This window comes from Solea solea, chromosome 16, assembly GCF_958295425.1.
Source record: "Solea solea chromosome 16, fSolSol10.1, whole genome shotgun sequence".
NCBI classification, from domain to species: domain Eukaryota; kingdom Metazoa; phylum Chordata; class Actinopteri; order Pleuronectiformes; family Soleidae; genus Solea; species Solea solea.
The window spans coordinates 13,337,506-13,481,684 of NC_081149.1; the positions used below are offsets into that span (position 1 = coordinate 13,337,506).

Genomic DNA, 144,179 nt, shown 5'->3' on the forward strand with positions numbered 1-144,179 from the left:
TGTTGAGGTCGATGTCATAAGCACACACATCCCAACAGGCGAGGCCAGCATTCAAACTGTTGCTTGGAATCGGAGCGATACTGGCCTCGAGGGTTTGGAATTGAGCAATGAAAACTGTGAAAGAATTCCATTTTAATCGCCCGTTGCTGTCATTTCGACGCAGTTCTCACAGATATGCGATCTAAGCATAAATATCCACACTGCAGCGGACACGCTACACGCTACTAACCTCTAATTCCAATCACTGCATTTGAATAAACACTCTTGGCCCTGCGATTTGCTTTGAGATCTGCGACTAAAATCCCACACGGCTCCCAGGGAAGAAAATAATTCTTGTCTACTTTGGTATCAGTGGTTTTCTCATTCCTGCTGCGGTGCTATCTTTTCCAGGCAGTGTGTTGGTGTGATCCTTTGACAGCTAACAGTGCAGTGCTTCCTTTGCAGGCTGCCAATTCAGACGCCGTATGCAATGAGGTGTGTACCAGCAAATATTTTCTTTCCTTAAGAGTTGCCAGCACTTTGCAGCTCTGCCAGTGAAGAGCAAACGGCTCTCACTGGCTATAAGCACACCGTTTGTTTTAGTTGTGGCTTTGTCTAAATGATATACAGAGAATCCTCCGGGGTCAAAAGTCATGTTTGGCCAATGTCAACACATAGCACCTGAGCTCATTTACCAGGTAAGGTGTGCTTGGAAGGCTATTGCTGGTAAGTGCATTTGAGGTCATGAGGAGGGTTTTGCACATATAATACTTGGAACTGCATTATTAAGTCTATATGTAAAGAAACAACAAAAACAAAATCAAGTATACCTATTAATAGCATACTAATACGTACTTTGGGGTATGTAGTGGTAGTCGTTGGGGAAAGAAGGGAGATAAATAAAACCATGAATGCATTCACTCTTAAGCCAGTTACTCAATCAGCTTTATCTTTGTCTTGATCTACTTAAGTTATGAGTCTGGCTGTTGCTACACGAAACCACAAGATGATGACGTATTACGTGATACACTCAGAGGAACATGTATTTTGATGTTTTTGACACATCGGAGATTAATTTCGACGAACACCTAGACCTCAGAACCACATGGAAAGAAAATAAAACAAGTTAGTTAGTTTCCATGTTCTTCAGCTGTTGACTGGTCCAACAAAGCAAAGACGATTCTCACTCATCTGGACAGGACAGGTCATATTTGATTGTTTTTTTTTTTGCAAATGTGGTGATACACATAAGTATGTGATGGATGGCCTAGTGACTGTATAGTGGTCTGGGCAGAGGAAGCTGTGGCCATGCCGTAACGCCTGGCCCGGAGCAGAGAATCTGTGTTGTGTGTGCTCATCCGTCGGCATCGGTCTGGACTGCAGCCCGGAGCAGCCACTCACATAAGATCTGCAGCGAAGGGAACTCACTGACAGCTCCTCTCAGTGGCAGAGTGAAGGAAGAGGTGAGGATGGATCGGGAAAACCTCTGGCAAATGCAGCAGTGCACTAAGCAAACGCGTCAAATCCACACATAAATGATGCACACACTTGGAAAACTGCACAAATTCACAGCCTCATTTTTCACATCGCTCGTCCCTGACCCCGAAAGAAACCCAGACACTCCTCGGTGAAATGCCTCTCTCTGATGTTGAAGCAATCATTTCTGAGATATTAATTATATTCATATTTTTATACTAAGCGAGCTATCGGCGGCAAGGTTAATCACCATCGTCATTCCAGTCTTCAAATCTAGGATGCTCTGGCAAGTCCTTCATAGAGACACGTGTCTCTAGAGAGTGAACACAAATAACTTTGTTGATTCCTTTCACAAACAGCACTGCTGTAAATTTGTAGGGAAATGACTCAACCATTATTGCACGTATCACCATTTATACAGACGCTCATACTCTCCACAGGATGAAAACTTTTTATTTGTCCACTAACAGGTAAAAAAACAAACAGCCTATGGTGCTTCTTAGCCAACGCTAATAAACTACAAGTACAGCCACACAGAGCGCAAACAGAAACTTAATAAAAAAAATAAAAACAAATGAATCATGACTGAACCAGCCACATTGTTTGATTATATCTGTGAAATGGAGCAAATCAGTCACTGATCATGGGAGACAGTGTCTCACAAATGAAACTTATTTTAACCTTCTCCAAAAGTTCAAACGTGTTTTTTTCCACGTATATGCAAAACGACACAGGAAGAACACTTTAATCTACACAGCCTACAGCACCGGCCTATACTACTCCGGCAGGACTTAAAACATAGCAGATCCCACCCACTCCCATCCCAGCGTAACCCCTTGACCCGGCACGATGAGAGATGTTGGGATGTATTGTTATGCTTTATGCACTCCAGATGAGACCTTAGCCTGTTCCTCCACCCATACAACTGTTTCAAAACACGTGTTCCGCTCCGTTCCTTTATGTAATGAATTTCAATCTCGCATGACTGAAGAGAAGTTGGGTGTGGTCAGAAACAGCAAGCGGCGCTGCGAGGAGGAAAGAAGGAAACATCTTTGCATTTTCATTTACAATGAAATTCCTTTTTTTTTGTTTAAATATAGCTCTCATCTCGGTTTTTCTTTTAGGGCACAGGGGGCTTTGGTATGATTACTTTAAATGGGGCCTTTAGTCATCTTCCATGATGAAGAAAAAAAACCGTGCAAGTGGAAAAATGATATTAAAACCCATGCTTGGTCGTATGGTTTAAGCAAGTGTTAAAGTTAGAGGAGAAAATATAGCATGGCAGCTGGGACAGAACGCTCCACTCTGTGGGGGGATGGGAAGGAGAGAGGCTTAACTGAAAACAGACATTGTTTTTATATTTTTCCATTATGAAGTTACCCTTTCAAAACAATTAGCTGGGCTCTCATTACAGCGGGCCCACAGTTCAGCTCCTGGTAACAAGCAACGCTGGACTTCTGCATGGTTCAATATCAGTCTTGTGGGCTTAATAACGTGTGTTTAGAGTAAATACCGCAAGTGCGAGCATGTGTTGAGCACATACACAAAGCATGCCGGAGTCGGAGACACATATTTAAAGCCACAAACAAAATGTCCCCGCAGTCTTGTTCTCCCTTACGTACACATACAGAAAAATCACAATGTAGCTGACAGCCCAAAATGCCACTTAGGGGATGTGGGGGTTTTCCAGGGAGAGCATTTAATTCTCTGAGGTCATGGTTGGGTTTGTAGATCTGCAGAGGGAGGAGGGAGGAGGCTGTGCCGGCCAAGTCCTGAGGATCGTCAGACAATCTACAATGTCATTCCATTTTTTCTTTTTGTTTTGTTTTGCACAGCGGATGACTGGAAAGTTCTTGAAAAACGGGAAACTCCGTCGTGACGGTAAAACGGTTTCACTTTCCGAATATCAAGTAGCGACAGGTAGCTCGATGCCAACGCTTTCAGTTTCATTACTGTGCTTTTACCACTGTAATGAGACTGTGTCTCTGCTGGTGACACACACAAAAACCTGTACAGTCGTTCTTTCCACAGATTAGCCTTTTCTTTTTGGTGTGTGTGTGTGTGTGGTGTCTGCTTGAGTTGCTGTCTGGCTGGCTTTCCTCCCGCTGTTAAAGGCCGTGAATGACAGGCAGTGACCATAACACACACACACACACACACACACACACACTGGTCACACCCAAGGCATCCCAGGCACGCAGGGCCAGGCTCTTTCAGTGGTCTCAAAAATATGTCTATGGGTCCGTGGGTGACTCACTCTTACTATGAGCGTCTGTGTTTGCATGGGCACATGTGTGAAAGAGGGGGTCAGTGTTTGACAGTGTTAAAAATGGCAGCACTGTGTTGTGTTCCACATGTTGCATGCGCTGGAGGTTTTTTTTTATATGCTCCAGATGAAGGCCTCCGTCCACAATACGGCGAAGCGTGAATAGATTGAGCACTAACAGTGGACTAAGTGTCTACCCTTTGGTTTCTCAACTATCCTCCCATCCCTAGGGCCACCAGCACGGTGACCTCACCCAGCCGCCGCCCCACACACGCCCCCTCCAAGACTTCCTGGCTGGCCCGAAAGTCGTAGCACAGCTGGAGCATGCAGCAAGAGAATACTGAAAGAAGAAAAAAAAGGAAAAAGTGATTACTTCACCATTCCTACTCAATTTGTTCCACTCCGCTCTGATTCAAATTTTATTCAACCTCCCTCTTGCACACCAAGTCACAGATCACATGCGCATAAACAATGCGCATACGCACAACCCACGCCTATAAAGTTTGAGGTTTTCTGGAGATTGCCGTGTGAATTAGTCATGCAGCGCTTTGCTCCTCGAGATGTATCCCCTACGACCCCCTTTTTTTTTCTCTCCTCCCCTATTTTTTCCTCCTATTGAGCATTTCACTGGGCTGTCACTCAAAGCAATCACTTACAGATGGAGAGGGTGGAGAGAGACTTAACTCAGCTTTGCCATGTTAGGTACACTGCCAAAAGGCAATTGTCTGATAAAGAAAAGCCAGGAGATCACACTCAGCTGGCTCCTCCGAGCTCAGCCAGACATGCCACGTGCAATGCGGCACGTTGAATATTTAGGTTTATAATAAACACTGATTCAAATTTTAGGGCCCACACCGTCCGCCCAGGACGGACAAATGATTCACTATCACGTGAAGACGTCGAGGTTGTCGTGCGGTCAAACAATTGTGCATTGAAGTCATTTAAGAGAACATCTGGTGGGGAAAGTGTTAAAAGAGCTGTGTATAAAAATGACCGGGATATGCCATCAGAGGTTAAGTAAACGTGTTCAATTAAAATATAGAGATATAAATAAAATATAGATATTTTAGTCACCATGAAAATGTGTGTGGGATTGGTTCCCTTAAACTACCTGGCAACCGCAAGTCTCCGGTGAGGAGGGGAAAGGAGGATAATGCTCCGCAGTATTCTTCATCCGTACTGCAGTGCCCGCAACTCGAGTTGCATATACATCGGCTTTAGCCCCTTTAAGGTTATAAATATTTTTGTCTATAAATAACATATGCTGAACTTTCTCTGACAGCCGAGCAGTCAAAATACGCATGAAATGAAAGCATTTGTTTTACTCGACTGAAATGCAAATCCAGCCTAATTCAATCACCAAATAATCAGAGGAAATAAAATAAATACAAGTCAACCCAAACCAACACAGCACATGCACAAGCACATACAGAACTGTTTATGGTCGGCTGCCTCTGATTGGCTGTGTAAACCCGGGGAAGGAGGAGAGTCAGCGTCTGGCTGCTACAACGACAAAGTGAGCCAGCATCAGCCGGACTTTTCCCCCTCTCCTCTCCAGCTCAGCCCAGAGGGAACCATGGCCAGAGGGAGGAGAGCAGAAACTGGATGACAAAGTTGTTAACTCGAGGAACCAACACCCAAGTACAGTGTGTTTCAAAGTCATCGCTTCACATGGAGCTCTGGGATTCTTCACCCTAGTGTTGTTTTGTATCTCTCGCCACACCCTGATTTATGATGCTTTGGAGATTTGGGGGAAAGTGAATGAGCCTTTTTTTTTTTAACGCTGCTGCAGTTGTTTCCACTCGTGGACTGGGGCTTGCGTATATAGAGTCGCATGAAAACAGGAAGGTGATGCACTGTAATGGAAAGTCGGCCTTATTGGCTCCGCCAGTGCTGATATTAAAGGGCGCCCTATAAAATCACTGAGGTTTACACCACAAGAACAGTGGATATAGTTTTGTACAAATAAGAGAGGCATGCACAAGGAAGGAGAAATAAGTGAATGATAAATGAAGATGCACTGTCATGAGTTCAAAGGTATTTGAGGTGTTGTCATAGCTACAGAGCTGCACATACTTTAATTTTGACCTTTAATTAAAGCTGAGAACTCAAGATGCTTTTGAAAACATGTACGGAAAAAAACACACTTATTTTCAGATAATGCTGATAATTATTTGAAGGCATCAAACGGTGAGACTATCCTTCAGCTCCTTCCTGAGTGGCACTGGTATTAGTCATTAGAGGAGAGATGACGTTGAATAAGGACTAGAAGGTTAAAGTTCAAGGCTGGCCTATGGGAGGTGACCCTTTGTGATCCCCCACTTCCTGGTCAGCCACGGAGTGTTTCGCTCCACAGTGGGCACGCAGTGTCTACCAAACAAGGAGTGTATTGTGCGAGCATGCAGCCTGCGTTGGAGCGGCACCAAGACTGTGTTGGCAAGGATGTGGCCTTTAGTGCGCGATAAAGATCTAAAAGCCTTGTTTGATCAATCCTGGGTTCACTGGCGAAGTGATATTTTCTGTATTTGTAAATCCATTCATTACAATTATGAGAAATGTCATGTTTTTACTTAATATTTGTTTCAACAGTTGCCCAAAAGTTTGTGTGGAGGTGACGTATTGATGGACCCAGGACTGCAGTACGAGTGCACGCGCATAACACAGGGTACATTATTTTATTGTAATTTGTATTATTTGTGTATTGAGTATGTATACATATATGTATACATACATATACATATATATATATACATATATATGTATATATACACACACACACACACATACATACACTATATATATATATATATATATATATATATAAAAAATGTCCTGGGTTCACGACCCCGGTTGGAACAGGGGCCTTTCTGCATGGAGGTTGTGTGTGAGTTTTCTCTGGTTTCCACCAACAGTCCAGATTTGGAGATTAGGCAAATTGGACACAAATTGTGTGTGAGAGTGGATGCTTGTCTGTCTCTGTGACCCTGTGATGGACTGGCGACCTATCCAGGGTGTACCCTGCATTAGGCAGCCCATGGCCAAGAGGAAAGGAATTGGGTCACTGGTTAAATCCTGCAACGGAACAAGGGCTGGGGTGTTTTTTGAGCAAGGCACCCAATCCCACATTGCTCCCTGGGTGCAGATAAATGCTTCCCCACTGCTCCTCCTGTGTGTGTTCACTACTGGGATGGGTTAAAATGCAGAGTACAAATTCACTCTCACAAATTGGCATGTGTGTGCAAAGATGACTAATTCTAATTAAATTCTATTCTAATCCTAATTTTGCCCCATGTCAGCTGGGTTTGGCACCAGCGCTGGCAGTGACCCTCGCATGGAGGATAACACGAAAGAAGGTGAGTGATATATATATAATTTTTTTATTTTATTTTAGTAGACAAATCATATCTTGTGCTTTGCATGACATGTGCTATATAAATAAAGAAAATAGCAACAATGATGGGTTGGTCTTCTGCATAGCTTGGTTGCAATGTATATTTGAGTGAGTGTTGCACCAAGAGAATTGTCACACACCGGATATTTTCTGGGTTTTGTTTTTTCTAAACCATCTCTGTGTTGAAGTTAGCGATGGTTGTGCATGAAAGAGCCGTTTCTGAAATACTAAACGAACATGTCACTTAAATCAGCTTTGGTGCCCTCACGTTGGTCTCCAGCGGGTTGTCTCGACCGTGTCCACACGTTGATTTGCCGCCATGTGATTGACCGATTAGACATTCACGTTAACATGCAGCTGAACACGTGTACCTAATAAAGTGGTATGTGAGCGAATATGTATATCAGCCAGTCATGGGCAGGTCTTGGAAGAGAAGCAGCCTCTGGCAGAAATGAGGGGGCCGAGAACAGTAGAGCCCCCCCCCCCAGCCCCGTCCCCTGTGGTCATGGATGAGTGCAAGCCAGGCCAGACCTCCTGAGAGCTGTAAGAAGTGAGCTTCTCTTCAGCTGAGTGAGACAGTGTTAGCTCAGCACTGCTCAAACAGAAGGAAAGAATGGAAAATGAGGGGATGAATCATCTTATGGCAACTTAGGATCACCCCCCCGTTCAGATTTTAGTGCTACATGCTGAATGCAGATTCTGTGATCAACAGTCAAGCTTTGAAATCTTGACTTCCAGACAAAAACACATCAAACTTGCATATACTGTTTGGGTTAATTGTTTGTTTATTCGTGGCAGAAAGAGCCACAGCGTGAAGTCATTTCAATCTGCTGAGGTGAAAGTGGATTCATCAACTGTGGTTTTGTTCGATGGGAAAACACGTTTCAGTGCTCAAGATCTGGGTCGGGTCCAAAGTAGTTCTGACACAGTCTGCAGATTCATAAAGGAAACCGCTCGTTGCACAACGGCTGGGGCGAACAAGAGCCGCGTTTCCCTTGGAAGAACCTTTCCGCCCCGCGGACCCACATCCTGACATACCGTACCTGCAACAATCCCAGAGAGGGACGGCCTGCTTTTTCTTATAGGAGTCAGAATAGGCATCTGAAGATGTTTAAAGCGAGGACACCGGAGAAGACCCTCACTCCTCCCCCCACCACCGGTGTGTGTGGTCTCCTGCTGCTGGCTCTGCAGTTCCCGGGTTTAGAGGTCAGCGGGTCAACCCTGGGTACTGGAATGTTTATGCTCGCTTCTCCTGTTAACATCAATATCCGTGCTCTTGTGTCTTGTTCTCATGGAGGAATGCCCCGGCCCATCTTTTGGGACACAAAGAGGGAAACCATTTTCGCAGACGATGAGGTTTTGTTTCGCGTGATCTATACTTCTTATACTTAGTTTGATTGCTTGGCAAAAAAAAAAAGGCAGACGTTTAAAGAGGCGAAGACGAATGACTCTGGCAATAAGTGTTAAGACTTAATCAATAAAAACACAAGCCAAGGAGAATCGCTTTACTTAACGACTGACAAACATTAAGTGATGATCATTACTTTGTGTGGATTGAAACAAAGTCAATGCAGGCGCTATTGAGCATTTTGAACGAAAACGTCCATATACGCACTAATACGGCTCACTCTCCGGAAGAGGAATTTCCATCCGTGCGTGCAGAAAAACTCAACTTGGCACACATGAGAGATGCTATACATTTTTTGTGGGTGGGACTTCTCACTGGGGTACAGTTCGCCGCCCACCGCCACTCCCAGCCCCCCCGACACACATGGTCAGAGACATGTGTATCAAAGCATGGGAAAGGATGTCTGGAAGGCGTCCAGGGTTCTCATTTTTGCCTGCAACAACAAAAGCACATTTGGGGCTTTCGAACCATGGCACTCGGCCTCGAGCTCTGCGCCAGCAAACAACTCCTCACACCACTCCACACACACACTCAGTGAAGAACTGCACAGCAGAAATGGCTGTTTGTTTATGAGCCATTTTTATAAAAAAAAAAAAAAAAAAGAGAAGGAACTTGCAAAGTACAGCTGCCAACATAAAAAGAAAAATGCCTTAGCTGCTTGGGGAGTGGTCTGGATTCTTTTTTTTGGGGGGGGTGCACACAATATCATGTGTGTGTGGGAGGGGACAGGGAACAGAGCAAGGCAAAGGGCGGTATATGAACAATTTTGTATTCCGTTTCTTTTTTTCCCCCCCATCCCCCACTTTTCACTTCCCCTCTCCTTTTCTCCCTCACCCCCACCGACCCACCTTCCCTTCTCCACTCCCCCTCCACCAGCAGGTTGTTTAATACTTTCCAGATTGCAGCATGCCTTTGGCCTCCTGGAAGAGCATCAAGTCTGCTGATGGAATTTGGTGGAAAAGGTGGTGGGTCCAGGCAGGGGCTCCTGACATAATAAACCCAAAGGCAATGAGCGCCTCCCATTGGTGGCTTGAGTAAGAGGTATACATTTTCTTTTTTTTGAATGGACTTGGAAACCAAAGGGAAATGACATCTGACAGCCTCTGAAGCTGGTGAGAATATACATCCAGGGTGTGTGAGAGGAAGAAACAGCTGCGAGACAGACTCACGTTACAATGAGTTTTCTGTGGGGGAGGGGGGAGGGGGGAGCGGGGGGGAGGAGCCGAGCTGATCCACACATCACCCATCTCCAGTGTCAACTTTTAATGCACGAGACAACTTGGGCAGTTGTGTTCACATCCTGGCTCTTACTACAAATCACACAATATAATCTCATTTGACAGCGTTGGTGATGACTTACAGGTTTGTGTCTAGACACTGTGCAATGTGGTTTGAAAGTCTGAGACACGAACAGAACAAAATAAAACTAAAGCATCAATCAATACAACGTTGTCAGGTGTGAGATAAAACAGAGGAATTAAACACAATCAATTTACTATCTCAAAGTCACATCGGCCATTACACTGACACACCCATCATCAAGTTTAAGCTCCACAGCCACTAGATGGCAGTAGAAAACAACACTTGGAGTAGGCTCGTCCCATCCTGCAGCACAAGAGGCTTATAATTCAGTTTCGGTTAAAAAGCAAAATGCAAAAGAGGCGTCTCATTAACATTTAGTTTTTTTTTGCCCTCCTCAAACAAACAAAAACAAAGTAAAAATCAACAAACTCAAAGAAGAATAATGACTTCATACGGACAGTGAGAAGAAGGATCAATAGCGCTGCTGGTTTGTATTGATCTCAACGATCAATACAAATGGTCTGTTTCTACCACAAGTCTTAGAATAATGACTTGTTCTTGCCCTCTGGTTGTGCACTGGTAAAATGTGACTGAGAAAAACTGAAAGTGGAAGGAGATAAATTAAATTCCAGTCTAGTTTTACTCGTACACTGCCAAATCCCAACATGCATTATCTCTGGGTATTTAACCGAGTGTAGTCCTTAAAGTATTTTACAAAGAAAAACAAAACAGTTTCCAGGGAGCAAACACTTGGCGAACAAGTGGAAAAAGTAAGAATGGAGCTGTACGCAGTTCAAATGTGGACTGACGAAAGGAGAGAACATGAACCGTGTACTGCGAGTGTTTACCGAACAGGAGGGCACTGAACTTTGACTGAGCCATAAGCGGTTCACCCACGTGTGGACATGGCCTGTAAACTCGAAAATGACAGAACAATTCTGGGGGGCCATGATGATAAAGCAGTATGTTATTCTGATGCAGCTGCCACACTCATCCTTCCCCGAATGAGGGTGCGGAATACCTCCCATCATCATCGTTTAGGCTCTCCATCACTATCTCCACCTCCTCCATCGTCCGTCCCTCCGTCCCTCCTACATAGGTACGGATAAGAATACAGCTGCTCTACTATTTCCCTTGTATGCGAGGAGAGGAAAACACAGGAGACATCACACTGCTCTCAGCTTGTACAACCAATACTTAAGAGAGAGACGACTAACTAAGGCCTCAATTGCTTCCTTCCTTCCTCTTCTGGGAGAGCCAAAGAATAGTGACAGGAAAGAGAGCAGGCACTCAAGGAATTCCTTTGTTAGTGCAGCTGATTGAGAAGCACATGTACATGTAGCATCCCAATAAAAATCAACACCATGTGTGGGAGTAAAGAAGTTCAGGCTTTCTTTTATTGAAAAATATAGGTTATTTTGAATAATACAGTAAAAAGGCTGTGACATATTGCAAAGAAGACAACATAGGAAATAATATACTATATATACACACACACACACAGAAGAAGAAAGCAACACAGACTACGGCCCATTCACACTTAATTAACCATGGAAAAAAACCTGAATATATTAAACGTAGTGTGTGTGAGATTGGACATATAAACATCCACTTGTGCGGACTTTGTTTTCCTTTTATTTCATGTCTTTAAAAAAAATGTATTTTCTTTTTTTTTTTAATGTTCAAGCTTAAGCTGAATTCAAATTCAACAGTGATTATCCACAAATAAAAAAATAAATGACAAACGAGGCTCAACGAAAAGTGAGCTGCACAATTCTTTTTTTTTTTTTTTTCTTGATGGCAAATCGTCATTTGGCACTTGTCAGTTTCAGTTAAGGCAGAGAAATCAATCAATCAGCGCAACCAAGCCTCAAAATGTCTGGCCGCCGCTTTTTTTTCATGACGCAAGAGATACAGACGCGCTGCAATGACAGCACAACTCGCATAGAAATGGTTGTGTCTGCTTTTTAATCCATTCGTTAGAAACAGATACAGCGAACACTGGCAAAGATACAACAACACCAGGTGTGGGACACCAAACAGACATAGCGCGAGGTTTGCGGTGCCGGTTAATTTTTTATTTTCCAATACTAGACAACCAAACTCTTAAGTAGTGGTGAAAATAAAAGGCACCCCCCTGAGCTATAGAGGATCATCACCCTTTTACTTAAACCATTTGCAGCTGCGGAAATACAAGGGAGGAAGTGGTTTTACTCTTCTCAGTTCCAATTTGAAAAGACAAATAACCAGAACGAAGCTCGCCAAATCACTTCGACTCGCGGAAATCCATAGACTTCAGAGAACAGTAAAGATTCTGTTCAGTGACAAGAGAACACGGTGAACCACTCTCCGTGTTTCACGCCCTCACTCACTTCCCAGTAGTAACGCCATGTTTCATAGTTCATAATGTATCTCAGTCAGCTTTGCAGCTTTTGTTTTCTTCGCGAACACTGAATTAAAAACAGAGGAGAATTTGGGTTTGGGCTTTGTGGTCGAGCGTAACAGCAGGAAACGGCAGGCTTTGTGCAGCGTCTCGAGGACCCTGGGGTTACATAAGGTAGAATACTGACGAATGTATGGTACTTTAGTGTAACATCTTCACAAGACAAGAGGCTCAAGGCAGGATTTCACACTCCAGTGACAAAACACAGCCCCCTTTTATTGTGCCAAGAAACCCACCAGTGGTCCTGTGGTGACACAGACCTTCTCTTCAGCTAGGGCCTCATGATGCCCCACAGCCAGAGAGAGAGAGAGAGAGAGAGAACAAAAACAAGAGGGACAAACTGAATGAAAAAAGCACATGTGACACCTCAAGTGAGAGAAGAGGGTGAGTGAACTAAACTTTAGTTATGGAGAGCGACTTTCCAAAAGTTCTTTCCTAAACCCATCCTCCCCGTATACACCTGGAATGTCGCTTATTCAGAAGGAGCTGCTCTTCTATGTCAGTTCTGTCAGTGTTAAAAGAGGGAGGGATGGATTGACAGACAAACAGAATGTGGAGGGTAAGGCCCTCTGACAGCTAAGGAATGGCAAATCCTGAAGGAGCAGTCACACTTTTTTTTTTTTGCAAATGTACAAAGTAAGAGTCCTCCATCACAATCCCATTCCCACAGTATACAAATACAGTGTCTCCCAAGTGCAAATCCACACTGTCAAAAGGACTCGCACATTTCCTATAAACTCCTTCCAGAGCTCAGTTCTAGTTTTTTTTTAAGCAGGCTTTGAAATCTCATACGCGGATCTCATCATCTTCATCCTCCAAGAAAGAGGAGAAGTTGCTCTCCTCTTCTGGAGGGGCACTGAAGGTGGCGCTGTCTGTATCACATGCATAGGTCTGACTGTTTGGCTTCTCTTCCAGGGCAGCGGAGCCAGCGCTGGACATGGAGCAGCTGTCTAGATGTGGAAAGTGTTTGGGCCGCATCTCGGGCGTGTACTCCGGAGTGTAGAGCCCTCCGTTCTCAGGCTGCTGGTCAAGGGAGCTGGCTGGGTGCATACAGCGTGGTAGCTGCAGTTCCGCCTCCTCTTCTTCCTCTACCTCCTCTTCGTCGTCTTCCCCCTTCTTCACACTATCCTCTTCCTCGCCATGTGTGCTCAGTGAAGGCGAGGCACGGCCCTCGCTGCTTTTGCCCTCCTCGTAGCCAAGATCATCCTCCTCCTTTTCCATCACCCCCAGGATGTCGCCCAGCATGGAGGGCCCCAGGTCGACGTGAAAGGACATTACCGACACGGCGTGCTTCATTCCACCTCCACAGAGGAGGTTGCTCTCTGGAAGCTCAGTCAACTCGCCAAAGCTTCGCTCCTCCAACTCCAGGAAGTGAGTGGCTGCAGCCGCGCCTCTCCCATCCACCTCCCCATGCTGCTGCTTTAAAGGACTCGAGGTCAAACTCTTGGCCACCATCCTGTCATCTCTGTCTTCATCATTGAGAAAAGGCAGGGACATGGCATTTTTCACATAGGTGGGTGACCCAGCTGTGAACGCCAGGGTGTTGTCCGTCTGCTGATCAACCCTGGTCACAGACTGAGAGCGTTTGCTGCTCCTAAAGGTGCGAGACAGGAGGCCAGGTCGGGGAGAATGAGGGAAGGACTTGGTCTCAGGTGGAGGTTCTCCTGACCGCGTGCTGAGGAAGGAGGTGTCTCCAAAAGCATCACCACTGCGACCTACATGCATGGTGTGGCGGAAGTCACCCAGAGGGGCACTGATCATCTCCCTGGTCAGGTCCATGCGTGAGCGGCGTTTAGTTTGGGAGGAGCCGGACACAAGTTGCTTTAAGATTGGCATAGTTGTCTTGCACGTAGAGGAAGGAAAAGACTTTGAAAAGAGTTACCAGTTCTTGACTGTAGAATGAATATTGACGCTCTTTTTTTCAGTCAGCCTTGGAACCTGAAAAAACAAAGAAAACACAGTAAATTACAGAGTTCAGCATCAGGGAACTTTGTGTTTTAATACAAAAAGGCAGTAAAAATCGCCCGAGTATTTAACACAAAAACCTAGTAGTTGACAGTTGAAATTTTGCACAATAAAACAAAAGGCCAGCTTGAATCATCTGTGACATGAAGTAAATAAGAAAGCCTTATCTGTTTACCAAACAGCTTTAGATTTGGTTATTTAATCCCATCAAGTAAATAAAAACATTTCTAGGAATTTCAAATCTTCCACTAATTACAAGAGTCAAAGCCATCAATTATACGACTCCATAATGATTAGCAACACACAAACATCTGTGTGATGACCTCTAAAACGCTCTGAAAAAAAAAAAAAGAAGAAGAAATGGAACGCCACAGGATTCTGCTTCAAAACTGCATAATAACTGAGAGCAAAACACCAACCACAGGCCAACAAGAATCAGAGGAGAGTTGAAGTTTGACAAGAGATTTTCTACTACGAGGCGCCATGACTACACAGCATGGTATATGACTGCAAACATGTCATCTAGTTAGTGAAATGTTAATGAAATAACTTAAGAAATATTTAATTTTTTTTTCCTCAGACATCAGTGCTCAAAACACCTAGAGCTTTGTGACTGACGGCTGAACCAAAACATATTTCTGCCCTCGAGAAACATTTGGCCCAGACAGAGGCAACTGCAAAACTAGTCAGTGCTGCTTCCTTCAGGTGCTCCACTGGAGGACAAGAGCGGGGCGTCTCATTAGCGACACATCCCAACAGTTAAAATACACATGAAAAGAACCGTCACGGTGGTCTGCAGGATGAAGAACAAGCGGCTTCCACAGACAGACAGACAGACATCAAAAACACATGCACATCTGACTTGTGTGTGTGTGTGGAAAATCTCCACAGTTGCATGCAAGCGAGCCTGAGGAAAGCGCTTACCTTGCCGTCTTTAAAACATTTGCCTCTCTAGCTTTCACACAGCGCCACTTTCTCTGTTTACTCATTGTAAAAGAAAACAGTCAGCAACTTAACCTTGACTTTGGATTTCTTACACAGGCACACATTTAAAAAGATATTTAAGTCAGGGTTGTTTTTGGCAGAAGCGCCTTTGGGGAGATGATTTGCCGTTTAATGTAGCGGGCGCTTTTTTAGTTCACTGACCTCATTCTTCTGTCTCAACCCCCCCATCTTTACCAGCGGAGTCACTACACTTCCTGTTAATGCGCTCACCTGCTTCAGTTGCCATAGAAACACCCTCCTGCAAGCAAGCAACAGCGCTTCCTGTCTGGGGCCACAGGCTTCATATAGGCATGCAACACATGGCCGCCGTCTGTGCCAATCCTCAGCCCAGACAACGCTCCCTTTATCTATCTGCTGTGTTTTCACTGTCACTCCAACCACGTTGTGGGTATTTTTATTGGTACGAATGTAAAGTGAGTTCACATATACACTAAATCCCAGTGTTAAAAACAAGGATATCTATTCAGAACTATGCTGCAGCTACTCTGACTGAGGCTGAGACATAATGTGAAAAGTTTCCATGAACTCCAAATGGTTGTGTGCCAAAACACACAAACAAGGTCACATTTTTTAAAGAAACATGTTTATTATTTTAGATACATGCATTGATTTGTTTGGTTTTTTTTGGGGGGGGGGGATAATGAGGATGAAATAATTCACACCCAGTCGCCCCCCTCTCAAACAAATGTTGAATGGTTGCTTCTGGGTGGCATAAGCACAGAGGGGAAAACAACTAACAGATCAAACAAGGAAAGATGGTAAAAGTCTGCCTACCACTCCTTCATCTAACCACCCCCAGGCTGGGATCAAGCTGAAAAGCTCAGTGGTGGTGATCGCCGCAATGATGCACAAATTTGTTTCATCCTACTTGGACAACTGTTCTTCATCAATTCAATGTAAAGCAGATCCGGGAACCTCCGCAGTGGCACGGGTCCATTAATCCTAATTCAACGCCCTGCTTTATTTATAGCTATGTGGTTCTTTGCATTATGTGTGCGTACATGCATATTGAGGCAGTACATGTGAATGAAAATGTGGTGAAGGGCCTTAGAAGGCAGCATTTAGCGTGGGAACTACAAGGTCACAGTCGGGCGGGTGGAGGAGGGGTTTGGGGTCATTGGACTTTATAAACAGAGTTTCACAACACTCAGGGTCTGGCTGCAGCAGAGACACAGGACGTGGGACAGAAGCATATAGAGCAGGAGATTAACGTATATATCTGCAATGTTTCAATTTGACAGCAAAATCAGAAACCGTTCAAAAACTGACACACAACTGGACTGGATCCCTGACCACCAAGACCATCGGCCCCGGAAATGATAGAGATTTCGAAATTGCGGTCATTCATGCATGCACGCGCACACACACACATACAGAGAGAAAGATAAACATGCACACACTAGTATCATGTCCAAATGTTATGGTAAAGGGTTTTTTCCACCTGTGTATATTTACTTTGGGGAGAAGAAATTAAATGTTGGCTCCGTTTAAAGATCCCAAAACTCAATTTTCAATTTAAATACCAAGGGCTGACTAAGTTCACGAGGGTTCTAAATCTGTTTAAATTCCATATGTTATAGCCACTACTTTGTGGGAAGAAAAATACACACCCAACTCTGAGGGAAAAAGCACACAAATAACATAGAAAGGTAGCAAATATAAATGTCTATTACGCCTTCTGAGTATGTGTGTGTGGGGGGGGGGGAAGCAGATAAACGATAATAAACTCTCTGTTCACCTAGGAGAATTCTGTGACTCGCAGGAAATGCTGCAGCCGTCCCTTAACGCTCTGCACAGATGCTACATCAGAGGAAGTGAGCACATGAGAGCTGCAAGCTCGCGCTGTGACTCAGAAATCACTCATAATTAACACGCAGCCATTACATTTTAGAGCCAGACACACACACACACACACTGTCAGGTGACTGTGAATGTATGCTCCTGTTTAACATCAGAGAGAAGTATTGATCTCCTGGATAATTTGTGTTTAGGACGAACCCAACTTTTCACCTCATGCCAATACTCTCACAGCAGGTCAGAGAACATTAATACACAAGAGATCACTCACAGATACAGACACAGGACTAATGGTCCATTTCCCTAATTGAGTATTGATGTACCTTCTTTGGGATTAATTCATCAGTGTGTATTCAACTGTCTGGCAGAGGATGACTGCTGCTGTGATGGTGTCGGTGAGAGCTGTCTGTCTGCCACATTTGAATCCGGTGACCTGAATGGGCAACTGAATAACCAGAGGGTGAAATGGAATTCGGGGGGGGAGGTAGCCTCATGTGACCAAACTTAGGTGAAAAACTGAGACTAAAATTGCTGGTTTCCTCTGTCCAACACCTTAACTTAACATGTTAACCTAAACTTAAAATGACTTAATCACACCATTCGCAAACTCAGGTTTTAAAAACAAACTGATTTCTTCTTACATTTAAGTGCATCACAGCAAAATAGAATCACTGTTAGGTCACAGGACAACAAACAAACATACACACACACATTCCAGTAATTAGCCAGACAAAATGGCCTCTAATAGATAGGTATCTGCCTTGCAACTCAGTTAGCAGGCCTGAATATATCATTTAGGAAGCAGCAGCCCCAGGACGAAAAGGTGGAAATCACATTATGTTGCAATCGCACAGTCTGAGAACAGCATACGTCAAAGCTGATGCTGCACTCTCAAATAGACGCAGCAACGGGAAAACACACTGATCTAATGAGAATTTACAAAGATAGCCCTTTGAGGCGTACATACAAGCCAGATTTACTGGGCTTGCATGCCAGTCAGATCAAGTTGTCGACCTTTAGTACATCTTCAGTGTCCTCCTATCACATTTCCCATTCCCCATACCATTCTACAGCAGGCAGCGGCAATACAGCCAGAGAGCCAGGAGGTCACTTTGATTCAAGTGTCAATATCCTGCCGTCTAAACAAAAACCTGTTCATGTAAACTCCGGAAAGTGTTCAGGAAATTAGAGCATGTTCACACCAAACCTGCACTTAGTTAAATAATAATTAACACCATTAGCATTGGTGTTATGTGTAAGGTCACACAAGGCAGTACTTTATCTATAGGAGTCATCAGACTATAGAATGTGGATTACTATCAGTAAAAAAAACAGGAACAGAGTCACATTTTTGGAGGAAAAAAGCCAAACAATAACAACAACAAAACAAATATTGTCTCAGAGTAGACAGGGAGAAAAAAAAAACACACTTGTGTGTATTTCACAAACACACATCAGTGTTTTCTGCCTCTCCACTTGTACCTGGCGCACTGTTGTGAAGCACTGTGAGGTGATGTGAGCGGGATGGTCAGTTATGCTAATGTAACACTTAACTCAGCAGGACACTGTGCTTTAGTAAGGATCAAAGCACAACAGATTTTTAGAGGTCTCCATCTAATGAAGTCCCTGCAGGTTTTGGGAATTGGAATTCATACCCACAACTTTACATCCTTTGATCCGTGCGTGGCATATTTGAGGTATTTGAGGTATTTTGGCTATTTTAAATCACTATTTAAGTTAAATATGGCAGTGAAAATAAGGAAAGCTGATAGACAAGCATGGTTCCTGGCAGAAAACAGGCTTGCAGCCAGTCATCCTGAAAAGTACCAGCTGACCTCTGACACCGCAGAGAAGATGACTTGTCTCTTTTACATTTACAGCCAACACCGCCTGCAGACAAGACATTTCATCTATTTCTCCCTGTTCTCTGCTTTCAAGCTGACAGCTTTTATTCTGCACACAAATAAGGACGCTTATACGATTAGCATTCAGTGCGTTAAACAAAAAAAAAAAAAAGACTGATGAACATGACTTTCATACTGTCTATTCCGGACTGTTTTATCATGTCTGATCAGAATACAAGTCACAAACATGCTTCTGATATTTCAGCCAGCATGGCTCAACATCAGCATTATCAAGGCACTGGGCATGGCATCTAAATAAACATGGAAGATGAGAGTGGGCACAAATTGGCAGCAGTGTTTCAACATAGGAGTGAGACACTGAGCAGAGACGCACACAAAAAAAATAGTGATATCAAAATATGCCAGAAACAACCTCTTAATTAGGGCTGGGTGACATTGCCGAACAGATGCTACTATAAAAATCAGTCAATACAAGTGCAATACATTTTAGATCAACTTTTTCTCCTGTGAGAAAGTTGCAAACAGTTAATTGTAGTTTTAGGACACATCCATACTACTATGTTTTCATTTAAAAATGGTGTTTCACAGATAAAAAAGTATCTGCTTCCAGCCAAGCAGTTTCAGCGCCATATCATATAATAATCTGTGACCATTCTTCCCTTCTTCCTCGCTCGGGCTCGGATCATCCACATCTTCAATTTGGCAGAGATGTTTACGCCGGATGCCGTTCATGACGCAACCCTCCCATTCATACAGGCTAGGGACTGACACTAGGAATTCACTGCATGTGGCTCCTTATGGCTGGGGTCAATTTAGAGTGCCCAATTCACAACGAGCAATGGGAATGGGGTACCTTGCTCAGGGGAAACCCGCCCTTGTCCTGGCGGGGATTTAAACCGTAATTTTGACATGAAATTGGACTTTCTACCCTCCAGTTACAAGTCCAATTGAATTCTGAATGGCCATGGGGGTGCCCTAATCTGTGTCCATACGTACATCTCATGGGGTATATGCATGTCCACGTAAACAGGAAGCTGTAGTTATTTGCGTAATTTCAGAAAGCTTTTTCCCATCCAGACTAAAAGGCAACTGCAGTTTTCAAACTAAAATGGAGGTTGTCTCCATAGGCAGAAAAAGTGAATCTTATCTCATCTGATGTAAAACTTTCAAAGTGATCTTGACAGTTTGTTAAGTGCATAAACATTATGTCGATATAAATGAACTTCTCTTACATTGTTATTTAAGAAAATGTCATGGTCATAATTGCTGTGGAACGACTGCCCATTAAGCTTTATCCCTACTGTTATTTTTAATCACTGAATCACTACTAATAATGTGATGTGGCTAAAACTCTGAGCTTTTACATTCTCAGTTGGACATAAGGGGTCAAATATCGCTGTCTCCACAAAAACGCCTGAGCAGTTTAAATGGCGCATATACACACCACAGAATATTACCACTGAGATAAGTGACCGACACCAATAACCTAAACCCAACGACCATGATGCTGCTTGGTTTCCAAAAGCACATATTTCACATACATAGTTGCATGCGCAGGAAGTGTTTGACAGAAACATGTCGCTGTGTTCGGGGGTCCACAGGAAGGGCAGGGAGAAAATGAGGCACTAAACCCTCCCATCTCTCCGGAAATCTACACAGCCTGCCCTTCCTGACCACTCATAAAATAAACAAGGCTGTCCTCCATCATACTGCATTACTGATTGGCTGACATCAACAAACAGCTCATATATCACCATCCACACTCAGATTTAATAACCTACCAGGGTTTGAGGCCAGTGCTGGGACTGTGTGTTCAACAGCTCTTCACAATAGAATACACAACATGAATCAGTACATGAAGCACCTAAGGCTGGGATACTTATTGATACCCTATTATTATTATTATTATTATTATGATTATTATTATTATTATTATTATTATTAATAATAATAGAAGCTTTATTCAACCGGCTCCTTCCATAGCCGAGTCACCTCTGGCCCAGGTGTCTATACTGTCACCCAGGTGGTGAGGTGACCTCTCACAGAACTGCAGAAAAATGAGTGAGGTTAAAAAAAGAAGAAGCACACACTCAAGTGGTAACCTGTGCTCCTGGACGATAGGAATGTAGGGAAATTATGGGACTCAGAGAATCTTGCTTTAAAGTGTGAGGGTGCCATAATTACAGGGTCAAAAGAGCATAAAAAAGAAACAAAATTGACAGGCTGGAGAGAAGCCAAACATGCAGCTTTCAAACAGTAAGGGCTTTGTGTCAAAGATCTCACTTTGGTTTGAGAAAATACTTAACTCTATTTCAATTGTGAAAAGAAAATGTTGCCCAGAGAACGAGTGGCACCGGATACCATTAATGACTTATTTTAAGGCCTTTCTGAAGACATACTTTTAATCAAGGTACAATAAAAATAAGCCAACTTCTTAAACTCTAAATTAAATCTCTGAACTTTGGTTTCTGTCTGTTGTTGTAGTGACATCCACGTCATACAATATTTACAAGCCATGGTACCAACCCCAGCATACCAGGTCACAATGCGGCATGGATAAGAACAGAAAACAATGCCCCCAAACAAAAGACACAGGAACAAACACAGCATTCAAACAGTGACACGTGAGACGCCCCTTAGAATTCGGTGTCGGGACACTGAGGTCATAAAATGGTAGGTGGCAGAACACTAACAATTTTGTTTCCTTACATCACCTGTCAAACTATCTCCATACAGCTTTCATATTCACCACTGAGGTGTGATTTAAATGCATATTGTGTCAGCTTTGTAGCAGTCACTACAAGAGATGACAGCAATCCAATATGGTAGTTAAACCTCCAACTCTTGACAATTTCTGTTGTTGTTATTATTCTGCCTTCCTTTGGTCTTCATAAGCAGGACCGACAGAAATGTATTCGTATAACGCATCCTTCCATTAAAAATGTCAAGCAATACTATCAGACCTGACTGAGGGAGTGTTTGTGTGTACAGCATCAGTGCAGGGGGTAAGCATCTGAAATTTCTCATATGTGCTTCTTCTTGTTTTCAGTCATACTCCAACCCGTTTATTGTCATCTCGCTTTGCTAGTACAATGTTGCTGTTGCCTCTATCTGTCTAGACAGAATCACATCCTGCATGCAGCACAGGTAGTAATACATGTGGATCAGGAAGCTGATAGGCCTAAGGCACTTTTACACTGTACAGGTGTAGTGCGGCTTGGCACGGCACTGATTGGTATCGTTTTCCATTACTATAGTACCTCCTCAACGTGGGCTGAGTCGTCATACCATGACTGCACAAAAAAGGCATGACTTTGTTTTATACACAACACAAACAAATTAGTGTTGAGCAAAGCAGTTCTTTTCAGTGTACCGAATGAGGTCATTAAAACGATTACTTCAGTACTTACTGCATGACGGTTTTTAAAACGTCTTTTTAATTGATCTACAGTTCGGCATTGTTCGGTTTGATTCCTGTGTCGGACGTCGCGCTCATGACTCTTCCAGTGACGACACTCTGACCAATCAGCGGCCGGCAGTCTGTCGACGTCACATTTAGTAACGACTCCGCTCGCTTGGAACCTCAAAAGGACAGGTACCAAAAAAAGTACCAAGAACCAGGTACTATCGCAAAGAGTGGAGCCAAGCCATGCTTCAACTGTATCGTAGAAAAGAGCCATTAGTCAGCATTGTGTGACCTAATTTGACAGTGGTCTGAATGTAACAGGCACTTAGTTAAGAAACTACTCGTTTGGTCAACAAAAGTTCAGAAAATATTGAAAAGTTATGATCAGTGTTCCCCCAAACCTAGAAATGATGATGTTCTCCATCGTCAACTTACTAATATGAATCATTTTTAATGATTTCTTTGTTATATGGAGCAAGGAACCCTGAAAATATTCACATTTAAGAAACTGAAAACTCATACAGGCAGGTTTTAATTATAAAAAAAACACAACATTCAAAACTAGAAATTGATTGTCAAAATAGTTGACAGTTATTGCAGTAATCAAGTTATGCCCTAATGTTTAAAACAGCATATCATTCCAGGCCTGTCGTACAGTCTGTAATAATGTAGTAGTTCACTATCACTCTGCTCGAACAGTTTATATTGGTATTTCCTGGAATGTGAAGGGGCTGGACAGAACACACACACATTGCCTCAAATGAGCACACAAACGTCAGACATGTTCAAACATGGATGAAGGACTATACCCTCACTGGCCACAAATAACACACTTAAAAACTGAGATTCCAATTCAACGCGAAAGCAAGGCCCATAAACTTGTTCATTTTTGTCAAAGGGAAAGAAACCTGAGCAGGTTGGGTTTTCCTGGGCTAAGAGCCAGCGGATGCCGTCGACACTGTGCTGTGCCCAATAACAGAGTGCTTGGCACGGTGTCCAACACCACACAGAGGAAGAATAACTTTCACCTCCAGGCACTAAGCATATGTCTCCTGCAGGCAATTAGATGCTTTGTAATTTAAGAAACAGAGGAAAGTAGAGGGGAGCAGAGCCTGTGCGGGCTGGTTAAAAATGTGTTGCCCATTCAGAGCCACTTCTACAGGGAAAAGCAAATACGCCAAGCCAGTGACATAAATCTTGGCAATGGGGCTTGTTTGTTTGCTGTGTTGTCAGCCTAAATCCATCCTAGCAGCCAGGCAGAACAAGTTGACATCTCACAGAATCTGTGTGTATTCAAGTCAGGTCAAATGTCACATTTAAACCTCGCCGGGACAAAGCAAACAGTTCACTGAGGACATTATTATCTCCTCAAAGAAAGACAGCAGAGGAGCTGTTATCAGCGATGGCAGTGATGGAGTGATGACCTACAGACCCGAGGCTCACATCACTTTATTATTCCAGTCAATGAACTTGCGGGATGCCATTGTGACACCCATGCCAAGCAAACTAAATGGGCTCAGGTGTGCACGGCGTGCTGCGACAGACATGTAATGTGGATTTCCTCTTTTATTTTTCCTTTTTGTTTAGTCATCAAATCATAAGAAACTCACAGAGAGCACCAGGTTAATGTTTGACAACTCTATTCACTTCCTCTGTTGCCCAAATAGACATTTCACTCACTTCAGAATAATAAGTGTGTCAATATCAGTGTTGCAAAAACGTGCATTTACAACACATTATGTCAATATGTCTTCAAGCACAGTTTTGTGCCTAATTAGTGATAAGATTTTAAACCTCGTGCTAGGCCCTTTAAGCGTTTTGTGTGAGAAATTGAAAACGTGGAACGCCTACAGCTTCAATTTGAACACAAACATTGATATTAAGCCATTAGTGAGTGAATTCATACGTGTGTAAAATGAGCTGTAGAGTAAATGTGAATTTATTCATTTCCCTCTGGTGCTTAGCACCGGTTGACGACAATTTAACAATAAAGCCGTGGCTGTGGGTGGGTCACTGGCAGGAGAACAATAAAGTAGCTGACCACAAAAGCGTCAGCTGCTGCCTGTGCTCTCCTCCGTTCAATAAAAGCAGGGCCGTTAAACACACATTTGAGCCACATGCGAAATACATAGAATGTACAATTATAGAATATACAATTATTTCAAGCTTTGGCGAAAGCACGAGCGTAATAGAAGCGCACACACTCACCGAGCATCCCATTCATAAAAGCCGGGTGCTGCTCCACTTTTAGGCCCCCAGCAGGTTGACGGTGGGAGGCGCGTTCATCAAAGCAAAATGGGAAACGTTCGGGTCAAAAACTGCGAGTCCAAAAAAAACACAAACGCTGTGAGACAAACGTGAAGAAATGTTATTACAGTGGTCAGCGCATCCTCACAGGAGAAGAAGCTGCTGCTGCTGCTGCTGCTCTATAATAATTCACAACGCCACAGTGACGATGCCTCCTGCTGCCTGGTGTCGTGAGCGTGGACACGCCCTCTTCTCGTGGCTCCTTAAAGACACAGAGACTGACAGCGTGAGGCCGCTCACACACTGTGATAATCTCTCACCAGGAGGGGCGGGGTCACTGTCATTATGTAGAGAACTACGGTGGCCTGGAAGTGCAAACCGCTATTACAAAACATGCAATACTTATACAAATCTTGACACAAATTACTATTTTCCTTGACAAATTCCAAAAGAAATGAAGAGAAGTTGAAACTAGTTTACATTTTCAATAAACAACCTTAAGATATTAAGGACTTTTACAAATCCCTAAAACAAATGAACAAAGCTTCAGGCAAATTCACATTTTTGAAAACAAATTCACAAAATGTGAAACACTTACAAATCCCGAAACAAATTTACAGTAAGACCCGTATCATTCAACATAATTTACAACATACAAACTGCCAAGACGAGGCTTGTGGAATGACATTAAAATGTTTATTTTATTTTATAGAATTAATAATACAGTTAACCTTATGGCAAACATTTGATATAAGGAAAATGTTGAAAAGTTTTGGGATTTGTAAAAGTCTTTGACATTTTGTAATAATAATTTGCACCAGGCCACCGTGGAAAACAGCATTCTCTTGTTGCCTTGAGATGTTGCATAGGTTCAGAGTATACACTTTTTTGTATACTTTCAGAAGATAGGACAACATGTTAGTGAATCCTTTATCCCTGCGCACAAGATCAATGTGGGGCCAAATCACCAGCTGATAGGACACATCCGCAGTTGTGTACCTCAGCGTCTTCAAGTGTTTCGGCCTTTGGAACCCAATACACTCTCTGCTGAGGTCGGCCCACCACAGGCTGATCAGACCTCGGTGTATGTCCCTGCTTCTAAATATACATCCAAAAGAAATGAAAATACAGATGACTGATGAAATGTACAAATATACACCATGCCATTTACCTATTCAATGTGATTCAGTTACAACCAGATTCACATGACTTCACATTAGTCAAAGTTCAACTAAAAAGATTCTGTTGGTTTTTAAGATTCAGTTCTTTAAGATATATCCTGGCTATATATTGTTACATACACTGTACATATTGTATTTTTTATTAACTCAATATTCAATGGGATTTTTAAAATATTGTCTGTTCTTTTTTTAATGTATGCTCACAAGTTATTACCTTTAACTTGCTGTTGTAACACTGTTTGGAATTAATAAACGATTATCTGATATGATCTGATTTTATCTTATCTAATCTTATCTCTTCATTAAGAAAGCACACACTGATTTGTAATAAAAAGCCTAAAAAAAACTGCAGAGTCATGTTTTCATTCTAATAATAGTGTTTAAATTGTCTTCCCTTTCTAAGCATCTAACTGTCCTTTGTTCACTTGTTGGATCATTTGAGAACATCCCACATTAAATGACGTACAAGAAAATGATATCCTTCTGGTAATGCTCTAGTATTTTATTTGTGTATGTGTTGTTTCTGAGGGTGGGATATCTCACTTATTTTACGTGGATCTGAATACGCAGTGTGTTAAGCGCAGTGTGGCACACATTTCTACACCATTAGAAACTTTACTTGCGCTTCCCTTCACTCATTAAAAAGTGGTCGCTCACAACAGCCGGGGACACACTAGGATGTGTCATGGTTTCATGGGAGAAGTTCTCTTTTAATGGGATGGAAGTGATAGTTTGAAAAACAGCTTCACGTTCTGGCTCAAATTAAATTCCCTTTAAGACGAGACGTAGTCACCGAAGCATTTGTTTGACCATGTGTATTCCAGCTTGATCATCTGCACTTATGAAAGTGACTGGTCATTAGTACCATTTGAGATGGAAATGAGTGGGAAGCGGATGAGGCTGTGAACGCTCACCCAGGGCGAAAGAAACAGGAATGTGTGAACGGTTGATCGCTATCAAAGGGCAAAAGTCTCCTTGCTTCACTACCTAGAGAAAAAGAGGGCCTTGTATTGACTTTTAGTCTGTCTGAAAATGTTTGTTATTTCACAACGTCAGGGCCGGCATGGACTGAGTGTCACATACACAATCTAAAGCTTTTTCCGCCTCTGGCTGTGTTCCCAGTACAATCCGTAGGACAGTTAATTGTGGGAATTTGACTGCAGTGGCCTTTTGTCCAAGCTCAAGCTGCATTATGTACCACGCTCTTTTCAAAGGCTGACATACTTTTAACCTATCTCAAAAAGGCACCTCCCTTTTTTTCCCCAGACGTGGTCGTTGAAGTCCAACTGAAAATACATTTTCAAACACACTGCAACACCCTGTACAATTCTGCTTTTACTCCACCTGCAGCTGGCGGTGAAGGTAAGTTTCTTTAGCAAACAGTGAAGAAATAATATTCCGTGCCAGGAGACACGACTTTGTTTAATAATGTGTGGATGATGTCACGTCAAACCCAAGTTGGCTCATTAATTTTTTCTCCATGCCACTTCTATTGTTTTCATCTTTGCCAGGTTTTGACAGCGCTGTTCAGTGGAATATCAGAGGAGAATCTTTGTGCAGCGGCGTCTCAGCCTCGCTTTGCCTCTACATAGCTGACGCTCTTTAATATTTTCAAAATGTCAATTGTCACTGGCATTTTGAACTTCGAACAAAATCTCACGACATGTGGCCTCTCTTTCACCCCCCCGTGATTTCGTTGAGAACGGTTGTAGTGTCAAATGTGGAGGCTTTTCCTACATTTATCCCTGCAAGAACTTTCCACATCCTGGAGATTCGGCGGTGTTGCCAGTCTGGTGCTGTGGATTTCGTTTTATTTCATTCTATCCTCAGGATCTGAAAGTTGATTACAGGCTGCACTCTTGTGACAGATTCAGTGTCAAACTTTTTTTTTTTTTTTCCTTCAAAGCACAGGGTGGACGGGCATCACTGCTAAATAAATTATATAAGAGACAGCTTTAGCCGTGTCAATCAGCAAGTTTGACTTGCTTGAGCTTGATAGCGTTTGTCCTTGGGGGCTTTTTCTTTGTATGAGAAAGCTGAAGGTCTGAATAGGATTGATAGGTGCAACCAGTCAATTTCAACCCTCCGCCTTGCTGAAGGAAAGGCGTCGGAAGGGCTCACAGAACCAGATTTGTGTTGCCGTTGATCATCATGTGGTGAGAACGACGTGACGGTACGAGTGAAACATCATCGACCACATTTATTTAACATTCTGAAAACTAAAGCCTTTGTTCATCATAACATTTGGATATCTAAATCTCCCCCATCTCCCCCCTCACCGTACGTCATATGCGTCTGTCCCAGTCATAATGCGGTGAATATGTTGCAAATGAGCCCTGCAGCACTCCAAACAGGCACAGTCGGAAGTAGGACACAGAGTGTATAAGTTGGTCCCACGAGGACACACACACACACACACACTGAACCAAACAGAAAGTGTGTGAACAGAAGAGTACACGGTGTTTCTCCTGGCAGTGAATTGGCAGAAGTTGCTGCGCGGCAACGTTATATTTAGTTTTTAAAACTGAGCTTTAGTTTTTGTTAGTGAAACATGAGAGACTTTGAAGGGAACAGCTCTGAAAACCACATTATTGCCACGTATGTAGTGATAATCATAAACTAACCAACCACAAGTGTGAATTTATGTGATTTCTACATTTTCCATCTGTTGTTCTTTTAAGATTTTCTTTTTTCTCATGTTGAGATGTTTCAAGACTATATACTTTTTCTTAAGCTTTCCACTCTGATCTGTTTTTCTTCTGCTTTGCTTTGCTTAAGATTTCCGGGCCTGAAATAAGGAGATTACCAGGCACACTCCTCCACCATCCCCCCAGCTTTTCGGCATGCATGCACCAGATCAAGTTCTTCTCCAAATTCTTCCCTGTAACTCATGCTCTTGTGCATCCCAATTAGATATCTGTTGTGGCTGAGAGAATCAGGTTATTTCAGCACCGTAAGGATCAAGTGTCACCTATAATCACTCTCTCTTCCAGACGATGCAAATTGGTCTACTTTGGGCAGCCTGTCGGTGTGAAAGAGCAGCCTGAATGGTCAGAAAATTCAAAGCTTTCCTAATCCTCTCAATTCCAGAAATATAAATCACACTCTCATTTGCCAATGTATAATAACCCATATAGTATTGTAATTTATTCAGAGGAGGCATGAACAAAAAAAGCCATTACAAAATAGAATATTTTATTTTTGAGAGCGACCATGAATAGGTCCATGGTGTTTTCTCCATGATGCACACGTATGTTTATATTTGGAAATTTGACAGGTGTTAATTCTGGACTACAAAGAGCAACTGTTTAAGTTTATACGTACAGCAAAGTACCGTTCAACTTTAATATAGCTGAGAGAAATGGAATAGTCAAAGGTGCCGTAGAAAACACATCACCATAACATACACGTGTGCGGGGGGAGCATAAAACACAATTTTCAATCATCGTCCGCGTTCATGTTACACTGTAACATGTTGTACACAAATGAACACAATCCTTATAATGATGCACATCACGTGTCTTGCTGTTCATCCTTAAATAAAGCTTTTCTTTTTTTTATATATATATATACATATATATATATATATAAACATATATACACAAGTAAACCAAACTCTTCCTCAGCCTCACAAAGAAACTGAGACGAATACATAAAAGCTTCCTTTCTTGGAATGTCTACTGTCTGTAAATTTTACAGTCCTTTCAGTCGCACTGTTGAAATTTTTTTTCAAAATCAGAGCTTTCGGGTTCGGCGCTCGTGTTAAAATCAACCATGTGCACATTGGTAGCGATGTTTAGACCTCATCCATCACATTTTTAGTAGCCTGATCATAGCGAGTTTGTCTAATGTGACTGCGATCGCAACATTTGTGCTTTTTGTTCTAAAATAAAAAGGAAACCACAGTCTCTTGACGCGAGTATACCGGCACACCACTGACACATTCTCCAGACTACTAAAAAGGTGCCACAATGCTTTAATGTGAGTCATAACATTGTCACGAGTGATGTTCTGAAAACGTTGAGCTTGAAGCCGATCGATATAAATATCTGGTAAACAATATAATACAAGTACATACAAGTAAACACATGACGCAGTTCCAACGAGAATGGCACTCAACAGAGCGTGTACGTCTGCTGAGAGCAACGTCAAACAACACACACCAGACTTCAGAGCAAAAAAAGAAGAATCAAATCTGTCCCAAAATGTAATAGAGTCTGTCCTGGCTCATGCCCCATCCCATCAGTTTTTGCATAATCCTGCTGACAATTAAACAGACACACGTGAAAACATAACCCTCTTGGCAGAGGCGACGAACGATTAGGCAGAGTGAGAACGTCAAAGGCAGCAGACAGCCACAGTGACCATTTGTTGAGTCCATTTCTCACTTTCTGTACGTTCAAACATCACAGTTTTCCAGAAGAGATTTTACTTCTTTTTTTTTCCCCCCACTGTTCAGTCACAGCAAGCTAAGTGGTCTATAATCTATGGTTCTAAGGTGGTTGTTTTCCCCATAAAGCTCTCCTATTAAAACAACAATAATACAGCATTTTAAAACAAGGATTTGCTTCTCAGAACTTCAGGTTCTCTTTTTCATCCCTTGTTGAAAACCTTTAAAGTAAATGTACATGAGCAACGCATAAAAAAAAACTTTCAAATGATTGTCTTTTTCATGAAATACACTATCAAATACACATACGCACACGCGTGCGCACACGCACGCACACACTCAAACAAACTCAGCTCTCGAGATGCCTGCAAAAAAATAAAAAAAAGTGCAAAATACAAATAAACCAACATAAAAAAAAAAAAATACAGACTTCTCCTCAAGGTCCTGTTGCTAACGGAAGGAGAGCTGTGTGTCAAACAAAAGAGGAGAAGCCCGCGGTCGGTGCCTGAGTGGCACAGCCCAGGCTGCTGGGGGGGCGGTAGAGGGTACTGTGCTGGCTGGGAGTTTCAGAGGACAGCAGGGATGGGGTGGGAGTCCGGCTCCCTTTAGGCCTGAAGAGAGTTCCCTGGCCCTGGCTCTGGCCCTGGCACTGCGGCTGTGGGGATGGGGCACTCTGGGGGAGGAGAGGGGGCAGAGGCGGGAGAGGGGGCACTGGCGGGGGGTGCGGCCTTGATTCCTGTTCCACCAGGGGCTCGGCCTGAGAGTAGCCGTATGCTGGGGGGCGAGAGACGCCCTTCTGCTGCCGACGCCAGGAGTTGTAGTAGGTGGGGTCGCTGATGTAGTGGTTGACAAAGGAGTGGGTCTTCTGTCGGCTCTGATCCATCTCATATTCGCTGTCGCTGCCCTGCAAGACAGTGTCTTCAGTTAAATGATTGTCAAAAACAACACCATTGGTTGAATGACAGAGAATAATGACAGCGTGTTCACAAACAAGTGCCGATTCCATACTGTACTGCACCTGTACTAGACAATACATAAAGAAGTATCTATTACATCCCTATGAACACATTTAAATGTGATTACTCACATACACTTTACACAATGCATGCTGGTGTAAACAGGAAGTAGATACTTCTGCTTAGTTGCAGAAAATGCAATGTGGACATGGGTTTTCCTTTCACAGTCCAAAAACTTCCCCAGATTTGGGGATTAGGCAAATTGGAGTCTCTAGGTGTGAGTGAAAGAGTGGACGGTTGTTTGTTTCTATGTGTCCCTGTGATGGATTGGTGCACCAGTCTCCAGTGTGTACCCCGCCTTTCGCCCCATGTCAACTGGGATTGACAGGGGCGCAACCCTCATATGGAGGATGAAGCAGTAGGAGATGGATGGACAGATATATACACACACACGTATATATACATACATATATGTATATATATATATATATGTATGTATATACATATATGTATGTATATATATATGTATGTATATATATATATATATATATATATACTGTATATATGTATATGTGTGACTATAGGTCGTATTTAAATTCCTAGTGTGAAATCTAGTGGATGTAGAGTGAAAAAGCTGCGACATACAATGTCACAGACAATATTAAGCATTTGCTGCTTTTATGTTCGTTTGTGAGGGCCACAGTTAATTAACATTGTGAAACGATTCACTTTATTTTATATATATAAAAAAAAAAGAAATCTTATAAGCCCCCTCAGTCACTTCCCTGCGGTGATAAGATAATTTGACTTGGTGGATCCGTAACTGAGATTAGTGGTAAGGGATGCCGTGGATTCACCGCTCCAGTTGTGACCGTTAAGTGACCGTTTATGAAGCCGATACGACCGTCGTTCCTTTAAAATGTCCCCATTTTCTGCCTCTGAAGCACTATAACGCAACACAGTTTTCAAATGAAAACAGGGACAGCTGTGTTCAGAGATCTGTCCATGGGAGAGGTTTGAGATTAAGCCCCGTGGACGCCGGGCGTGAATGTAGCAAAAGTGATGCATTTTAAAGCTGAAATGTATTAGTGTGGATGCAGCCACCGAGTCAACACACAGCAGGAAATATCTACCGACATGACAATTGTAAATGCAACACACAAAGGAGCTCACCTATAGCGCTGCTAAGTGCACACAAGAGCATCCTGGGATTTGACAGAGATAATGTTTACAGGATTAACTCGCCTGTGTTGTAATATTGAGCAATCAAGTCTTAAAAGGTACAAACGTTTGTGTGACGAAGGCCCGTCACAGCTCCGGCACGCTGTACTGGCTGAGAAACGCAAACAGGCGAAAGAAAAGAGAACACATTACCAACACAGAGAACATCACACACTTGGCACATTTGTGTGTGTGTGTGTGTGTGACAAGTGCCTGCCCATCCACAGCTCTGCTGAGACATTGCAGCCAAACAGATGTTGAAGCACCATTTATTTACACAAGTGGCAGGTAAACAGTTGAGGCTATGCAGAGGGAAAGGAAAACACGGCGTGCGTCTCGTGGGAGAGCAGCGTTTGTTCAAATGGGATTGAACAATGATTTAACTGTGCAGGTAGTAGATAAATGGGCCAGGGAGACCTGGAGCAAGTGTGGGAATACAGATGTTCCGAATCTGCTGTAATCGGCTTCTATGCCTTTGGTATCCATCATCATCAATATCATCATCAACACACCTCCTGTCCCTCCCCTCACTGGAACTCCCTAGCACACATCAACATCAACATGATGAGTCGAGACTCAGAAGATTTACACGACATTTCCTGTTTGAGGAAAATGAATTTGTTGTACAGATAATTGAAGAATAATAAGACATGAGAAGTGGCCTCACAGTTTCTTCCCATGAGAGAAGTTTGTATTAAATCTCAGGTCCACTGGCCTGTGCTAACAGAGGATTTCATTTAATGAGATCCACTTGAGGCAGATAGTCTATCATTTATTGTCAGATACGCTGCTTCAGAAGAAGGCCGCTATCTAGTCTTTGACTCCAGCAAAGCAATAGTTACGGAAAGATGAATAAAGGTTGGGAAGATGATGACGGTAATTTTAACTAATCCACACCACTCTGTTTTTACATAAAAATGCTAATTCTGCTCTGGATAAACCCACCATTCACACTATCCCAGTTTTGGAGTTCCAAAAACAGAGATGTTTAAAAATGCTGTTGGCTCCCTTTCAGTTGGAAAACCCTGCAGCTGTGTTTTAGTCTGAATGTGCAAAAATAGAGACCTTTGGAAACGATGATGCAGTTTCTCACATTCACTGCCAGACTGGTTCTTATTAGCCAAAAAACAAAAACCTCAGTTATAATTTACTTTCAGTTTCACCTTGTCGTGAGTCTCGTAAAAAAAATATCTGCGGTTCATTTTCACCACTGATGTCTCAAGTTAGTATTACTCAAACAGATGCAGAGGGGAGATCAGCTTCCTGTTTACACCAGCATGCACATGCCCAGTCACATTTTTAAAGCATGTTGGTATGGATGCAATGACAAACAGCCCAAAGCAATATGAGAAGTGTGGAATCGACTTTTTAACTCAAGGTTCAATTGCCCATTCCAGACATAGAGAGGACACCGGATGAGAGCCAGGACACTGCTTACCTGAGAGTCAGATATCTCAGAGGGTTTCTCAGTCAGACTGCTGCTCTCTGCTGGAATCAGGTCATTGTACTTCGTGCTGACATCCTCGTCTGAGTAGTGCAGACTTCCAGGACTGGGTCTTGGCGGTGACCTGGGCAGATGAATAAAACAGCGAGACAGAGTCACGATGAAAGTCAGAGAGAAAAATTGAGCGAGAGCACGGACAGTAGTTCGATTTGATCATCGCACTTCTTTGAGAACGCCATTGAGTCAATCTGAACAGCCCTGTCATTCCGGTCTGACACCATTCACCTGAGAATCTGAGATCGGAATTCAGAATTCAGACAGATAAAGACACTCCACATCCCACAGGGGAGTTCAGTGTCATGTTCACGCACAGGTTCAGCGCCGACTCGCTGATTATGAAAATGATAGCTCGACAGTACTTCAGATGAGCACAGAATGGGGTTTTATGCATTTCTGAAAGCCACTCGAAGACAATTTAGGGGAGAGATTGTATATGGTTTTATCCCTTTGCCATTTCCTTGATCCCGGCATTTGCCAAATATCTGTTGAGAGCACCGGCGGGGGGGGTGAGCACAAGTTCAAGTCACTCCAACCGTCATGAGATGCACAAATCTGTAAAAACACGAGCATCCTCATGAAAGGATCCTTTGTGGTGATTAGAGCTGAATGACTATTCAGACGGAGTGACTCCTGGCTTTAGACCTCCTGCAGGAAAGCTGTGTAAGTAAGCATGGCCCTGAACTCAAAGTGGTATAAAGTTCTTTTATGTGTGCAGGTCAAGTAAATAGACCTCTAGCTTCTTTTGGCCCAAGCTCATTAAGTCCGTTAAAAGAGAAGTAGCAAGAAAACATCTGTGCAGGCAATTCTGTTTTTCTTCTTCTTCTTCTGCAGTAAAGATTGCTGCTGTGTTCAAGGTCTGCGGAGACTGAGTTGGATGGACAGCGGGCTCAGTTTGTAACTCAGGAAAACATAGGAAAGACTTTGCTTTTTAGTTGTTGTTTTTAGGGGGGGTGAGGGGGGTGGATGGAATGGCATTACAGTAAATGTTTAATCTCCATTGTAAAACATTGTGTGTGTGTGTGTGTGTGTGTGGGGGTGCAAAACAGAGAGGCATAAACTCTGTGTTGTCAAGGTAATAGCGGAGGATAAAGCAAACAGCCATGATAACCTCACAAGTAATAAATGAATATGTACTGAGAGGAACTAAAGGGTTGCGGCTGCCAAGAAGCATTCGTGAAAGGGCGGAGACAAAGGGACTTCTACTCTGGGTTAAAGAGGATGACATAAGGGGTCCAACGATGAGAGGAGAGAACATCGACTCAGAATTAGACAAGCTTAAGTCATATATTTTACATACAGGGCCACCCGAGCACAAAATACTGCCAGTGATCTTTTAATTATTTAGGAGCACTGCATTTCTCCCTTTGCCTTATCCGTCTAATTCATCCTCCTCTCCCTCAAAAATGCCATGGGGAGTCCTCCCACTCCTCAGATCATTAGTAAAGAGCACAGAACCAGATCGCAGCCCTTCAAAGAGAACGAGGATCTCAGGGCCCTTTCATCCCTGTCCTGGCCTCCTTGGTCAAGGAGAAAAGCAGCAGAGATTCTCCCTGCACTTAAAGCAACCTTTCTAGTACATTCAACAAGAATTTACACACTAAAACTAACATCTCTCTCCCCCCCTCTTTGCAGTGACATGAAGCAGACTTTGAAACTCCATCTCACAGTGCAACCACGTGACCCCGTGCACAGAGCGTTCCTTTCCGCTCCTCCTCGTGCTGCTGAGTGTGTGAAATTCCTCTTATCGAATGTGTGCGTAAACATGGCCAAAGTGCATGTTTGCCAAAATCCTACTGCTCTTTTCCTACTGCTGGCTAGAGATAGGAGTTCTCACACCGACGGCACAGAGAGAAACTCCAGGATGAAGGCCACAGGAAAATGGCGGGCTCTGACCCATAAGCCCCCTTCTGTCTGAAGCAGTGATGGACAGACAAAAAGCCCACACAGACGCTCATGAATGCTAATTAGCCGGCATTGTGCTGTCCCCTTATATAAATTGTTGGTTCGCACAAACACTGAATATCAACAAGGGAGCGGAAGGAGGCTGAAGTCAGCAGCTGTGCTCCTCGAGGCTCAGTTTGTTCTCTCAAGAACAACGGACCATTGTGAGGGAAGAAGGTGGACACATGTCACATTATTGAATTCTGTCAGCATCATAAATAGCACGTTCAACCGAAGGTGGAAACAAAACGGAATTAATGCAGAATCATGGAGGTTTTTGTGAATATGTGAGCGGCGGCTATTAGGACTGTCACATCTTCTGAAGTAATTACAGCAGGGTCCACAGGGGGGACTCAGGTGGTGCACAGAGGGCACAGTAAGCACAGCTTGGCCTTAAATCCACTTTGAATCCACCAGGAAAATAAGACTGTGTTGTTATGCTATTCCCCAGAACCACAGTTAACCTAAAGCTTTGCTGTGAAAACATAGGACACAAGCAAATTAAAAAATCACCAGAAAAGCACTGCATGGAAGTATTTTGGGCTCTTCATTACAGATGAGAAAATATTACATTACATTACATTACATGTCATTTAGCAGACGCTTTTATCCAAAGCGACTTACAATGGAATCAAGTACAATTAGCCAGGGGTGGAATTGAACTTGCGACCATGATGTCTTTGGTACACGAGGTAGGGTCTTAACCACTGAGCCACTCCACCCCTCCGGATAAAAATAAGGAACAAACCCGCGGTCTGAATTGTTAGTTTAGCCGTTAGTTGCACACAAGTGAAGCTTTAGAATACCACGTGTGACAAACAGTAAGTGTAATAATAAAGAAGTGATATTTAAATATCCTAGAAGGAATAACATAACATGTAATACTCTTCTGAACAGCCCTAGTGGCTGTTACATATCATTGTTCATTTCTGGCAGTGGTGATGACATTAAAGGATCCTGAATCTCCACTGACCGTGTGTAGATGCCGTTCTTGCGGCAGAACGAGTTTTTCATGGAGAGGCGTCTGTTGTTGAGCTCCAGGGCGGGGAAGCGTCCCTCGTCCAGGCGCACCATTTCGCCGTGGGTCAGGGGCAGTGCTGTGCAGTTGGAGTGGTTGCCTGGACAGGGGTATGAGGGCGACACTGCGTGGGTCGTGGAATAAAACAAGTGATTTGTGATCTGCAGTTAAACGTAGTCATTGTAGTAACATTTTCACGATGATACAAGAGAATCCGTAGCCATTTACCTCTTTAACCATGAAATGCTATTTATATACGATACATTATCATGAATATAAACATTTCATTTTCAAGAACCACAGTTTCCAGGTCTACTTGTATTGGTTTCCAGAGCGGACTTAACCATCGTCAAAGTGCCGTCTACATACTGTGTATGTCTATGGTGCATAGGTGGGGAAGGAGGAGAAGGTGAATTAGAAGGAGACAAAAATGAAGAAGAAGGAGAAAGAAAGAAGGAAGGAAGGAAGGAAGAAGAAGAATCCTTCAAGGTAAGACCGACGTGATATAATGAGGGAGGAGAAAGTGCTGCTCATTCACTCACATTATTGTGAACTCAAATGCTTTTTGTGACTTCATTTTGATCATCATCATCGTCATCGTCACTGTCTAGTCATGGCCTCAAGTAAAACAAACAGCAGTCAGTGGGAGAATGCATCTTCAAGGCTGGGAAAAGTGGGGAGTGGCTAAGAGGGGCTGAGAAACCCTCTTTGTATCCCCACACAAAAACACAGTCGTTCTCTGTACTGGTCTTGCCAAGCCCCCGTTTGGTGACACTGGTAACCCTGGCACTGTGCGAAAAGCTGACAGATCAAAAAAAAAGCCACTGGTAGGAAGGCCTGACATGATCCTTCACTCTTTCCCCCCAAATCTTCTTCCTTCCCCTTTTAACCACAACAACGTACTCTGCACAGAGTGATCGACGAACATGTCCTGTATCTCTACTGTGATCAGCTGTCGTAGTAATTGCAAAGTTTTTAACAACGCGTCCACTAATGTTGATTAACGTAGCCTCTTATTCTTTGGCGATGTGTGGATAGAACCACGGATACAGCAGCAGCAGCAACAACAGCAGCAGCAGCGGCGGTGTCACCTGGGATAATTCACAATCATGAAAATTGGCTTCTTGATACAGTGTTGTGAGAGCCACTCGCACCGTAGTTATAATATAATTACTCTCAGTCTGACTAATGACCGCAGCATTAAGCCGCTGCCAAGACATTTATCCCCGTATCGATCCTTCAGTGCTGCAGTTCAACGTGAGCGACAGCGTTTATGCATCTGCCCGTTTTCTGCTGCTAACCTTTACGTTCAACTTTTGCCCATGAGTCAAATGATGGAAGTGGATATCCGTAAGTCATCTAACTGTGCGAGCCTTCACCCCTTCCACTTCATGATACAGCAAAGACAAACACCAGTCGATAGCTGAGGCTGCATGCACACAGACAGACAGAGAGAATTAAAACACTAGCGCTCCAGTGCAGCAGTCGATCGTATTTCCTACCTGTATCTGCCTTTTTGGTGTATTTTTTACTCTGGCCGCGGATGATGAGGATAAAAACAAGGAGGAGGATGAAGATGAGGCCCACCAGAGCAATCACCACCAAGAACCACCACTCCTCATAGAAGGGAGAAACCTTCTGGGCTGAAAAGGGAAAAATGACAGAAATCATTGAACACTTGAATAAAATGTGCTTCACATAATTTTGCATTTGTTCTACAATTTGAAGGACAATTTACCGGATATGGACGGGGAGGGAGCACTCGGAGAACCATAACCATAGTCGTTGACTGCAATTACTCGAAAATCATAAGTGACCCCTTCTCTCAGCATGTCCAGGTTAAGTGTGTAGGATGTGACTTCTTTGGGAATGTCTTTGATGAGGATGTCCCACAGTCCTTCATCTAAAGACGAGACGAGAAAAGGGCGTCAATACATCAGGGCACTGCGGTCATCGCGGGAGGAAAGCGCCGCGGCGTCTTAATGGACGTGGCTCACCAGAGGGTCGGGCTTCAATGACGTATCTCGTGATGGGGCCGCGACCTTGATCACCACTTGTCCAGTGAAGCGTGAGGGCAGTTCCATGGCGAGAAATAAATGGTTCTCCGGGAGGGCCTGGGGCTCCTGAGTTAGATAAAAAAAAAAAAAAGGAATAGTTAGAAAAACTGTCAAAATGATTTGATTACTGACATGAACATTAAAATAATAATAATTAAAGAGAAGTGCTCACCTTCTCCGGGCCCAGTGGTGATGTTCGCCTCGACCTCGGGGCCATAAGTGAGCGTTTTAGCGCGGATGCGGTAGTTATAGGTGACTCCGTCGGCCAGGTCCTTGATTTTCATCCACAGGGGAGTGGTGCCCTTCACGTCGACTGTCACTATCTTACTGACACCTGGAGTGCGAGCAGAGGAGTCTGTACAAGAAACACTAAGACTCTAGACGCTGCTTTGTGTAAGCAACCACGCTTTTGTGCGCACAAGCACACACACAGAGACATCTTTGCATATTCAACACAAAAGATGAACCACGCCAGACAGCGAGACACACCGGGACTTCATTTTTAAATAATAGACCAACTAGTATTCCCCGCCTTTTGCGACTCTGTGCTGTTGTGTTCTGGGCCCATTAGCGCAGAGCCATGGGACCACAGCAGCCTCGGCTCAGCATTCCACCTCTGCTCTCAATTACTCGACAATCCGGACCAGGCAACTTCACTTAGCTACCTATTAGCCACGTTTCTCTCGGGCGAGAGAGAAAGCCGTGCAAACTCTTCACACATTTTCCATCGGCCACGCCATACATGGTCTACATTTATTCACGTAGCAGATTACAGCACGAGTGTAAGCAGAGTGAGAAAACGGAACACAGTTAATGTGACCAGAGGCTGTAAATCACTGTCTGAGGAATGTCAAAACACGGCAGAGTTATTAGACTCCAGGCAGAGTTTCTCACCATCAACTGGCGTGCAGGGCTCGTAAACCAGGCGATAGCCCTCGATGATGCCGTTGGCCTGTTTGGGCTCTCCCCAGGACACGTTGACCGAAGTGGTGGTCAACTCACTGAAGTGGATGAAGCTGGGAGCACTGGGTGCTTTTGGGTAGAGAAAGTGGGAAAGTGGTGATGACAGCGGGATCCGAGACAAACACACCACACATACGCCGCCTACCTAAAAGCTGTAAGGCTGAATTACATTGACTTAGAGATATGCCACCATTTGTAAAATATCTGCGAGTGATACCGAAGTAATCAAAGGACAATGGAGCAATTTGAAGCTCAGCAATATTTCTCTTAATTCTGACACTTCTCTACAGATAAAACAACATTGCAGGAATACATCAGCGGGGACTGAAAAAGACAAGTATGAAAGGCAATTTGACATATTAATGAAAAATAAATTGGATGACATTAAAGGGGAATATTATGAGATTAAGAAGTTCCATCATTTATTATCGGGGCTAACAAATAAAAAGCCGCCACATTCGGCAAGTGAGTCACGGAGCAGACTAATCGTTGACACTGTGACCTTGAGCCAGAGCCGTGAGAGTTTTGTCTGCTGACCCCACACATATCCAGCTAAGTGTCAGGATTTAGCCACAATTCTGCATAAAACTCACAAAAGCCTGTGCTGGCTGACTTCCCAGTACCCTGTGGTGCGTAGAGCCAAAATTCCTGCATGTGTTTTTAAGTTCTCAGCACTTTGTGCCCCTCACCAATATCACGGCCTTCAAGGGGGCGGAACAGACGGAAGAAATTTCTACTGTAAACCATTTTTGTGCTGAAATGGCAGAGGAGGGACTCTCACTAGCTGGTAAACACAGACGTCTTTGTGCAGTTGCAGCTAAAAAAAAACAAGCCCTAATCTACATGTGTCTCTGGCGCTCTGTATTCATTGCTCCTCCACTGTCACTGGGATTCCACCTCCATGGTTTGTCCCAGGGGGAGGTGCCAACAGGACTCTGATGTCTCATGCTATAGCTTAACTATTTAATGAAAATTCTCTGTTTCTTGGGGAACAGGAGGAGCAGGTCTCTCATTTTTTTTATCTAAGTGCTTTAGTTGCATTTTTGTAGTTTTGCTTCAGAGAGCTTGACTCTACACAAGGACCAACAACGATGCTAAATAATGAGAACCACTGATGGTGCAAGTGATAGGAAGAGACAGCGGAAGTTATAAAGATGCACCATGACTTTAAAATGCCGCATGGTTCGAGTTGGAAGATAAGTGACACACATCTGTCAAGCCCTAACTGTAATCTCTCTGCCAACATCTGGATTCGGTGCAACTGACCTGCTTGCTGAGTGCGCCCTCTGGTGGGCAGGGAGCGCGGTCCATCCCCTGCTGCATTGAAGGCCGCCACACTGATCATGTAGGTGGTGTAGCCTGTCAGGTTTTTCAGCTTCACCCCGAGCTCTGGTAGGAACAGAGTGCGCAGGCGCTCCGTCTCATTCTGGAGCTGAAACTCCCAGAAATAGATCTACAAAGAGAGCAAGAGTTGAAGATACAGACATATAAACATAAATAAAAAGACATAATGTAAGCAGAGTTCACTTGTTGGAAAACAACCTTGTAACCCTGAATGTCCCCATTCTGAGCATCCAGAGGTGGAGGGTCCCATGTCACATCCAGCTGTGTTGCTGTTGAGGACTGGACCATCATATTCTGGGGAGGGGCAGTCGGGACTAGAATAGAGCAGAGTGCGAAGAACGACGATGGCGTGTGTTTTTATTTAGAATTAGCAATTGTATTATCATTGCTTGACATTTAGGAAATATAAGCACAAATGTTAGCCACATACCCGCTTCCCCGACAAACACTTCCAGCGGCGCGCTGCTCGGACCCTCCCCAACAGCGTTATACACGCTGAGACGGATCTCGTAGCGCTTGTGTTTACTCAAATCTGCAAAAGGAGAATGTAAAACATTATCATAATGGAGGAGTTGAGCAACAAAAAAAAAAAGTGATCCCAGGGAGAGGCAAACAGTCACAGAGATGCCCATGGCAAGGCAATATTACAGATGCAACAGACAAAATATGAAGAGGGGGGGTGTAAAACACACACGAATGAAAAAAATTAAAATTGGGTGGTTGTGGGGACACGAAGAAGATTTGTCAGTGATTATCAAGCCCATACTGTATATATTCTAGATGTACCACTTTTTTTTTTTACCATTTTATAGTCTTATTTTTTTCTATAGTGTCCTTTTTAATACGTGTTTATTATTTATTACCTTTATCTTTACTGTCTTTGCTGCTGTGACGTCGTAAATATCCCCTCTGCGGGGCTAATAAAGGACTATCTTATCTCATCGTATTACAAAGAAGGAAAGGGAAACAATTGCAGGGCAGCTTGGGTAGATTAAAGCCATATACAGTATATATATATAGGAATCAGAAGAGACTCCTTAGTGGAAAGCACACTTTCTATGAATTCTCATACAAACAGCATTTTTTTTTTTTTGTTGCAGCTGCAATGGAACATATGATGGAAGAGATACATAAAAGCATGTATACTGCACAGTATACAACACTTACTATCCAGTTCATATTGGGTGAGCGAGGATTCGGACAAATTCCTGACACTGTAAGGAGCTGGAGGTAAGGTAGAGGAGAACAAGGGGAGTGACAGGATCAGGAGAGAGTGGCACCATTAGGAGACTTGCATGCGTATTTAACAACAACAACAACTACAACAACAACAACCACACACTCTTAATGATCACACTGACACAACTTCAATACGAACACCGCCAAGACGGAGGGCGAAAAGATTGACTCACCGGTGAGATCAGCCCAGTCGGCAGAGGGACTGTTTACCGTGCGGACCGTGAAGCTGCGTAGGCGGTCGTAGTGTAACTCGCGGAACCTGACTCTGAACCCCAGCAAGACTCCATTTATGTGATCCTCAGAGGGGGGCTACAGAGAGAAGGAGGAGTCTGCTTCAGGTTCACCTAACACTTAAGCAAACGCTATTTTTTTTTCATTCATTCATTCATTCATTCCTCCAAGTCACAAGACAGAATGCCAAGTGATCCAGCAGTTTACCTGCCACCGGACCAGAACAGATGTGGTTGTGTGAGGTGTAACAGACAGAATTGTTGGGGCTTTGTCTGGCGCTAGAAGACAAGGTGGGAAAAAAAGAAAAGATGAGTGATGGTGTTAGCAAACCAACAACAGGTGCAGAGGGTGATACATAATTTAAACGTTCTCCAAGAGTACAGCTTGAAAGCAAACACAAGCACCGCTGTTGCTGACTGTTCACTGTGAGGATCTGAAGTCAACACGCGGCTGTTAAGGCATGTGTTGATAATCCCACTAAGAGAATGACGCAGATGTTTGGTCCATGTCTAATGACAGCCGTCACAAGGTCTTACCATCTTGCAGCGTAGTGATGGCCTCAGTCTCCTGACTGTACTCGCTGTCTCCGATGTCATTGGTGGCTTTAATGCGAAACTGGTACGAAGTAAACGGCTTTAACCTTTAAAGAGGGAGAAAAAGAGAACGAGAGTAAGAGTATTTTGACCCTCATGATTACAAGATGATTTTGTAAATGTTATTTAAAGATATAATCTGTAACATATTGTATTAAAATACCTGGAATTTAAATGTAATTTAACCCATAAACATGTCCGTCTGGACTTTTAACCATAAAAGGGCCAGAAAATGATCCTGTGAGTAAGTGCTTTTGCCCATTTTTCCAGAATAACTTTCAATATCTGGCAATTATTCCTGCAACAGCATGAGTGAAATTACCGTACGTTGGCTTTGACTTTCAATTTTTCTGAAAAACGGTCAAGTAATCGGCTTTGAGTTGTTAATGATCGCTGGAACAGGCGATTACACGAAAAGCGAACAAGCACTCGCTCTGCTGTGTATTCCACAGTGTTCGCTGCATGACGTCCGCTTGCCACTGTGTCTCACTGTAACTCACTGAACAAATGCACAAACACATTCGATAGCTATAACCTCCCCAGGGTAAAAAAAAAAAAACCCTTTAAACATCAGAGCGAGTAAGGAAATATTCCGCTTTTTCATTTTACTGTGTGTAATTGTCACTCCCGGATCACGGCAGCTCACTGCTGAGTGCAGCTGAGTGTTCTGCCACTGAAGGTCTCACCGGCAGCGACTGCCATGCTTCCACACTGCGTCATGACTTCATCACACTCGGTCTTATGTAACTGTTTTAAATGCAGTGAGTTGAAGAGTCGATTTATATTTACCTGTCCACGATGTAGGCGTGCATCTCGTGACTCACAGATGCAGAGTGGACAGTCCAGTTGCTGTCTGGCAGCTCTCTGTACTGGACTGTATAGTAACGGACGGGGGACAGGCCATCGCTGCCTGGTTCCCATGACAACAGCACTCTGCGAGCCTGCACTTCCTCTTGAGGCACGACAGGGCGACTTGTGGGTTGGGGTCGAGCTACAGTGAACGCGGTGACACACATGGTCACTCGGACACTTTGTATTTAAAGAGGAATATTTAACTAACATATTTGAAGCTGCAGTGTTTACCTCGCTTTTCCGTTGTCACCACCAAAGCCTCGGCAGCCTCCCCCCAACCTTTCCGTGTCTGGGCAGTGAGGCGGTACACGTAAACCGTCTCTGGCTTCAGTCCAGTCGCTGTGTACTGTCGTGCACTGGGGCTCAGCACGTCGACAGTGGCGGCGTTGCTGTTTGAAGAGTTTCTTCTGTACGTGATCTGATAAGCTAGACAGACAAACTCATATGATACATCGTCGTGCATAACAAAGCCGGAGCAGGGCAGGAAAAAACCGTAGCCCACGGAGGAAGTCGTCAGAATAATAGTTTGGAGCTTTAAACATGTTGTTTAAATCAAAAGTAAGGACTCTTTTTGCCTCCGTCTTTTATTAGATTTAATGTGGAACTATTCATATCCAACACTTCACTGTAGCTGCACCACATCCCATCTCACTCTACTCATCTTATTTTTATCTTCCTCTTTAATCTACTCTCTAAATCTTAGCCTTGTATATTTTATATTGCCTTATATTTCATTTATATGTTGTCTGAATGCCTCTTATGTAGTAAGACGAGCACTTTAAACTGTCTTGTTAGGGAAAGGTAGCATACAAATAATCTTGCCTTGATTTGCCTGTTTTCATTTAATTTGCTTAGAAATAGGGGCAGCACATATTAATGGACTTATACAGTAATAGAAGTACAGTTGTCAGATTATAGTTGTGTTTCCATCTGTAGTTCCTTGGCAGGTTGGTGGGACCATCAAAAATAAAAAGACACTTAATACAAAGACAACAAAGAAAGACATTGCAACTTAATTGCACATTTCTCCAGGGTGGTATTAAAGTACAAGGATAGTTCATTGTGAGGAAAAGAAAAAAAGAAAAAAAGAAAATATTGCCCATTGCTCATTTAGTGTTGAACATGTTCACAGGTTTGGGAGGATGTAAGACACTCCTTGGCTTTGCCCTTAAAGGTGGCAAAGCTGGAGCTTTTCCTGACAGGAAGTGGTAAGCTGCTCTATAAAGAGCAATTAAGTTATTCATTTAAATTCTCAAAGTTTAGGAGGTTATATTTAGGTATGAATATTGCAGTAATGATATGTTACAGGTTATTTTTTTTTATATATATCTAAGGTTTTCAGTGCTTTTAAATGACGTCACTGACCAGCTGGTAAAACACAAGTTTAAATGCAAAAAAGATCATAGAGTGTAAGCACATCATGGCGGCTCTATGAGTGAGGAACCTCCAAATTTTAAAACTGAATGTTTGATATGGCTCTTAAACTAGTGTAGAGTCAAAACTCACAGACAGATATTTGAATTCCTTAACAACGTTTAAATCTTCTCCTCCAATGCAGATATTAGAAGGGTGTGTTGGTGTCTTTTTTTTTTCATTTTATTCAATGAGTGTGGAACATGTGAGTGCAAAACAGTAGCGAGTTCAGCACTTTATCCTTTAGTAAAAATAACGGCATCGTCTGCATACAGCTGAATATTAACATCTTTACAAACATCAGGGAGATCATTTACGCACAGTGAGAATACGATAGGTCCCAGTATGGATCCTTGAGGGACTCCTACTGGGCAATCTAAGACTAAGACTTAGATATGTATGCCAATCATTTACTTAAGAAGAAAGTCTGTATACTGTTTACTCACCAAGGATAATTCCATTGGGCTGTGCAGGAGGCTGCCAGATGAGCCTGACTGATGTGGTTCTGACTTCGGGGAAGAGGATGCCAACTGGAGGTCCTGGCACTGTCACACATCAAAACACCACAATATTATTTGTCACATGCAGCCTTTGAGAACTACAATAAGGAATTAACAATACAAAAAAAAGTGAATGAACTTTATTTTTCACTGTGTCATTCATAAAGTGTATATAATAATGTAAGTAGTCCGTCACAGTTTTACCAGTGCAATAACTGTTACCTGCAACCAGAGACCTGCTGGACGGCAGTAACTGTCAATGACAGTGGTTGCCACTTATGTGCTGAGCCATTTACTTGTAAATGGGAACATAGGCTACAAAATTGACATCATGCTCTACTGAAGAAGAACTGAAACCAGGAGCTAAGACATGAACTCCCCAGGAAAATGTTTACCGGTGTTATAATTCAAGTGAAACGGAGGCTCATTTTCCCATAGACTTCTATTCAGACAGAGTAACCAGCTGTGTCATTCCCTGGTGGCTAAATGCTACTTTCGTCGCACTTCTTGGCTTCACTTTTCAAACCAACCGTCTACATCCCTTTTCATATAAAGTCTACGGTTTCAGTGAGTGTGTCTGCTCACCGTCATCCAGCGTCCGCTCGAGAATGGACGGTGAGCTGCTCCTTCCATCTCCAATCCGTGTGAATGAGAGGACCTGGATCTCATACAGGACGTACTTGCCCAGACTGCTCAGCTGGACACTGTGGCTGGTGTTGCCGTCCACTGTCCAGAAGCTGGGAGCGTTGTCTGAGTCCTTTTCTTTAAACACAACCTGAGAGACGAAGAGAATGATTGAAAAGAAGAACAGTTCATGTTCTGGACTTTGCATTTTTGGCTAGATTACTACGACTGTTGTGGATCACTAGATTGACCTTATAGCCCAAGATGAGTCCATTACGGTCAGCCTCCGGGACTTCTCCCCACCGGACCAGGATGCTGCTGGAGGTGGTGGCAAAGGCTGACACATTGGTGGGACCACTGGAGGGCACTGAAGAGGGAGGTGAAGGTCAAGGTTTAGAACACTTCAAATATGTCTCTCTATCTTTAATGTGTGTATGTATCGCCCTACTCACCAGACTCTCTGGTCCTGCCATGGACTGGTGGGCTCCAAGGTCCTGAACCAATACCATTGATGGCCTGAACTCTGACCTCGTACTCCGTCCACTCCTCCAGGTCCTCAATGGTGAACTCCCTCTCCAGTCTGTCCATGATGACATGGGCAAGAACTCCCCCTTTAGACCCAGCTTTGGAGTATTGGACCCGGTAGCCAACGAGATCTGGATTCCCGTTGTACTCCCATTCTGGAAGAGGCTGAGAGACAGACTGATTCTAATCTCCACAGTCCATAAAGTAATAACAGCCTCCTGATCTATTAACATAAGCCTTTAAGAATAACAAAGATGATTAGATGTACTCATTTACTCTATATAACACTGACACACATCATTGAACATCATAAGCCTGCGCCCTAATGCAAAATGTACTGTTTTTTTTTATGGAAGCGCAAGTTATTCTTAACATTAACGTGGACTTGATTCAGGTCTTCAAGACCTCCGAGGCAATAGCGATTAAGCGGATCGCAAAATTTTACTGCAGCTTGAGAGAGGAGACACCGTCACGATCAAGCGACTCCATTAATTTGCCGAGCTGTGTCACGCAGCTGACGCCACACAGCCGTAAAATCCAGGTAACATGTACCATTTTTAATTCCGCAGGAGCAGCGGGAACATCCTGCCGCTGTCTCGCACGGCCTGGCACAGCTCACTGATTATAATGGACAGATGTGGCAAAGAATACATTCGGCCAAATACAAATGCAGAAGGCAAGAAGAAAACAGAACGGAGTGCACCTCTCCAAAATATCATCAGTGCAATCTGTATTCATCACGCAGCGGCTGCAAGAGAACGACCGGACAGAATAAAACAGGATGGAATAAGCAACATTGTCATGCACAAAAGAATACGTAAAAATAGTGTGATAAAGTCTAACTTTTTCAAGTTTTTCTGATACATTTGACAAAAATTGAGAGAAATGAATCACCTCATTTAGAGATATTTTTATAAAATGTGTTTTTTTAATCAGGAAATTAATACCTAAGTCATATTTAGCGTTCAAATCAAATGTAAAGGCAGTTTTGTGAACACAAACTTCCATACCATACCAAATAACTTATGCGTGACGCATGCTGAAGCTTTCGATAATTTGCATCATGCGCGTCCATTTGTCTAAATCTAAACCCAGACGTACACATTTAAATCGAATGAAAATCTCATAACACAAACTTCAAACAGTCGGACCTAATGTGCAACGAGCTGTGACAACTCACCACCCAGCGGAGCCACAGGCTGGTCTCACTGGCCGTGCGGAGGGTGACATTAGCGGGGGATATGTCAGGAGGAGCCTGCAGGGTCTGGATCTTTCTGGAGGGCTGACTGGGCAAACTGGTGCCCACAATGTTCACCTGGCGCATTCGAAACCTGCGGGCCAGAGAAAAGCCTGCCGTCGTAAACCAGCTTTCACTGTTTCATCACGATGAGATGATAATATGAGAAAGGATTTTAATTTAGTTGACATTAGATTGGATTAGAATAGTGAGCAGGAATGGTGACCAAAGAGAAAATAGGTCATTGCACCGGCAGAGAATAAGATTTGTTTATGTGGGAAAAAAGTAAAAAAAGAAAAGAAAAAAAAAGCCTTCTACCTGTAGAAAGTATAAGGGTTTAGATCCAGGACCTCCAGTATTCTAGCATCAGGTTCATTAACCAGCTGATGAACCGTCAGCCATTCTTCATTCTCTCCTATTATGCCAATCTGAAACAAACAGCGAGGGAGCTATGTCAGTGACTAAATAAATGAAACAAATAAGCTAAAACATTAGGTTCTAATTATATTAAAGTAGATGTGAAGCGTCTAACCTGAGCTTCAACCTGCCAGCGGGAAATGGATGTCTTGCCATCATAGCCCGGCTTGAATTGCAAAGTGACGGAGCGAGGGCCAATGTTGGAGATGGCTAAATTGGTGGGAGGACCGGGCAACTCTGCAGAAGAGAAAAGACAAATTAAAAAGACATCCAAACCCACTGCAGCTGTTGGAAATACTTAATAGAAATCTGTTGAGTCGCAGGAGGTGAAACGACTAATTTAAAATCCATCTAACATAGTCAGCGGATATTTCAGCTAATTAAAGCGAAATCCAATTTCCAACTTAAAGTCAAATGGCTCTCCTGCTCATTTGACAACTGACCGGGTGGAACGCCAGAGGAGATGGTGGAAGCCGAGAGCTGACCCTGGCCCTTGGAGGTCATGGCTGCTACCTGGATGGTGTAGGTGGTGAGGGCGGTAAGACCTGTCACCTTATACTCCTGAGTCAGGTTGGGCAAATAATGGGTCACTCGAGTATTGGTCCTGTTGAACTCCTCCCAGGAGATACGATAGCCTGGAAGAAAAGTCAAATCCCAAACGTAGTCGTCAAGCTACGGGTGTAACAACAAATGCAGCTCAAGTAGTGTACAAGCACTAGAGGGGAATCTAGAATCACGAGAGCAGAGGTCTCAAACTCGAGGCTCGTGGGCCAAATGCGGCCCCTCAACTGATTTCATGCGACCCTCCCCTTTTGCATAGATTTTTTTTTTGTGAACTTTATATCATTCCATATAAAAACAAACACTTTTTTTGTGTGAATTCTGTAAAAATATTTTCTAATATTGTATAATCTTAAACTCAAATCACCCACGCCTATTGAATAGTTGTTTTATTCCCAGAAAGTTCTCCACTGACCGGCCCCCTCCTGACCAGACTTGGCCCCCTCCTGTCATTTTAACTGACTGAAGATATACATACAGTTGTAGCTCAACATCCAAACCCATCATCTGGTTGTGTTCGTCCGACTAACTGTGGATTAACATGTTTACATTTATTTAAAAAAAGTAACAGCCTTGTGCCACCTAAACTGTGTACATGAGATATTAACATCGTTCATAGATACCTGTAAGGAGACCGTTTTTTTCCTGTGGCTCCTTCCAGCTGACTTTTAGCGAGGTGTCCAAGATGTCAGTGAAACTAAGGTGTCCCACAGGACCAGGGGCTTTAAAGAAATGACAAACAACAGTCGTAAATGAACAGACACATATTCATCTCTGTGTCTCTGCAACCGCCACCCAGTATCCTGACAGAGAATTACTTACTATCCTCGTGGGTGCGTAACCGCTGAGGCGAGCTGCGGGGCCCGTCTCCCGGGGTAGTAAAGCACAACACTGACGTGTAGTACTCGGTGTATTTTTTAAGGCCAGAGGTGTAGCCAACATGAATACTATCCTGGAAGTTGGGGCGCACCGTAACCATGGCGACCTCATTAGCATGACCGGGTTCCCATGCCAACAGCTGGAGATGAGGTGACAAAGCACAGTTTGAAACAAAATGCCCCAAGAGAGTTTTTACGACAACACGAATACAAACAGTAGATGCAGTGAAATAAAGAAATTGTAACTTTTTTTGGAAATGTTTTCAAAGTGAAACTCTTCCTACAAGTTTATGAAAACACCTTCATTTTGACGACAGGCTGCTCTTTTACCTCTGACCACTAGAGTGCACTGGTTGACAGGTGGGGCTGCTCACCTTATATCCTTGGTTGATTCCATTGATAAACTGAGGGCTCGGAGCACTCCAGGTAAAACGCACTGTGGTGGAGTTGACAGCCTCGGCTTGTACATTTCCTGGTGGCACAGTGGGCACTGATCCAGAGCAAGGACAAAGATATGAGAAAGTTAGAGAGAAGGGGTGGAGGGAGGACAGTCAGTCAGAGAAGGAGGGGGGTGGGGGTGTTGGGAGGGCTGAAAGACAACTAGTGATGAGATGGGAAAGAAAAAGGCAAAAAAAAAAAAATTCAATTCACACAGCCTCATTTAGAGTGTGAGAACCAGGCTAAAGCAGCTATATATTTTTTTTCTTTTAGCTCATTTGTGGAGGGAAGAATATGCCAATCAAACAGGGTGTGAGAGCAGTTGCCTCAGGCGGTTTCCAGGTGCTGCCTGCAGCAGTTTGTTTGAAGTGAGCAGTGCCATTCTGATGTAACGCCGGAAAACAGTCAGGGAGTCACACAATAATGACGCTGATTGGCCGGGTGTCTGGTCTCCCTAAAACCTGCGCTGTCCGTGGTCCTGTTTGAGCGTATTCAAATTCCGATCATGGACTCCTCTTGTGCCTTTAATGGAGTGAGTGATGGAGACGTCTAATTAATGAGAGCCGAGCTTAACAACACAAATGCCGTGTTCGCTGCCACTTTTCACTGACTGTGACTGGGGTGATGAAATTATTATTATTTTTTGCAAGGGGAGCCAGACGGAGGTAAAACGGTGATGCTTGCCATTCCTTGCAGGTTTCGAAGTTTTGCTGATTAAATGCAAAAAGAAAAATCTTTGTGGCTCTTCTTCTTCTTCCTCTTCTTCTTCTTCTTCTTCAATGCGATTATAATAAATGGTTAGTTTACTTGCAGATGCGGCAGTCTCTAATTTGGACTCCATCATTTGTCACTTGGCTGATCAATCAGGCATCAGAGACAGAGAAGTGATATTTAATATTAATGTATGCCAGACTGCCACCGCAGCATTCAAAGTATTTTGCAATCATTCAACTAAATGAAAACGGATAGAAACAGAATAACAAAGAAGCATTTTCGACTGACAAAAAGACAAAAAAAAATGTATGTATATATCATTCCACATATAGATAATTAAACGTATAAATGAACTCACACTTGAAACCAATTGAGAGACAAAACATCCGTCTCTCTTAATGACTGCGTCGGAGCACGGAGTTGAAAAGTGCAGGAGGAAACACTCGCTTTCCTTACAAGTGCTCTTGAGAATATTTAGTGAGTCTGTTCGTGAGGTGGATTTAACATGACGGGGATTCTGAGCCATGTGAGTGAGTTAAGCCTCGCAAAGCTTTAGATACAAGTTAAAGGAAATGGTAGCGAGCACAGTATCGCTAACCCGGGAGTGATGTCCTTTTTTTTTTTTTTATTAAATGTAGTTTTTGAAGCTGCAGCATTTCTTAAACTGTAATCTATGAACTGACCTTTGTTTAGGGAAGCCAGGGAAGAGAAAATGATCCAATCCTCCTCCAATAAAAAAAAATTGATTAACCTTTTAAAACGCTGATGCATTAGTTATAGCCTATTTAGGCAATAAAGCATCTAAATGGGTGGTGTGTAACAAAAGTGCATTGATTTCATGTAAATGTGGCTTTCGTAGACGCACTCCTACAATTCCTGATTGTCATAACTCAGAATTTGACCGTGATCCAGATGGCGCAGTCACATCCTCTGAAGGTTTTGGAGTAGACAATGGAAGGGGGAGAACATAAGGTGTTGAAATCACTGGGCCTGATGGAAACGCGCCGCTCTGACACTGTGTAAAGTTCACAATATGTCTTCTAATTATATTACTCGGCACGAGCGACGGCAGCTTGCTCTGGCAACAAGATATGTCACAAGTCAGACACACATCATCACCTGGTGATTCATGTGCAGGAGCAGTTAAATGTGTGCACAGAGGAGCTGCCGACGTCTCAGGGCTTGAAGTGTTGCCATCGGGGAGGAAAATGAAATAAAATGAAACGAGGAGACAAAAATAAGGAACATGATTCAGATCGGGGAATTAAAACGGTAAAAGAAAGGACAACAAAAAAGGTGTAAAAAGGAAAAATGGCTCCGGTGAAGCTCTTGCCTCGCGAGTGCACATTATTTGCTCTCGAGTATTGTGGCATTTAATGAAAGATTAACCACACGGAAAAAAAATAAGGTGTGCTGAAAGGTAAATAGCACTTATACGGCGGCGTGGACGTATATCGCTGTTGTCTTGGCAATCTGTGTGAGTCACCCTTTCAAGATAAGCTATGGATTTATAATGGTGCCCTATGTATATACTGTATATATATATATATATATACATATATATATATATACATGGCCCTTAATGTCAATCCCTGGTATTAAACTGCAGCCTTAATATCGACAAATCCATCGCAATGCAGGTAATAAATAGTATTTAGGAAACCCAATTAGCTCCTCACCTCCTTGCAGGGTCCATTCGGTAACTTTCTGACTGTAGGTGCCCCTGCCAGCTCCATTATAGGCTGCTACCTCCATCTCATAGTTGGTCCAGATGATGAGGTCCTCCAGGAGGAGACTGGTCTGGTCTGGGTTGGTGATGTTTTTCATTTGGCAATCCACTGGAAGCCCAGACAGGCAGTACCTGGCAACACAGGGAGTAATTGACAGATGGAAGAAGCAGTGTACACACACACACACACACACACACACACACACACACACACACACACAAAAAATCGCACAGACAATACAAATATATTTGAACACAGAGTCCATGAAAAAATGAAAAAGAGGGGGAATTCAACGAGAGGTGAGCGGTTACAAAAAGAGAGGTGACAACAGATGAATAGGGAGGAGAGAGGAAGGTATTTAATTGACACCAATTACTCCATTGCCGCGGTGAGTGAGAGTGAAGCCAAATGGAGAACAAGAAAAGGAGCTGACATCACAGTTATTATCACATTTGAATAGACAGGCACCGACCATTGCAAAGAAGTGAGGCCGTTTGTCACGGTCCTCTTACCTGACAATGTAGCCCTGGAGTGGACCATTCTGATGGCTCTCCGGGGGTGGCTGCCATTGGATAATGATGGACTGGTTGGTGCGTCCACTCGCGAGCACTGTCTGAGGGGGGGCACTGGGAGGCTCTTCGGGGAGAGTAAGTCTGGCAGTGGAAAAGGAGCGAGGGATGATAAAAGAGACAAAGTGTGAAGCTGTGCATTAATTATCACGAGTTTCGCATATTTCCATCACATTACATCATGGACATCAAATCATCGTTAACTCCACTTTTTCTCCTCCCGCCGTACAGAAAAGTTGGCGGCGCGCCTTTGTCCAAAACACACTCCGTAACACTGTCCACCGAGAGACGTCGTGCTGGTGCATAACAAGGATCAAAGAGGCATTGGTAAGGAATGGAGCAGCAGCACAATGGAGAGACAGTGTGAGCGAGAGAAAGATATAAAAGAACAAGAAAGAGAGATCGAGGCAGACTTTTTCCCTTAAGTCAATTTAAGATGACATCTTGATTTCTTCCCAGTGCAGCAGAGCACTGCTCTGGAGGAGATAAAGCTGAGTGTTTAGGATCAAAGAGGTGTGCCGGAGAGATGCCTCAGAGAAGCCCTGTACTCTCACTGACACTCAGTCACCCTCCTGTGGCGTACACTTGTCTGGGCACATTCACACAGAAACTCAGGTCTGTGGATGAGTGTGCGGTTCAAAAGGTGCACGGTCGGTAGCGACAGCTTTCATTTGCCGGGGAGTTTCTTGTTTAAAAAACCCGGCAGCGGATGGGCTGAGCGTCCACGCCGGAAGGGGTCGCGTGGCTGCGAAGAGCTCGGAATGATTATGACCTCTTCGTCTTACAGCAGTCAAGAGAATTCACTTCCTCTGCCTCTCTCTCTCAAGCCTCTCTGTATTTCAGACATGAAGTTCAGCGGAGACAGTTAATGCGAGGGGAAGAGACGGCACTGGGTCAGCACACAAATCAAGTCTTCACAAAGTGCAATTTCAGCTCATTCGCAGTTTTATCTTGGAAAAAAAGGCCTGTCCCGAAAAACTGGCTCGCGTCTCCGAGGGACGACCAAAATGTGGAACTGACTTCACTGGAAATAATCATAGAATTTTTTTTTTCTCTCACTCAGAGCGCATGGTGGGGGGGGGAGGGGTTGGTACAGGTTGTTCCAGGGCAGTAAAGGTCCACAAAGTTGAATGAAACAGACTCGCATTTAAGTATTCAGTAGACGTAGCCGCATCAGAACCCACCGGTCAGTCTCTTTGCTGAACTGGCCCCGGCCCACATCGTTGACGGCGCACAGGCGGAACTGATACGAGCGCGCGGGGATGAGGCCGCCGACCGTGACGCCCGTGGACTCGGGCTCAATGTTAGCCAGCAGCACTGTCCAAGGAGCATCTGAGAGCACACACATAAAGACAGAGCTGTGAGCAACAGTGAGCGCATGGTAAATGACCTTGTAAGAGCATTAACATTCTTTCTGGATGAAAATCTCTTTGCAAATGTTTCTTCCCCGACTCTTATTGCACACCATTTTCAGTAATCATATTGCAGCCACTGATAAAAACAACAGGTCATTCGTTTTGTATACTCCCTCTCTAAATATCAGATTGAAATTCAATTACCCCAAAAAAAATAAATAACAAACCCCAGATCCCATCTGCATTCTCTGTTCATTTTCCTCTTAATGATCTGTCATCTTCTCTGTTAGCTCGGGCTTTGTTGAGAAATGGTTGACAATTCACTCTCCACGGGTGAGCGTTCACATTTCTTTGATTTTTATCAAGTGAGAGGGAAGATAGGCGAGGATTGGACATCGACACAATTTGGTTCCCCTGATCACTCACGAGGAAGGTGAGGCAATTAAGTTTTAGCCACTGCAGAAGATAAGAGCTGCCAAAAATGGGACTTAATAGCAGAGGGAGCAAATGAGTGCTTCCAGGGCATGGCAACAGAGTCACAACATTGCCTTTAAAATGACAATGAAATGCGTCCCTTTTGAGTATCGTGTGTAGACAGTGACCGCGGTGCTCTGTCGGCGTGGAACTCGACGCCACTCACTGTTTTCGGAGACCTCCAGGATGTAGCGGATGAGGGGGCTGTTTCCATCAAAGGCCGGGGCCCACGTGAGGTTGATGGCCCTCTTCTCCGTGGTACTCAGCACCGCTATTGGGTTTTCGGGCGCATGGGGCAGTTGCCTGCATAAAATGTGTGTGTGAGTGGAAGGGGGGGGGGGGGGGGGGGAGAAAAAGTGATAAAGGCAAATACAATCAGACAAGGGAGGCAGCAAATAACCGAGTTAAACCGCCACACGGAGAGAGAGCCCTGCATTGTAAATATCAGAGGGGTTTGATAGATCGTAAAGGGGGAAAGTGATAAACCACAACAGTGAAGAAAACATCCATCCATCATGTCCTGCCTGGTCAGATGTAAATAAGAGAAGAAAAGAAAATCAAAAAATACAGATGCTAGATAAGACTGGGGGAGACATGAGGAAAATATGCAGACCTGACTCTGAGGTGGGCGCTGTGGGAGTCGTTGCCGCCGACTGATGTCACCCTGCAGGTGTATGTTCCGATGTCACCCGACCACGTCTGGGAGATGTGCAGGGTCCCGTCGGGATCGAGCCGCAGGCGTGGCGACGTGTTCACGTCAATCACCGAGCCGCTCTTCTCCCATACATGCCTACAGTAGAGGTGTGCACATGTGAGTGTTAGCGTGGGATGCCCTGCACACACAGAAGCACACACACTGTATCTCTCGGTGTTGCGTCAGTAAATCTTTTTTTTCTTTTTTTTTTTTTCCGCTTTGTGTCAGTTCACAGACCAAAAATAATAGAAGGTGCTGACATGGATGAAAAGCCATCTGAGGCGGATGGTTTGGAATCTGAAAACTGTTTCTCCCTGTCTCACACACACACACACACACACACACACAGTAAGGAACCTCTCCCCGTCACACACCTCCACATACACATGCACATGCAGCATGCATGCACACACTCGGAGGCTTGGCTGTGATTAATTGCCACTTTTTTTTCCCAGCTCTCTAGCTAATCTCCACTGTGTTGTGTTTAATTAAAGGCGCTGTCTGAAGTTATTATGCTGTTTACATATTCAGCTGTTTACCCCGCGATCTGATCAATGCGATGGGCCCACAGGTGACAGGCACTCTAATCACAGGGCTCCATAGACATAATTCCAGTCCCTCTGAGACAGATGCGTGTGCGCGCACTCTATCATGCTCAAGAGTGACTGAAAAGCGAGAGGAAAGTGATGGCCTCATTCCTCAGTCTGAGTCTGGAAAGTTTCAAACTTCTGCCATAGGAGAGCGTGGAGACAAAATCTTTACAATTGCATGTGTTTTATATACATTGATATACGTCGCCATTACCTAACAGTGACACTGGGATCGTTGGTCACACCGCAGGTCATGACAGCCTTGGTTCCTTTGATGACACTCTGGTCTTGCGGCGGTTTATTGATGCGCGTCCGTGCTGCGAACACAAACAGAATTTGTTATTCCGCCGCTGTGCGGTTGAGGAGAAAATGCCCGCCTCGTCTTTTTAATGAATGTCTCTCTTTTTCTGAAAGAGGCCGGATCGTGCCGTGCGCCGCGAAGATGTGAGCGCTAATGGGAAGAAGATGAATAAATACACTTAGCGACTCATTTGGCGACGCACTCACCAGCCACTTCACTGGGTACACCTGTTCACCTGCTCGTTAGGGCAGGCCGCCAATCGCGTGGCAGCAACTCCATGTGTACATGGTCAAGGCGACGCGGTGGCGCTCAAACGGAGCGTCGGAGTAGGGACGGGAAGGTGATTTCAATTATTTTGGCATGGCAGACGGGCGCTGGCCCGAGTATTTCAGAAGCGGCTGATCTCTGGGATTTTGACACAATCTTACAACAAGCCCTGGGGTTTACGGCGAATCATCGGGAAGAGGAGAAAAATATCAAGTGAGCAGCACATCGCCGGGTGTAAGAGCGAGCAGCATGTCAAACACGACAACAACAGGTGCCACGGGTGTGCCTAATAAAGCGGCCTGTGGGTATAGAGTGGTCTTAACGATGAGCTCCTGGAGGCACGAAAATAAATACAGTCAGTAAATCAATGTCCCAGCTTCTGTTCTACTTACCCCAGACCACTAGATCAGAGGAAGCCTCATCGATGCCTCTGGAGTTGCTGGCCATGCACGTGTACGTACCAGCATCAGACAAGTGAGAGGGACTGATTAGCAGGCTGCCCGACTCAAGCAGCGTGAACCTGGGCATCTGGACCGAGCCGCTGGCCAAAACACGTTCACCTGCATAGGGGGGAGAAGTGATTGATGGAGAGATTAAGGTATTGGAGAAATGTCAGGGTAAACAAACTGGGGGGTGGGGGCTTGTTTGGTAGTGGTAGTAAGAATCCTCTCCTTAGCTCTAACACTGACGACGTCCAAATGGAAAATAATGAACCACTCCAGCCCACAGAACCTCACACACACACCTTTCTGCCAAGTGATGGCTGGCCGTGGAGCTCCTGACGTCTCACAGTGCAGAATGACTGACATGCTGTCAATCACGGCGCTGTCAGAAGGACCAGTCGTGATATTTGGAGCGATACCTGGGAGGGGAGGGGTCAGTCGCAGAGAGAGGGAGAGAGAGAGGGAGGGAGAGAGAGAGAGGTGATAATGAGAGACATAAACAGGCTCCTCTCGAATAATAAAGCAGATGGCGGCTGAGAGCTTAATAGTTTTGACAAAACTGGTGGTTGTCAGGTCTCATTCTCAGGGGCAATTGTGAGGCTCAGACATGGGGCCGCCGCCGTCTCCTGCACATTCTCTGATTCATAAATAGTCAATAATGTCTCAAGCATCCAAGGTGACAAATCTGTCACTGCAAAGAGATGCACAGATAGAAGGGTGTAGGAGGTAAATCAGAGAGAGAGAGAGAGAGAGTGAGGGGGGTGAGAAAAGAGGATTAAAAACGAGAACAGAGGAGCGGCAGATATACGAATAAAAAAAGAGGGAAGAAAGCAGGGAAGACGAGGAAAGTAAAGCGGCAGACATGCGAGCTTTGAACGATGTTCAAGGGCGACATACTAGTAACAGCGAGGTAGGTGTTTGTCTGGATCTCTCCTGCAAGATTGCGGGCGAAGCACTGAAACATCCCAGTGTCGTCTGGCAGGAGTCCGTTGATCTGCAGACTGCCTCCCACCAACACCCTGTACCTGGGGATCCTCACCGGACTGATGGGCACCGCGTCTTTATACCACACTATGTCCGGCGGTGGTGTGCCTGCAGAGGGAGGAGGGAGACACCCCCCCCCTCGTCATTCAGACCCTCTTTTTATTCCTTAATGCTTTCTTGCACGATCAAACACGCAGTAGCTCACAGCAGAAAAACAAACATCACTAACCTCGAGCCTGACAGGGGATATCCACCACCTTTTCCATTTCTGCACTGATGTGACTTGGCGGCTCTTTGACAAACAGAGGAAACTCTGTTTCAAAGACAAAGATAGTGGTTCATTAACGTCTTTAAAAACAACTCACGTCATCTTCTTTTTTTGTTTCTTTCGCCGGTGAATGCGCATTTGCACCGCTATAGATAACAACATCAACTCAATTACTGCAATACCACATGATAAATGTTCTCTCTCTATATGGGGAAGGCATGCTGATGCAGTACTGGGATTATTTATGCTTCAGATTTGTCTCTGTGTGACTTTTATTTACCTAGAACATGCAGGAAGGCCCCAGCAGTGATGGAAGGGATGCTGCTACTGCGGAGCGACGCCTCGCACTCGTAGTAGCCGCTATCGCTGACTGCTGGCAAGCTGATGACAAGCCGACGGCCAAAATCTCGGATCCCTCTGCTGACCACAGCCCCGTCTTTCCTCCAAGTAATGCTCATTTTGACGAGGGGTCTGAGAGTCGAAAAAGGAGGGAAAAAGAGCGCAAGGGGATAGGGAGCGTGGTTTTTAATACAGATTCCTATTCTGTTTCAAGGTTAAAAGGCATTGAGGGAGCAATGGGATACATCTGTCATTCTGATTAAGTCTTTGAATTGGAGATAATAGTCAGAACTCAGGGCTGGGATTGTGTGAGAACAGAGTGAAAGCCTTGAATCAAAGGGAAGAATGAGGAAGAGGTACAAAATGAAAGATGTGCAAAACATTTCCCTATCATGTTCAAACAAAAGATTTCAAGACTCATTTACATCACAAAAATATCACATCTGTAGGTGAGAGGAGGCGGGGGTGTATTGACAATGGACGCCTGCGTTTGGGTTTTTTTTTCTCCTCTGTATCAATGAGTCTCCGCCTGAGAATATAGAAATGTACCTTGCATTGGCGACGCACTCCATGACGGCTTCATTTCGCCCCACTGTGACACTGGTGTTCCTGGGGGGGATGATGATGGCGGGGGCGATGGGGTCTACGGGTCCTCCAACATCTGTCACGCGTGGAAGCAAATGGAGGTAGATGGGAAAAAAAAAAAAAAAATCAATTAACTACATGCAGACCTCAGACCTAAGACCTGTGGATCTGCCTGACGTGGCCACCTGAACATGACTGGCGTCGCACAGAGCCTGTCAATCTGTCACCATCACCTGCAGGCAGCCGGCACGCGATAAACCAGCTATTAACACCCCCGTCTTTACTTTAGAACGCGGTCCTAAAGCACACAGCATTTCCTCAGTGGCGCTTTAACCCAGGTGTTAGAAGCCATTATGTGGCATAATTGAGACAAACACGAAAAGGCGAACAAATGTAGCACCATCACTCACTGGTTTCACGGAGCCTCCAGCCAACCATCGATTCCCTGCCCTCAATCAGTGATCTCTCTCTGAATCTGATCTAATGCCCCCCCCCCCCCACCTCCCCAGAGTATGACTGTGGGCCCGCGCGCTTATATGTGTAATTGCGTGTGTTGCATATGTGCATGTGTGTTCATTTGTGAACCCCCCCCCCCCCCCCCCCTCCCCACAGGGCTATAGCAGGTTAACCAGCGGCCCCTAATCTAGTTTTTATCATCACTATTGTCATGTTGTGCCACCGCGTTGTTGTTAATCATGCCCTTACACGTCCTGCAACACTGCGGCGGAATCTCAGCGTCTTCCACAAAACGCTGCCCGCGTGCACGCATGCATGCCGGAGCAGGCGCCCGGCGCGTTATTGCCACTTGCCTCTGATTGCTTCATTCAATCACCGCGTCCCGTGATGTTTCATCACGTTTGTGTGAGCGCACTTTTGCTTAACTCGATAACCTACAACATTCTGAAATGAAATTGGATCCATTAGTGTACATTCCTCTTTGCAGTCACAATTACTTGCATTTAAAAGCAGTCATTTTGTTTTAAGGAAATCTAGGGCCACACAGTTGGTGTAGTGCCATAGACATTTGGGTTTTGACATCATATGAGACAGGAGATGAACATTTCGGCTTTTACTTCCAGGTATTTACATCTGGATCTGATATTGATATCGGAACAGATTTAAAAAGGATTCAAGTGAATAAGACTTAATATCTAGTGGCAAATCCTTTAATTTCAATCACTGCATCATGCCTCTATCAGTTGTTGTTTTGTTTTGGGGGCTTTAAAATGCGGATACTGGAAGTAAAAGCTGAGATGTTCATCTTTCGTCTCATATTCATCTTATGATGTCAAACCCAAGAGCCCGAACCTGGAGAAAACCGACACACACACACACGGGGGGAGAAGATGCAGACTCCATGCAGAAAGGCCCTCGTTCTTCTTGCTGCAAAGGCAAGAGTGGCTTCAAGCACAAATCAGCTAAGAAAAAAACACGGTTTCTTGTTCCAAACTTCATTTGGAACCAGTCCTCAAAACAACATATGATTATTAATGACTTTCATCTGTTGCCATTAGGAAAGCATTTTTAGATTAGCCTGTATTTGAAGTTTGATTTAGAGAAAATCAGACTGGTCAACAATAAAAATACAAGAGATGGTCAATTTATCTTGATGAATGCACTTGTCCTTCAACTTAATCTATCCTCGAGTAGATGTGAAACATCTGTATTTCTTGCATTTCCTGAATATGTCAGTATTTTTTAGTCTTTACCATGTCAGGATAAACGGTCACTGTGCACTACTGCTTGCTCTCTCGCTTGCCTTGAACGGGCCCTTGGGGAGCATACAGTGTAAAGCAAAGTGGAAATACCAATAATAAGAATAATACACATTCTATTTTACTCCACGTATTCGTGGAATTGGATTAGTGCCAAATAAAATAAAGAAGAAATACCATATAAACATCAAACAAAAATATGAATGTGAGAGAAACCTGTCTTCAATAAAACTTACAACGTGCTGCAGCTGCAGTAACATCTTGGGAGCATTATTGACACAATTATTAATTAGCCACGATGAATCAAACCCCATTGAGCAGCTCACATTTTTAAGTCACGAGAAGAGTCCAGAAATTTAACAAAGACAACATTAAACAGGCTGCAACGATTCGCTCAAGTCCAGAGGATTTAAGCCGAAAAATCACTTTGAAGTTATTGGCTGAAAGCTAGTGAGGGAGATTGTTGTGGGGAGTTTGAAAGTTTAATTCAGTGATCAAAAGGTACGTGAATAGAGAGAAGGAAGAGATTGAGGGGGGAAAAAAGGGAAAATGTCCATCTTCCACCAAGAAGAGCTGACGATGTGGAGTCGTGTCTAACGTCGGTTGTTTCATTGCAAACATTCGAGGCATCGTGTTCATCAAATGTTTCACAGATTTGTGTGAATAAACAAACAAATAAACAAAATTTGTCGCTGGTTTCCAGTGACACACACACACAACAAAAGGAGAATCCATTTGACTCGTCAATGAGCGAGTTTTATTTTTCCGAGGACACGATTGGTGCTTTGGCACACACTAATTAATGTACTGCAGTTCATAAACTCTCATTGTTGAGAATAGCTCAAGTGTGTAATCTCCTAATTAAAGGGGGAAGGTAAACAACATGGTGACCTGCATCACAAATTCACTCCGTGAATATCGCCGGCACTGCTCACACCTGTGTCTGTGTCCAAAGACGAATGTCAGCCCAGCGCCCACTTATTTTTCTTTTTTTTACCCAATGTCCGTTTCCTTTTTACTATTAGATTTAACTTTCTCTCATTGATATGCTCCCCCTGGAACAAGATGCTCCTGCTGCTGCATATTCCCCCCCCCCCCGTCTCGTCTCCACAGAATTGCTAAAATGAACAAATGCAGCTGTAAAAACCTTATTGACTTTCCGATGCAAAATACCACTTTCGTGATCCACAAGGTCAGATTCAGTGATATTGGGTATCTGGTCCCCACAGACTGCTGCGTCATGCGTCCTGAGCACTGAATTACAAACAGAGTATTAACGATATCATGGACAGATGCCGGAGCGCGCGGGGAGAGCTGTGATATTAAAGCTGAGCCGCGCCAAAGTGAACAGGTTAAAAACCTCATACAAATCATAAGGGATCTCCTTGGCGAAAAGACTTATAATATGTGGTATAAAGCGGTAATACACAGTTAATAGTATATTCAGAGCCAGGTAGTTGTAAAATACATTCCAATGCTTGTATATAATACTGACTGTTACTAGTGTTCACATCAAAGTAAGTAACAGCAGGTGGAACCATCTTGTTTCGATGAAAAGGGGTGTTAGTGGGGGGCACAAATGTTTTGATATGACGCCCATGAGCGATGCCAATCTTTAGGCTGTGAGCGAGTTCTGCCCATGAGAGACGCTGACCTTCTAATCTGCGCGCGCTTGTGTGGGCGCGCGCGCGTTTCGTCGCTCTCTGTTTGTCAGTGTCATTTTCATAAATCGGCTTTTTGTGAGGCACAATTAAACTCCGCTTCCACTTTATGGGGCTGTGTGCACACACACACACACACACACACACACACACACACGGCCCGGGCAGAGAGCTGCTGCAGGAACGCCACCTACGACCTAAAACACGCACACACACCTTACGACTGTAACTCACTGCGAGAGCCAGAGGTTAGAGGGCCACTGCAGAACAAGAGGACAACAATTGTTATGTGGATAATGGCTATGACTAAGCCTGTTGGACAGAGAGGGAGGAGATAGGAGGGTGGGGGGGAAGTGATAGGATGGCCAGGGCAGGCCAGCGGAGGGCGCTGTATCTGTTTCTGTTATCTTCAGATGACCCCAACCTGTTGTGCTGAGGTATATATATATATATATATATATATATATATATATATATATACACATATATGTATATATATATATATACAATTATATTTATATAAGAGCGAGAGAGAGAGAGAGAGAGCAATGAGAGCAATTTCTCTCTCTTTTTAAATTCATCTTTGTTATGATGTCACTTCCTGTCTATATCTATATAAATTCCATGTCCATGTTTTAGTCGCGCTAATAAAGGCTTTTTAAGTTTCCCCCAACAAGACTGCCTTGCTTTTCAAATATTGTCATATCACACAAAACATTTATTTTTTTCCCCTCAATATCAAATGGCGGCAGAGCTCCATTCCTATTTCCTCTTTTCCTTTTTTCCGTGAGTGCTGATGCGTTGAGCTTAACCATAATATAAGGATTCCTAGCGTTTTATTACACATACATTTTAATCTGCAACACAATCTGACACAAACAATCCTCTGGTGAGCCATGCGCTTCCCCCCCCCGAGTGCACCCCAGTGTGTATGTGTGTGCAGTGACGTGCGGTCAGGGGAGGCTCTGTCATCATGACAAGTAAAATGCTAACAACGATAAAAGAAAATCAATTTGTCCACTTGACTGTTCTATAAATTAGTTTTTCCGTGTGATTTCAACATTTCTAGGGTAAAAATCGCTGAATTTACGCATTTCCTGTTGCCTGGTGCCTCAGCTCTGATGGCGCTGTGCCCCACACACACTGACTGACGCGGGCACTTGGCGCATGCACATTGTTTGACAATATACATGTTTGATTATACATGTATTACACATGCTACACGTTCCACAGTCTGTCTCACATATTTAATGAATGTGTGAGACCTATTTCGACTTTCTGATCGGCCGTGAATGCGCAGTGAAAATGCACAGGGTGAGTCAGAAAGTAGTAGTACCGTGCCACACTGACGGGGGGCAGTGCTGAGCACAAAAAAAACACACAAAACACACAAAAAAATTCCATATTTTTGTTGATTAAAAGCTTTTAAAACAACTTAATGTTTTAATTAAGGTCAAAAGTAAAATATAAGCTTGTATTTTAGATTCATATATGTGTGTGTGTGTGTGTGTGTGTCGTCATGTGTACTTACCCTCCACCGTGACTGTGATGGGCATGCTGGTTTTGTTCTCCCCGTTCTTGTCATTGACCGCCTGGGCGTAGTAACGTCCAGCATCCGGGGTCACCGTAGACAAGATGACCAGTGTGTTGTCCAGCGTGATGGCACTGAGCACACACACACACAAACACACATGAATAAATCAGAAGGAGACTTTATTAATATTCATTTATTTCCACGACACTCACTTAACTTTTATCCGCACTTCAGTAAGGACACAAACCGCTTCAGGTTGTGTTCAATGTAGTTAAATTAAATTGGGGCCAACCCACCCCCACCCCCAATTAAACAGACATCCCCCGTCAACTTGTATGCTTTTAAAAAATTTGTCCCCCAAGCACACGCCGCGCCGCGCACACATTTACACATTCACACAGTCGCACACGCTAACACACAGCGCACAGACACTCTCATATCATTATACAGTGAGTAGTTGTTTCTCACAGTCAATAAATCCTAAGGGTAAACCACAGACGCACACAAACACCCACATGCATACTCGTAAATTATGTCTAAAACGAAGCGCGCGGAAAACAATTTTTATGAGCACTTACATATACAAGGTACCACATTGTCTTAAAGGAATAGTTCAGAATTGATGTCGCCATTGTACCGCGGCTGCTCCTGGAACTACAAAGTTCGCTGGCATTTTAATCCCTGTACAAACCCACTTGGCAACAGGAGAGAGAGAGATTTGCAATTTGGCCAGGTTGATTGTTTTGTTTTTGCAAAACAACGCATATGTGGCGTGCTTTATCGTCTGTTCGCCTCTTTATGAGAACATCGTTTATAAAAGAAAGAAACAAACCTGACAGCATGTGCTACTGAAGGAAACACAAAACTAGTGATTAAAAGAATGAACTCCTCGAGCGAGAAGTACGTCCATTCTCCCGTAGACTTTCACTGAGCTATTCATTATATTCTTACTTACCGCGTTGCCCTCAGCCAGCAAACCAGAGGACTGTCCACTTTGTATGTACAGCATATGCATAGGCCTCAGTTGACCATATCTTATTTAAATCTTTTGTGCAGTATGTATATATATATAAAATATTTGTAAGACAAAGGGCACGATGAAATCCATATTTTGGTAATAACAGCCAAATGTTAAAAGAACAAGTGACAGTAAACCTTGTTATACGATGGTTTGTTTGCCCCACATTAATTGCATTAACAGTAATTATTATGAGCTATGGCTAAGAGAACAAACTCATCTATTCCAGTGCTACAAATTCAAATTTTCCAACCTATCCCTTCCAAATCCTTGTCTTTCTGAACCTGCCGTCGCTGAAGAACCTTGAGGTTTGCTAAATGCCAGTTAGACCGATGGTGTTGAACGCTTGAGCGGGGCCCTTTAAATGAGAGGTGACGCTAAACATGCAGCCAGATTAGGGGGGGTTTTGTATCTGCCAGCATCTGTCTCAGTGGTGCAGGATAAACACAGAGACTCCAGCACAAAAAAAAAAAAAGAAATCAACAGACACACAAACACCATCACACACATACCTGAGGATATAAGTGAAGACTGACACAAAGTGAGCAAACAAGCGGTAACTCTAGAGTGTCCTGTCAGTGCCGCTCATTCTCCGAGAACAAAGCCTCTGCACCTCATTTTGGAGCCAGCTCTTAAACCTGCTGAATAGCAACCAGCTTTGGAATCGGCCCGGACTTCCATGGAGATGGTTTTAGAGGTTTCTCCCTCAGTACATGCATTGTGCTTTTTGGATTTCCGCAGGCAGATGAGAACACGCGTCAATCTCTTTTCCAAGCAAGAGCACGCAAGTCAGGGTAGAAGTCTTCATGTCGGCTACAACACTGAGCTCGCTGCTGAATAATAAACGAGGAGGGGTGGTTTCGGAGGAGTTGCAGGCTGTCTCCCTCCATTTGTCTGGATGGCGCAATAAATCTCACGTGATTACTTTCACCGCGTCTCTTCAGGAAAATTGCATATCTGAACAGGCACACGAATCCGAAAAAGAAGACGAGCACTTAGAGCACAGCCTATGCAGATATATACTGTAGTCATCCCAAGGACTCCCAATCTGGACACATGGCCTCACAAACACTCTAACCGCACGCACACTCACACCCTTAACTACACTATTCCATGCAGGGGTAAGAGCTGTCAGTCAAATATATCATCAATTGAGGCCTTTTGTCCAATTTTGTCTAATTGGTTCCCCTGCTGCCTGCTCTATCTCAGCCCTTCAATCATTCCGCCTGCAAAGTCAATAGGGGCAATGTAATAACCCGCTTTATCACTGAGAGGTGATTCAATGATGAACATAGGGCCCGCGCCAACCTTCCTTCATCAACTATTCTGCTCAACTTCACTCTGTGTGGTGGGACCGGAGAAAATCTCTAAGCTGTATTGAACATCTAAGAGTTCTCTGAAGTGAGAGATATTCTGCTTCAGCAGCCCAGTGTATAGGAGCGCACACTCTCAGACATACAAGACACATGCAAGTAAGACAAAGCCGAGGTGAAACGGAGGAGACTCACATGCGGCTGCTGGAGGGAATCTTGCGGCCATCTCTGAACCAGGTGATCTGCGGCTTGGGGAAGCTGTGGATCTGTGGCACGCGGATGAGAGCACCCTCACCCTGGGAGACCGTCTGAGACCTCTCGCCCTCCACAAAACCACCCATATCTGGCAGACACAAAAGACAGACAGTGTTGGGAGAGGAAGCCAAAGAAAGTATGCTTGCAGGGAAACACATACCAGCGACAAAAAATGTCACGATCGCTACCTTATGTACCCTTTGCCACTCCTTTATTCGGAGCGATTCATTCAAAGGCTTTCTGTCAGAGCTAGGTATGTAAGAAGCACTCACAAGCAACCTGCACTGCGGTGCTGCACTGCATGATGGCGCCCACACGATTTCTCACGATGCAGCGGTAGTTGCCGGCGTGTGAGCGGTCCAGTGAGGTGATCAGGTACCTAATGAGCATGAAATACACAAAGTTTCATGAGTCATCGTCTGCTTAACACACACACACACACACTGTGATATTTATCATGCAGGCACTTTCATTCTAAAGAAGATGCTTCACCTAAACCACAGCTTAAATGGCAAAGCACTTAGCCGTGAGACATATGTGCTCCAAATACGCAATTAAGCAGAGACGTGCTGTCAAGTAAAAAAAAAGTCTCTGATTGACACACACACACAGAAAAAAGTCCTTTGTGGTCTTCAATCTTTCAGTCAGTGGAGTCAAATCATACGAGCACCTATCACATGCTACATGCCACAGCTCCATATCTCCCCTGACGTGCATTCATATTAAATGGTGCGTGTGAAATACTAGCGAGATAACCTCAGAGCTGAGTCGCCTGTAATTGGTTTGCTACGGCCACTTAGGAGTGTGGAGTCTGCCCTGCATGTTTCCACTGCACTGCAACTCCGGATGTGTGTGTGTGTGTGTGTGTGTGGTACATGGGGGTGAAGAAGAGGTGGTGGTGATGGTGGTGGTGGTAGGATTGGGGGAGCTGGGGTCTGATTAAATGGATTCCAGTTCTCCTCTTTGATCAGGGCTGGTGAAGAATAACAAGCAGAGGAGGGCTGGGGCCTGCGAGGCTGACACACAGACTAAGCCATGTGAGAGAGCACAGCCAAATGTTGAGGAAAGAAGGAGCAGAAGAGGAGGAGGAGGAGGACGGAGAGCAGAGAAGATGTAAGAGAGGGAGAAAGACAGGTAGGGAAGGGAAGGTCTGCAAAGAGAGGCAGTGGAGAGTTGGTAGACAATGGTAGAAATCAGTCAGTGCCAACATGAGATCCGAGTTAGACCACATTCAAAGGTGGTTCAGGCCACACCAGGGCCACAATAACTAAGAATTGTATATGGAATGTTTTCTAGGCCACACTGAGCCCACTTTTGCTGATATTGCGAGACCACTGGTTGACCCTGCGACCAACAAGAAAATAAAGAGCCATTGTCTCTCTTTTGTCTTCTTGCAGACTGGGCACAGAAAGTGCATTGCAGCGTCTTTGCAAACAGAGAAAGTACGTGTTCATGTAAACACGGAGCAGGGACACAAGATCCATCACCAAAGATGCGTGTCCATGCCAAGGTACGGGCAGCATACTGGCATGGAACAGAGTGTGTTCAGCGCATGTACACATGAGCAGAGCAAACACATGCCTATGGGAATACACGCTGACGCCTTGTTAGCACAGGCTCAAGCGTCCCCGCGACCACATTGTGTTGAACAAGCATCCAGCGCGTCAATGGCCAGAGCCGAAATGCTATCTGCTCACACTGTCTCTGAAACTTTGAAAACAATTGGAAAAACTAATAGGGATAAATCTGACAATCCCCTGGACACAAGATGTTGTGTCTTCAGGGAAGAGACGCAGCCAAATCAGTCCTGAATAAATCCATAGAAATGAATCTGAGCTATGAATAAAAATGAACAAAGGAGCCATTAGTTACAATTAAATTCCACTAAAATGTCCTTAGGTAGTAAGTGAATTATAGTTGAGAAATAGGATCAAATTAGCTGTGGTGCTGCGTTGCTTACCTGTATTCCAAAGAGAATCGTGTGAGTTCTGTGCCGTTGTAGATCCATTTGAATTCTAGAGGCCAGCTGCCCTCTGCCATGCAGGTCAGGACCAGGCGGTTCCCCTCCAGGTGAACCTGTGTTTGAGGAGGCTCCATCTTAAAATACGGTGGGACATCATCTACAAAGAAAGAAAGAAAGAAAGTTGGTTGTTTTTTTTTTTTTTTTAAAAAGGCAGTGAATCAGTAATCCCTGTGAGCAGACACACAACACAATTCCAGCGATTCACAGGAAATGAAGACTCAGAACAAGCTATTTCCATTTTTCTTCTGCTCTGATTGGGAACTTGAAGGTCAACAGAAAAGCCTGCCAAAAAAGTACAAGGAATAAGTTGCTACTGCAGAAGCAGCATACTCTTTTATTTTAAATTGAAATGTGCTGGCAAAGAGGTAGAGGAGCAATTTGTGCAGCACAGGAAGTGTAAATGAACAGCTCCGTACCTCCAGATCAGTAAAAGACAATCGGGATGAGAGATAGAGGAGGTGGACGCCAGGAGGGAGGAAGGGGGGTGGGGGTCGGTGTAGACAAAAAGTAGATAGAGAAAAATACAGCACAGATTGTACACACACACACACACACACAAAAAAAAAGGAACTCAAGGAAATAAGGAGAGGGAGAAAGTAGGAAGCCATGGGGGTGGAGGTGGGGGCTGCTTTAGAAAACACAAAGTCTTCCAGCCTTAAACCTCCTTCTCTGACAGGATGAGTTATGCTCTGTGCCTCCCTTCATTTATCTTTATAGTTCCCTAATGCAGCCAGATTATACAGGCCCCGTCCGCAACACTGCACACAGCCAGTGCAGCCAAAGAAAGCCTTTAAGGTGATACGCAAGGTCCAGGGCTGAGCTCGGAGACAAAGTGCTTTCATTTGAGCTGATGAAAAAGGCATGATCAGACCTATTGATCTGTCTGCCTCATCAGCCATGGGCGACACTGAGCCGATTGTGCCAGGTTTAGTGGCGGGCTAATTAAAGTCTGTATTAATAGTTGCAGCAATCCGCCAAGCCCTGCAGCATGCCTGGTTCTAACTTAACCACACAACTCACTCTCTCTCTTTCTCTCTCTGTCTCTCTCTTTCCCTATCTCTCCATACCCCATATGCAGGTTCACCCCAGAGATTTATAGCAGTAAGTGCAGAAGATGGCGCGGTGCGACTGGTTGAATGTGGGGGCAGCGTCGTCGAGATGCAAAAAAATAGAAACTAAACCCGACTGCAACTGTAAATAAAAGAGTGACTGTAAATCTCTCACAGGCGATCGTGCGTACACTGTGTTCCGACGCACAAACACAGATAACAAGACCCGCGTACACACACACACCGCCGGCACACAAACAATAAAACGAGGCAAAGAAAATGCCATCCCGTTGCTTTCTGTTTCCAAAAAACAAGGTCCTTACATGTTTCTTGTTTGGCAACAATCATACTCCGTCGGCTGGCTAATTTGCTCCTTCTACCATCCCTGTGTGGACTTCTGCATAGCAAACACTGTCAGTCAAACTTACCAGACGACTGAAAGTGAGGCCAAATGGAGGAGCTATCCACAGGCACGAGCAGCTGGAGCAGCTTTGCTGTAATTCTACCCACTACTGAATGCATTCATACAAAACACACAAAATCCCAAAGCTGTCACTTACGCCCGGACAAATTCACACGCAGCAACACCAAACCTATTCCGGCGTCGCTCAGGGACTTGGTGGCTATATGTGCACTTAGAAATCCATCCATGTCAACAAGCTGCCATTAGAGAGACCTGTGAATGCCAAATGCAGATGAATATGAAAGTTTACCGATGGGGGAACTGTGGAACGATAAACTGAACACACCGTAATCACCACTGTGGATCCCATATTTGCTATATGCCTGTTCACATTTGTGGCTGCCTCTTGACACGTTACACTCATATTAAGTTTTTTGCATTCTTCATTGATGTCATTACACAGACCTCCTACCGTGAACACGTGTGTACGTGTTCACGGTAGGAGGTCTCGCACCATTTCTTAGCCACCTGCTAAAAAGACAATTGCGATAAACACTTATTTTACCCATTTAGCTCCCATTTGTAGTCCAGACTGGTAAACTACATCAATAACGTTTGTCGAGGCTAAGAGTTAAGCTACAGCTTAGCAACTACAAAAAAGCTGCTGTGATTGTTTCAAACAACATATCCACTAATGATAAAGCATACTCCCCTGTATTCTGTAATTGGTCAAACTAATCTTTTATGACTGAACGCGGAGGGAATGCAGCAGCAAAGTGCGAGCTGTTTACGAGGCAGTCCTCGGCGAAGTGTCGTGAACAGAGGAACAGGTCGGGGTTCCTCTTGGCTCTTCAACTCTTGTTATTGTGATTTGGCGGTGATTAAACGGGGGGACCTTGCACTCACATCGCGTGTGGGGTCGTACCTAGTCTACGGGGGAGATGTCCTCGTCTGTGTGTTTGTCACATCCTTGTAAAGTCACAAAGTTATGGAAGTGAGTTGACTCTTTTCTGCTCTGGGCACTTGCACATGCTTTTTTTCACGTGGCAGACCGTGCACAGAAACCTATAAAATGCTTTAGATGAAAGGAAAACAATTCATCCGTTTCACATTTAGAGAGTATGGAACACAGCCAACGAGGGAGATGTAAATGTTCCCATGCAGGATCGACATCCACCTCCGTACTGCTTGATTTGACGAAAGTTTGCTCTGCAGAGAACACACAACTTAGTTGATTTCCTCTTCAGGACCAAGCAAGAACAGCCGCCGGCAGACTGCTAACAGATCTCACTGCCTCTGCACACTGTCCTTTGTGTCTTGCACCAGTGAACCTCATGTCTGACCCTCATTCTCCTCTTCCTCTAAAGGTCAAACACCTCTGATACGCGTTGGATGACAGTGGATGGATTGTTTTTAAGGTGTGTTATCTTCTTCTCCGTGTTTGAGTGCTTGTCCGCCACCGCACAGACACTAATACACGTAACACGACTGTAAAATGTCTTTGGTTTTTACTGCAGCTGTGTGAGCGTTTACAGACGTAAAGCTAATGTACAGTAGCGATGACACACAGCGAATGCTGTCATTTAGATGTCGGCCTCCTGTGTGGATTATCTTTGCTGATTTGATCCAAGTGTCATCCCCTTCAAATCACAATGAGTGAGAATACTGTAAATAACACACACTGACAGACGCACGCCTGTGGAATAAAAATATCTCAGCACGGCCTCAGCTTAAGGAGCGGATGATGTGTCTCCACCTGCAACTGCGCCGCGTCAAGATAAAGTTGACGTTGGGGGGGAAAAGGAAAAGGAAAAAGAAGAGGGACTGTTTACTTTCATGCCCATAATCAACAAACGTGCAGAGGCAGTAGCGCGGCGCAGCCCGGCTGCAGGCTTTGAATCCAGATGGAGTGCTAGAGGGCAGCCCTGCTGGACCAGGGATTCCTACAGCACTATGGTCGGAGATAAAAGTCAACCAAGACAGGTGAGCAGATCGAGAGAAGACCGAAAAACTGGCATGAGAAGACCAGGTGGACTTTAATGTGACTGCTGTGCAGAGCAGCTGTCCCCGGCAGTCATGCTGTCCCCTCCACAGCTCATTCGCCACAGACATAAAAACACCTTATTCCAACCTGACAGCTGAGGTTGAATGGTGGCATGGCTCCAGTTGGTTCCCCTGCTGCATACACAGAATTTTAATGGCTGTGTGACAAAGACAATGGGCACTGGGTCAGCTTTATAAACCAAGGACCATTGTGCTCCCCAGTGCGCCATGCTGGCATGCAATCACAGAGAGTGTTCACATTCGGCTTTTGTCTCGTATTCTTTTTCTTGTTTTTTTATGCCTCACCTCCTTAGCCCTGCCTCAGCAGCAGTGAGCTCCCTCTGCCCTCACTGTAATCCTCCGGCACATGTGTTTGAGCCTATGCAACCACATCCTCAATGGCACTCCACTCAACTGCATGACTGATATTCAGCAATAAAGGGGTGTCCCTGGCTTTTGAGACACTTGTAGGTCTACTCTCTTGTTATCCACTCCGACTCCCTTTTTACTCACTCACTCTGCTTTGCTATCCTTCCATTTTTCATCACAACGCCCTTCTCTTGCAAGACACGCACACATATGCACATAACTCCCCTGCTCCATCTACCACCTCCAGTTCACCTCGTGGAACATCATGTCATCCTGGAGAATTTAGATCCGTCATTTAGCCTCTTCAATTGGACTTTAACATGCGAGATGGGTTATGGTTAGCCTCTTTGATGGGGGTTATGCAACAGTCATGGCAGTGACCTTGGCCTAGTAATGGGTTGGTGAAAGGATGTGGGCTGGGGGTGGGGAGTTGGTGGAGGGGGCTAAAAGCATCTTTAAAGTGGATGAAACACCTCCCATAGGGATTCACACCTACTCAACAAGGATACACACACACACACACACTACAGTTTACATTTTACAATCCATTTGTTGCTTTACAAGTTGGGATGAGGATGTTCGAGTCACGACATGAGGTTGTTCTAACGAAAACATAAACAGACAGACAAACACCCACAAATATTCACGCCTCTCCCTCGAGAAAACACTGTCCATTCCGAAGGTCGGGGTGATCTATCACTTTGTCATGAGCTGCTGTCACCGTGACAACAGGTACCTCGCCTATTTACACTCTATCACTTATTCAAGTGAGAAAGCAGGTTGGCACAAAAGAGGGGTTCAGGAAAGGGAGCGAAAACAGAGAGGAGGAGGAGGAGAGTTCCAGTGAAACTGAGGCGGGGAGAAAGGCAAGACTTAATGTTAAGGACAAAGAGAGATTGAGAAGCAATTTAGAGGCAGGGTGAGGTGAGGGACTGGGGACGGCGGGGGTGGTGGATGAAAAGAGAAAAGGGAATGTCCTCCAACACTAGGCAGCAAGGTGAAGTGACCCATTAGAACAGAAGCCAAACAAGGAAGCCAGGGCTGTAGGATGGTGAGGGAAGATGAAGAGGCACCATCTACTCGACATTCATTTCAAGAAATCAGCGTCTGCAGATCCATGGGTCCATTACAGCTTGATGTTTCTCACCCCACACCTCCCCTTGTATTTATAGTCCCTAAATCACGTTCGTCCGACATCCAGTATATGCACATTATAAGATCCCTGGGTATCAATATTGTGACAATTTAGACTTCATGGTCCCAGTTAGACGCTCTTAAAAAGTCTGAACAGTGGTTCACGTCGTGTTCACTGCTCGGAGGAAAAGATGAAATAGAAATATGGATTTCCATGTAAATCAGTCCTCTTTTTTTTTTTTTGGGATGATGAGTTGGCTTTGATGTCGCAGGAAAAGTCCTCAGGTCACTGCAGATGAAATACTGCCTGCGTCCCAGCTGTGTTTAGTGGATTGTCACGGGTTAATTGATGTGTAATTGATGTGATTAATTGAGGTGTAATGTACCGCGGTGATGTTTTAGTGATCCCACTTGCTGCGGGGGCCTTTGTGTGCGCGCACGTGTGTGTGCATTTAGGTGTGCCCTCAGTGTGTCTATCTGATGCTACGGCAACGCAATTAGAAGCAGCAGCATCCAACCAACAAATGGGGATTTAATTAGGAGTGAAGACGGAGCGGGGAGGCCAGTCAATGGGCAGTAGATTGAATTATCTGGACACACACTCCAGTGGGCAGCACAGATAAACTCACAGTTGCACACACACACACACACACACACACACACACACACTCACTGTGTGTGAGTGCGCCTCACTCCTCCTCCGAGAGCCGTCCCCCCATCTCTGTGCTATGCTCCGCCTGTCTCAAACTAGCTTTCTCTTTTTGATTCCTTTCTCATTTTTTTTTCTCTCTTCCCAGCCCAAGTTTTCGCTTCTCTTTTCACTTTCCCGACCACAATAATAGCTTCCTCTATGGTGTGGCAGTCTCTCAGTACAGTCGTGTTCATACTCTCTCCCTCTCACTGCCCTTTCATCACTTGTCATCTGTCTTCGCTCACACTTTCTCTCCACTTCCCTTACTTCTGAGCGCTCTGTCAGTAGCAGTCTCTCCATCTATTTTTTTTTTTTCTTTTCGCCTCCTTCCATCCGCGCTTGCCCCGGCTCTCTTCTTCCTCTTTAGCCCCCTTGTTTCTGAGTCACCAGCAGTATATTGTGTAGCGCACCGAGGGACATGTCTGTGATATCCAGGAGCCTAATTAGCAAGTCCAGCTCCTGGCAGAGAACAAGGCACGCAAAGGAGCACAAGCCCGGCGTCAATTAATGAGACCCCACATACCCATTACAAGCCCTCTGCAGCATCCAGTCTCTAGTCAGCTCGACTTGTCCAATGAACAGTGGGTAAAACCACATCTGAACAACTGTCGCTACATGTAAGAAACCTATGTATTTAATCGCTATGGGATAGTCATAGCTTTGTAAGTGATAAAGCAGGAAATCTTGTCTGACTTTGTGGCACTCGAATAAGATCTATGTCTTGCAGCAGCGAGCCGCGACGCCAGCATATCGCCGCTTCACTTTAGCAACACTGTGGTGATTTCTTACTTTTTAGGGACATGATATATGAAATAGTGTGGACAGCTCAATGGGAGGTGATCCAGGCTTGTGAATGTGCAACTCACATCTCCGCATCGCTTCCCAGCTGAAGCAGACCCTTTTGGAGGAAGAATACGGTTGTTGTTTTTTTTGTTGTGTGTGCACCACGTCACGTATTTGTCTCCTTTCCGACGTTTCTCTCTTCTACTTCACAAGGCAGAAAAGGAAACGGGTACAAAATGTTCATCGATCTTCGGGAAAAGCTATTTTGACAATAGAAGAAAGGGAGGGACGCAACACAAAGCAGATAAATGGTAGTAAGCGGAAGTAAAAAAAAAAAAACAATGAGAGCAGCATCGGGAATAAGAACCGGGCAGCTTTTTCTCAAGGCATCAGAAGGTTGAAAATAGACGTAAGTGAATATAGAAAGTAGGGCAACGATTAATGGAGGAAAATAAACAAGTGCGCTGAAATGTGAATTCCACGGGGCCTTGGGTCATTAGAGTTAATACTGTGCACTATGCCATCTGCCGTGATTGTTTACACTAGGCAGGATAATTAGATCCTAATTAGTAGATGCTTTGGTAGGGAAACATTATTTCACACGCATTGAGATGGAAATTATCAGAGGCACCTGCAACGCTGTGCTTGCGCGTCCACCCTGGGACCTCGGAGAGGAGCTTCATGAAGACGTAGCGGATCAGACAGGTCTTTCCATTTAATTGCTCGATGCACCGAACAAAATCCGGCTCTTTCCGTCCCATCGCCGAGACACGGATGAAGTTTGCACTCACTATACAAGCGTCAGAATATTACAAATGCATGGACTCAGGCTGCCATGTTCAAAATCGTTTCGAAAAACACTTTTGTTCGCCGAGCTCTTTCAATCTCAGAATGGGCGAGATATCACTGGCATGCTAATGTTTTGCAAGGTACGTGGTTCTGGGGCATCTGCCTTTGTAATATATGCGCGTGGAATGGCTGATGATTGTGATTCTTATTAGTGTGGCAGAGTGCAGAGGCGCCAAGCAGTGAGTGGCAGGGGCTGGCAGTAAATGCTAATGGTAGAGAGCAGCTGACAGAGAAAAGAATTATTATATCCCTTCATTACATTTACACAGCCAGCCTGTCTGTCCCCCATCCCTCCTCCAGGCCCCGGCATGAACAGCGATCACTGTTGCTTTATTAACCTATTTTGCAGAAGCCAAACACCTTCTTTGGGTGTCAAGGCGTCACGTGTGTTTTGACTAATTTCGGTTAAGATCAGGAGAGATGAGAGGCAGGAGCACCACCTTTGCAATCAGACCATGCTGTGGGAGCACAGGGTCCCTGCTCTTAATTTAGGCCTCGACGGTGTGAAAGATGACTAAATTGAGCTTGTCACATAACTGCCTCTCTCGACGACATCACAGTGAGACCCTGTGACCACTATTTTCTCCCCATCATCTACGCCAGGGCACCAAGACCTGCTCTCTTCCTTTTTAGAACCTCAAAGCTTGCAAGTCTTCTATGTAACATCCCATGGCCACATCACTGACCTCTCGGGTATCCGTGCAGATGAGTCTTCTTTGTCCGTTTTCTTATTCCTGGAGAGCACATAGCCTTCACACACGATGAATGACAGAGGAGGAAGAGCCTGGTGGCATTGTGTGAAGACAGCCAGCACTATACTGTACACTAGTAGGCAGACAAAGATCTAAACGCCCTGACATTATGCTAATGGCAGCATTGGCTCATTCGTGCATGACTTCACACCACACTGTTCGTCTCAATTATCAGATACAGTAACGGGAGCTCAGTGAGGAACGTCCACATCAAACAAAGCGGGAAGATTTCTCAGTCAGAGATACTAATAGCCGTGCTCTCTCCACATGATCCTTTAGGATGGTTCAAGTGCAAGAAGCACAACTTGTGGGAAATGCGTAATAAGATCCTTTGTGAATAATATGAAATTATGCATGCTCGGCAATTATATTAATGACTAGTGATTAGACACATATTCTTACAGGCCCCCCCGCCCCCAAAAAAATTGTAAAGATAAGTATTTCTCTTGATAAATACACATTTAATGATAACTTAGTGCACTTGGTCAACCCTTCTCCGTCTCAAATCCCTGCCATCGGTTCCATCCCTGATAATTGCAACAAGTCCACATTTCTGCTTTTAAACACGGTGTCTTATGATCTGCAAATTGTGAGACGCCGTACAAGAAAACCATAGCCCTTAATCAATAGTTATCATAGCACTGGCTCAAATCAAATGCATCTTGGAGTCCTGAGCCAAAAATGCTATTTAATATATGAGGTTAATGATGTTTCTCCTAATGATGTTCTTAAGCTTGCACTCTAGCTTCCAGTGTTGCCGCAGTGATTTTGGCATTGATTCAGCGCACCCCCATATGATGTCCATTTCTCTATGCAAGACAGTGTGGATTATGGCAAATTGTGATGACGTTTAGTGGAGTAAAAACCAAGGTTAGCTTCTGTTTTTGACACAATTGTATTCATATGCAAGAGCCTTTTTTTTTTTTGTCTTAAAAGCTCCTGCAACTTCAGTCTTCACACGACGACAGGTATATCCTGCAGGTTTTTTTGTCGGAAATGACACAAATTTAAAGAGGAACATCATCTCCCGTCGGGTTAATATATCCAGGGAGCTTTTTTCTCCTGCCGTGCTATTGAAACGTTCCCACCATTGTGCTTAACATGTCAACGAACAAAAATGCTGGTAATTCTCTGGTCTGTCTCTGCGTCTACGGTCCTACAAAGTGGAGACATTGACTGCTGTTGGCTGCAATCACGCACTGAAATATGTGCAAATGATCAAGCGGGTATGGCATAATGTTACTGGCGCCCAAGCAACAGCATGAGTGATTGGAAGGCTTAATGCGGCCCCTCCGCGCCCCGTAGAGTTATAGCCTGTGATTTGCATCATAAACGTCTGATAAAATTCCACTTTTGGAAATGAAAATTGCTAAATGACAAACTGACAGGGAGCCAAATGGGAGAGGTGGGAGTGGCACTTTTTCTCTTTTAAACATTCAAACCCCCCCTCCCCCCCACACATGATGGGACCTAATTCTTTATTACTACATCTGTAAGCCATGCATAAATACACACCAAAGAGCTTCTCTTTTTTTTTTTTTTTTCAAGCCACATAATCCCTGGATAATCTGCGTCTACAATATGGACAGCGCCAAATTGGAGGGAAGATTCACAAATGAACATATTTACATCAGTCCCATTAGCGAGGCCCTGAGGAGATCCTGCGCAGAGATCTGCTGCTTCTCTGAAATGCCAGTATGGTACTTAAGAATTCTATTAGTAGCACTTTAACGCTCGCCATGCCATGGTAAGTAATGCGCTTTAATACACATATAATGCAATGGATTACAACTCTGGATGTTAATAAGTCGTCTGTTTTATTTATTACCGCTCTTCTATCACGGAGCCCAAATGACATGTTTAATCTCGGTCATGGAGCAAAGGGCCTGTGTGTGTGTGTGTGTTTACTTGTATTTGTTAGCTCTTTATGACCTTTTCCTCATAACGCTGACCTTGTCAGAACCGGAGACCAAAACCTGGACTTAATTAGGCGTAACCTGATTTCTGAAGAACGGGTTACATTCAGGGCCAACGTCGAGGTTAGGCATTGACTGTTTAGGCTGTCCAAATGAATGGAAGCGTAAAATCTGCACAAACGTCTCTCTTCACATGTGATTTTAAAAAATATAGATTTGTATGTGTGTGTCTCTCTCTCTCCGGTAAGATGTTTATATTCTATCTTCAGATTATAAAGATGTACATGTTCTCCATCGGCATGTAATGACAGGCAGATCAAAGCTCATCATGCTCTTGGTTGAGCTGAGGGGGGTCATTAGTGATAGGTCAACGTGGCATCATTAGCCCGCATGCTACCCTTGCAGCATGTTTACTATGCTCTGCGTATTATTGTGTGTGTGTGTGTGTGTGTGTGTGTGTGTGTGTGTGTGTGTGTAGTTGTAGGCAATCATCAAATGCATCCACATTGCTCTCTGATCTCTGCACAGTGTGTGGGAGGAACAGTGGTCTCTCCTGTGGCCCATTTCCCCACAGACAATCGCTGCTCCACTGGTGAGAGCTAGTCTTATGCATTGCACCTCCTGCCTCCATCAACTCGCTTTCCAACTATTATGACCAAACAGGCTGATCTTCATGGTGAAGCTCATTGTAAAACCCCGCGCCTTGCTGATTCAATAGGCTCTGGAGGGTTCTGACAATGACCAATTCACTCACGACTATTATTCATCACAAAACCTTTCCAGCTCTCCGACAGAATCCGCCACCCACCTTTCTTACTCTGGTTGGTATGCTGTAACAATCCATCACTTCCAAATGCTATGTTGTACGCACCATGTGCTCACGCACCATGTGCTCATGCACGCACACACGGACAGACAAACAATTCTCCCTTAACACAACTGAACAAACTCCTTCTCACCTCAGAAACTGCTATTTTGGTGCAGGGCTATTCCTTCTCTCAGCAGTTTCACATAAATTCTCTCTCCCTTTACAAACATTCCCTCCTGGCTCCCTTCTACCATCCACACCTCTCATTCCCCCAAACAGCTTTTCCCCTGCCAACTTTGTCTCTCTTTCTCCAACGCTCTCATCTTCAGATGCCACTCATCCGCCGCCTCCTTGCCTGACTGCTTTGACAGGCCCGAGATTCAAGCTGGGGGGGTGGGGGGGGGGATTGATCTCTCTGTGGAGTGGAGCGCTGGCAGAGGGGTCCACTCGCTAACCGCCGGACGCTCAGCCCCGAGCCACCGATTAAAAAGTCATGAAGGCTTTTAGGGGCATGCAGGGTTGCAGTTTCCCACTCTGCCATGGATTGGCTGCCTGAAAATAGTCTTTGTGTTCCTGAGACAACAGTAGAATATGCAGGACGAGGGACGGCGGAGTTGAGGAGATGTGGATTAACAAAGCAGAAGTGCGTGGGCCACCTTGCGCTCCCCTGTGCTCTAAAGCAGCACTCTCTCTGCCCCTTGCTTCCTCTGATTAGATGAAACACCCACAGTCTATATCCACTGTACGCCACTGACCCCAATATGAATATTGCAAGTGGAAGCTTTTATTTAAAGCAGTAGCCTTTCGGCTGTCTTTCCACAATGCTGTAATTAGTGTACTAATAAGCGCCACATGCAAGGCTGTGCCCTTGACAACTTACAGCAAACTTTGTCTGTAGTTTACAACAGTGACTGATTATTACTTTGTCCTAACAGTTTCGGTTCGGAATTTTTCCGTTTCATTCTCGGTTCATTTTTCCGGCACCCGCAGACAAACCCACCCTCTGCCTTTGTTTTGGACACTGTGGTGCCTTGTGGAGACGAGCTACAGGATCCTGCGTCATGGACTGGAATTGTCTCAGGAGTGTTTTTTGGGACAAAAAAAAAAAACTAACTTAAGAAGCTCATTGTAAAACTTGCGCCTAAAACTCGCATAAACCCACTAATGACAAGGGAGAGGTATGAGGTTCGCTTTCCGAAACTGGTACCCAAATTGAGTACAGGTGACTGTTTGCCTTGTAATGGCCGCAAGAACAGATTGAATACAACAACGCAAGTGTGAAACACAACCTTATTGTGTCGAGGAAAAAGAAAGCACGGGCCTCCCAGCATTAGTTTAATCTTACCAACAGCAACCACCATCTATACCATTGTCACAAATAGCAGCAGCCCCTAATGGAATCAATAAAGTCTTGCAAATATTTACAGGACAAGAAAGCCTCAAGGCAATCGATACCAATCTATAGGACGATGGAAGGTTCCACTGTGGCTGTGTTTCAGGTTAGAAAAAAATCAATAAGTCAGCTTCAGAAAAAAGAAGGGAAAAATTAAGCAACAACCTTATTGCGGCAGGGCCACTCAGTCTTTTCACTCGCTTTCCTTCCATCACCCTGACCCTTGTCTTGGTTCCTCCTTTTATCCACAGTCATCCAAGTTTGACATCACTGGCTGTGCCTCCCAGCAGGCAGCGGGAACTGCAGGGAGTGCATCCAGCAAGGTAGTGGGAGATGGCTTTTGAAGAAAGGAGCAGCTAGAGGATGTGACAGGCTGTTGAAAGCCGGGGAGATAACAGCATCTGCTCCCGGAGTCTTAGCAGGTAAAAAAAAAAATGCAGGGTGAAGGTGTGGAGGAGTCACAGGGCCAGGCAAATTCTCCAGATAATAGAATATAAAAACAATGTTGCTCAGTTTCTGCATATATTGGAAGGCAGACTGAGTGATGGAAACGTGAAGCGTGGAAGCATTGTAGAGAATGAGAAGTAGGGTATATTAAAAACAGATTGCTACCATTTCTCTCTGGGGGTAGATTTTTTTTTTTTATGCACAAGGTTGTAATCCCTAGTTTATGTTCTGTAGTAACTAGCTCGATAAAATACATCAACCCAGCACATAAAAAGTGAATAAAAAGGAGTATATAAAAGGGTGTCGGGGTGGCGGTGAGCTATAGAAGTCAAGACCGCCCAGAGTGAACGCTGATTTATTGATGTATTGATGCCTGGTAGTGCATTGATGAGTTCAGCAACTTCAGATAAATAGTCGATAATGTCAGACATTGCTCTGGCAGGCAGGCAGTTACCAGGACTCATGCAGCTCCCTGGTCTCCAGCCTAATGAGCAGGTAGTCGGGGAAATTCAGAGCAGAGAGAGGCTCACACTCTCTCTCTTTCTCTCTCTGTGTCTCTCTGATGACACTTGCTGTGTTTTCGCACTCCCATGCACAATGCTCCCAGAGAGAATGATCATACTGGGCTACAGCTCCTGCCAGCGGCTATCCGTGTCTCTTTAACAACTCCTCCACACCTCCCCTTCTGTGGAAACATACATGTGTGTGTGTGTGTGTGTGTGTGTGTGTGTGTGGGGGGGGGGCAAACTGTGTGTGTGTCAACTCGCCACATAAAAGACCCTCTGGTGGCCGGCTTTAGCATAAACAGTGCATTCTAAATAGCTTGAAGGCTACACAAGCAGCGGCTCCACAAGTCGCCAGCTCGACCCCAGTTCCTGACGACTGCTTCATCACCTGAAGTGCCTGTGTGTGTGTGTGTGTGTGTGAGAGAGGCCGAGCTGTGTGCATGAATCATCTGCGTCATGCAGGGGTCCACATTTGGAAAATTGACCGTCTCCTCATCTGACAGATATTTCACAGCGCAGCTCAATTAATTGAATTTTTCAACAGAGCTGTGAGAAATCCATGAAACAGATCAAACTGAAAACGCACTGGACATTAAGTGTGTATGCGTGAGTGTGTGTGTGTGTGTGTGTGTGTGTGTGTGTGTGTGTGAGAGAGAGAGAGAGACAGAGCAAAACTTGAGGGCCCACTTGGCAAAGCATATGTTGTTCTGACTGCTAACTTGCGAAAAATGTCAATTACTCTCCCTACATCTAAAACTTTCATGAAGGCTTCTAGGCTGTATCAAAGATTTCCGCCTCGGCAGCTTGCTTAAAAAAATGTTTTCTCTCCGAGAAAATCAGTTTTAATAATTAAAAGCGTGGCTTCAAGTTTATTAGTGTTTTTTCGGGACTGCCTTCAAATTGCCGTCCAAGGTGCTGTTGTGCATATCAAAATGATCTTATTGATTCTAATCTGCTTCCCATGTTGCAAACAGGCCGACTGTCGAATACCTCAGATCTCTCTCGCTTTAAAGTGAAATGTTGGTAAGGCAGTACAAAGATAACCATTTGCAGACAGACAGGGGGGGGAATTAAGTCATCGAGGCAAACAGATAGGATTGTGGAAGGAAATGAGAATCAAAGAAACAAGAGACATTTGAACATTTCTTACAATCAAAGCATCGCAATCACAGATGGTCTGCTGGTTGAGTGGGGCTGTGTGATTGGGGGAAAATATCTAATTCCAATTTTTCTGACACATTTGATTTGTGATTTCTTTTCTTGAGCAGACGAGCTCGAGTTCAGTCCTAACATGTGGACTTAAAGAGGGGACGGAGAATCACCACTGCTACGCTTAAATGCGAGACGTAAAACCCTTTACGGTACGGATTGTTTGCAGTGGGTATCACATTTTTATGAATCAACACTTACACATTTAACCTTTACTTCACCACAAAGGTCTCACTGGCATTGACATTTTTGTTCTGCCAAGAAAGGCAGCAGCACCTTTAACAGCGTTAATGGGTCAAATGATAAATTCCATTAAAATGGACAGTTTCATATAACGTTGCATCAAATATACATAAAAGTATTCATGCATAATATTATAAAATAATAAAACCAAGAACAATTATATAGTAAGCCTTTTTAATTTGCAGGTTGCGCAGTATAAAAACGATGATTTTGATTAGAAAGTGATGAATTGTTCAGCCTCGCTGTATATTTTCCCCCCCCAGCAGTGAATCACATAGACAGAACAGACAGCCTTGATCTTTCTACTTCCATAAGTAACACTAGTTTTAATCCTTACTGGATCAAAGGAGGCAGAAAGCCTTTCCTCCCTTTCATTACAGAGGCATAGAGGTCTGTGTGGAAAACCCTCCCTCTTCTCCAGGACTGAACAGCCAGGTTTGATCAATAAATAGCTGTCCACTAGCTGTGGCCTAAGTGCCCCCGCTCTAATCACTCTCCTCTCGGAAAAAAAAAGGGGTGGACGAGGGGTGGAGGGGGCCACAAACATAAACTTTCATCAAAACACCCTGTGGTCCGACAATGAGTCAAATTACGCCGCGCTTGGTTATGTTCTGTTCCAGCGGAAAAATCCAAATCAAAGCACAGCTTCAGTACTTCAGTCGCATCGCTCCAAACATTAGAGTCTGGGCTGTTGGTGGGAGGACAAAACAGGGGATCAGCCAGGCTGACAGAGTTTGGTAAGTACTGGGCTGCTGTCGGACTTTGCCATTGTTGTTCACTGGTGGAACATAATCTCCTTAATCACGAGCTAAACCGTCAGAACAATTGACCCATTTTCATACGTGGCTTCTTATCTCTGCACACACGGCCGTATCTCATTTGGAAGTGCGAGAAATCCCCCTTCAATCGAGGTGATCTCGTCTCACCAACCTGCCACCGCGCCTTCTCTAATCCAATCCACGTTTAGATCTTCCCGTGCGTTGCTGTCCAACGTGTTTGTTTTTTTGGAGCAAAGGGATTATTTTTTTCAAAATTCTCTCATCGTTGGTCACGATGGCACACCATACAAATAAAATCATGCTATGTCCTGCCTAAAAAGTAATTATTCTAAGCTCACATTTTAAATTGGATTAATGGGTCCAGGCCCAAATAAAGAAATCAAATTGAAATGTATTTGTGCGGCTTAGATTCACCCACTCATATCAAACACGGCAAATTACTGTTTGGCTCTCGTTGTAGTAGGAGAACACTGTTTTCTTCTGATTCTGCGATGTGAGTGAAAACAGCCAGCTGCACTGAAACACTCAACACTTTGGATGATAGATAGAGGATAATTGGCCAGATTTCAGTCCCAATCCGGCCCTTCCGACAACCGGGGGTGGGGGTGCCTCCCGATTTTAGGCTAATTTGAACAAATGATCCTGTAGTGTGAGAAAATCATCATCGTCGGACGCATCAGAGTCTTCCCGATTTCAAATCGTGAGTATTAAACAGCGTTTGATATCAACGACGAAACAGCGACTGGGGCTTGAGCAGAACCCCGCGATAACCGCAGCTATTACCTGACGCCGTTCTAAAGTCACGTTAAATCACGATTGTTTTCGGTGAGATCTCAAATCCTTGGAACGCTGGAGCCAAGTGTGTGGTCCTGCGTCTTGCCTGGATCCGGTCTAGTCAGGAATAAAACATCGAAAACCAGTTAAGAAGTCTCTTGTGTCTGTGGTCACTCACATATTTTAATTTTTGATTTTATTTCATATTTTTTTTTAAATCAAGTCAGATTGCATGGATCGTGGAGCAGGCTTAAGTTTATACTGACAACATCAGTCAAAGCAAAGTGTAAATTAGATGTGTTTCCTTGTTACAAAAATACAGAAAAACAAAACAAATCTCTCAAAAAAGTCCTTTTTTTTTATTTTTTTGCATTTTAGTTTATGTATAGTGATTACTTTTGTTTTGGTTCCACTCCTGAATATGGAAAATGATATCCATGTCTAAGTATTTTCTGTGTGTGTTTCTGACAGTCTACCCACACAGCCTGAAGACGGGTGTTCCCGGAGAATTGCCGTTGTGGTGACATTAAGGTCTGGAGCTCAAAAACCGCTCTCTTTTTTTTCCCCTTCCATGCCTGTATCCCAGTCAGCCTACCCTTTTTCCTCCACTCTCCCCACCTCCATCTCTTTCCCCAATCTCAATGAAATAAGAAAAGATAGGCTCCTGTCAGCGAGAGCAACTGGCTTTTTTTTGTCAGGCTGGACCCCTCCTGTCGGGCTGTCACCGTGTTGCGGGAATGAGATGTGAAAACCTGGGCAGATTTGTCGGGGGGGGGGGAATAAAGCATGGCCCCTGACTGATCTGACCCTTATCTTTATGCAATCAGTCCTCTCACATTATAGACACCTGCAGGAAATATAGGCAACAAAACAAAAAAAAATCAATACAAAGTATGTCTGACGCCGCTCATCTAATAGTCGGCAAGAAACGAGGACGACATAGGCAGCGGGTGCCAGGCCTGTGGAGTATAAGAAAAAGAGAAAGCCTGCATTGAGAGCACTGACCTGCACGAAACAGCTTCTGTGGAGTTCAATAGGAGAATAGAAAGAACATCATTCTTTTCCTCTATTTCTCTGGTCCTCGCACTTTTTTGCCAACTTTCAAAATGGGAAAATTGTCGTTTGCCAAAAAAAAAGGTAATAGCTGAAAATCATGCTCTTATCTAAAGGAAGTGGTGTAAGGCACACAACTGCACAGCCCATTTTGCTCTTTTCTAAAGGGATCCACTTAGAATTCAGTATGTTTTCTCTCGAGCATACAGTACATATGCAGTCTCCACATGAGGCCAGCTAGTGAATACAAGCGATTCTATTTACTTATTTATTTTTGCCCTCACTCCTGGGGTGTCTGAGATTTGCTCAGGGAATAAAAGTGTGTGTGTGTGTGTGTGTGTGTGTGTGTGTGTTTCTGTGGGGTAGACAGAAAGAGAAGTGGAGCCACCAGCTGCTGACCTTTACTAGCATCACACAGCAGCAGGGAGTGCCTCAGTTTACCTGACTCACATCTTGAAAACAGCTAATCAAAAGGTCTCTAATGGTTTACCACCTGTGAGGAGATGTGTGTGTGTGTGTGTTTGTCTGTTTACGGACGTGTATGTGTGTGTTCATGAGCGGGTCAGACTGTGGATGTGTGCCTGTGCATAAGTTTGCCGCGCTGATGTAGGGTTTTGATTGTATCATTAAAAGTCAACACGGAAGGGAAAATTACCTCTTTGATCCACTACAAAGTGGATGCGGGCTGTGCCGCGAAGGACCTCAAAGAGGGTGTGAGTCGTGAGACTTTAATAAATCAAATCACAGTTTCATGCTCATCCTTTAATTTCGAGTAACCACAGCGGCACCGCGAACATCAAAGGTCACATGAGGTTGCGTCTTATTTTTTATTTTATTCGAATATTGTCCTCAAACTGGGTTGAGAGCTTGAATACATTTTCAAAATAGTTTTTAACCTTGAACTGACCCGTCGGATTGTTAGTGTTGGACAGGTGTTGCGTGTTGAATGCGACAGTTGTCAGCCATGTTCCCACTTTGGAGTGTATTACTGCTTAAGGCCACACTTTCCCTCAAAGATAGAGTGCAATTGCACCAAATAAATCCCCTTTCCCACAACCTAAGATCAACTTTTGAGAACCGCTGCTCCCTTTTTTTTCCTCAGGAAACGAATCCAAGCCACCTCGTGACCGTTTCAGCAAACCTCCTCCAAATCCCTCATAATCAGCACTGCTCCCTGACAGACTCCTTCTCCACAGCCACTAAGGCTGTCCTGATAAAGGTGTGCCTAACATCAATCAGCTGGGATAACACTCTAAAAGTAGCCACTTATCGATCAGATCAATAGCAGCCAAAGAAACCAGGTCACTGTCACTCTTTTCCTCTTTGTTGGAGGAAATGTCGGGGGGGGGGGGGGGGGGGGGAGAGGAGAGGAGAGAATTGGGCATTAAGTGAGGGAATAAAAAAACAAGAAAATCAAACCCTAAGCAGGGGAAGGTGTTGGACAGGAGGCAGGAGAAGGTGAAAGGGTGAGGATGGTGGGAGGGAGTAGCTCCGGCAGAGTAGGAACTCAATCAGTGGCCAGGCGAGCAGCCTATTGTGCACTGGTGTAATGGGAACTGTGAGATTTTATTAAGAGAGAGCAATTGCATGTGCCCCTCATCAGAGTTTCCATTGTGGCACTGACGGTCACAATGACGTGTGGCTATGATAGAAACAAGGTATTTACTGTCTCACATTTGGAGGAATAGACAGCTCGCAGAGATAGCGTTCCACTCCAGCGGTCAGGTCGCGGCTGCTTCTGTTGCCCGTATTCGTCCCGGCATCCTCTTGTTCCAAATGTTTCCATCAGCCCCATTCCTCACACTCAAATATTCCTTTAACTCTTTGCTTTCTCTATCTCTCACTTCAGCTCAGTAGAGTATGTAGAGGAGACGTGGAGGGACGGGTGTGGGAGGACAAGGCCGTGTGAGGAGGTGTCTCGGCTTGAGTCGTGACGGACCTATGGCCTTTGCCGTTTTAAATGCCGTTTCTGAGTCGGGTTCACCAGGTCACGGACAATAAATAAGGCAGCGTTCAGCGTAAGCGTGCATTCATTTCCTCCTTGGTCAAGTAAAGATAACCATAGGTAAAGGCCATGTTGCTGATTGCTCCGTGTTTGCGTACAGCTTCATGGGAGGAAAACAATAGATTTTCTGTCCGTACAGGTTAAATGATACCTCCCTCACCACTGTGATTCAGGACTCCCATTAAGTATATGGCCAACTTCGATGCAGAAAAATACCCATCTTGTTGTCACGTAAAGGACTATTCTGGTAGTTTTGTGGTTTGCATTTAACCCATCTGTTGTTGACACATCAGGAGTGAACACACGCAAACCAGGCCCAGGAGAAGTGTGCACATATCTGCGCCCAGGGAGCAACGGGGGTCGGGTACCTTGCTCAGGTACCTTGCCAGTCACAAGCCCAAGTTCCCTTCCACGGTAAGACTTCATCAAAAATGGAAGTGGTTAGTCAGCAATGACATGAGCTGACGAGAATTCTATGTTTAAATATAAACTTCAGAAATAGCAATAGGCCTAGAACAGTGACATTAAACACATAATAATAATAAGAAAATCATTTGTAGAAGCATTTTCTGACCTTCCCAATGACAGGTGAGTATAATTTATCAATGACATTCTGAAACGCTCACATATATGCTTATGGATATTAGAGCTGAAACAATTAATCGATGAATCGATTATTAATCGATTACCAAATGAATCAACAACTATTTTGATAATCGATTTATTGGTTTGAAGCTTTTTTTTATGATTAAAACAAGATTTCCGATTGTTTAAGCTTCTTAAATGCGAGCATTTTCTTCATTTCTTTGCTCTGGATAACAAAGGAATTATTTAAAGTTGATCATTTTGGTTTGTTTTTTAAGGTTTTCTGATATTTTATGGACCAAACGATGAATCGAGAAAATAATCGACCGATGAATCGATGATGAAAATGATCGTTAGTTGCAGCTCTAATGGATATGGTGTTTTTTTATACTATAATGTCATTGTTATTATTATTTGTTTGAATTATTAATTAGTTTAATAGTGTATTGCAGTGTACAGCCGTTAAATCGAACCAGGAAACAGGAAAATTAACAGCTGTCACATGTTGTTAAACCTCCTCTCGGATGCAGATGTTGTCTCCAAAATCACAGTGACGACAGTAACTAACCACATAACCACAGTAGTCTTTTAAAATAACCTGTTCGCTTCAGTTGTGTGTGAATTACATTGCACTTGTCTGCACTTGCACTCGCCGTCTCAATTACAGAAACGGACGAAGTACGTCACACCGAATCATAGACTTGCAATTATCCAGTCTAGCCAGCAAATGCACGCTGAATGTTTTAGAAAATAAAAAAAGGCTCATTCTAACATTACCTGTTATCAGACTATGAGATGACTCTCTGTTGAATTATGAGCTGCTAGCATCATTTTCTCTAGCTCTGTTCTAATGAATTCCAACCTATTCCTCTCTCTGGGCCCACTGGTGGTGCCATGACTGCCTCTCCATCACAAACAATCTGATAAAGGGATGAGAGAGGATATCATGTGTTCCTCACACAAATCCTGGCTGTAATCCATGCATTGTTGTTCTACTTCCCTCACTGTAATCTCCTTGTGGGTCCGTTCTTTTCCACCAATCCCCCATATAGAATACATCAAACCTTTTTTGTCATCCACAAATTTGGGGGGAGATAATGGAGGAGAAAGAAGACCCTTCACTTTAAAACATGTATTTATACGAGGCTGCTGAAAGTGTTGGAATGTGGCATCTGGCCATCTGATAATGAGTGTGTGAGCAGGACAGGGTGTGTATGGGATTACGTCCCCCAACAGGGACGGGGACCAGCACGGGCCATATGTGGTCCAGTTCTTCAATAATCCTATTTGACCACAACACGGTTAGAGGAGAAGACTCATGAAGAGTAGGGAGCAGACTGAGGGATGGAAAGATGTGTTTGCAATAAACGGATAAGCGTGGTGTTAAGGACAAATCTTACTTTGATCAGCAGATGAATTATCTGACTTAAGTCCATCAAAAGGGTAGACAGCCCTGACCAAAGCCCTGCTAAATGTTGTTTTCTCTGATTTTTTTTTTGTCCCCTTCCCCCCTGAGCTGGCTTGACTTCACTAGTGCTCACCAGTGTGTTTACTTCACTGTATATCATACTCCATCTGCTCAGTACTGGCAATGTAAAGTGATTGCTGTTGCACACAATTTCTCTGCTACGAGAGGATATGTGTGAGACTGAGCCTCCACGAAGCGTAGGTGAAGTCACATGCAAGGTAACTGTTTGTGCCCAAATATGCACATGGCAAACGCGTGAAAACGTCGCATTATCCGTGTTGAACTTGACTTTATTTTTACCGAGAGAATAATAATTGTGTATGGCATCTCGGGCCATTAGCATCAAATATACGCTTTGACGAAGGGAACAAAATCCGCAAATTGATGCAGACATGGTGAGGAGAACAGCAAATTAGACTCTAACCCTGAACGAGGTGCAATAGAGGGCAGCTGACTCCGACAATAAACCTTTAGACTTAGAACAAACAGCCTTACTTTGTATAAAAAATACTGTGATGTGCCGTGCAGGGATGGGTCACCCTTTAAATGAAATGAAATAGCTACACAGACACTGTTGTTTAGATTGGCTCCATGCCCATGATTAACAAGAGGAGAGCCAGGTGTTGTTGATCCTCAGGGTCAGTTTGGGGTGCTGCTGGCTGGTTGACAGTGGCAAAGCTCCACTGAACACGGTAAACTTGACTGTATGCCACAGGATTCAATTTACAAGCTGTTGGTTTAAGGTGGCATAATGATCCACCCTGTTGTTTGCACCAGACAACGCTGTCTGTTTCCGAGGCGTTTTGTCCTGCAGTTACTGAGCACTTTAGTGGGAGAGAAACTATAACAGCAGATTACAGCTGTGATAATGTTGGACTCTTTAGCGCACGCCTCACAATGGTACGAAAACCTCGTCTTAAACGGGAGGAAGGAAAACAAATGAGGGCAAAAAATAAACTCTGCAATCCAGTAAAGCCATGGTGCTTTTATGGGATGTGCTGACTGAGGGCTCAGTGCTCCCTGACTGGATCCGCCTCCCATTGCAGGGGATCATGCATGCCCAACAATCCACCAACCTTCTCTCATCCACTGCCCTCTTTCTCCCACATACATATATACGGACAGAGAGAGCCCTGTTATATTACCATTAAGAAGACCTTATATTATTCCGACCTTGCTCATTAACACCGCATGAAACAAAGGTAGTATAACGCTGTCTCCGTGTGTGATTTTAGATGGCCTTCTGGTGCTGAAGACAGCAACATCTGCATCCCCTGTCTCGCGAACATTAATCCAATCCTCCTTCCCCAAAATCCCCACCCTGAACAGACTGCATCGTGTAAAAAGGGGTTAAATTCCCATATTTCACATTAGCAGCTGTGTTCTGTTTGGTACATGAGGGCATTGTTCTGTATTCCCTGTGGTATCCTTATGACTTATTCCAATACGCAATCAATGATACACATATTTATGGAAGCACATGTTCAATATATATAATATGAATCTTCAGAGAAAACAGGCTACAGGCAGCAAAGCACATATTTTTTACTTGCTGGTGCTTTGAAGGCCCACGGATGACAAACAGGGCAGACAAATCACAATCAGTTGTTTGTGAAAGCACCTCTGCTATGTCTCCTACACAGGCAAACATATTAATATGGTATGGCACCTCCGCAAAAGCACATCTACTTACATTCCTCCCAGGTCACTTCACAATGCAAAACAACAAAGTGCATTCACCTGTTTGACAATCCGGGAGAGAACAAAGCACAAATACAGGGTGCACCACAAAACGAGTCACCTCTTAGAGATAAAGAGTGTTAAGACAGAGCGAGTTTCTCTACTGCAGCCAGTCCTCAGGTGTCTGGGGTAAAGGCGGCGTCAGTTAGTGTGCGAGCAGCAACAAGCGGTCCACGCAATTAATCTCTGAGTGGAGGCCCTTCTAGCCACAGCTCCCGTGTCAAGCTGGTTCTAAGGTCGCGCTAAGTGACCGGGTGCTGTCTTTCACTGATTAATCAAAAGAGTTTACAAAGCTGACGGGACCGTGGGCAGCCATTTGTCAGATGCCCTGTAATTAATCCATTTCCGCGGCAGCCCCGTTGGGAGTCGGCGGGTATCACTGAGGAGGCCAATCATTAGCCACACAAAAACTGAACTGTGCGACACACATAAGACAAAGACGCAGAGGCCTGGTTGTAAGAGATGTGCTCCCAACACTTTACCTCTCTAGTACGGGGGGGGGGGGTTGATCCGAGAAAGGCCATAGATCTGCGTCTGAACCAGTGCCCACTAAAGGTGGGAAGGAATTAAAAAGGACAAAACAATGATTTTCCTCTAAGTGAACTCGTTTATCCCGACACTTTAAGGTCAGCACTCATCTTCTCCATGACAGACAACATTAGAGCGTTGTAAATGGTTGACATTTCCAGCCGGGTGTCTTGACGGCACCTTGCACAGCACTGCGGCGCTGGAAACAAAAGTGAATTCACACGCAGTATCTACAACCGAGGAAGGAGCCCATTGACTCCAGAGACAGACGAATGGCCGACTGTTATTTGACCCTTAGAATTGAGGTGAAGCCATGCCATGCTAATAGCCGCATTCCCTTGTTGATATCACTGCACACGCCGCACGGGGCGACTTACGGCGCTCAGTAATGGAGAAAATGTTTCTTCAATCACACAGGTGTTAGCCACTACGCCTGATTGCACAATGTTATCTCCAGCCCAAACAGAGAAAACAGATGTCCAGTCTCTCCCAATACTACAGCATCCAAAGCCACAGAGTCACCCACGCATTAAAGAGACGCAGCTGCCAGAGGAATGAGTGTCCAAAAATTCCGTAGTGAGACAGACATAAACAAGCAGGGCAGTTGGTTTAGGGGATGCAAGGAACGCTGATTGACAGTGCTCTGTCGGCCGGATTAAAGACGTTCATTTCGTCCTGAACTCAATTATATTTTACAAAGGCTGACATCCCCAGTTAATTGCAGCCTTTCCACATGAGGGAATTATTTGCACTTCTCAATTCCCTGGCCATGTGTACTCTGTTCTGCATGTACAGGCTCATCTAATATGTGGAAATGTTGCAAATTGGATCATTGAATAAAAAAAGGGAAAAGAATAATATGGCAAGACTTGGGCAAGAGAGGCAACTGAGAAGTGCTTTGGAGAAGTAGTCCGCCTTGTGTCTCTCAAGCTTGTGTGGGGATCTTAGCTGTGAGGCGGCTTAGGTCAGCGATAGATTCAAAGTGACAATAGTGCGATGATTGACATGGTAATGAAGGAGAGAGGAGGGTAAAGGTTTTGTAGCGCCACTGGTTTTCACCGCACTGAAAATGTGAGTCTTACCCTTGGAAAAAATATGACAGGAATCCCAGGCTGGGCTCTGAGGGGGGGTAATGTCAGGGAGGTAATGTCAAGGAAGCCCACAGGCCCATGTACAGAAATATCAGCGTATATGTGCAATATGTGGCTACATACATGTGCGTGCGTGAGTGTCTGTGCGTGGCCTGGTGCTTGGCGTTGGGGGGGGGTGGAGACATGAATGACTGTGGGGGCCGCATAGCCTGGATTAAGCAGCCCTTTCTAATTCATCCCACTTCGACTCTCTCTCTAGACATCCTATGTTTGCCATGTGTCACCACACACTGTCAGATTACACGGCCTGTAATCCACCTCTGAGGCTGACTGGATGGGTGAGAAGGGCCACGGATGATCTGCCACACAAGGAATAATCCAGCACCTCATGATTCAAGAGTGATGTTGTTGCGCTTCTTACTGTCACTGTCACTGTGTGCACGTATGCGGTGCCATGTGGCCTCGGATTAGGTCCGTGTCGCTGGCTGACATGTGAACAGACAGCTGTCAACAAGACGTCCAAAACAAATTTGCTAAACAGGCCTGTATCTCTGTGCTACCCTTGGGCTGTCCCTGATTGGCTGGGCTGCTAATCCCATATCATTGTTTTGCGGTTTTGTTTGTGGGTATCCGTGACATTACGGGTGTTGACATCAGCTCACCAGTAAACAACACCAGTGTTTATCTTTGTCTATGAGTTACTGGGTAAAAGCATGCTGATGCCACTGCCAATGAGATACCAGAGTAAACAGGTAGACAGGAAATATTGACTGATAATAATAATCTCATCAAACAGCCGGATGGAGGTTTTTGTCAGTGGTAAACATCTTCCCTGTTGTGGTGAAACACTTCTATCCTGGCAAATGCAGTGTGATAAACAGGCACGAAAACAAGTTGCTTCAATGCATTTAGCGATTGAAGTAGTGCTGTAGAATAAACCGACTGTACAGACCTTGATGCTATGACGTGCTCACTGATTGTGTTATGCTGTCTCTTGTAGGAACACTTGAGACGAGACTGATCTTTCATTTGGTCACTGTGACCCTGCGCTGAATACAATGATACAATGGCAAGGTTTTTTTGTCAGCAGCAGAATTAACTTGCGCAACTTTTCGCAGGTGTCGCATTGAGTTTTCAGTCATACGTCCTGTTTGCAGCTGTCTTGCTGCTGCTGCTGCCGCCGCCGCCGCCTACATCGTCTGACATAAAACAAATCATTCCCCACGCGCGGCGCTGAATATGACAAATATTTGTTGCTGTTACAATTATTTGCGCTAGGGTAGTAGGACATTTAAGGTTTATAAGAAGCACAGAAACACCCAGGTGCTGCCAACCGGTCTTCATGTCAGTGTCAGAGGAGGAGAATGGCTGCCCAGGTTGCAGGATTGCTACCCTCCCTCCCATTGGAAGGTGTGAACACAATGACACCTCACCTCAGGAGACCCTTGATTGAGAATAGGGCAAAACAGCTTAATTATAAAAGCCTGCAGGTAAGTCCACCGCGCTGCCGCTGCCGTAATGATGTAAACACTTCATGCCGGTATCAGTATGTGAGACAGAATTATTTTGCAAGTCATTGTTCTGTCATTGTTTTGAGTGTGGGTGTTGCTCTCCATCTGGGGTATAGGGAAGTCATTAACTGAGCACAGCCAGTTTCCAATCACTGTAAAAGTAATGGTGAAATTGCTGGAAATTACAAAACTGGTGTCTGTAAAATCCAGGCAGAAGCACTTACAACCTACCGCTCCAGATGTTGATTAAGGTCAAATTATACCATCCCCACATATTGAAGTGACTAACTTCTACATGTATTTAAGGCTGTTAGCTGCAGAGAAAAAAGGAGACAAATGCCTACTCGATAATTACAAGTCCCTTCTGCGCTGTTGTTATCAAAAAAGACTTGCAGTCGACGGTGTCATCATAATGCAGTGGTGGAGCGTTGCATGTGCGATACATTCTCTGTGCGCTCAGTCTGAGCATGTTCAAACACTTTCTTCATGGTTGAACGGGTCTCAGGGGATGACAATGCAAAGGTTAGACACAGAGATGCAGATTGAAGACCAGCCACCTCTCTGCTACAGGGCCCGGCCACCAACCCTCCCAGAATTTTTAATGGCACACACTAAAATGCTGCGTAAAGACTAAATTGCTACCCTCAATGGGCAACAGATGATGGAATTAAAAAGATTTAGAGCTGTGGGGGAAATGGGCTGCATGTGCTTGATGTGGGCCTGGGACTGAGGGAAGAGAGGAAAGAGGGCAGCAGAGCAAACCAAGGCAGCATCTGGCCCTTGTAGAGACAGCACAGCTCTCCGGGAAGCCTCTACGGAGCAGGAGAGGGGCTGACTGATAGCTCTTTCTAACACCCACGATGTGTGCCGGCTGGCACTCAGCTACCGGTAACACCTGTTGCACCAATATGGCACAACAAAATCCTGCATAACCAAAACAAGACTGGAACATGCGAGGCATAAAAAGGTGCTAAATGTGAAATCTTTAAGCCGCCACACAAAAACGCTCATTTCAACCCTACCCCTACTCCAGGTAACCATGGCAACCACTCACCTGTCGTCTCCTCGACAAGAAAAGGCAGACAGCCAGGTCAGAGTGACACATTTGCTCTAACTAGCAAACACAGTTTTAAGCAGCCACTCATATTCTCTCATATCCCCACCAGAGCATGAGCAGACATAGTTCACGCTATACCCACCAAATTTGTCATTTGCCTTCCCTCTCTGTCGTGCTTTCTCTTCACTGACTCTCATTCAGTAGCACTTGCACTGATCTCCAGTGCGTACACAGACACGTATTCACAATAGCACATTCTGCTGGCAAAATGCTTCCACCACTCACCAAAAAAAGGGCAACAGTTATCCTGACCTGGCATATTCTGGGACCAAGAGAAAAAAATGTAGCCCAGGCAGAATAAAAGGGCTGTGGGCTGCAGCAGCAGTCTCTCTATTCACCAGAGACAAAACCTGGATCTGGGGTATGATCTGGCTGAGCAGACTTCTGAATAGAGCCAACAATCCAGCAATGACAGAGCCTGGTAACCCTCATACTACGAGCCTCTGCTTGGTTGTATACGTAAATAGAAAGGGAGGTGTTGTCGTGTAGTACCAGACGGGGAGTAAATGTAAAAAACGAAGGAAAAAAAAAACCAAAAACTGGCACTGATGATGACAGCTCTGCACTGCATATGCGCTCATGATAGAGCCGTGCGCGACATAAAGAGACGAGGGATCCCTGACACACGACTGCAATATAAAGACTGACAAGCAGTCGGTGAGAACTCGAGAAAAAAAAGAGAAAGAAAATCGACTACCCACATGCAGCCACATCCCTCACAACTCTCAAACACAAACTTCTGCTTTTATCTCATCCCAAGTGAGGAGGGAAGTTAAAAATAATTCAGAGAAGAAAGGGGGGCGAGCAAACCGACACATTCAAACAAGTTGGAGTATTAGGGAAGAAGCTCGAGCACGGGGGCTGTTGATAAGTTCAGACAGGACAGGCTTTATCCCAGATGATAAGAGGGGGGGATGGCCCTCACCACCTTGGCTCTAATTTTCTCGCCGCTTTCATCTCGCTGCACACCACAGACCCAGTGACTCACCCAGTGAGCAAAACACAGCCAAAACCAATAGCTGGCAGATAGCATCTCTTACGCTAACAAGCTTTTCACATGGGGATACCATCAGCTCCCTGGTTTTCTCTCTCAGCTAATTAGGGATGGACTGAGAAGCAGACCTGCAGCTATCTATCCACCCTGTTTTTATCCTGTCTCCTCTTAGTGTTCTTTTTTCACGTCTGCTCATTTTCTGCCTCTCTGTCACTGTATCTCACTCTTCCCCTGTGTCCATTTCCACGTGTGACACACACACACACACCTCTGTCTATATTCAATACCCCACTTCATTCACTCGACGTCTTTATCTCTCTCTCCATCTTCCGATTCACTACCATGGCTGCCATCGCTGCCACTGTGTCCAGCCCAAGGCCACTACTGCCTCTTAATCCCATTAGACCAAACACAATCAATTATCCAGCCAGCCATAAGGATCTGAGAGCATTAAAAGGTTAGCTCATAAGATTTAAAGCCATTGATGACAATGACAGGAATGCACTCCTCACCCGCCCCCCCTCCCTTAAACGCTTCCTGCTTGCCCGCGCGTTAGTATCTGTGTATTACGTGTGCGTGTGCGTGTCAGCGCATGTTCGTCAACATGACACCCCGGCACCGACTTCAGCCTCCATGCATGGCTTGCACGTCTTTAATCATGTCCGTGCAAGTCCCAGCAAATTACTGCCTTGTGATGGTAATCGATAAAGCGATAAACACAGGCAGGCAGGCATTGCAGCTGCTGGGGGGAAGAAATACTGCTGCGGCCACTGGTTGAGTTTTTTTTTTTTTTTACCCTCATAATCTGGTCCCCTTTTGCCAAGAGTAAGGTCGGCGGGGGGGGGGGAATATCTTCCTGCAAACACGAGAGGCACAATGTGGAGGAGAGGAAAAAAGGGCCCTCATACACTGTACTGGCATTGAGAGATGGTCCATTTGTGGAGACACAGGTGCAGGTCAATCAATGCTATCAGGGAGATGGACTGATATAATCACATTGTAATCTGGAGACTCATCTCACCCATGCATCCACCATCCCCCCCCCCGCGCTGCTCCATTCATTGCCTGATCTAATTCTCTCACTCCCTTCCCTTTATCTTCTCCTACACTCCCCTCCTGCACGCTCTCCTCGCTGACATGTTCTTTCTCCAGCGGAGAAAATTAGATATGATCATTCCCTCTCTTCAAAGGCACGACTATTAGCCACATAATGAATATTCAGTTAATGAAGTGGAGACGGCAACAGGAATAAGTGACAGCAGGAAGTTAAACGTCTTTAACTAAATTTCAAAATCCAGCAAAACTCACACAGACACGTCGTCTACTTGACAGTACTTATGTATGAAAACTGTGATTATTACATAAATGAACGGCCCTGTGACATTTAATGATGCGGGAAAAAAACCTCGAGAGTCCAATACATAATTTACCGCTCAATAATATCTCTATTGATGAATCATTGACTATATGAGGCTTTTATGGAATACTTCCCCAAATCTCACGTCCCTGATGCGACCTCTGCTGGAAAATCATTTGGCTCCGACTTGAAAGGCGCAGGAGAGCACTTGTGGCTCTAAGTTTAACTCTGCTCTTAAGGACTTGTCAGTCGGCTGCGGATGCCGCTGCCAAGCACCTTCTCCGCTGAGATTCAAATGTGTTCCCTCATGCGGACACGATAGCCACTTTCCAATTTCAACTTCATCTTAAACCACCTATTTCTGCTGCCGTGGCGCTGATTGAAATATGAAACCCTGCATATATACAGGGCCATTACAGCAAATACAAGGCCCCAGCTGCTGTCTGTCTGCCATGGTATAAGTGAGAGCAGAAGAAACAACAGGGATCAGCTACAGCCGGAAACACATTTCTATTTATTTATTATTCAATAACGTTGAATTGGCCCCTGACCCGCAGCAGCAGCTCCCACCAAACTACCCTCGTAAGAAAATGGCAGCCTTGCTGATTCAGGTGGAAATCAAACAGGATCCCTGTGGCTCCGAGTTATGAGAGTTCAAATCTGACAGAATTTGATGAGACTCCACTGTGCATAAAACCTTTTTTTTTTTTTCATGGGATTCATGGGAGCACGAGTTGAAAGCACGCGCATTCCCTTTCTAGGGCAACATCATGAACGAATACACCGCACAGACATGTGACGTCGTGAAACATGAGTCATCCGATTCGGCGGATTCTTTACGAGCCACCGAGAAAGTGATGAGCACTTTTATTGAAATGGCCGCGCATCCCGCCTCTCTCCCTCTGTCTCTTTTCAATCTGCAGCCCCACAAACCAACACGTTGTGTTGTTCAGGGGCAACGTGTATTGCTTTTATCTGTGTTTCATGCCTCTCCAATTTTCGGCAGAACAGTTTGATGTGAAGGTACTTCAAACCTAATTTTCGGCTTGCGATGGGAATATTATAAAGTAGCTGTTGTTCAAGTGCAAAATAAATGAATTTGAGTAGCATTACACATAACGCAGACACCAGAAAGTGGTGGTGGTGGTGGTGCGGGGGGTGGTGCATGAGAGTGGCTGAGGGCAAATGCTGCTAACACCCTGTTGTCTGCTGCTTTCAAGGTTGTTTCAGCTGTTAATTAGTTCAGTGTGATGGCTCGCGTCCATGTGTGCAGTCTAACCCAGTTAAGTCAGCTGCTCAATGAGTTTTCTCAGGGCCCAAAAAATACTGAACCGCTGCTCCACAGCAACCTGGCTCAAGGTTATCAACGCGGTATCAGTCACGCCCAGTGTTAACCGCTCACGCTCTCCCATACACCGCGAGTGTCTGCCAGAAAACGCTCGCCAAGGTTACGTCTGTCAACGCCGATGAGTCTCCCACTCATCACAGTCCCAAATCTGTGAGGGTTTCATCCTGCCTGTGCTTCAAACTAAGGGGGGGGGGAGGCTTTCAGGTAATATAATGTAAGGGGGGGGGCAGTCATGCTGTTGCAAAAAAGAAATAACACTGTGGATTATTAAGACGCAACCAATCAAATAAATTAACATCTTCAATTAATCAATTAAAACTGTCGCCTGCCGAGTGAAACAGACGAACACATTTGCATACTCTTGTTTGGATTATCTCTCGTCTGTTTCACAGGAAGAACACTTCTACTGGGTAGAATGTTTCTCGGACAACTGCGAGTTGCTGTTCTTTTCCCTTCTTTTGTTTGAGGTCAGGGCATTTGTTGATAATAAAATGCCTTTTTTATTCTATCTTTTTGTTTTCCCGGGAAAAAACCAGCCTCTCTGAGATGGACCGCGTGTGTATTAAAATTGTCAAGAATAATTACATATACTGTAAATAGGAAGTCAAAAGCAATAAAACAGAACAAAGTCACTGCTGCCGCCAGTGTTTTGTTTTTTCTTAATAATCAGGGGCGTCAAAAATGAATCAATTAAATAAACAACTGAGCTAAAAGCATTGGACCTTGTATACTGGATGTGAACAAATGCCTTTATGGTTTATTATTAATGCATGGGAGGTAATTAATGGGCTTAAATGCAACTACAAACAGCGGCGAACAAAAACGGACTTATGGGCACATCCCCAGAATCAGTCTGAAAGTAATGAATTGCCCGTTAATGACAATAATTAACAGAATTCCACAGGAAACAAGTGCAAGTGCACACGCACATTGTACACCGCGGCAAAAATAAGCAGTCGGTGTATTTCAAAGTAAAGTAAGAGAAATCATCTTTCAAGCCACCCACCTGCTGAATATTTCACACATGTAATAAATGATCCTTTCACTGTTTCTCGCACAAATGGAGCAATTAGCCCAGTGATGGATCTATGATTATTTCAGGAGCACACCAGTGAAGTACGCACAGATGCTAATGTATCAGACTGCTTGTGTCCAGTGGGTAAACACTATCATAAGATGACAAGATTGTCAGTCTCAAGTACTGGAGACCCCGTGTGTGTGTGTGTGTGTGTGGGTTGTTTGTCTGATCCCTGCAACATCCTCCATCTCCAGGGGCAGCAGCTCCCTCTCTCATCAACCATGCCCAGCCAATGTGACTGTCACTCCCAATTTGCGGCGAGAGGGGAGCCTGTGCCTATTTTTATAAATGTATTCATATTCATTAGTCCTGAGTGTCATTCATAGCAGCAGTTCTTCAATGCGGCGCGTAACCATCAGAGGCTGGAGGAGGCCGCCGCCTCCTCTCATCTCACAAATTAATAACACAGGCAATCACTGAAAAGGTGCCTACTGTCAAACAACAATGGCTCCTGATTTTCATCAACTGTGTGCACTCCCTCATTTCCACAACACACAAAGAAAAACACTCATCAGTAGATCTCCCCTTGGGGAATCTGAAAAGAAATGCCATTGTACCTAAAAAAAAAAAAAAAAAATCATTCATTTAAGGGAGAATTAATTACAGCCTTTTTTGTCCCTTGACCCGCTACAATATTCCGCCTCATAACATCTTGGTGGCAGGCGGTTAATTGTGCAGAATAACTGGTGTGAACGTCGGCTGCTAATGAGAGCAATTAGGCAGCTGACTCACACGAGACTTAACTTCGACCGCTCGCTTGAAGACAGCACGCGCTGCCTTGATTGGCTCGTATGTGTCACATGAAGCATATGATAAAGTAATCCTACAGAGTCAAGTCTTTTTTATATATATATATATATATATATATATATATATATATATGTCTGACATCCAGGACCGACTTAACAACTCTCTTACAACTTCTGCAACTGCACAATTCTATGGACACTTGGGCTTGGAGTCGCTGTGCGTCTGGAACTTCTAATTGTGAGTATCTAACCTTTGTCAGATTATAAACGTTAGATACTTATTATTATATTATTAGTAGTATAATTATTTTGTCTGGGAAAACTTGGGGACAGGCAAACAGCGACTCCAAGCTCGTGACTACTTGCGGTCCAATGGGCTGTCACTCCAAAACTCAGTAGCCAATCAGCAGGCAGCTACCTAAGGCTGGCCATGGTCAGAATCGTAAACACAAAAACCAGGGAGCGCAAAGAACAAGTGTATTTCCAAACAAAAAAAATACAATATTTTGATATTTGCTTCTTAAAAAGTGTGTAAAAATAGTGTCTGCAGCTTCCCTTCAATGGCTGAGGCCCATTATATGTGACTGATTCTCTCTGCCATGTGCGTCCACTCTTTCATGCACCATTTTGGGCATTGTGCCTGCCAAAGTAATGGAAGTGGGCTGCCTTTCACTGACTTGCCATGTTTTTTTCATGGCCATTGTTTCTGCTCCACCCCACCCAGTTTTAAATCAAGAGCACAATGCAACCCCCCCCCCCCCCTTCCCCCCCAACCCCTCCATCCCTCCATACTTCACTCTGGACAACATTAATAAAACAAGCTTTCAATGATGCAGAGTGCAACGGGCTCCGAGCAGTGGTGTGATTAAAGCTTTTAAACACCACCACCCTTTGAGTTTGCATGTGTCAGCTCGGCAGTCTGTGTTTGTAAGAGGCCTGGTACACCACACGCTCTCTCTCTCTCTCTCTCCTTCTCTGTCGTCTCCTATTCTGTTTCTCGCCATTGCTGGGATGGCGAGAATGGCAAAATGAACGTTATGTCCACTCCAACCCACAATTTGAGCATCAGGAACAAACCCCTGCGAAAGAAGAGAAAAGAGCACGTTTGCTGTGGTGGTGAGATGATTACATGTATTGTCTACAGCTAAGAGGGGCACCTGTTACTGTAGGTCTCGGTACCTTTCCCTCAAAAATTCCACAGTAACTGTGCCACAGTCACACTTTATTCACTGGGAAACATTTGAAAGACAGTGGTGGATAAGCATAAGAAGAAAAAAAAAAAAAAATGATTGGTGATTTTTTTTTCCCCCCCTCACAATCCGTACTCCATAATTTAATGACGGCAACCCCTTGGGTCATTACAGCAATTGAAAAAAAAAAAAATTGTTTTTAATTGAATTTCATTAAATTAACCTCAGCCGGAGGAACTTCATTGAACTGATGTAATCCCACCAACTCTCCCATTTCTGCTGTCCCCTGAGGCGCAGACCATGTCTGGCACCGCTATAAGATATGCACTCAAACACTTCACACAGAACATAGAAAGAAAATTACTATTTGAAAGCCCCTCACATGCAAATTAAAATAGCCTGAGCAGCAAGTATGTGAAAGTTCTGAAGACAAAGACACTGAAACGGTTTTCCCCAAGTCCTCTGCAACAGCCAAAGCTACTGCCGCCGCCGTCGTGGGTTCCACATGCGAGAGCCGCCCCTGCCTTGATGGCTTGCTGCCGTCATGCCATCGCCTTAGTCAAGCGTCACAAATCAGTTTGGAGCCGTCATATGTTCCTCGGTTGTGATGCAGATCCGATTTGGCTCGGCTCTCTTGGGAAAAAGCTATGTGTCCGTCTAGAGTGTGTTCACATATCCAGTGCATCGGCAGCGGTGGAGACGTCGCGGCCCTGCGTTGTCAGAAGTCCTGACGCAGTACAGTGCTTGTCCCCAACAGGGGACGCTTGGGCTTGTGAGTTAAGGTGCATCTGTCGGCCTCTGAAACAAGAAGAGACATTGACCGAGGCTTGTGGGACATGGCAGCCCCCTGCAGAATTAAACAGGCTGCGTCTCAAGCCCCACTGACAGGGAATCTCACTCAGATCACAGACGGCGGCACTGATTGAGTCTGACATGTGCATCCTTTTTCATCAGATAAAACGTCTTTGTTTGGTCTGGATTATTTTTGTGTGTAGGCATTGTACTTTTTGTGGAGCCAGAGCACACACACACACGTGTGTGTGCGCGTGTGTGTTCAGCCAGCTTCTCTTTTAAGGAAGTGACCTCATTCAAAGCTTTCCAGTAAAAAAAAATGGAAGATGATGAATGACAATTTCCAAACGAAACAATTAGATGTGAGCGAGGGATAACCGGAGATGGGTGGTGTCTAACAGCACAGCAGTGAAATAAAGGGGTGTAGGTATAAAAAAGGCTGGCAGTGGGAGAATTGGAAGGGTTACTGTTTGGGCTTAAACTGGGCACACTAATCCTTTTGATCCCCCCCCCCCATTTTACTGTCAGCTGTTTCCTGGCTACCATCGGATCTGCTCAGAATTTAGGATTTGTGCCACTGTACACTACAGCAATCTCTACCCCACTAATGCAGCGCTCTCCTTTCTTTCTTTCATCAATGCCCCACTGAGCCACTACCACACCCCGCACCCATTGCCATCCTCGCACCCACAGCGGCGCTCACTTCTCGCTCTATTCCCCCCTCCGTCCGCCACATCGCCGCAGTTGGCAGCGGCTGCGGCATGGCGGGGAAACAGGTTAAATTGGAAAGCATTTTGCACAGAGGGCCATCCAAATATGAAGCTTCCCTCTGAATAAAAATGGTCCTGATTTTGTCTATTCACATGAGACGCCACGGCAGTGCCCCACTTTCATTAGTTGTGCCGAAAGCAGCATTCAAACGCGGGTTAGGTCTTTTGAGCGAGAGAGCTCCATTTTTGCGGTAATGAAACAATCTGCATACGTGTGTGTGTGTGTGTGTGTGTGTCCGTCTTTCCCGGACGCAACTTATAAGAAGACACGCCACTTGTGCACATGTTTGTGAATCCGCTAACATGCATTACAGCAATAAAGGCCCTTTTATTAGGTTTCCCTGTCAAGCGGCTTTGGAAATTAACATAAACAGGCAAACGCATCGGCACAGGATCTCTTTTATCCTTGTCAGTATTGGTTACTCTCAGAGGTGCAGTGCACCGCAGACTTCCCGCTTAACCTCTGAGGAGCTCTCCTAAACTGATCCTAAATCATTCCGGGCAGAAACACATGGCTGACTTGATTTAAGTATTGGCGGATTCATGCTTCATTGTCAAACACTGGCTCTCCATGGGCCCGGTCCTATTAATCCTGCAAGAATGTAGAAGCAGAGTGAATACCACAAGTTTTTCAATTTGTTGATTTCAATAGGAGCTGCTAGGCTGTATTGATTTTTGTATGTACTGTAGGCTTACATAATTTGTATCATTCAAGCTGTCTCGCTCCCAGACCACCCCTGTGTTCCTGGAGCCTTTGTTCATTGTACATGGGACATTTAATAGTGCTCATTAATTATTTACTTGGCATAAAATTCAAATGTTACGATCCGGGACATTGTGGTCAAATACTAGTGGCGGCAATCTTTCCAAATAATTAAAATGTATAAATATTGCATACGTGTATCTTGACTTTTAATATTCCATAATCGCATCTTAACCCTTGATCTCGTATTATTTTCTCATCTCTTTCGGTATTATATTGTTTTATCTTTATCTCTGTTTGTCTTTGTTTGGCGTTTCCTCATTGTAAATTTATGAGATTGACAATTGTGCTTCCTCAGTCCTTGTTATTATTGTTTTCCTCTGTGCACGGAGCAGTGTTTTATTGCTTTTATTCAGAACTTTGAGTTGTATTGTTTGTGGGGTTTTTGTTTTTTGTTTTTTTTAAAGTGCCTATTCAAATACAGGCTGATTGATTGGTCGGTGAATTAGAGCCAACTGGAAGTTCAAACAGTGCATCTGAAGTACGTAACAGTGTTGTTATCCCATAATGTCTCTGAAAAGTGCCACGTCCTGGGATAATATGGAGACTGCTGCTATCCCCGCTTTCCATTGTTTGCTGGGGTTGAACAGATCTAAATTTTTTATAAGAAATATTTCACTGTGCAGAGTCAACCAAAGGCACAAGTTATGTGCTCAACACGGCTCCACGTGACTTCCTCCAAACTAAGATAGAGAAGCCTTCATTGATGGATAAATATGACAAGGTCAAACTCAATATTGATTTATTACTACATGATCCTCCAAATGTTTGGCTTTGCAGTTGGAAGCAGTCTCTCTTTCATTGTTGGACATGGGCTTTTATTTGGATTTCCGTCCAAGGTTGAATCCTGCCATATGCTTTTGGTTCTCGCACCTGAAGCACTTTCATGACTTGAGCTGAGGGGCCAAGGAAAGGGATTCCAGATGTGACATGAGCCATCGAGCAGGAGCCTTCAGTTCTGCTGTCAGCCCCGATCACTGTCACACGTCTGAGCTGACAGCCAGTCGATGTCAGAGGCAAGGACAGCGATCAAAGATATGTGTACATTACATTGTGCGCCGCCCGATCCCCACAGCTCTCCTCCGCCATTCCTACCCGAGAGAAAGTCCTTATCAACGAGCACAAAAAGACATTCAAGGTGGGATTTTCTAAAGACTTATCGCCGCTGAATGTTTTGGACGCACGCTGACATCCCTTGCGGTCAGGATTTTCAAGCCCTTTGTTTACAGTGAGGGAGGAGCACTGTCAAAACGTGACCAGGGTGTTGCTTATCTTGGCAAAAGAGGGATAAGGCAGGTGAGGCGAAAACAAAAGATGATATCAAATGATGATATGGGATCACATGTGGCCAAAAGCGGAAACAATAAAGACAGAGAATCAGTTCTGGCCCTGATCAATAGTGAGCCCAAGGCACTGAGATTCAGCTTTGAAGCATTTTGCCAGGCCCCCTAGTGGGACTGTTAGGCCTTCTGCCAAGCGTTGCCTGAGCAGAGCACTAACCTCGGCTCTGCAGATGGAGAGCATCTTTCCAGAGATGACCCTGCCAGTGGACAGGAAGTGTGCCACAGCATCAGTTTCTCTGCTCGGCCAACCTGCTGACCCCTGATTCAATGCACGGTGCCGATACAAAAAAGCAAACGGCAAGGTACGAGCAGGCAGCAAAGAAATAGAAGCCCAGAGAAGCACATTTCTGTTTTGCTGCTTCATATCTGTGTTTTTTTTGTATTTTACTATCCCTTTTATCTGTGAAACAGATATTTTTGCAGCTCTATTGACGCCACCGCTCAATGCAAGGAATGCAGGTGCAGGTGGTGCAGGGCAGCGGCAAGTGTAGCGCTGCTGGTTTAAGGTCAGCATAATAATGGGCTGGAAGGTCAAGACGTGAAATTATTCGGGGGGAAATGCACAAAGAAGAATTGATTGGTTCCACCAACTGTTTTCGGCATGCTGTTTTTTTGCCCCTTTTGCCATTTATTCACAGCATAGGAGTATACTCGCCAGTCCCCAGGAGGGGCAAGCTGAATGAGAGCAGAGATTCAGTGCACACATTACGCTGTAAAAAAAAAGCATCTCGCCACAGTTTTTCCGTGAGGTGCCTTTGTTGGTGTTTAAATGTTTACATGGAACAGCTCAAGGGCTTGAAGGCAGATGTATAGTCCAAGAATACTGCTTTAGCACAATCCTTCTCCTCCCTGGATAAGATGACGACACAATAGTGAAGGCTTTTCAAATGGCGCCATTGAATGGAACTTGGATAAAGCAGTGTGTGCAACATTGCTACTCCCTGGTCAGAGCGATATCAGACAAATTAAACAAACAGTGCCACTTTGCATCTGCACTGCCCAAATCCAAGGTTGTTTCCTCTTTCAGACTGTGTCCCAGCTCAGGGCCTGTTCCGAGACATTTCTTTGTGTTCTTGATAGCTGAAGAGGTGCCTCCCAGTCATGTGTCAGATTGATTAGACTTTTAGGAGAATTAATATGTGAAGAATTCGTCTGCTTCCCCCTGCAGTTATTCTCCCCTCCGTCTCATCAGTAAACAAGGAGACACAGAATCTAAACCTCTCTCAGCTGTGTGATTAAAATTGGCCCCAAAAGAGGGACTTGTCTCCGTAGTCAACGCTGCTATTATTGAAAAATCTAATTTGAGTGGCCTGTAGTTTTCCCCAAACCGTTTTCTTTTTCCGTTCCCGACGTGACAGCGGTGCACAGAGACGTGTCTGCGGATCTTGATTCTGTGAGGTAAAAGAATTTGCATTATAACGTTCATCATCAGGCATTTAGCGATGCAGCACAGAGAAGTGCGGCACGGTCAGAAACAATTTCAGTCAGCTGGCCAAACATGGCAACTTGACAGACACATGGTGGGAGATAGGATTCTGTGTCCCATGCATAGCCATTACCATAGCCCCATGGGCAAATGCCAATTACTGGGCAAGGGGTGTGTGCCAAAACACTGTGGTACAAGTTAATTTCATTACGTTTCCATTATGAACCATAAACACAGCTTTGCCGCTCGACTGAGCCAATTAAAGGCCTCCTGAAGCAAAGAAAAATTGATATCGCAGCAGCAGTTTGATGCTCAACTATTAAGTGGATCACAATCATTTGTCAACCTAAACATGTTTTTTTGAACAAAACACATCCACTCTTACTGGCAATAATCTCTGTTTTTGTTTTTCTGTTTTTTTTTTTTTTTTTTTCTCTCCCCCCAATTCCGTTGTGACGTGTTCCATCTTGGTGAATGCAGCGTCCTGTGGCCAAATGAATAAACATGCGAAGACGTCGTTTGGCAGGCAAAGAAAAGGCAGTCAAGCAGCCAGACATGGGACGCGGGCGGCGAAGACGCGCGAGGAGTCTGATTAGGAAGTCGGGCCTGCCACCACGTTTCACCTGAGGCTGTGCGAGCCACGAGCTGGTCATTCTGGGCATGATGCAGAGAGGAAACAAGCGGTCGGTCCAAATTTTTGAGCGGACATCTGTTAGCTCTCTGGAGGAGTAAACATGTTTAATTGACTACAATTCACCAAACAGGGGACTACAGGGCATATGTCATGAATATCCGCCGTCTGTAATCATGCTATAGCTGTGAAGTTACAGCGTTCCCACTGCCTCGTATGATACTTGTAACATCAAAGTGGTTAAGTTTAGGCAAACAATTAGTATTATTTCAACACATAGGGATCAGGATTTAGTACGGTGTCTAAAATCAAGATGCCTGAGGCCAGTGTAGCAGCACTGTCAGTATGTGGCTCTACTTTTGTGGAGTTACAGGCAGGATAAGCCTTCTATTATTTGTGATGGAGTGTTGTACGCGTGGGCGTGCACCAATGGATTCGTCATCAGTCTTTGTTGGCACAAAGAAGACGCCTTTGATTCTATTAAAACTGTATTATATTTCTCTTGATGGAGATGTGTAATCTTGTACCCATTGATTTTTCTATCTTTTTCCGTGGCTGTGTTTTGCGTGCGCCCGTGTTTGTGTGTGTGTGTGTGTCTCGCATGCACTGTGGATGAATTATGATCCGGCGCTTGCATTAGAGCGGAGAGTTTTAATCACATGCAGATTTCGGGATGTTTTAAACAAATGCTTTTTTCATAAGCACGGTGGATTATCGTAAGATTTAAAGATTTGGAAAATGGCTGACAGCTGTCAGGCCGCATAATAACGTACGTCCAGAAAATTATTGCAGCTGCCGGTTGGCTGAATGTCAATGCTGCTGCCTAGATTAAAGCTCAACAGACAGGAACATGAGCGTCAGCAAACACACACACACACACACACACACACACAACAAGATGCACAGTCACTCACAAGACACATAGAGTTCAGTAGCAGGGGCTTTCAGGAGAGAGGGGAGAGGGAGCCGTAAGGTAAAGAAAGATAAAACTGCACATTTATTTATTTCATATTTTGATGATGGCCTCTAAATGAGCTGCAGCTTCTCTTTAGAGTAGCCCGCAGCAGAAGAAAGGTCCCCCTGTGGACTCTATCAGGTATCCCCTTGTGCAATAGAGCCGCCTTGAGTATTACACACAGCTGGAGCCTCAGTAGGAACTTGATGAAAAACAAGTGCATGTCACCTCTGGTTTCCTTGGAGGCCTAATGTGCCCGTGTATCGCCGAATTTATGACATCCTCGGGGGAACGACTTCATCATTTCTAACTTCATGCGCAGGCACAGCCAGGCTGTCAGTCATTTACAAACAAGGAGGCCCCGTGAGGACGAGAACGGCCTCCTTCTCCAGAAGGAATACGACCTCTCTGGGCGACGAGTGGATCCCACGCGAAGCCTGCAACTGCGTGCTCGCTGGAGAAGCTACAGCGGCGACTGTGCGCCATAGAGGACGCTCTTCTCAACTGAACGAGCAGGCAGACAGAGGGGTGAATCTCTCACAAATGCTAATGAGCAGCCGGGAACATTCAAGGGGGCATGAATGCCAACTGCAAGGATGAGAAAGAGGTCTGTTTAGGGAGGAAAGGTAAAGCCGTGTGAAGTAGCCTAGAAGGGCTCAACAGTTCCTCACAGACTTCAGGCATGTTAGCTAGAGAAAAGGATGGTAATAACAGCTAAAGGAAGTGTGCCCTGCATAATAAGAGACGCCTGAGACTCTTTTCAGATAAGGCAGGGAGCACTTTAGAGCAATGCGACCTGTTCGAAGACAAACAAGCAAAGGGATTATGCTGGTTTTAGCACTTTGGTGCACCGAGCATTGTGATTATAAGATGGGGAGTGCATAAAGGAGCCACTTCTCACATGAATCGACTTCTAATACGAGACTCTCCCCCCTTAAGACCTATAAAAGTGAATGATTTGATCATTCGTAAGACAAACATGCATCTTTAATAGTGTTCATTAAAAAATCATGACCTTGTGGTTGAATTCTGAGGCACAGAGTTATATGCCATTCCATGCGAAAAGGCATTAAGTCTTGCTAAGACAAAAATTTTGTTATTATGAATTATGAAGGCAAAGAAGATTTCCTATTGCTGGACTTGTGAATCCATCAAGGACGTGGTGTCTATCTCATTCCCTATGAGGGACAAGAGATTTACACCGTGCTGGTCAAGAGGTAGAGGTCACCCACTGACAGACTGACAGGTGATGAGCCACATCAATTCTACAGTTATTTTGTGTGATTATTATATTTCATGGCTTTATCGCTGTGGACGCCTGTGCTGGACACAAATGAGACGTAAATGTTTTTCATTTATTAATTCCGTACCACATTACTTTCCCACAGCTGGTGATTAAGAGCAAAAGAGAGCAGCAGACATTAGGCAAATGTAATACAGCCTTTAAATAATGACCCTGCTTCACTTTGCCAGTGCCATATTCATACAACTTAATGACTGCCTGTGGCTATTAAGGTGGCCTTCAGTAAAGGAGGGGCGGCTCACTACAGGCAGTAAATTCTGAGGTTTCTCAGCCATGCCACAGGATTTTCCACCGATTTCACGAAAGGAACAAAAAAAACAAAAACACAGTTGTGAACCCTGAGAAAAAGTGAGCATAAAAGTGCTTCATCACGACATATGGCTGAACACTTGTTATTCCAAAACATGTCATGCAATTTGGAAAAGCTCTAGTTTTAGTAATGTGAAAGATTTGAGCACAGTGGGCTGATGATGGTCCTCCACTGAGGGATGAGTGTGGAGACAAGAGGCTGCGAGCCGCCCTGTGCTTGCTCTGTGGAATGTGATGCAGGTGAAAACACACGATGTTGTTCAGGGATGAGACACACGAGCACACGCTGGGTTCTCCTTTTGCCTCACATACATTGCAATCACAGACTTTCTTTCTGTGTGCGCTCCTCCAACAACAGCAGCAGTGAATGTGAATAAAACAGTTTTTTAAACTGAGTTTTGTCTCCTACCTTGAGCCCGGGCGCTGAGAATACAGGTAGCCGACAGCAGAATCCAACAGGAGACCCACACCTGTGCGACCTGTCCACTCCCTCCAGCTGTAGCCACGGTCCGCGGCGCCGATGTCGAGCACCCGGTGCGCTTTCCCCGTCTCCGGGCTGGGGACATGTTGCTCGGCGGGCACACACTCGCAGGAAGAGTCCCCCACTGGTGCCGGTGCTGGTTCCCGGTGTGTCAGACCGCTGCTGTGTGAGTGAATGAGGGAGGGGGAATGTGGAGGAAGCGGAGCGGAGAGCAGCAGGCGCGCAGACAGGAGGAGCGCGGTACTATGTGAGAAAAGCCCGTGGACAGAGGAAAAAAAAAAAAAAAAGTCTTGCGAGAGAAAGGCGGAGTCAGTCCAATTGAATTTGCTCGGCTGTCAAGTGCGCGAGACCGTATATTGACATCATCTTCTTACTGCCCCCCCCCCACCCCCCAATAAGCCCCTGGGTGCATCACAGAGGGATGAATGTTATACAATGAAAAAAGAAAAACAAACAACTAAATAAATAAATAAATAAATAAAAGAGATTGTGACTGTATGATGTCCAAATGACAGCAGAATTCGGTAGTGTCACTGTGTCTGTCCACTGGTCAAAGACAGTTATTTGTGTTTCCTATTTCCTTACCACTATCTTTATTTACATTACATTACCATCAGAGCAGAGTGGTTGTGTGTGTGTGTTGACACACTCTTCTCACAGGTTGGAAAGACACTCTGGTGTGCTCCTGATTCGTCAGTAGTCTCTCTCTCTCCATCTCCCTCTATATGTATGTATGTATATATATATGTATATATATATATATATATGTATATTTATATGCGTCAGAGCAGTTTTGTAAATGTACTGATCCTCACCTATAGACTGTGGCAGTGCGCGCAACCTGAACCATGCATTAACCAGGCTCAAGTGCTCTCTGTACGCTATTGCCACCGCGCGGCAGAAAGTGGTAGGACACACCCACTTGGACAGCTGTGATTGATGACTGACGCGCGAGAACTGGGGAAGACACAATTAGCTGATCGCAGCCAAATGTTTCAAAATAGGTGCTGTTTTTTTGTGTGTGTTTTTGCTGCTGAGGATAAAGTCACTTGATCTGTAAATATGTGCATCACTGGCCCCAGAAAACAACCTTGGTGTGTTGCGGTTAAAAGCAAGAAAAAGCAACACCGTAAAAAAAATAAAAGGAAATACAGAGCAAGCTTATACTTGATCAATTTGAATGAGTGATCCAAGAGTGTCAGATAGACAGTCACCAGGGGTATTAAACTCAAATGACCTGAGGGCAAAGGTTTGGTCAGTAGGGGCTGCGGTCAAAGGGGGAAAAAAATCCAACATGTTGCGAAAAAGACATCAAAATAATAATATTTATGATGATATTTCCCATCATTTCAAAATAAAAGTGCTTCTTTGATATGGAACGATAAATAGTTTACGATATAGACGTATTTATGAAACGAAATTGATTGGCAGCATGTGGCCCAAGGGCCACGAGTTTGGGACCTCTGTCTTCAACATCATATCAGACTGCTTCCTCTGTCACCAGTAGGAGGAGGATAAAAGGCAGGCTCAATTTGATCAAGATTTATGATGTTTCACATAATTTCAAAATAAAAGCGCTATGGAACGACAAATAGTTTACAATATAAATGTATTTTTGATGCAAAATGGATCTATTAATTAAAAAAAACATACCAAAATAACTCATTATGACTTGATATTAAGTGGCGGGCCACATGGAATTGACCGGAGGGCCGCATGTGGCCCACAGGCCATGAGTTTGGGACCTATATCTTAAACACTCACCCCATCACCAGTAGCAGGAGGATAAAAGGCAGGCATAAGCAGTGCACACAAATATGGCCCACACTTATGAATAAAAAAAGGGAAGATACATACGGGCTGGGATATGTAAGCTTTGTTGTCTCTTCTCCTTTTGAACTCCCACTGAAAAATACATGCGGGTCAAAGTAAGCTTCAAAGAGCTGTCACAATATTCCTCCCTTAAAAAAATACAGTATATGTGCCACCAGAATCTGTGTGTGAGTAATATTGACGAAACTAACATGAAACATTCCATTAACCAGGTAAATCCTGAGCAGAGGTGGTACACGCCCACCTCACGGCGGTCCGCGTTTACGCTGTGCTTTGCATACCGTAGTCCCACCGTGAATCTACACCCCTGCCCTTTGCTCTACAAATATGAGCCTCCCTTTTCTCCGAGTCTTATAATGTCTCATTGCTGCCGGGGGCTCGTTTGGTGTCATCCACTGCTCCCTCCCTTTATTTCCTCTCTCCGCAGCCCACTGCCACCCCATGCACCAACCCCCTCCTGATAATGATGTGCTGATTATGAGGCTCTTAGGCCAGGAGATTGCTCTCCAGGCTCATTCACATGCAGTGGAAAATTTCTGCTGTCTTGGAGCACCCGCCCCGCTGTGCGTATCAGGCAGGTTGACATTAGCAAGCTGCTGGGAACTGTGCTCAGGCACAAGGGCAGGTGCTCTGGCTCCGTCTATATAAGCGTTCTGCAGCAAAGGAAGTGGAGGATGCCTGATGCTGCAAGCCGTTGCTGGAGGGCACCACAGCCTGGTGTCAAGCCAATACGGCATCGCGGGCAGCTGACATTCATACAGTACATATAGATTTTATTCACCACGTGTTTGTGACTCATTTACTGACTAACATCGCAACCGCTCCGTCTGCATTCATATCGCGCTTTTCTAGTCTTGATGAACACTCAGAGCTGCCTTGCCATTCACCCATTCACTCACACTTCTATGTGCAAGGACACAGGGGCGTGTAGTGGAGCTGGGAACTTCCAGTTGAAAGGCGACTTGTTCTACCACTGAGCTACCGTCGCCCCCCGGAATCGATTGAAGTGAATAAGAAATTGTTTAGTTACATCACCTCACGCCGACAAAAAACAATTATTATTATTTTGGTGATATTGACTGACAAACAAAGAAAGTTTCGAACAAAAAAAATAATACACTTTTAAAACTACATCTGTACAAAAACGTGGGTTACATTGTTAAAAGCTCGCTTTCTGCAAACCCTGACAAGTGTAATGGACTTCAGACGCCTCAGTCCACTTTTGTCTTATACCTTTACACGAAGCACAAAAGACGTCGGCTTGTTTCGAGAACCGTCCGCAATCAAGTGTAATTTCCTTGATTGTCTTGAAAGCTGAAGTGGTGATAAAAATGACTTGTCAAGACGGACGCTCTTTGCACTGTAGGAATAACATGAGTCATTAACATGAACCCATTTTGTAGATCACATTTTACTGTCTGTGTCCTAAAATTGTTTTGATTTCATCCCCCCCCCCCCCCCCCCCGAAAGCTGCTGCGTGTAAGTTCTGTTGCCCCCCTGAGGAATTCTGGGAAACGACCAAAACACTTTTATACGCCTCCAAATGTCATACTGCTGAGGTGATCTCACACCACTCTAACTCAGGTACAGTCAGCATTTATTTGGTCAAACTGCTGTATGTCCACGTTTTTAGCGGGAGAATAGGGGCGGAGCCAGGATATTTTCAGTGCGGTGGACAGGATAAAAAAAAGGGGATTTAAAATGCGTTATATACATAATAAAACAGACAAACACGGGGGTTATTGTACATGTACACGCACTCACACAAACTATGCAGAACAGCCCTTGTTCCAACCAGGTCGTGAACCGAGGGCCACGCAAACACACATACTGAATAAAACTGTGTCTTTTTGAAAAGTGTTACTCCCAAATGAATGACTACTGAGCCTGTTGATATAAAAGATTGTGTGAAAGTTTAGCAGCAGAACTCTCTGGCCAGTGTTCAGCGTGAAGTCGCGGCAGCCACGCCCAGACACCTGCCCGAATCTGAAACATGGATTCTTCAAATTGTCCATCTGTCCTGACCTAAAAAGCACTTCCTGTGCACAGTGCGGGAATGTCGCCGGGCAACGTGCAAACAAAACACTGCTTCTGATTAACACGGAGAGCGATGCGTGCCGAGGTGACAGGGTTATTCAGCGCTGTGCGAGCCCATTTGGTAAAGACCTGAAGGTAACTGACGTTCATTGATATTGAACAGTTACACTTTGCAGCTTCGGCATCCGAATGTTCCAGCATTTCCTCAGGGTCACTGCCAGTCATGTGGCACTGCGATGACAACTCTCTCTCTCACATCACAATTAAATAAATACCGGTGTTGTTCTGGCGGATGGAAAATGCACCAAGGTCTTTTGAAAGCTGTTCTCTTTCCATCAGCTTGCCTGATTTGAAATGCCTTGATTGAAATAGCTTTATTCGAGTATGCTGCCTCAGTTATACATGCAAGCAATTTAGCACATAGGGAGAGACATAGGGTCTACAAAATAAAAGCATCTTAACACAAAAGTTACCATTTTAAAATACATCTCTCTGTTCCTGTAGATATTTCCTCTGCTTACAGTATGTTGCTGTCATTGTTTCCAACAAAGTGCTCTGTTATAAGTGTTAAGGCGGCACATAACCATACAGTAAATACAGCGGCTTCACGTGTACAGAAGTCCTCACGGAGTAAACTCATGTTTCTCCCCAGCAACCGATCATCTCGCAGCTCTTCCGCTGAAACTGTGGTAAACTCGAGCTGGTAATTAAAACGTGAAAAAAAACGCACAACCAAACTGCTGCTGCAAGACGCACAGCGACATCAGAGGGTAGCAGCACGCTGTATATGTTGTCTCTCAGATCTGTTCTCTCCATACTCCGACATCCAATTTGTGTTTTTGTTGTCGTCGTTGTTGCCAACAGAAGCTCATGTAGGATTTGACATGCAACAAATTAGACTTGCACAAAACAATGGCAACGTACGTGTTTCTGTGGTGTTTAAAAAACGACTGTGTACGTCTTGGAATATTAATAATATTATTAAAAATAAAGATAATAAAGAGTTATTGCCCAGGGGACATCTCACTTAGGAATATTGCGTCGAATCAATGACATAATTGGTCTCCTCCAGTCTCACTTTGATTTAAATAACATTAGCAATTTTTCCACTCATTTCGCATTGATCTTCCACCGCACAATTCCGCCCCAAGAAGCATCTGGAAATTGAATGCCCTAAACTGGAGACGCGAAGCGTGCATTTCATTCAAGTTGTCAGAGGAACGGCACTACCTGCCCGAAAGATGCAGTATTATTGGGATTGATTCTGTGCCTTGCCGGTGGCGATTCCTGTCCGCCGTACGCTAACATTAGCGTGTGAAATGGTATAGGCCAACAACTCATGCATGTGTATTTCATTTGGAGGCCACTGCAGATCAACCAGCAGTCTATACTCTGAACAGTACAGTAAATCAGCACCAGTTCTTCACAGGAATTACCCGACAAGTTGGCATTTGTTCAGTGACTGCTGTGTCCTGTTTCATATTTGCCACTATTCCTCCATCCCGTGTTACGCCCCCGTGACCTCTGCCCAGTGATTTCTTGTCCTCTTATTCCTCTCCAAGTCCTTGGTTACAAAAAAGGAATAGCTTGCAAAAGAAACTGCTGCTTGTACAGATCACTGCTTGTGGTTTTTTTTTGGTTGTGTCTCTGCCCTTACTCTCACTTAGTTGGCTCCATCTCATTTGCTGATGGTGGATAGTGGAGCTGTGGCCCTGCGGCACACAGAGAACACTGTTTTCATTACATGTTATTTGGAGCTAGCGAAAGATTGAAGCGATCGATGTTTACCACGTTGCACTGTAGGGGTATGGGATTTCTTTTTAGCTAAATGGATTCACTCTGATCAATAATTATTCCGTGCATACGAAAAAAAAAAAGCATTTCATTAATCACAAGACTGTTTGGATCAGTGGAAACAAAGGCTAAAATGTGAAAGGGAAAAGATTAGAGAGAATATCCGTGGTAATTTTAGATCACTGGCTGATAAAGGTCATCTTTGTCATCTTCATATTCGGCTGCTGGAAGATAATTAAAGCCGCTATTTACATGCGGTGTAAAATAATTTCCCCCAATAGCTCTCGACTCTGCCTTTTGCCTGATCAAATCACGCTGCTAAATCCTTGAGCCCATAAACCCTGCCGTGGTACTGTATATCATGGCATTATAAAATATCCCGGGCACCCTAAAGATTAGGCGGGATGAACAGAGATACAGAAGCCAGGGGTCTCTCGTGGTATTAGCTTGTGAAATTCTCCCTTGGAGTCTGCAGTGTGTGTGTGTGATACTGTTGCACCTGTTCAACCCAACATCTAATCAGAGAAGAACCATTTCTTTTTGTTTTTTAATAACATTATGTAAAGCAGAGGGCTCCAACTCATAGGTTGCACCCCAATCAATGTCATGCGGCCCACCACATAATATCAAGTCATAATAAGTCACTACTGTATGGGCTCTCTCTAGATTCACTTTGCATCATAAATGTGTTCATCTCTTTCCATATGAAAACAAGCACTTTTATTTTGAAGGTAATGCGAAATATCTTCATAAATATTATCATGTTGATGATAATATTCACCTTTTTGGTGTTCACTACAGCCTGATAATGCTGCAGTGTGGAAAAGGACAAGAATAATAATAATAATAATAGGCTCTTCAGTTTCATAAAGTGGGAAGAGTTTTGCCCTGCATGTAAACAATGGGCTGAATGTTTAAAAAAAAAAAAAATCTGTTGTCTGATTGTTCTCCATATGTTAACTGCATTTGCAACACAGTGAATTATGGGGCAGAATGCTTGTAATCAGATCAATGGTTTTGAGTTATTGCACTGTACGCATGCCATTATACTATAATATCTGGCTAAACTTAAGCCAATTGAATTGCACAAGTAGCTAAGCAGAGACAGAATGATTAATGTAGTTTTCACGAGTTCGGGCTGTAGTGTAATGTAAATGAATGTGTTGGAGCTGGAGCTCTCCCGTGTGGCTCAGGCATCGTACGGGCTGTCTGGGAAGCACGAGACAAGGTGTACGCAACATTAGGAGGGCAAACAATCTGCCCCCCTCTTCCCTCTCTTATTATCGCCCCAATCTCAGCAGCAATGACAAATATGGAGTCGCTCATCTTGACCAAACATGCATTTATGGCTCGGTGTTAGCCGCACAGTGCGAGTGAGAGCACACAGGGTAACTGACGTTAATTGCCGCTGAGACCGCAACACAAACATATTACAGCATATGGCTTTGACATCCTTACGACTGATTACACTAAGCAATGACAGATGCTTCTCACAGATGACTTGCAACTGTTATTAGAAGATTATTCCCAATGGAGACAATTAAAGCATAAGTGACACAAACCCGTCCTTTAAACGAGGCTTGAAGAATGACTCCTTCTAATGTAATCAGCCATCAAAAGAGTAGATGACCTGTTAACAGTTTATTGACGGCATTTGTAAGATATACCATAAAATGACATATTGATTTTCATAAAGCAACAATAAAGTGGGCCATAAAGTACATCCAACCATAACCCAGTAACAATGGCTGATGAGATTTAATGGCGCTCTTTAGATGAAAGGTTTATTCTTATTGCCACGCACAATCTCCTCTGTTTAACACCTGAGTGCCGGAGTCGCACAAGGTTAACAAAGCAAGACAACATTTTCATTAGAGAAGCCACTCGGGCTAATCCCACACGCACAGCTCTTGTGCGGTGATTATGTCAAAAGCATAATTAGTGGCCTTGTGACGTCAGGGTGTCACGTTTGAAATGGGGACAGCTGCGATAGCTGAAGCAGACACGCACACACTCGCGATAGAGGTCATTCTTGTCATTAGGAGTACGGAGTCAACCCATTTATGCTGGCACCGAATATGGCTGCTCCGTAAATTTGATACAGTGCCAGCGGGTAAGCATGTCCTTTAAGTCCATTAAACATTAACCACTAAGAAGGCCTCTGGTCGTCTTTTTGATGACAATCTTGGATTGAATAGAGCCAGGTTCACATATGTTTTCCCCCTCGGGCACAAAGAGTGGCGAGGCAGACGTGATTTCTTGTTGGTGCAACAGCCTCCATCAGTCTATACAGTCAGCCTCTAAACCTCCGGGACGAATGCCCGCAGGCTTCGACAGTGTCGTTAGTCGACAATTGAGCCCCCAAATGGCCGAGCCTTTATGATACACACACATCACAAACAGCTTTATCTTTACCTTTTCCAATATTACACACGCAGGTAGCACACAGCAACTCATTAAAAATATCTTTAAAAAAAAGAAAAGCTCATGTCAAGTCATTAAGATAAGGCCACGTAAGAATTAGCTTGAGTCAAGTGTAGTTACACCAATTATAAATGACTATAAACGCAAAAAGCGAATAGAAAAACTGTCCCTGCACAGTCCTCCTGAACCTGACATTTCTTAATTGACTTATCCTTCCTGTTCCTGATTCAAATCATGTTGAAAGGACACAGAGCACCTCTTGTAAACTGAAATAAAACTTTTTTTTAGGTGGAAGAAAAACACAGTTCCCAAACCTACAATATTAGAGATTTGGCCTCAATTTAGTGAGAGAATCTTGTTTCCAAAAAAACGTCTCTTTACGTTTTGGATATTACACGTCACTCTGCACATACATTACCATGCACAAATATGCTGCTGTTTGTTCTCTAAAGAGACTATATTTGCTCTCCCCGTAGACCACTTTAGCTGCACTCCCATCAGCCGCAGTAACACATTCTGGCTGCAGTCATAGTCAGATGGTGAAAAAGTGTAGATGAATGCCAGCTAACTGCTCCTGGAGCTCCATATCCATGCCAAGACAGTCACGACTTGTGGCAGGAACGGGGAGTAACATTCTACGCGTTGACGCTCGCAGGTTATCGTGCTGTAGCTGGTAGGTGATGTGCGAGCCCCCAGCCGTCTGGAGCTGAGGCCGTAGTTGTGAGTCAGATTTTTGACTCTGGTTTAGATGTGGATATGTGCCTCCAGGCAAAACGCCCACTGTCCTCTGTGGTGTGTCACCTCACAGTGATTCACTCAGACTTGATGTGACTGCATGCACACCGTGGCCAAGACCTGTCTGTGCTTTTTGTCACATCTGTCTCATCTTCGAGCCATTTCGGTTTGCCTTGTACACCCAGGTGAGAAGGGCAGGTTCCCACTGTGCTGCCGACCATCCATGTCCTCTCCACTATTTCCCCCTGCAAGGCAAAATGACTGACCCTTTTTTTTTGTTTTTTTAAAAAAGAGGTTGTATGCTTAAAGAAGTTGACCCTGTGACCAGGCCTGTTGATTCACAGCCTCCTCTCGTAATCTGGTGCAAAAGCTTCTACAATATTCAATGCGATGGCTTTATCAGGCGCTGATTTGCTTTGCGTTTGCGTTTTGTTGCACAAAACCCACATGATTCTTTGTGGCTCCAAGCCAAAGCAAATCCATTTGTGTGTGCATAAAAGCTGATGTTACAATATGTAGAATATATGAAATAATTATGGGAATAAAGCTGAGTGACACCGCTTCTTTTTCTATAAATCCACAAACAAGGTTGTGCTCTCTTTTGCACATTGTACATCTCTTCGTTCATGTATCCAAAGTCATAATTACCCTGACCTCTGCAAAGGTGAGACCTGAACACTGATGTGCAGTGTATAAGCAGTTCCCAGGCATCAAAACAAACGCTGTAGCCTTTGAACTGCTGTAAGAATCCGACCGTACTATATCATATGAAACATTGATTTGACAGTGGAGCGTATAGAATGGGAAGGATGCCAAGTGTGGTTGCTTTAAAACCTACGTATTATTTCACTGTTCTATTCTATGGCTAATATCACAGAGGTATTTCAGGTCAAGGGTTCACCTCGTTGCATCGCCAGCGCACAATTAAGAGAATCAGAGGGAACATAATTCCTGTTCCTGAACTATCAGTCAAAAATCAATGAGAGTCAAAGGAACCAAAGCAACAGATCATTATGAAATGCCGATCATTGCCTACGGTTTTCTTCTTCGTCTTCTCGTTTATTGTCTGTAGCTTAACATTTAACGGTGAATATAGTTAATGAGGTAGTCGGATGGTCTTTTTTGTCACATCCAGAAAGGAGCTTTTCCAATCACATGCCATATCCCGGACCAGCTCATGTCTCATTCCTTCCTCGGTCCTTCTCCACCTCACTGCTGTTCCAATTTCCTGTTTCTCCCCCCCGTCTCCAATTTTCTTTCACATTCTCTGTTCAAATGTCAAGTAGCAGCTGCCAGTGTCTTGCCATTGCAGTCTGTGCTCATAAATCTGAGGTAATTCTCCACCTCTCTACCATGGTGTATAAATCTTCTAACTCACAAGACCACTGGTCCTTTTGATGAATGGGCAACAGAAAGTGCTGGATGCCGAGTGAACTCCAGTGGAGCACAAAATCCACAAACACTGTAGATTTAGCAATGTTAAAGTCAGCAGCAGCATATTTATCTTGTCTCCTTGGAACTCCTAAACACCTCTAATGGAGAAAACAATGCAGCGTTATCGACACTTGGACACTGGGGAAAGACCTTATTTCATTTTCTTCTTTTCTTTTTCGATTATGTTGTTTATTTTGTAAAATTTGGGAAATTAGAGGACCAACGCCTGCACTATTTTCTTCTCAGGGTAAAAACAAATACATCACTTCAAATACAATAATAAAAGACAACATTTTCAAGTAATTCACTCACAGGAGGGAAAGGTCGAGCTCAGAAGATCAGATCCCTCACTGAGCTGTCGACAGTGCATCATCTAATTGCCATAACAATGCAGGACAGGCCTCTGGATTTACAGAAGACTAGTTTGTTGCCACACAAGAGCAAAAGGACAGGGAACGCTGCGCTTAATTGGAGGAACAAGGTCTCGTGCAGCCACTAGCAGTCGTTATTTTGTGCTTCATTAATTAACCAGCTGCTTGAGTCAGCCCAGTTGATCTCCATGTCAACTTGACTAATTTCTGATAAACCAATCATAATTGATCGCCTTGCCGCGCCACGGCCAAGAAAGAGACAGTAACGCCCCACCAGCTTGTCAAGTGCCAGAAGCACTCATTCAAAGAAGACATCTTGATGACACAGTCCCTTGGCACACTCTCAGCATTTGTCCATCACTCGGAAGAGTAAATGAAAGTGCGCGGATGACAGATGAAGAACCTGTCATGGCAACTCTTTCCTGCGAACTCACAGCATCAACTCGACCTGATATTTCACGGATGAGGAGGGAAACGTTATAGTCACTTTCCAGGTGGCAAACTCGAGTGTGGGTGTTGAGGGGCTGGGGGTATGTTGTTGTCTGAGCTGATAAATGACACTTTAACATACAGCATACTTAAAGAGATACATCACTGTCATCAACGTGTGAAGTCAGAACACTCCCCGGTGAACAGTCTCCAAATGTTCTCATCAACAACGGCGGGATCAGTGCTGCAAAATATTCAAGCTTTGCTGCTGCATGTTGCTGTGATGCTTTCTTTAGACTAACTTAAACGTTAGTTTTAGTCTTTGGTCTGCAGTTTCAAGTGAAAAGTCAAATTCGACTCCAACTCGAACAGTTCTTCAAGGAAGAATGGGGAAATATTCCCCAATCTAGGTGTGCAAAGCTGATATCCACACATACAGATGGCTGTAATTAGAGCAAAAGGTGCCTCCACAAAGTATTAAATGTGGGGACTGATCACTTTTTCCAACACTGCTTTCACTTCAATGTTGTAAGGCAAAATGTATAATTAAAGGAAAGGAAATTATGGATTTTATGTATTATCATTTCAGGCTGTAAAACCAAAAAAAAAGTGACTATTTCAATATCTATCTATCTATCTGTCAGTCTGTCTGTCTGTCTGTCTGTCTGTCTGTCTGTCTGTCTGTCTGTCTGTCTGTCTGTCTGTCTGTCTGTCTGTCTATCTATCTATCTATCTATCTATCTATCTATCTCTTGTACGTGGTAGTTGCTCATATGCAGGTAGCAATGTGTCAGAGTAAAGTTGACAGTGTAGAGAGATGTGACTCCTGTGGTCGTATCATCTGATAACCTCTGTGCACGGGTATCTCGGTGGACATGGTCGGCCTGTCTGAAACAGGAAGGCCCAAACAGACTGGGCCATTTATAGGCTTGTTTTGTCACATCTGCCCTGCCGAAGATCCCTAAAGTCTCCCGCCCTCCAGATGGCTGGCTAGTCTGTCCTTGAGTGACTGCAGCACCTAAGATAAAGAAGTGGGATTTACAAATACTCATACAAATCTGTAGATAAGCGGGGAGGTAAGTGAGAAGACCTCTTACCCTTGTCAACAAACACTCTCAAAGGTGTCCTTAAGCGAAGCATTAAACTTTCATCCCGTCTGACTCAGCTCCTCACTGATTAAAAATATCAGGCTGCGTGAGGATGAATGGTATTTAAATTTGTGTTGAGGCTCATCCACAATCTAGAGTTTATACTCCTGCATACTTAAAACCCTACTGAGGCCATGGGCTTTTACCACAGAAGATAGAGCTGTTTGTTTCCTACTTGCAGTCAACATGATTTCCCAATCTTGCTCAGTTAGTCACTACAATGGTTGATGAAGGTCATTGAGGTACTTAGTCACTGAACTCTTTCGGATTCGTCCTCTGAGCATCTCGGATATCTGTACAGAATTGAATGGCACACAATGGTTCCTCCAATAAAGTGACACAAGTTATTTCACTTACCAAGGCCCCTCCCTCCCTCCCTCCCTCCCTGCCAACATCCCTTTTCCTCCCTCCTGCTCTCTTTTTCACTTTGTCGCCACAGAATGTGACATGCTTTCTGCCAATTAGATCTCGCCTCCCGCCTCGTTGATAGGCGTAGAGATGTGAGGTGCTGGAGCACAGCCCTTAGGGGATGGCTAAGGTAAAATATAAGTGTCCTGCCAGTCCCGATGAAATGCTGGAGTCGCTTGTTTCTCATCGTGCCCGCCCCACTGCCATATATCACCCCGCACTGCCGTATTGTGCCCTGACACGTCCAGTAAATCTCTCACTGTTTTTACTGTTTTAACTGTTACTCAACGCTCATCTTGAGCCGTCGTCTCGAGGCATTCTGCGGGGAATGTTGTGGACATCATGCCAAGCGCCGTTAGCCTCACAAGTGAAGTGATGGAACTTTAATTATAACATGTGATTTCCCAGGATGCTTTGTATTCCTGATAGAGAGTAGCAAAAGTTCAATCACAATGACAAATTTCAGACTCATGTCTAATGAATGCATATTTCCCACAGTGGAGCAGAACAGGCTGGTGCCATTTTCCCCATTCAGAGTGACAAACTGACTGGCTGCTGTTCTATTTGATTTTCACTCATTTCACCAGTCTGATTCACATCTGACCCCTGCTAACCAATCATTATTTGCTTTTTTTTCTCCCTGTACACCTCCAGCAGAGAGTGCCGGCTTCATCAAACAAGCTCCACAGAAATCATCATACGCATTTAGCTGAAGGTCTGCCTGAGAGAAGTTGGTTGCAAAATAATTTGACAATCAGCCCTGCCTGTGCCTTCATCAAGGGATCAGATGGACATTTCTATACCACAAAGCCAGTGATATCCACCCAAAGGAGGCACTTTGTATTCATCTGAAACCATTTCTGTCATTAAAGACCGGCCTTCCTCTTGTAAACAAGCACCTTGTGTTTACATTCAGCATTTCTCGCGAAGATTGCGTAACGTCGACAAGGTCTTACAAGCGACTCAAACAGCTGCTGAATCCAATTCTTACAAAACACATTTTTGTATAAAGCATAAAAATATGTGAAATATTATATAACACATTTACAGCCACTCCTGCCTTTGCAGCGAGAGGACCCGACTGTGCAACCCAATCGGAGCAAGGACTTTGTATGTGCGTGGGTTTTCTTCCCACAGTCCAAAAACATGCAGATTTGGGGATTAGGCAAATCAGACACTCTAAATTGACTGTACGTGTGAGAGTGGGTGGTTGTTTGTCTCTTAATGAGGCCCTGTGATGGACTAGCGACCTGTCTTTCGCCCTGTGTCAGCTGGGATTGGCACCAGCGACCATCATGTGGAGGATAAAGCGGTAGAAGATGGACTCTTTTCTTTTACACCGCCTCTGTTGGTGCATTTCTGTGGACCGTACCAACATAGATTTGTCAATTTGTAGAGTAGTCCTAAAGAGAGGATGTGAATTATGTTGCCTGCATCCTATCCTATGTGCATGAACACTACAAATTTAACATATAACCACATTAGTGGTCTAAAGCCCTACTGGGCACATTTAGTTAAAAATGCTGTCAAGTCTTTTATTTGTGTTTACAATGTGTGCATACTAATGCTCTGACAAGGGATGGGCACACTGTGTGCGTGTGTAAATTGGAATCTACGAGTAAAGAAGGTGTCAGCAGCAGTAATCTGATTATCCTGACACTAAGTGAAGGCCACAGAGGGATTATGGAGGTTAAGTACTACATTCCATTAGTGGTCTGACACTGAAAGCCTCTATCATTTCATTATCTATAATTATCCTGATATCAGTTGAAAAAGACCAACAAACTCTGATGGATTGTAAGGACCCGGAGACTTTGTGGTACTTTCAGTGTTTTGGATAGAAGATGCTTAATCCCGCAATCACCAGAAGTGGCCTCATTTCCACACTCACAACAATTGAGCAAAAGGATGCACTGCGGCAGAGGAAGATGGGGATTACGCCGAATTGTCAGCGGGGCTTGTATCATGTGCGTGAGTACGGAGTCGGAGTGAGTGGGAGGTGGGAAGAAAATTTAAGTCGCCCCTTAAGGTGCAGAGGGATCTACTTAGCACATGAATAATGTAATGAAATAGCTGCTGATTTATTCTACAGTACAATACACCCCTCTGACACAAATGTCCTCAGTCAGTGAGAGTTTGTAGGTGGCTGTGTGTTATGACACGTGTACATCTGTGTCGTTTGCGCGTTACGTCGGCATCTGCATGCAGCTGAAGTTCTGTGTTTCAGTGTGAAGCGTGTGCAAGTTGCCGGCTGAGCTCATCACAGGTGAGGGCCATGTGGTTTGCCGCCACCTGTCCTCCATCACTCTACTCCCCCTGCCTGTCCCAGAATCTCACGGCTGTTTCATATCATTCATTAATGGATGCCCCAGGGCCAACAATAGCTCACTACAGCCTTTTATTACTGTCACATCAGTCCCAGAGTCGTCAAGGTCAAATCTGCTCCACTGTCGTTCACCTGTCACACTCAGCCTGCTGACATTTGTGTTATAGGGAGCAAGAGGGGATGCGTGTGTGTGTGTGGCGAAGAGGCGGATGAGGGTAAAAGAGAGAAAAAGACAGAATGACAGAGAGGAGAGAGGGAAAGGAAATAATAAAACGTCAGGAGAGCTGCCATGTGAACAGATGTAGCCTGTTCTCTGTTCTTGATTAACTGTGAGGAGGATCGCTCCTATGTGAATACAGTTTGTTAGTAAAAATATAACGGCATCTGTTTCCTGGGTAGAATTTTTAATCACAGAATCATTGGGTTTTGGAAAAGAGGTGATCATTTTCCAAAGGCAGCTAAAGAGTTAATAAAATCAAACGTTGCATCTGCCACAAACAGAGAGTGAGTTTATACTTTGCTCAATTAAATCTTTTTTTAAATAGCCATTGTAAATACATTTTATGCTGTACAAGTTGACAGATAAATACTTTAAGCAGTTATGTTTAATGGGTTTTCATATACCACTGTAACCTATAATTTAGTTGAAGATCTTTTACATGTTCAGTTGCAGCCAGATGTGATCACAGCTGTGCACGTTCTCTAGGAACTGATTTTGTGGGTAAATAATGTGGACCCGCCCTTCTGTGTAATGCAGTTCATACACTAAAGCCTCCAAATTGACCATGAAGCTGATTCATAACCGACACGAGCTGCTGTAACTTAAATTAAGTATCCCATTTTCCCCTGGACATCTCCGCTGCAATTTTCAAAATTGCTTTGGTCAGAAATGGAACTCAAAACCACTTGTTTATGTTTATTGTTGGGGTATCTCTGAGTTTTTGAACAGTTCGTTGGCTTTCAAACAAAAACAATGAGCTAAAGAAAAACACAACCTGCTCTGGATAGAAAGCACAATATCCATGATCAAAGGGATCTGATCAAATCTTTGATAATTCCACAGTTGGCGTCTGTTGAAGACAGCCACGTGTTGTGATTGGATCTTAAGTTTTCAGAAGAGAATAAGTGTTTCTTGTTTATGCTAAAACAGGAAGACAGAGCGGACTCTGCCGTTAATGCGTGTTGACCTCACAGACTCAGATTTTGAAACACCTTTATGTTTGGTCAGTGAGGACTAAGGGCTGTGCCACTAAGAAACAGTGATGTGTTTGAGGGCTATTTTGAGCCCTTTAGCACTTATTTTTTGGTAAATTGGCCTCTTTGCAGACTTTGCCAAAGGGAATTAATTACCTACAGTTCATAGTGTGTGGGTAACAAACCAATTGGCTACCTGAGAGCAACATAAAAGGCCATAGAAGCAGAAACAAGCGTAATGTGGTCAGACAAATGAAAGCAAATGCTAACATGCTAATGTTAATATGAATGTAAACATAAAGAAGCCCCAGAAAGTGAATTTAACATATAAACGGCAGATTTTGTGGTCTGCTCTTGATAAATCATGGACTCAGACTAGATTTACCAAGAGATAGTCTGCACAGCATCACTAACACAGCAATTATTTACATGACACTTGCCCTTTCATTGACAGCAATGTTATCTTTATCCTGTAGATTAGCGGGACTAGCCACACGGAAACAGCAAGAAATGTAAAAAAAAAGTGAAAAAGTTTCCCGTAAAAATTGCATCATTTCAGGAAATGTCTCCATCCACACAGAATGATATCATAAAGTATTCATTTACTCCGGGTTCCACGTGGATGGTGACCCTCAGTCACGTTGCATCCGGCACTGGTCCTGTTCATTTATGCTGCATCTTTCTTCTTCGAGTCATGTGATTCATGAGTCCTATGTGCAAAGTGTTATTTTTCTATTTGCTTTATTTGAGATTTGGCCTATAGCTTCTAGGTTGACAGACATTGATTACGTAAGTAAATATCATTAAATTGGTTTCCCAACTAAGCCATGAATAATGTTTCCTACTTAATACAAGGAAAAAATTAATGAATATCTGGTTTTCTATTAGTTTTTTTTTTAGTTTTTCCCAGTAGTGGTTAATGCCGGTGGTTAGTGCTGTTGTAATTAAATCAGTGTCCCTTCATTTGTGTTGCTTTGCTCATTATCCTTGCCTGCCACCAACTCTATCCTGGAGGCTCTGTGACAACTAGACCAGAGAATAAGCCTCTCTGTTTAATTTATTAATCAGAACAGGGGGCAAAATGCCTCCATGGTGTTATGAGTATTTGGGGTTAGTGCTAACAGAGGATAACTCTGTTGACGGTGACGTTTGAGGACGTTGTGCTCTCTTTCCGGGCTAATTGCTTCTCTGAACTGCTGTTTGGGCTGCCTTGAATCCTTGTCTCGTGGACGCGGGAGAATGGAACGAAAGCCTCTGGGGGGGGGGGGGGCAAAGTATGACATCATGCTTTATATATAAAAGTTGGTGAAACTGCAGCGAACATCAGCAAATATCGCAAGCAGTAGGAACTTTGGGGCTGAGCTCGAGATAGCAGGGAACTTGTTCAATGTTCAGGACAGGTTGACAGCCAATTATCAGCATCTTTTTCTCTACAGAATTCCTTTTGTATATACATCCTCAATTCCAATTCAGGCCTTGAAAAGGGGACCATTTTTCCAGACAGTGATTTCCTCCAATATCTCATCTCGTGGCGTCTGTGTATTTTTAACAGGCAGACCCATGGGGTTACAGTCTTGCAAGCCTTGCAACTCTTGCCTACAAAGTAAAGAGGAATGGAGAGCGGCTGGTAGCTGCCCGTGTGTGTGCGTCGACTGGAGATATTGCTCTGACCGTTGCTGTGACATCTGCTGCCAGATGTGTGTGGATGTTTGCTCTGGCTTGTGTTCGGGGGACTGCAGCTACACCTTCTGCACTCTGTGCCTCAGCCTGACACAGAATTGTATCTCAGTTTTTACCAGCCCCCCACAACATGAAACGTCGGGTGCACAAAGTAAGTCTGTTATTTTTTTTAAATGGAACAATTTATGGGACATCTTACTTACCGCATGTTTAGTGAAAAGGATACAGACATGCGGCAGTTTAGGTTTGGCACGCCAGGTGACGTAAATCACATTTTGCAAAACAGAGTTTGTTTTGTTTTCTCCACAGTCATGACATGTGGGATAATACGGGATTTCAGTGCTGCGGGGTCTTGTGTTTAATCAAAAAGATTAATGCCAACTTCAGTGACAGTGTAACTAAATGAAACGATTTTTCATTTGAGCTATTTAATCCGTGTTGACCTCTAAATTTCCTGCCAAGGGTAATGTGGAATGCATCCAGCCTTTTATATTGTTCACTTCCAAGTGCATTTCAGTGATAGTACGGGGAGAGAGCTCTTTGATCCCGAGTCATGCGGACAATAACATAAATCTCCTAATGCCTTTAACTAGAAACAGCGATCACCCTTTAACTCACAAGTACCAAAGCTTGGCCTGTGCATGTAAGTCATCTTTAGTTGGCTGTAGTTAATCAACACCTCTGTTGCACTGCCAAGCTACGGTTATTTGTTTCATTTGCCTTAAGTGCATAGTGGCTTAGTGGTGTGATGGCGCTCAGGATTTTTAAAACTATACATAACAAACACGCTCAAACAGGATGTTACAACAAAAATAAACATCTTATGCATAAATTAAAGCTCCACAACACATTGGGACATATTTTTAAACTCAGTCACAGTTATTATACAAGATAATCTACTGCATTTACAATTGGAATTATTAGTATTTTTTTGGGATAATTTTGCAACCACACAGAGGTTGAATACAGTACGCAAATGCAGGTGTAAATTCACCCAAGACAAAGGGGGTCAGGCTCTGAAAATGCATTATCAATATTATCATCAGTCCACATAGGGTCATGTTTTGTGTCTTATTTTGTTAGGTTCCTGTTTCCTTTTTGCCTGTTTTTCTGTGCAATTCTCTTTGTTTTTGTGTTTCAGGAGGTTGGCCGGTGGGCTGGGCGGAGTCTCTGAGTCACACACCTGCAGGCCACTTAATGCCATCACCTGCTGCTTCACATACTCACCAGTGCGCCTTTTCGCTTTTCGAGCTCTCCATGTAGCCAACTAACTAACAATTTTTTCCATCCACTAATCACTTGTGTTTTTTTTTCTTATTCACTTTCAGTCTCCTGACTCAGAGCTCTGCCAGCAAGCCGGCCAGCCTCTGCTCCTTTTGCTGGATTCTTCGTAGCTTGGTTTTGTAGTTTTTGTTCTTTTATAAATTAAACCTCTTGTTAGCTTTTCAGTTTTTTGTTTTTATTCAGAAGTTAGACTTCCGCTTGTTTGGGTTCAGTTTGTCGTCACTGTGTACCGCTTATATGCAAATCAGAGGAGAGATGTGAGGCTTGAGAGCTTATAAGTGAATAACATGAGGTGGCCAAAGAGAATAAAACCGGCTTTGAACTGCTGATAATGTCTCCATTATCATGAAACAAAATTCAAATCCTAAAAGTCCTCTTTAAGCCATACGACTTTGGATGGATAACAAAGTTATGAGATACAATAGTGGAAAACACTGATTTCCATCCGTTTTGTTTTCAGTGAAAATTGTTTTTAAAAGGTGGGGAACTTGAAGCTTCATTAATGGATATTTTGCTCAGTTGCAGCAGTGCAGTCACGCTTGCCCTTCAAGGACGTCGTCAGATTGACTGAACTGACCCGATACTTTATGTTCCTGGGCTGCACTGTCATGACGGGAAACACATGTATTCAGTGATTCAGTCCGCCGCTGTGTTGCTTCTTCATATTCTGCATGCTCGTGTTGTATTGACACAAAAGTGACTGGTTTCTGCACCTCGAATGTACACTTGCTAACAAGAGGGAACTGACGGCATAAATTCATGGGTTTTTTTGACCCACAACATAACCTGGAAAATAAGAAACGCACTCCGTGAAATCTTGATATCTCTCCTTCGCATCAGATTGATTGACAGGAGAGAGGCTCTGACGGCTTGTTCTGCAGCGAACGTGGACCCAATCTGCTGCGGCTGTCGGATGAGGACAGAGACGAGACGCACGGAGACTTTGACAGCAGATACATCAGAGTGATGTCTTCTGACCGGCACACCCAGCAAAGTGTGCACGCGGGGATTTCAGTAAGTCACAACATTTGTGTGAAAAAACAATGCCCACTCAGTTTTATATACAAGTCTTACTTTATCTGTATTTTTTTTTTTTTTCAATTTTCAGAACAGCGGCCCACACATTAAGCTCAGGCTTATGCTGGACAAAAGCATTTTGAACAAAATGGGCTTCTCTTCCCCCCTCTAGTCAAACCACTGTGATGGCAGAAACTATATATTGAACCTTATGACTCATGTCATCATTTCACCAGCCTCATGCTGCACCTCATTTCTTGCAGATGGATTTGCTGTGTATCTGGATGTTTGGACTACAAAGAAAAGAAGAACCCTTTTTTTCCCCCCCTCTCTCTCGTGCTCCATATTTTATTTTTTTAACATCAGCCCAGGCACAGTCTGGTAGATTGAACTGAACGGTATAAACATCCTCACCCTGTCACACGAGCAGTACTTGACCACTTGTTAGGTTTCTGCAGGATTTCTTTGCACTTTGAGGCAAACTAAAATATAATTTTGTTGCACAGTGTACAATCTGATATATATATATATATATATATTTTAGATAAGGGTGCCTGAGGACACGAGGTGCTATTTGCTTCCACTTTTTTTTTTTTATACCTTTTTATCATCCCCCACAAAATTGCTACTTTATGGAAATTTTAATGATTGAGTGAGCATGTTCCAGTATCAAAAGAAGCTTAGAATAATAAGGTCTCAAGACAGAATCTAACAAAACAGAGTGTGATGGGCTGTACTGTGTCCCTAACTGTACTCGTCTCTGCTGCTGTTATCCTCCTCATGGTCCCTCTGGATTCTGCAGTGCATTCAGTCCAGCTCAGTTTCAGATGCCAAACTCAGTAGATAGTGAGTGTGTGTGTGTGTGTGTGTCTGTGTGTGTGTGTGTAGCCTACTTTACTCCTTGATCTGACCTTATTCTTCTGGAGGTTTGTCTCTGTATTTGCATATCTCCCGCAAATCCTTCAAATCCAAAACAATTTTTGTGTTCTCCACTCCCCTTGAGTGAGAGAATGTCTCTGGGTGTCGTGTCATTATATTCGTTCTGCTCATTTGCTTGTATGTATCCAGAGGATTTAAAATGTGAAAGCTTGATTTAATATCAGAACTCCGGTACGAGCATCGCTGTGCATTAAGAGGAATGAATTATTTGGCCTCAGTGTTGTGAATGTGCTGTATTTTACACCACTTTTGACCTCTCTTTTTTTTGTCACTTTAACTCCGATTTTGAGCTCTTTTTCCAGAACAGTCTGGGCTTGTATATATTTAAATGCCTAATCTCAGAGAGGCTCTTGTTTTGAAAGATGTGCTCATTTTAAACCAGCAGAATGTGAGATGTGAGAAATGACATGGTGACAGAAATGTGCGTAAGGCTCCAAATAACAGCTTGTAACTAAAAATGTGAGTGTTTAAAGATCTTGTGAGGACACACACACACACACACACACACACACACATACAGAGGAACACGCAAACCCTTTACTGTCTTTCATCCTCTTCCCTGCCTTTCTTATCGCTTTGTGGTTGAGTGCATTTCTCTCACCTTGCTCCCGGTCTGTGTTCTCTTCTCATGAATTGCATGGCTTTGACTGAATGTCTTCTGGTTAGGTGTGGAGAAAGGCATTGTGTGCTGCTGTCAGTCAAGTAGATTACAGCTCCAGAGGATCCTTAGTGCTCGCTGTCCAAAAATAAGTAGATGGATCCAAACTTCACTGGCCATATATACTGTATGTGAGGATGTCAGTTTCTCCCGCCGTTTTGGGAGGCTGTGGTGCACAGACAAAAAAAAAAAAATTGACATGAGAGGCAGACTAAACCGAATCCTGATTCAACACAGGTGCTGCAGGTGAATCCTTGAACACGTCGTTACCCTGAAGATGGGAAGATTATCTGATCTAACAAAAGAGAAGGTTCTTTACTTTTTTTCTGGGAGTTTCTACAGTTTTACAGCTATGTTCCGTGTTCATTCCTTTCATTAGGTGGTTCTTTTTTCACCTCTCAGCGGTCCAATTGAGCTGAGTTAGATGGGCCCGAGCTGAGAGCTTTGGAAACACAATCTTTAAGTGACCTCAACCGACAATTTCACGTGTGCCATCAGCAAAACAACTCTATGGTCAAACAACTCTAATCTTCTAAAAGCCTATATATATACACACGTTTGAGCTTAAGAATTTCTTTGGAGCACAGTTTCATACTCTATGGGAAGAAAAATGGTGGCCCCAACAATAAAAACAAGGGCACTGGCATGTGTCGACTCTCAGTTGTTGTTGATTGGTATCTCTTTTTTTGCTCTCCTGCTGTGCATTGGCTTCTTGAGATTCCAGGGATGTGCAGGTGGCATAAGACCTGCAGGAGAACTGGCAGGGAGAGCAATGAGGGCCAAATGTTGGGGAGGTAATGTGAAATGACATTTTTTTTTTTGTAAAATTTGATTTTATTTCTGTCCGTCCTGAGACCTCCATCTTATACCACAACCAAGTCCTCCCACTCAATTTCCATCTCACTGCGAGAAAATTGGAGTGATATCAAGATGTGAGATGGAGATGGAGGAGACAGTCAGAAATGGTAAAAAGGAGGGCAATAGATGCACACAGCAAGCTATAGGGAGAGAGGGAGAGAGAGAGAGTGGTGGAGGGTGGACAAGGTGGCAGCACACAGATTTTATTTAGTATTTTTAGAGCAGCAGCTAATGTCTTGACCAGATTTCTTGTGATAGCTTTTACTCACGGCAAAACAAACTACACTAGATGATTTACTTTAGTCACGACTGAAAAAAAGATAAGAAATGTGTAATTTGAGAAAATGTAATTAAAGGCAGGGTGGGAGATTATTTTCTGGAGCATTTTTTTTTTTACTGTTGTTGCTTAAAATCCTCTTCTTTTTTAATTGTAACGAATGAATGAATGCGTTGTCACAAAAATGAAGAACAGGAAGGACTGTGGATACGGACAGGCCTGTAAAAACACCATCCAATCATATTGAACGGCCAGAACAAATGAATTGGATCGTGAGTGAACATCGGTGCTGCGTTTGAACGGTGGTGACAACTGAAAGCCCAGAAAGAGCTGCAAAGTGATGTCATGGTGGCGCTGTTTCTACTGGGCAAGTATGTTAACTTTATGTCTTTGTGAACTTTTGAGAGTATTTGTTGTTGTTCATCGTCAACTGAACAAGTATCCAAAAAAACTCCAGTGTCACCAAAAAGCTACCGATGCTGCGCAGTGCTCGTGAATCCTTGTTTGTTGCGCGTTCCTGTGCTCTGGAGGCGTGGCTTCGGCGGGAAGTCTGAAGAAAGGGCCTTGGGCCTTTTGAATTCAAAATGTAGCCTGCTCGAACTGTTTGTCCAGGATCTCCAACCCTACCTTTAAATAGCATAGAGCATAACACTGCGCATCTATTATCTCTTCTGCCACTTAGTGTCACTCATATATTGGAAGAGACATTTCTTATTCCATCTTCATTACATGTTGTGATTTGATAACAGGGTGGTCAAACTAAATGCTTTAACTACATTCCAGATCCTCCTTTGTAGAGCCGAGTGAGCATATATTTAAAAGATGAACAGCATGCATGAAAAAGAGGGGGGGAAATCATTAGCTAAAAGTAAAGAGAGAGAGAGAAAAAAAATCAATGAAAAGAAAAAGGCTCTAATAGCATGGTGGGACAGTTTGTATTCAGCTAGTTTGCATTCATAATGTATAGCCTGACAGCCCATTAGACAGTGTTGAAAGGAAACAAGATTCTGGCCCTCCTCTAAAGCCTATTAGCCAGTGGGGTCACTCTGAAGACAAGCTGGTAATTGACCAATAGATTCAGGTAAATTGTTGGTCTCTGGGATTACAGGTAAATAATAGCCATGACAGTGCTGCAGTCAGTCCAACAATTAGGCAGAACCTTTTACTTCCAGCTCTTTAAAAGCGTGTCCTCCCAGTTCAAAATAGGACATCACAGTAATGGAGAATTATTATAATAGTGAATTTGGGAATGTTGTACTTGACATGGCTTCACAAAGGATTTTTGAGGTAACGGTGTATGCGTCTGTTTTCTGCCTCTTTAGCTGTCGACCATGGATTTAAAAAAAGTCCTTGACAATAATATGGCAAATTATTTACTTATCAAATGCCACTATAATCGAGTGTTCATACTATGCTTCAGCAGCAGTATGGTTTATAGTAATAGTAACGCATTTATTAATAAGGCATCTTTCATGACCCTCAAGGTCACCTTTAAATAACATGCAACAAAAACAGACTTGGATAAAAAAAAAAAAAGGCTAATTAAAATGAGTAGGAAATGAGTTCCTGAACAGGGTCATAATGAACAAGCCGCTCTAAAAAGAAAGGCTTTGAGGCAGGATTTAAAGGTGGGTGAGAGAGAGAGTCAGACTCACAAATGAATTGTGGGATAGAGTTCCAAAAGGTGATGAGCTACACAGCTGCTTCCTCTGGACCCCATGGCGATTTAACGGGCAGGAGGTGCAGTGAGGAGAATGAAAGTGGGGAGTACAAGAAGGCGTACAGATAAGAAGGAGGTTGGAGAAGGATGACGGTGCTCAGTTGTGGAATGCCTTGAAGGTGAGAAGAAGATGTGATCAATTTGTGGAGAATCTTTTGAGGAAGACGAATGAGGACAGTGTTGCCTATGGAGGCAGATCAGGGCCAAACGTTTCATTCCTTAAAAACATGTATTGTATTTGAACACTTTTGTCTAAATGAAAACGTGTGAGTTACTTTGGTTTGTTTACTGCCAGTCACATGAATACGGTGTGTGGTAGCCGTTGAGCCATATGGTTTGATAATGCGCTGTTCATCTGAATCCGGTGTTTTGGATTGGGTTGGGAAACACTGCACTAGCGATAGTAACTGGTACCTGTCAAAAACAGAAAATCAAGCGGAACGATGTCTAACTGTAGATCAGTTAAAAAGACTTAGCAATCCTAAAGGGGCTTTCTGAACCTGAAAAACAAATTACCTGAAAGCAGTGTCGGCCCGTCCATAGAGGGCGCTAGGGCGTCGCCCCACCAGTCTCACATGAAGAAGAAGACATGAATCGTCTAAAATAATTTATAAAGCCGTGCAAAATGTATAAATGCGCTACACGTTGTACAGTCCGCGACTACCGTGTGTAATCTGCATTCAAATGTAGTTTAAAAACATTAACTTGTCTCACTCGCTGACAGCGAGTGCTGGTCAAGTGACGTATTTCCGGTTGTCGGGCGCACACGCATCCGAGCGCACACGTCTGTTTCGTAAACTTTTGCTCTGAGGACTTTTGCTTTGAGTGAGACACGCACATAAACACCCTTGCAGTGCAAAATATAAGAGAACTCTCGGCCGCAGAGTCTTACGCCCGAAGAAGACTCCCACGGTCGGCGGACTGGACTGATACCGGCGGAAACGGAAATGGCTCCGCTCGCTTCTATGTAAGTTGTGCTAACTTTACCAGTGCTTAAATGCGTGTTTCGTCATGGAAAAAAGAAGCACCAAACACTTTTCTCTCGCTGCAAAATAAGCCGTTTCATAGAAGAAAAGCTTCGAAAAAATTCTTTTCAACTAACCTATACAGTTATTTAGAACACCTAATACAGTAAAATGACTCATATCGTGTGTGTATGAAGTAGCTACAAGACTCCAATGAACGTGAAAACATAAACTACTCATACAAGTTACGGATTTGTACCTCTTCAAATTGGACGAATATTACTTTTTTGTTTCAAAAAGTGAACTTTGACCCTATAATTCTCCAAAGGTATACAGCAAAAGTAATTGCAGTAGTCAATGTGTGTGGTCAGTGTAAAATAATAGAGAATCTCCTCTTCATACATAATATTAGAAAATAGTGGCTAAGAGGTTGTGGAGTAAAGACTGAAAAGACTTCGATGACAAACTGGGGGCCGTAGTTTTTATAACTTCTCCTCAAACCTGTAAAAACATAAAAAGCCTCACTTTGTCAGTGGTTTACCCTGCACTCCTGAGTACCTCTGCCTTTGGTTTGCTATCACGCTTTGTCCTCAAAAGGCATCTTCCTTGAATGCTTGAACTTTCGTCTTTATTCAAAACTCCTAGAGAAGAAGAACAGAAAGAATCGTGGGCTCCTGCTGTGAAGCTGCAGGTGCCACTGGTAAAGAAAGAGGGAGAGAGAGAGAGGGCATGGACTCAGTGTTTGTGTGCGGTGCATCATTAAACTGCAGCCAACAATGTTCTCTACATTGTTAAGTTTGATACTGGAGTTTTTTTTTTTAATATGTTTTATATTCTGTACAAACACTGACCAACAGTGATGTTCATCTGCTTTGGTCAGCACTAACGTGTGTGTGTGTGTGTGTGTGTACATTTCCTCCAGCAGACATACCCCCCCTCCCCCAGTGTATTAGAGCAGAGAATGCTGCTGAATTTTAACGACTCGCAGCCCTAATTTTAAATATTCAGCAACTTTTTTTAATCATTCAACATTTTCCTGTGGGGTGACAAAGTCAAAATAGATTTTTTTTTTCTTATCTCTTAACAAACACTTTAACAGGGATAGCAGTGCTGTTAGGTGTAAGGGATGTGGGGGATACGGTTTTTATTGTGAGAGGGAAAAGTAATCAGACCAACTGATGTGTGCTAATGCAAATCCTCTCTGTGGATTCTAGTGGTTCACCTTTACGCAAGTAGAAAATGACTGTAATTGTTTGTCTGGGGGAAAAAAAAAAAGTGTCGATAAACAAAGACAAAGAGCACCTCTTTCACCATAAACCGTGACAAAAACCACAAAGAGCCGTATAGTGCCGTCCCTGGTAATCAACTTGTTGTTGTGTTCGCTGTGTTTGTTTAAGTTGAAATACATGGCTTTGTCCCCCCCCCCCCCCCCCAAAAGTTGGACGGTTCGTATGCGGAACACATCCACAGCATATATCAGTCATGTTTCAAAGACTAAGTGAACTCCCGGCTCGGTGCCACAGGACTGATTAGGAACTTGATCTCACAGTAACATTCAGGCTGGAATTTGATCAAGGCAAGGGAAACCAGGCAGCAGCTAAACAATTATGGGGAAATTTAATCTGCTGGTAAGCAGCATGCTCTGCACTCCATACCACCCAAAGCCTCTCCTAAACCTGACCTTTTGTAAACAGACCCTCCTGGTCAAATATGGGACAGCAGCCAGGGTCAAGGAGGAGACGAGGAGGAAGAAGAGGAGGGGACGGAGGAAGGAGATGTGGACATAGACCCTTGCCCTGCAGGTATGACTTTCGACAGTGGAAGAGTCCTGCTGCTCAGTTACAGTGATGAACGACTTTGCCTACCCTCTGATAATTGCTCACTCAGGGGCAGAGAGAGGTCCATTAATCAAACTGAGCTGAGGTACTGCAGGACTCCTCCACCTATGGCAGACCCCAGCATGCCTCAACAACCCTGGGGCAGCCCCAGAGGCATCAGCTTCAAAGGAACCAGGACTGGTCAGTACACTGTCATTTTTGCAATGACAGCCGGTGCTTCTGCCCACAATCTAACCTGCTGAAAAGAGCAGACATGGGTGTGGAAGTGAGGAGTCTTCTCTGTTAAGTGACTGCCAAATGGAAAAAAAAGGCTTTCATCTTAAAATTGAGGCAATCTGAACTGTGCACCTATGGGGCTGTCACATGAGAAGGAGAGAGAAATTAATACGAGACAAAAGCAGACAGAAAGAAGGCGAGGGAGGGCAGTCCTCTTTCCCTCTGATGACAAATTTAGAACATAAACAGAAAGGAAAAAGTTTGCAGTTGATTCTCACAATCATGCATCAGTTGCTGTGTCTGTGGGTGATGGCAAAGTTGTTTTTTTTAACAAAGTAGCAGATGCAGCCAAATCGCTTCGTCTCAACAGTCAAATCCATTAGATCAAGGTAACGTAATATTGCCTGCACTGAATATTGTTAAGGGAGGATTCTGTTCCGTCTGTTAGATTGATGGGAACTCACAATCAAGGTCACGGTCTCATCTGTTTTCGGAGAGTTTGCTGTGACACAACAGTGCTGTGATTTAACTGTTTGTGAAAGGAAGAAACACACGGGTCCAAAGTGAGGATTTGACGTCGTGTCTGCATTTACCCCTGTCCCCCTTTGATCTGCGTTAAACAGCATAGCCTATAAATATGGCAATCATCTTTCTTCCATCTCGGTATTTTTGTCTACAGTATATCATCGCCGCACAACTTATTTATTCATGTGGTTGCTTATTATTAACACCACTTCAATGCAGCGTGACAATTAAAAACAGCCCCATCAGTCATTCGCTCTAGTTACTGGACCGTATACAGTGTATCTCTGCATTCAGTATCATTTCAGTACACACATATGTATGTATGTACGTATGTGTGTATATATATATATATGTATATACATATATGTATGTGTGTGTGTGTGTATATATATATATATACATATATGTATGTATGTGTGTGTATATATATATGTATGTATGTGTGTGTGTATATATATGTATATATATATGTGTATATATATATATATATATATATATAATAAGCAATAAACCATTCAACCTTTTAGTTGCAGGACTTGTTTAATACTCTATATAAACCTAGCTCCAATCTAAACCTTGGATTGTTGACACTTAAACCACGAATGATGCATCAGAAACATTTTTTCTTAGTTATATGTTTAAACTCTTCCAAATATTCGCTCAAAAGATCTTATGGAATCATCTTATCTTATAAAAATCATAATAAGCATCTCTCAGAGGCCAAGACTCTAAGCTGATGATGATGAGGGTGAATTGCCTTTTTAACAAATAATGAGTCTGATTTCAGCGTTAGTTATTGTGGCTCTGTTCATAAATACACTCAGGTCTGTGAGGTCGTACCGTTGAAAGATTTAAAAAGTTTTCTTTGCAGACGAAGCTCGGAAATTATGTGGAAATGTTCTTCTTCGGCGAACTTCCTTTGGCCTCTTTGGGTGGAGTGTTGCGGGATCTCATGCAAACTGACCCGCATGTTACTGACCAAACGCTCTTTGTCAGAATATTATTACACAAACAAACGCTACATCAACCCCAATTATGATCTTTAACCTTGCCAGAAATCCGCACTGTCTACTGAGTCATGAAATCTGTTTAGCAATTAAAAATCCATCAGGCGTCGGGCAGACACTAAAAATAGACCTAAAAGAAAATGTGTACAGTGTTCATAATCACCATATGGCCAGGAACAGACTGCAAATGGGTGATAATGTTGCCCCATGACTCCCAGCAACTGTGAACAAGCTCAGTATATCACAGTGTATGTAGTGAATCTCTGACACACTGCTTTATTTGCTTTCATAGATTGTGAATACATGGTGAGGTTGAAGAGGAGCAACAGCTTTCTTCTTGATTGTGTGAGATCAGTACTTCACTTCAAACATGGCGTCCACTGTCACTGTGAAAGCCGGGTCCTGTTATTCTTTGCAGCCAAAAGTGGAGCTCAGTGGTACTGGATCCTGAGTGAGTGTGTGTGTGTGTGTGTGTGTGGGGAAGCCAATGTCTTTAAATGTGCCTGTATGGGCTCACAACACACTGCTGGTTATTAAATGGAAACCAAGTCCTTCCATCTCATCTTAAACTGCCTGTAGTGTTTCGAGCCAGTCTGCTTTCACGGTCCAGGTTATGTGCCGCGTGTGTCACTCCTGTCCTCTCGCTGTACTGTATATACATCGCATCTGCTATAATGAGAGGCAGGAGAAGGAGCCTTATTGGCTTCAGGGGCTACCATGGGAGCCCACATCATTGTCCTTATAGGCTATAGTGGTTTATTTCTGTATTAGCTCATAGCCCAAGACATTAAATGGAATATCAGCAGGGCGATTGAGACCTAGACACTAAAATACCTGTAATATGTTAGGGTTAGCAGTCTGGTGTCACACTGCTATGGAGATATATAATGCATACATATATATATATATATTTATATAATTGTTTAAACCCCTGCTTTCACAAGAAACACTCGTAGAGCAGCTATTACTATGACAGCAACTGTATAGGCGGAGGAACTGTGCTCTCGCTCGCGACACAGCTCATCTCTCAGACAGACGGATGTATTAATAGGAGTTCCATAACCCAAAGTGCCACCTCACTCGAGGACTTCATGTCCACAAGACATGTCCGTCCAGCCGATGCAGTGCTTTGTAGTCATCACATGCAGCATCAAAGGAATTCAATTATCTTGTCTGCGGATTTATTTTTTGTCCCTTTTTTCTTCTTCTTCTTCTTCTTCTTCTTTTTTTTTGATATTTACATACACACATGGATGACTCCTCCGAGAGTACGCATCACATGTCTGATGCTCTGCGGGAGTGCGGGATAATTTAGTGATTGACCTTTTACGTTGTCTATGCCAGACGCGCCGCCATTTGTCCCCCTCTCTCTCTCTCTCTCAGATGGAACCGCTTTGACCGCATGTACGCACTGAACCCGGGAATTTGTCAAGAAGACTGATGGTGTGTTCAAGGTGAAAACTGTCTCCGGAGTGTACGCTCATCTTTCTGCCCCTCTGCGATTCAACAATCACCAGACGCCTTTAAACACCAACAGTGTTATTTAAAACTAATGAAGACCCAGCGTGGCTTAACTGTCCTCGAGCTGTAATAAAGTACTCGGTAAACCTTTCTGATAAGCATCCTCTGTGCTGTGCAGGGCTAAATGTTCAGATTAACAGAATGCATAAACCCCTCCTGATTAATGTCAAAGGGAATCCATTAGACAACACATTAACAGGATGTTGTTGCTATTGTTGGCAAAAAAAAAAGGGTTGTTTTTATTTTTTTGTTACGTTTTCTGGGAACTTGTAATTATCCTCAAAGACGGCGTCTCTCTGCGTTTGTTTGTCTGCACGGAAGAATAAACTATACGACCGCGGTGAGTTGATTCTTTAAAAGAAACGGGAGTCATGTGTTGCTCGTGGGTAAAGGTCACTGACAAAAAAAATCATCAGTATGTAATAAATGTGAGGCGATGTAATGAAGAGTGTGGACAACATCTGTTTATCTGTGAGGAAAGCAGAATGCTTATCATTACAAGCTCCTCTCATACTCATTTGCTCTACTGGCCGCGGATCTGTTCTCTGCAGCTGTGGGCACAATCACCACACACACACACACACGTGCACGCACACACACATGTGCACGCACATAGACACTCCTCTCTCTCTCTCCCTCTTTCTGGCACATAAACAAGAAAAATTGATTACCACCTCTTCCTGATTGCAGCCCCTCTGTCTTCTAAATCTAAATTGCAGCCCCAGCCACAAAAGCAGCCCATGTCGCTGAAGCACACTGAATCAATCTCTCCCACTCTCGAGCTCCTTCACTGCCAAATAAAAAGTACAACCCTTTTGTTGGGCACCGCTGTGAGTATTCCATGACCTTGTGCTCAAAGGGTGGACGTTAAGTTTCCTGGTTTGAGGCTAATGGATTTGTTCAGAAGTGCCACTTGTTAAATTTATCTAGACTTGACGAGACTTAAAGATGTGCAGGGGAACTTGTAATTACCACTTTTGCAAAATGTTCTTCCCTTCAAACCAAATCTGTCTTCTCTGTAGGGCATTCCTTTCATTTGCCTTATATATTCCCCGCACATCCTCGAAACAGTCGGACATTATTCCACCAGGAAGCATATCTATTTATTCTGACTGCACTGGCTTTACAATCCATTGATTTGCATTCCTCGCCATTTAAATGATACGATACATTGCATTTTAAACGCGGCAAAACTGGTTAAAATTCAGCAATTAAACTCACTGAAGTACATCAGCAGTTTTAAGAGGAGTTATCGGCGACGAAATACTGAAAAGCTCCCGCGCCCCCAAGCCTGTGATACCGACTCACAACCAACACCACCGCTCATTATCTGTCCCTGGC

General features: G+C 44.0%; 2 protein-coding genes and 3 long non-coding RNA genes across 10 annotated transcripts; 3 read left to right on the top strand and 2 right to left on the bottom strand.

Annotated features, from left to right (window-relative positions):
• Positions 1-5,170: 5,170 nt before the first annotated feature.
• LOC131475812 (uncharacterized) lies at positions 5,171-9,683 on the top strand. Of its 2 annotated transcripts, XR_009242540.1 has the most exons (4): positions 5,171-5,367; positions 6,311-6,386; positions 7,018-7,074; positions 9,397-9,683. It is a non-coding gene; the product is annotated as an uncharacterized LOC131475812 (long non-coding RNA). The 2 variants fall into 2 exon arrangements; XR_009242539.1 differs by lacking the exon at positions 5,171-5,367 and having other exon boundaries at positions 5,901-6,386.
• Positions 9,684-11,191: 1,508 nt separating this feature from the next.
• cdc42ep4a (CDC42 effector protein (Rho GTPase binding) 4a) lies at positions 11,192-24,811 on the bottom strand. Its single transcript, XM_058654418.1, has 2 exons — positions 24,512-24,811; positions 11,192-14,203 (listed from the first exon to the last, which is right to left on the bottom strand). The coding sequence occupies exon 2, from the start codon at positions 14,099-14,101 to the stop codon at positions 13,052-13,054; it is 1,050 nt and encodes a 349-aa protein (XP_058510401.1). The 5' UTR covers positions 14,102-14,203; positions 24,512-24,811; the 3' UTR covers positions 11,192-13,051.
• A 4,079-nt stretch (positions 24,812-28,890) lies between these two features.
• sdk2a (sidekick cell adhesion molecule 2a) lies at positions 28,891-112,490 on the bottom strand. 4 transcript variants are annotated; one of them, XM_058654237.1, is made up of 45 exons: positions 112,129-112,490; positions 69,403-69,562; positions 67,715-67,821; positions 67,383-67,530; positions 64,854-64,987; positions 59,911-60,022; positions 59,303-59,493; positions 58,984-59,067; positions 58,668-58,862; positions 58,073-58,189; positions 57,720-57,887; positions 56,974-57,076; positions 56,089-56,265; positions 55,642-55,778; positions 54,831-54,978; positions 53,590-53,730; positions 53,027-53,208; positions 50,570-50,685; positions 50,140-50,335; positions 49,941-50,039; positions 49,200-49,391; positions 48,872-48,993; positions 48,658-48,767; positions 48,283-48,433; positions 47,030-47,267; positions 46,829-46,944; positions 46,539-46,728; positions 45,900-45,998; positions 44,272-44,466; positions 43,978-44,179; positions 43,132-43,235; positions 42,803-42,873; positions 42,538-42,673; positions 42,293-42,349; positions 41,556-41,657; positions 41,324-41,439; positions 41,048-41,234; positions 39,713-39,850; positions 38,991-39,152; positions 38,759-38,884; positions 38,500-38,664; positions 38,264-38,404; positions 36,717-36,861; positions 33,737-33,866; positions 28,891-31,025 (listed from the first exon to the last, which is right to left on the bottom strand). In XM_058654237.1, the coding sequence occupies exons 1-45, from the start codon at positions 112,283-112,285 to the stop codon at positions 30,594-30,596; spliced, it is 6,699 nt and encodes a 2,232-aa protein (XP_058510220.1). In that variant the 5' UTR covers positions 112,286-112,490; the 3' UTR covers positions 28,891-30,593. The 4 variants fall into 4 exon arrangements, with proteins under 4 accessions (XP_058510220.1, XP_058510218.1, XP_058510219.1 ...); XM_058654235.1 differs by having other exon boundaries at positions 36,717-36,885; XM_058654236.1 differs by having other exon boundaries at positions 38,991-39,173.
• A 17,185-nt stretch (positions 112,491-129,675) lies between these two features.
• On the top strand, positions 129,676-132,885 carry LOC131475567 (uncharacterized). The gene is made up of 3 exons (XR_009242513.1): positions 129,676-130,164; positions 132,138-132,311; positions 132,406-132,885. It is a non-coding gene; the product is annotated as an uncharacterized LOC131475567 (long non-coding RNA).
• A 4,629-nt stretch (positions 132,886-137,514) lies between these two features.
• Positions 137,515-143,176, top strand: LOC131475958 (uncharacterized). 2 transcript variants are annotated; one of them, XR_009242556.1, is made up of 3 exons: positions 137,515-137,733; positions 139,426-139,533; positions 142,701-143,176. It is a non-coding gene; the product is annotated as an uncharacterized LOC131475958 (long non-coding RNA). The 2 variants fall into 2 exon arrangements; XR_009242557.1 differs by lacking the exon at positions 142,701-143,176 and adding an exon at positions 139,619-139,749.
• Positions 143,177-144,179: the final 1,003 nt, after the last annotated feature.

Coding starts and splice junctions, on each gene's coding strand:
- sdk2a (XM_058654234.1), bottom strand. CDS start 112,285: ATGTCCCCAGCCCGGAGACGGGGAAAGCGCACCGGGTGCTCGACATCG. Junction 48,994..49,199: donor CTCCTCTGGCGTTCCACCCG/GTCAGTTGTCAA, acceptor TCTCTTCTGCAG/AGTTGCCCGGTCCTCCCACC. Junction 38,665..38,758: donor CATTGAAGCCCGACCCTCTG/GTGAGCCACGTC, acceptor TCTCGTCTTTAG/ATGAAGGACTGTGGGACATC.
- cdc42ep4a (XM_058654418.1), bottom strand. CDS start 14,101: ATGCCAATCTTAAAGCAACTTGTGTCCGGCTCCTCCCAAACTAAACGC.